Here is a 144,179-nt window from a genome sequence, read left to right on the forward strand (position 1 = left end):
GAAAGATCTAACTAGTCACTCATTTACAAATCTTTCTTAATGAAGCTCAGAACATGGAATATTAGGGGTCTAGGGAGTAAAAGAAAACAAAGGAATCTTAGCAACAGAATGAAAGAAGAAAAACCAGATATGATTTTCATCCAGGAAACAAAATTTTCGGTAGAAAAAATAAGGAAAATACACAGTAAATGGCTAAGTAGGTATGAATATCTAGAAGTCAAAGCAAACAAAACAGTTGGGGGTATTCTCACACTTTGGAACCCTCAGAAACTAGGTATCTTGGATGTTGAAGCATCTAGGAACTAATTGTCAGTGATTATTCTACCTTTGGGGGATAAGGAAGTTTATTTAATAAGAAATGTTTATGGCCCACAGAAGCTTGAAGACAAGCTTAGATTGCTTACTTCACTGGAGGATTTTAGAGACAGACATTGGGTGTCCCATGGATTCTAGGATTGGGTGTCCCTTTGATCAGGTCCCTATTAGAAAAAAAGGTCGAACCAGATCACTTGGCACAGAGTCCATAGCATTTCAAAATTTTATAAACAATATGAGGTTAGTAGATACAGAGACAAGTAATGGCATCTTTACTTGGAATAACAAAAAGGGAGGAGAGTCTCGGGTGGCATCAAAGCTTGACAGATTCATTCTCTCGGAGGACCTTATCCTCATCGGCTTGGAAATGTCAGCAATGATACTCCCTTTTGGTGGTTCGGATCATTGGCTTGTTCAACTTGAAGTGTCTTGTATAGGTACTCTAAGAAGCAGACCTTTCAGGTTTGAAAATATTTGGCTCACCCATCCATAATTTATCAGCAATATAGAAAAATGGTGGAAAGATGATATACAGGTTCAGGGGATGAAAATGTTCCTCCTGCATAAAAGATTGAAACATGTCAAAATCAGGCTCAAAGATTGGAATAAGAATGAGTTTGGAAATATTTTTGAATCCAAAAAAGTATTTGAAAGGAAGCTAGAGGAAATTAATTAGATCCTCATCATAGATGGCTTCAACGAAGGAAATAAGGATCTAGCCAACAACCATCAACAGGAATGGGAGGAGTTATGGAAACAGGAGGAAATATTCTAGAAACAGAAATCAAGGGTACAATGGTTAAAGGAAGGGGAAAGGAAAACAAGTCTTTTTCATAAATCAACGATGGAAAATAGGTCCCATAACAGGTCTTAAAAATCAAGGATTCACAAGGAAATCAACTCAATACCCACAAAGATATAGAAGCTACTCTAGTTCAACATTTCCAGGGCATAGCAGAGAAATCTCTCTTAGAAAGATCACAATTCATCAATGACTTCACTAAGAAAATTCCTAAGCTTATGACAAGAGATGATAACTACAATCTAAATAGTCCTGTGAATGAAGAGGAGGTTAGCGAAGTAATAAAAGAAATGAGAAATGGAAAGGTGCCAAGTCCAGATGGTTTCAATGTGGACTTCTTTAAAGCATGTTGGGGCATAGTCAAGCAGGATATCCTTGATGTGGTGGAGGACTCTAGGAAAAATAAAACTGTTTTGAAGGCACTCAACACATCTTTCTTATCCTTAATACCAAAACAGGATAATGCTATGAAACTAGATAGATTCAGACCAATAGCATTATGCAATATGGTGTATAAAATTATTTCCAAAATAATTGCCAACGGGCTTAAACCCCTTCTACCAACTCTTGTTTTTGAGGAGAAAATTGGGTATGTGGAAGGCAGACAAATTCTTAGCAATATCATTCAAGCTCATTAGGTGGTTCACTCTCTTATAGGCAATAGGAAAGCAGGAATGATTATACAACTTGACCTAGAAAGGGCTTATGATAAGCTAACTTGGGCCTACATAAGGAAACTCCTTTTAGCTTATGGTTTTGACCATAACTGGGTAAGATGGGTAATGGCCCTTGTTAATTCCTCTAGTTTTTCGATCATGTTAAATGGTTTACCATCAAAGACCTTTAATCCTTCGAGAGGTCTTAGGCATGGAGATCCCCTCTTACCCTTCCTCTTCATTCTCATGATGGAAGGACTAGACCTAGCTATCAAAGCTGCCAAAGCAGAAGGAAAAATCCAGGGACTCAAATTAACCAAGAATGGTAATGCTTTAACCCATAAACATTTTGTGGATGACACTATGCTATAGGGCATACCTGCAGTCAAGGAAGCTCTAGCCTAAAAACAAATCCTGAAATACTTTGCAATGGCGATAGGCACAGAGGTAAGCCTCTCCAAATTAAAGATTTTATTTTGCAACACTAATATTGCTATTCAAAGAAATATATCTAGAATTCTAGGCTTTCAAAGAGAAATGTTACCTTCCTAATATTTGGGAGTTCCACTAAAAGACAAACCTCTGAGCAAGACAATCTGGGAGCCTATGATTAATAAGCTGCAGTACAAAACACGGAAATGGACAAGCAGGTCTCTGAACTTAGTAGGGTGGCTAGTGCTCACAAAAGTTGTCCTTCAAACTATCCCCATCTTTATGTTTTCATCCCTTCTAGCTCCTAAAGGAGTCTTGCAAATATGCAGAAATATCCAAAGAGATTTTCTTTGGGGTAAAGGTGAAGAGAAGAAAAAATGGGCCTTGGTAGCCCGAGAAAAGATCTACAAACCTAAAACACATGGAGGTTTGGGACTGGATGATCCTGAAGTACTAAACAAAGTTTTGGGCGCAAAATTATGGTGGAGATGGCTAAAAGACTTAGCTTCCCCTTGGGCATAAATTTGGAAAGAGAAATATGCAAACAATTGGCAAGATAGAGATCACATTAGAATGTCTGGGATTATCAAAGGCTCCCACATCTGGAACAAAGCTTGGGAGAATAGAACTAGTGTTCAGAAACATAGTTTCTAGGAAATTAGAGATGGAAACCTTTCCTGGTTTTGGGAAGATAAGTAACAACAAGAACCTAAGCTGTCAAGAGAAGAATTGGCATATCTCAAGAATGATATGGACAACAAAGGGTTACTCAGAGTGAATGAATTCTAGGATCAAGCAAACAGTGGAGGAAAATGGAGGATATGGAAGAAACTAGTTTATAGGGATAACTCCCCCTTATAGGCACAGGTAGAAGCTCTAATAGCCATCTTGGAACAAAGGAAGATCCTGGTATCAACAGATTCTGAGCAGCTGAGATGGGGTAATAACAATGAAGGCACCTTTAACCTTAAAGAGGCTAAATGTATAGCCCTTGGGCTTGACTTCACAAACCCTAATCGGGTTTGGAAGGACCTATGGTAGAACCAAGGCTAGATGAAGATCAAACTGTTCATGTGGCTAGTGCAACATAAAAAAATTCTCACCTCGGACAACCTATGGAAAAGAGGGGTTTTGGGTCCATCCAAGTGCCAGCTATGTGAATCACAAGAAGAAACTATGGAGCATCTTCTCAACCTATGCCCATTTACCTCCACATTGTGGAATGGGATTGCTTCAATATTCAGACAAACAGATAGGGACATGGGCAGCATAACCAACACCTTAAATAAATGGAGGAAAAATTTCTCTGATTATGAAATAGTCATAGCTCCAAGCTTCCTTATCTGGGATGTCTGGAAAGAACACAACAACATAATGTTCAATAACAGGAAAGGTTCTTCCCAGGGCATCATGGAACTGATTTTAAAACAGATCAAGGGGACCATAGGAAACCTCATTAAAACCCCCCTTGAGAATAACCCTTCAGATACTAATGTTCAAATATTACTAAAGTTGGGTCTGCAGGGGCTCATTCCTTAGGGCAATATTAAAAAGTCATATCAAATAGCTATTGTTAAAGACTTATGGTATCCTCCCCCTCAAGGTTTTAGGAAATGCAACATAGATGGGGCCTCAACAAGAAACCTGAGCATGGCTGGTTATGGTGGAGTGATAAGGGACGAGAAGGGTTGCATAGAAATCATTTTCCATAGCAATTTTGGGAAAGACACTAACAACATGGTGGAGCTCATGGCCGTTCAGCAATGCTTAGAAATCCTAAGAGATTCAAATTGTCATAACATTATTATAGAGGTGGACTGTGAGTTGGATATCAATTCGAACAAGAAAATCAGCTATAGCTCTGCTCTAGCAAAGGTTTCGAGGCATTGGAGGCTTATTCAAGTTTATCACATGATCCAACCCCACGTGTAGAATATGAGAACCATACAATTCACGCATCTAGGTTGGACATCCAATAAATTAGCGGACGTAATAGCTAATGAAGAAGCACACTGTGCTATAAACAACATTAAATATAATTGGATAGAGGTTCCCTAGGGCAGATTGAGGGATGTGTGTCTCAGACAAGCGAATGAGGACCATGAGCTCTATCAGAACAGGGGATCCTAACAAGTTGTAGAATTAGGGAAAGAGTGGCTTTTCAGTCCACATGAAGAAGCAGACCAGGGATTTAAATGAAAAGATTCTTCCTTCCTTTTAACGGAATCGCGGCCCAGAACTCTACAAATCCAGAATGCTCAGGCGAGTGGGGACTGATAGCACGAGGATTTCCATAAACTTCTCTTTCGCTTTGCAGGGGGCTTGGGCAAAGAGCGAGCAGTCAAGACAAACAACAACATTCCTATCAAAGCGACGTGGCAAATTACATAGGTGGGTCTTGCAGCTGGCTGGTTGGAAGTGGGTAAAGCCAAACCACGATAATATGAGTGTGACTATAGGTGAAGTGGTTTTTGGGAGCCCTCAAAACCCAAAGCAATTTTATAGGAATGCACCCGAAGCCATTAACCGTTCAACACGTGGGTCTTGGAGGAGGGAGAATACCGCCTTTATCGGGCAGGTAAACCTCATTCTTCTTTTCCGCCCGATATTCATTATAGCTGTCAGATATAATAGAAGTAGATCAACAGCTAGGGTTCTTTGTGCAAGTTGGGTTATCTTCGTTGCTAGTTTCTCCATAAGGCTGGGTTCAGAGAAGCTTGGGTGGACTACTTGCTCGATGGTTACCTCCTGGTGGACTTGACTTTTGTTTATGTGGTCTCTATTTCCTCATCGGGTCTACCTGTTGACTTTTAGAGGTCACTTATTTTCTTTCTATTTTTATTCCTCTTCCTTTTTTTGTTCAAAAGCCGGTTCGAAAGGTTTAGGTGGTGTGTTGTGTTGTGTGGGCCCTTGGCCCAATTCTTGAGCAACCGACTCAGTTCCCAAAGCTCAGGGTGATAGTTTCTCTATGGAACTCTTCTCCTCTAACTTTGTTGTATTTTATGTAACATATTTTTAGCTTTAAATGAATAGAAGGACCGACTCTTGCTTAAGCAAAAAAAAAAAAAACTTAATACTTGTAGGTTTTAACTCCGTACAGAAATTACCTGCATACGAATTCTAAAACATAGAAAAATAAACAATGTGAGAGCATAACACATAAAACACATATACACAGAGATTTTTCCACTGGATCCCAAAACCGGGACTACTAGCTTGATTTTTCCATTATGTTCCTTTTAATGTTACAATACATATTTATACATGTCGAAGCATCTGATACCATGGACTGAAAATCATCGCGTCCAACACCATGGACCAAAAAACTATCACGTCCAAAAAACATGTGCAAAAATCATGCACAAAACCATAGGTGGGTCTGCCCAACCTAACATAGGGTCCAAAACCAAAATTTTCCATGGTGCTGCCCGGATCCCATAAAGTGGGGTTACGGGTTCCCTTCAAACCCCCTGTTAACTACGTGGAAAGAATATAAAACAACCCAACAATATCCCACTTGTTGTTTTCTTTACACAAGGGGCCACAAGAGAGCCTAGTCATTTTCCCAGCCCTGAAATGCCCATTGTCTCTCTATACGAACAGAACTTCTCAGAGCTCACAGATTTTGTCAATGCATCTGCAGTATTCTTCAAAGTGTCCACCTTTACCAACAACACCTTTTTGTCTTCTATCATATCCCTCACAAAGTGATACTGAACATCAATGTGTTTTGTCTTTGAATGATATGAAGAGTTCTTTGCCAAGAAAATTGCACTTTGGTTGTCATAGTCTATCCTTATAGCTTCCTGTACTAACCCCATACTTGAACACAATCTCTGCAACCAAACTTCTTCCTTGCTTGCATGAGTGGCTGCCATGTATTCTGCCTCTATAGTTGACAGTGCCACTATAGATTGTTTCTTACTCATCCAACTGACTGCACCTCCAAATAGGTTAAACACATACCCACTTGTGGATCTTCTCTGATCCAGATCTCCAGCCCAGCCTGCATCAACAAAGCCATGAATATCCAACACTCTGTCCAATCTTGGTCTTCCTTGGTAGCACAAACCATAATCACTAGTGCCACGCAAATACCTGAAAAGCCACTTCACTGCTATCTAGTGCTGCTTCCCTGGTTTTGACATAAACCTGCTCAATAATCCCACTGCATGTGCAATGCCTGGTCTAGTATAGACCATTGCATACATCAGGCTACTTACTGCACTTGCATATGGAACACGGGACATGTCCTCTTCCTCCTCTTGTGTCTTGGGACACTATTCAGTAGATAACCTCACACCTACAGGAATAGGAACCTTCACTGGTTTACTATCCTGCATATTAAACCTCTACAATATTTCCTCGACATACTTCCTCTGGTTTAATTAGAGCTTCCTCTTTGCCCGATCTCTTTTAATTTCCATGCCCAAAATATAATTTGCAGCACCAAGATCTTTCATGTCAAATTTGGAGGACAATTGGGTCTTCAAATCCTGGATAACTTCTTTGTCATTTCCAACCAGCAACATATCATGCACATACAATACCAGATAAATAACACGGTCACCAATTAATTTAAAATACACACAATGATCTGCTTTGCTTCTGGTGAAGCCAAGTCCCCGTATAAATGTATCAAATTTCTGATACCACATCCTTGGTGACTGTTTTAACCCATACAGAGACTTGTTTAACTTGCATACCAGTTCTTTCTTACCCTTCACCGCAAAGCCTTCAAGTTGCTTCATGTAGATCTCCTCCTCCAGATCCCCATGAAGAAATGTTGTCTTCACATCCATCTATTCTACCTCAAAATCAAAAGCAGCAACAACAAATAAAAGTAATCTACTAGAAGTTACCTTGGAAACAGGAGAAAAAATATCACCAAAATCAATTCCCGACACCTGGGAATAACATTTTGCTACCAACCGAGCTTTGTATTTCTCCACTTTTCCTTCTACATTTGTCTTCTTTTTGAACACCCATTTGCTGCCAATGGGTTTCCTCCTAGCCGACAACTCCACCAGATCCCAAGCCCCATTTTTGTGCAAAGATGCCATTTCATCAACCATGGCCTCTTTCCAGAGTTTTCCATCCTCTGAACCCACTGCTCCCTTCATAGTTCTGGGATCATCATCAATAACAGACAAAGCAAGATTTGAACAGAAAGTAGATAGACTATACCTTTCTAGCTGCCTTCTTTCTCGAACTGATCTTCTCACAGCCGGAGTTTGTGGCTCTTCATCTTCTGATTCCTCCGCTGTTGTAGAGTCTAATTCTTCCTCCTTAAGTTCAAACTCTATCTTCTTAGGTTCCTTTGGTTGGACTTCATGTTTAATAACATCTTTCACCTCTCTGAACACCACATCTCAGATGTACATAACCTTCCTTGTTACTGGGTTCCGAAGCTTATAACCCTTTGAACCATCCTTATACCTAATAAAGATGCACTTTTCAGATTTACTATCCAACTTTGTTCTTTTCTCCTTTGGAACATGTACTTATGCATCACATCCAAATACCCTCAGATGTGAAAGAGAGGGTTTCTTACCAGTCCATACCTCTTGTGGAGTCTTATCCTCCAACGCTAATGAAGGTGACCTATTGACCAGGTAACATGCAGTATCCACTGCCTCTGCCTAGAATTCCTGTCCTAACCCGGCACCACTGAGCATGCTTCTTGCCCTTTCCATCAAAGTCTCATTCATTATTTCTACAACTCCATTTTGCTGAGGTGTATATGGAGTAGTCTTTTGTCGTGCTATACCACACCTCTTGCAGAATTCTTCAAATTACTTACTGCAAAAGTCTCCACTATTATCTGTCCTCTACACCTTTATCTTCTTCTCCGTCTGGTTTTCCACTAGAGCCTTAAATTCTTTAAACCTATCAAAGACTTCAAATTTCTTCTTAAAGAAATATATCCATGTATTCCTTGAGAAGTCATCTATAAATGATACATAGTACATAGACTTACCCAGTGATGGAACCTTCACAGGTCCAAACACATCACTGTGCACAAGCTCTAATATATGTTTCGCCTTCTTACCACCAGAGGACAAACTCACCTAATTTTGCTTCTCGTATACACAATTTTCACAGAAATCAAAATCTAGAGAGCTATTACTCATACCTTCTACCATACTTTTACCATGAAGTATTCGAAGGCCCTTCTCTCCAATATGTCCAAGCCTTTGATGCCACAGCATGGTCTTTTCTCTAGAGACCACTAGATTTTCTGCTCTACTTTCAAGAACCACAAAACTGTTGCACCCATCAACAATAGTGCTACCTTGCAAGCTGTACAGAGTTCCGATCTGAACTCCCCACATCAATACCAGTGCTCCCCAAACTATCTTGCAGGTATCCTTCTCGAACACTATTTTTACACCTGCATCATCCAGCTTACTAACAAAAATCAGATTTCTGGCTAATGCAGGAATATGCAGAACACTCAGAAGTGTTCTAACCCTTCCACCTTTTAGCTTCAACTTTAATTTTCCACAACCAATGATTCTAGCCTTTCTGTCATTCCCCAAGAAGACATCACCACCATCATATTTCTCATACTCACAGAACCACTCTCTATGGGGAGTGAAGTGAAAGGATGCACCTGAGTCAATCAACCATGCCTCATGATCTACATGTGTACTTGAAGAAGCCAAGTACACATCCCCACCTTCATCTAAGGTGGTTTTCGCCTCTGTAGAAGGAGCCTCATCAAATCCCTTTCCTTTGTCAGGAGCTTTAGATTTACAGTCCCTTTTACAATGGCCTTCCTTTCCGCATTTCCCGCACACCACCTTTACAGGTTTTCCTGGAGATTTAGATCTCCATCTAGATTTAGATCTCCCACTCGATGACTTATTTTTGTTTCTGTTCTGGGACTGTCCTCATATAGACAAGGCATCACCATTTTGGCTCTCCATATTTTTCCATCTCATCTCCTTCGTCAACAAGGCTGAGACTATTTCATCAAACTGCAAGGCAGTTGCATTGCTACCTATTGCAATAACCAAACTATCACACGAATCTGATAGAGAACACAACAAACTGATGCACTTATCTTCATCTGAAATTTTAATATCAAAAAATGCTAACTAACTTACCATAGTATTAAATGCATTTAGATGCTCTGTCACCGAGTCTCCATCTTTCATCCTCAGGTTATATAGCTTTTTCCGCAAGAACAGTTTATTCACTAGAGACTTAGATTGGTACAAAGTCCCTAACTTGTCTCACAAAACCTTTGTTGTAGCTTCCCCTGATACATTCAGTGATACTGAATCTGAGACACATAATCGTATTGTGCTCTTTACCTTCTGATCCAACTTCTTCCATTCTTCATCGGCCAATCCCATTGGTTTAGTACCCGGATCTACCATGATCCATTGATCTTTATCCACCAACAGATCCTCCATCTTGAGTTTCCACAACTCAAAACTCTGACCATTAAATTTCTTGATCTCTATCTTTCCACTGCTCGCCATCTTCTTTCACCACCAGAATCAATCTAGTAGATCTCCCATTGAACAGGGCCTACCACAGGCCCGAGCGAAACCCCTCAGCAACAAAGGCATCCCCTTGAAGCCAAAATTGCTCTGATACCAAATGTAGGTTTTAACCCCGAACAGAAATTACCTGCATACGAATTCTAAAACATGGAAAAATAAACAATGCGAGAGCATAACACATAAAACACATATACACAAATATTTTCCCACTAGATCCCAAAACCGGGACTACCAGCTTTATTTTTTCATTATGTTCCTTTCAATGTTACAATACATATTTATACATGCGGAAGCATCCAATACCATGGACCGAAGACGATCGCATCCAATACCATGGATTGAAAACCATCGCGTCTAATACTATGGACCGAAAAACCATCGCGTCCAAAAAACATGTGCGAAAATCATGCACAAAATCATAGGTGGGTCTGCCCAACCTAACATAGGGTCCAAAACCAAAATTTTCCGGGGCGCTGCCCCGGACCCCATAAAGTGGGGTTATGGGTGCCCTTCAAACCCCCTGTTAACTACGTGCAAAGAATATAACACAACCCAATAATACTTACAATATAACAAGAATATTTACTCCAATTTACCATGGATGTTATGAACCTGTAAATAGGCTATATAATGGGGCAATGCCATGGTTTATCAATACACTTGCCAAAAACCCATAACTCGTTTCAAAATCAAAATATTTTATAAGTATTATAATATTATTTTATAACATTTTTAAAAGTTATATTGTTTCTTATTTTGTTCAAAAAACTTTGACATTTAATTAGTTTTGAAAATTTAAAAGAGATTCTATGAAATTTCTTAACCTTTTATTGTGTTAAGTTTGTATATATATTACCAATATAAAATACAAGTACTAAGCAACATTGCATATTACACTTATTTGAATTTATTTTGTATTTATATTTGAATAAAAAAACACACACACACACATTTAAAAATTAAACCTAACCTCCCCTATCGGGGTACAAGACAGTTCATTTCCCTCTTGGGACTTACGTCATGAGTAAATTGACTGTTGAAAGGGCCAGAGGGAAGCCCGACCCACACCCTCACATGCTCGTTCATGAATGTGGGAGCATAATGAATTGACGACTGATGAAGGAGAGTAAGGGTGGTGCATGAAGGCCCCATACTCCTCAAACAAGTGATAGGGTAGTATTGCTGGCAAGTTGCATGCACAGTAGTTATTTTGAAGGTGAAGGTGGCGTGATTATCAGTTGCTTGGAATTCCTTAATGGTGTTGCTCCGTCAAGGTTTCATAATTGTCAGTAAGGCAAAGAGACCCTAATGGCTGGAGAATTGAGTGGAAGATGTCGGCAAGAAGTGGAGGATACATTGGTTCATCACCTACATCGAGAGGAATCAGCTTCTTCGAAGGTATTCTCCTATGGGTATGTCCCTATGGCAAGTTCATATCTTGTTTTTTCCCTATTCGCGTCTTTGTTTGTTTGTTTCCATTGGCAAAGTCTGGTCATGATACATGACATCAATGAGACTCCAACCCATGAAAGGAGGAAGGAAATTAAGGGTTTGTATGGAAAATTGTCTATGGATTCGTTTGTTGTTGCTATATACTTCAATAATTTTCTTTTGCATATCGTAATGCATTTAGAGGCTCTGGTATGGAATTTCATTGGATTTATTAGATGACCTGCTTGTAATCGTGTTTGTGCCGATAGTTTGGGGTTTTTGCTTAATCTATTTTTGAATTTAAGCATAGCCCTTCTTTGTTTGTTTATTATTTCAGTTCTCGTTGTCCAGAGGAGACTCGGATGGTATTTTTCCACTTTATAGGCCATATTCACTGTTATACCCCTATCTCTAGATGGGTTGATCAAATTCTATATCACAGTTAACTATTTGTCTTCTTGAATACTTATACAGGTCCTTTAGTGTGGAAATAGTGGTGGATTGTTAAGTTGGACACCATCTGTGCATTGGCCTCTGTCATGACCAGTTTTTGATTTATCCATCTTAGCAGTCATTTCAGTATTTGTTTGATTTTTAAAGTCATGGTCTGCCCTTCGTCTACTTCCGAATTGTCGACTAAAGGAGGTCATGGTCATGGTGGAGGGAATAGACACACTAGAGGGTTTGTCTGATGGGGTCTTGTCCTTCAAGACACCGTGGTCGTCGCACCACTACTTGCCTTATTCATGATGCAACTCAGGTTTTTAATATTGGCACTCTTCGACAGGAACGTTAATTAATCTCGGTGTGGGAGACAAAACTGAATCTGCAAGTGACATAATCAGATGTGGATTTGGGTGATTGGCAGGATCTGGCTCTATACCTGGGTCACTCCCACTGCAGATCCACTCAATATAAACAAATTGTTTATCTATAATAGATAATGAAGAATCTCGTAGCCAAAGCCTTGGATGCCTCCCCAAGTGATTGTCCTTAGACTGAATATAGACATGTGTAAATTAAAAAAGTTCTGCAACATATCCAATTTCAACTACAACAACAAAATGGAAGACTTAGCTGCATTAAGAGCCACATTCCATGCATCCGTCAGTCAAAACATCCAGGTTCCAGCGTGAAGGATCCGACCCAAGTGGATTTTTCTTAAGATTAGTGGATTAGATGTTCCAATTTTGACTTATATTTTAGTTTATAGTTTCGGACTTTAGATATTTAGCATATAATAGGAATCATGACATTTAGACATATTTATCTTTGATTGTTAGTATCAAACTCTTTTAAATTTGGATGACATATAATAAAGTTAGGTGGCCAACAAGTTGAGGCCACCTAAAGATATAAACTATGTATGTAACCCGATTTTAAGAAAAGTAATGAAAAAAGTCAGGCCAAACTTTAAAAAAAAAATTAACCCGACCCAAATATTTTAAATCTTTAACTTCTTCTCTTCTAACCAGCTAAGCTCTAAACATTGGACAATAAAGATAAATTATAAGTATTCCATTGCATTTACTTCAGAAATTATAAGTATTCCATTGCATTAACTTAATTAGAAAAACGTTTGTTGATTAACATTGAAGTTTCACCCACATTTGAACCTGATTTAGTTTGTTTAGCGTGACTCGTGACATGTAATGTAACGTCCGCAAGTCAACCCCAGAGTGCAAATGACAAGCCATACTTCTATCCATTTTCCTCAGTGATTATAAACGCAGACATATTGAAAGCTTCGATCTGCACAGCCTAGTTACCAAGTTCGACCGTACTGGTCCAAAAAATTCCAAATTTGTTGATACGGTTCGGTCTGCATCATAATACGTTTTAATACGGTACAAAATCTTTCATTTATGGAATCATTTAAAGTAACAGTGCGACGTGGTTCTCCGGTTCTAACCCATCGAGATTATGAATAACGAGGCTAACCAGAGATAGTGCTCGGGTACCATTTATGAATCTCGCCTGATCAATTAGTAACAAGCCATGGTAGAATAAGTACATAGAAACCTCCAACCCACCTGTCATTCACCAGTTTCAGATTTATATTTTTTGGTTTTAATTTAAACCAAACATTCTATATCAGAAATTGCAAAAATCCATAATTTATATATTAAAAAATGTTATAGAGACTGCTAGTCATTCACCAGTTTCAGAAATGTTATAGAGATTACCGGTCATTCACTAGTTTTAGATTTACATTTTATATAATAAATTTAGTATTACATTTTTTACATTTTATATCATAAATTTAGTATTACATTTTTTGGTTATTAATTTAAAGTAAACATTCTATATTAATATAAAGTATCAAAAAAAATTTATATATTAAAAATAGTCACAGAGGTTTTATATTTAAAAATTTGCGGTTATAAAAATAGTAAGTTTAGTATTACATTTTTGGTTATTAATTTAAACTAAACATTCTATATTTGAAAGTACAAAAAGCCGTAATTTATATATTAAAAAATGTTACAAAAATTTTATATTTAAAAATGTGCAGTTATAAAAATAGTACGCTTAGTATAAAAACATAGAGAAGATAAGTTTTATATTTAAAATTTATAAAAATTTTAAATGTTTTTTGGCTTGCTATTATTAGATTGGGACATAGATGTTTACTTAATTGTTGGTATTATAGATGTTTACTTAATTGTTGGTATGGAATTTAATTAAAGGGGTTCATTTTTAGTTATCCATTACCAAGACAATAAATTTGGATCCCAAAGGAGTAATGATTGACATGTAAGTATTTTAGTAGTTGTTCATCACTTAATTTTATTTTTAGTATTTAATATTTTATTTTTTAAATTACTTTTTGGTATTTACATTATAGGATTTGATTTACATGTTTTCCCAATTTACAATACTAATAAATTTGATGGATTTTGTCTGTTATTATTTCTGGATCATTTTAAATTAGAAAAAAAAAAGTTAATGTTGGAAATAAATATACATACATTCTAGTGAGAAAAGATTCAATTTAATTTTCAAAATTAATATTTTAAGATGTGTATTGTCAAATTTTTTTGGTGTTAAATTTTACATAATTAAAATTTTTCCATATGAAATCGAATTTTCCAATTTTGTTTTTTCAACAAGAAAAAAGCAGGATATTATATTATCAGATAAAACTATATATGATAGTTTACATTCGTATGAACATTCCCAGAATGTATGTGATAAAAGATCTTCCAATATCGATATTAAGGGCATGAGCCATATTCTAAATCACATGCGAAATAGAAAAGATGATCATAGCGACTGAAACACATAATATTTTCAAAAGTTATGAGCCACCTGTAAAAAACCATATTATCAAATCATGCAACCAAGGCCATATGCCACATTTCCTCAATGGACAATAGTATAACTAAATAAAAGACATATACAGAAAATTTTACAAAAAAGAGTGAGGACAGATCTAGAGATTTAACCAGGAAATAGGAAATCCCCCATATCAAAAATATTTTGTTCCCAAGTGATCTCCAAGTACCATTTGCCGATCAACCCCAGTAATCCCTTTTTGGATATTCTATCAGCTTCCTTGTTCAAGTTCCTGCCAATATGTTGGATTGTGGAGCTGCCATGATGTTGCCATAGAAGTTCAATTCACTCCAGCCATCCCTGTAGCATGGGATTATTTATGGAAGCCTTCCCCAAGACCTCATCAATGATAATCTTCGAATCTACATAAATATGTAAATAGGGATTATCAAGGAATTTGTTGAACCATAAGAGTCCCCATAGAGCTAAAGCTTTTGCCTTGGTGTTGGTGCCGCAACCTCCATTCCAATAGACCTTGTAAGAAAAATCAACACACATAGCAATCCAAAAACCACATGCACAAGAATTCCTTTGCGCTGCCCCATCAAAAAACCCCATCGGATACAGGAACTGTATATTGATTTTCTTGTGTGGTCTGTTATTAGTGCATGGGGATTGAGTAGAATATATAGAGAGATTAGTGATGATTCTTTCAACAACCGAATAGAAATCATCCAGAGAGTTATGGAAAATGTACCTATTTCGCCAATTCCAAATTGCCCAAAAGAGGAAAAGTGGGATGGCTCTCTAGGAAGATTTCTGAGCACTCCACCATTTTAGAGAGTCCCTGATGCAATTATGGTGAATATACGAGAAACCAATGAGGGAAGATAGCTTTTTCCATACCTGAACAGTATACTGGCAATGAAGAAAAATATGATTGTTGTTTTCGGCATCACTTTTGCAAATAGTGCACATCCCTGGATCGTGCCATTAACTTTTCTGCAGATTCTCCCATACAAGATTCCTGTTGTGGTAGACCAACCATGTGAAGATGATAATTTTAATTGGAATTTTTTTTTTCCAAAATGCATATAAAATTTGGTGCTCACCCTGTCTAGCGACCAAATTAGAAAGGGTAGAGTATGTGTCAGCCACAATGATATTATCAGATGCCATCTTTCTCGAACATAGGATTCTATCCTGAGTTCCTGTGCGGCAGATGTCGAGGTGCTTCATTGCAAAAATTGTCTGATTCCACTCCAATTCCATTTGTCGAAAAACCCCGAGCTCATGTGCCTTTTTCCATATGGGGATTAGTCCTTGTCAACCATTTATTACTTGTCACCATAATCCTCTCATAGATAGAGCATTCATTTCCAGCACCCAAGACTGGGTCAATACCGATAAGGATGCGGTTGCCCGATTGAAACTTCCATGCAAGATGGTGGATAAATATTTTTTCATTTTTTAGAACACTAAGCCAGATAGCTGATGCCTGTTTGATGCCAATGGTGCCATTCATGTACCAAAAACTAAAATATTTATCCTTGAGATATTTATGTTGTATGATCTTACTCCATGTGCCAGATCCAAATAAGCCCCTCCAAAGGGATTTTATCGGCAGTTATCTACCAAAACGATGGAGGTCTATGATTCCCCATCCCTGCATACCCTTAGGGAAAGTGATGTTGGACAATTTGGTCAAGTGCTATTTTTTCCTTTTGTGTCTTGCCCCCAAATGAAGTTAGCCATCAAGCGGTTTAAATAGTTTATGATGGATGCAGGAATGTAAAATAGGTGAGCCCAATAAACCCCCATTTGAGACAAGACTGCTTGGGTGAGAATAACCCGCCCCCCTAGTGACGGGAATCTAAACTCCCACCCAAAGATGTTTTTGAGGAAATGATTAGCAAGCCATTGCCAATCAAAAATTCTGTAGCAAGAGGGTTTGATACAATATCCAAGGTATTTCAAACCATTTTGTATTGGCATTGCCTCAATACCAAATAAACCTTTGATATATGAAATAGTATCCAAGTCAGATTGTCCATGATATAAGACAGATTTGTTAACATTCATATGCAAGCTAGAAGCATTAGAAAATCTACTAAAAATGTGAAAGAGACATAAATAAGAAAATCGAAAAAGCATACACATGATGAGAATATCTTCAACAAAGAGATTTATGAGAAATGTTGATGTTATTTCCCATATTCAGAGGTTGAAATTGGTCCTCCATAACCAATTTTTTAATATGAAAACATAAACTATCCATCGTTAGGATGAATAGAAGTGGGGAGAGGGAGTATCCCCGTTGAAGACCCCGGCCAACATGGAAAAATTTTGTTGGATACATTATCCACACAAGCCATAATCTAATCAACACATCTGGGTTGCAATCTGATCTTGTTGAGGACGAGCTGGAGAAAGCCCCAATCCAGGCAGTCATATGCCTTCTGGATGTCAATATGTAAGATAGCAGCATTTAGATGCCTGGCGTGAATCGAGTGCATGCCTTGCTTTGCATTTTCAACACTATCATGGATAATTCTATCCGGGAGAAATTCATTCTATTAAGGAGAGATATAGCGAGAAAGGGTACTACGCATGCGGCCGACAATGGTCTTAGATATAACTTTGTATATGATGCTGCAAAAGAGAAATAGGCCTGTAGTCAGAGAAGCCCTTTGTACAGCTATTTTTAGGTATGAGGGCGATATATGTAGAGGTGATATGGTGATGAATAAAGCCCGAGGTCCTTGATTCCTCAACCATGCCCAGAAGATCTCCTTTGAAGAGTTCAAAAAAGTGGGTGAAAAGTTCAATCGTCCATCCATCAGGACCAGGGCTTTTGTCACCCTTAAATGATTTGAGAACGTCCAATAATTCATCTTCAGTGACTTCCTTAAAGAAATCATCATTTTTCTCTGCATCATACATAATCGAATAAGGATCAGTCTCCCAAACTAGGTCCTCAATAGTGGTATTTTCATTATTGCCATGTGCCTTTTGAAAATATTGTACAGTAGCATTGTTGATCCCTTCTTGTGACCACTGAATATGACCATCAACATCATTAATCTCTGAGATGGAGTTTATATTGCGACGATGATTTGCATAATGGTGGAAAAATCCAGTGTTACGATCGCCTTCACTCAACCATATTGCCCTGCTCTTCAATCTCCATGAGGATTCCTTAATAGAAAGGAGATTCTTCTTGCTAAGTTCGAGGGAATGAATAGGTGATTGAATATCAACAGAAAGACTGTGGGTGGACATGAAGGACAAAATAGAATCCAACTCACATTGTATGTCCATGAGTTCCTTTCTATTTTCCATCATCTTTTGTTTCTGTCGGTGTTTGACATTCCCATAGAGGGAGTCTAGTTTATCAAGAATGTTAACCATGGGGGAAGTGCCAGTTACACAAATATGACCCCAAGTTTCCATCACTAGTTTGTTAAAATCAAGATCCTCCAACACGGATCTGTTGAATTTGAAAGGGATGCCTGTGTGAATATCCATTTTCCTCCATTGTAGAGTGATAGGTCTATGATCAGATATATGATTGTTGATGATGTCACCATGGATATCCCCCAGACGACCCAACAATTGTTCATGGATCAGAAAACGATCCAGTCTCTTAGCAACATATGTCGTGCTAGTACAACCATTGTCCCATGTGGGGGCAATTTTTGTAGGGAAAATATCCACAAAGTTATGCAAGAGAATAACATCTTGTATCTTCCGAGCTAGGGGGTCTATTTTCCTACAGTAGCCCCAAACTTCATCCACACTGATAGTACAATTTAGGTCCCCAATGATGATGAGAGAATCTAGATCCATCATCCTAGAAGATAAAAAACGATCCCAGAAGATGTATCTATCTCTGTATGGTGCATATATGTTGAGGATGTGCACACAGCCAGGAAGGCTGTGAATGCTGCCTTCTAGCAACATACCTGCAAAACACTTATAGGCCTTTATATTGATCCAGCTAGGGTCCCATAAGGCCACCAATCCACCAGAGAGACCTGTAGCAGCAGTAGCAAATATGTACTAGTTCGGAAACATTTTTCGAAAATATTGAACAATATGTGGAACATTATGCATGGTTTCTTGAATGAGAATGACGTAAGGATGCAAAGAGGATAAAAGATGTTTGGGAGCCAAGTATTTACGGGAAGCCCACAAAACCCATATATTAAGGGAGATAATGCATGTCATGGAAGGTCTTTTTCGGGCAGCCGTGCTCTAAGGGCCTATGAGGGGGAGATGTGAGCAATAAGAACATCAACTAGAAAACGATCCATGGGGGAGGGAAATGGGTTTGTCTTGGGGCATCCCCGAAAATGACGGCTACCTCGGTTTTGTTTCCATTGGACAGTGATGTTACTCGCCTACGTAGCGCTAATGTGGGGAGAGGTAAAATCCAGAAGTTTATGGATAGTGAGAGTTTGAAGATCTAATGTTTCTCTTTGTAATAAGAAGTCGAGGTCACTCCCAACAAAATTTGTAGGCAGTGCAATAGGCGAATTTGAATTTGTGGGAGTAATGGTAAGACAAAAGACTTCCTTTGTCTTTGCACTGACGATGGAGAAGTATAGGCGAACCTGATAGAAGTTCTAGAACTATGCACCTCCAGAGTATCAATACGTAATTTTTTTATTTTTTAAATTATGAGATATTTCGGCCAACCATATGCATATTTCATTGTGAGCAATTGTTTTTCTCTATATGTACATTGCATGCAAGAACGCGTCGTCGATGATGTATTAAGGTTCGTGAGAGTCAAATTACTGTCCGCATATGTGGGGAGTAAATAAACAGAAATTTATTTTCGTTTACGTAAGCTTTTATTTTATTATTTTTCGATCATGTAGTTTTGTTTAGAAAAATCGATGCGAAAAGCAGAAAAAAGGAATCAGCTGATCACCTTCCTCTCTATACGTCAGCATGAAACATCAATTTTTTCGATAAATCAACCACATCTATACCGCGATTTGTGATGTATCTATATGAATTTAGTGGATACATATTTTCCAAGTACGTTATCGTTTTCATATTTTGGATTGATATATGAAGGAAATTTGATGGGAGGCTCAGTGTTATAAGAAGGTCATCAATCTCACTCTAGAAGATCAAAAGTATCTTTCTATTTTAACTAGCTCAAAGAAGAGAATTAATATAGCAAAGATTAGAACGAATTCTCATGAGCTCCATAGTGAAACAAGTCGTTGGGCAGTTCCTAAAACGCCATGGATAGAAAGGATCTGCCATATATGTGAGAATAGGAACATCAAGGATGAAAACCACTTCGTCTTAAAGTGCCTTGTGTACAACCACATTAGATCTCAGTTTCACAATCTTTGTTACAATACTGACCTTCCTAGCCTTTTACAATGTCAAAATTATAGTGAGAGAGCATTTTCAAAATAAATAATTTGTTTCTTTAGGTCTGATAGACCAATGTTTAGTCTTAACCAACGTTAACCATCATCATCATCATCATCATGAAGTTTGAGAAGAGATAAGGGCAAGCATAAAGCCATTTGTAAAATTCCAATGGAATTGTTTCACAATCTTTGTTACAATACTGACTTTCCTAACCTTTTACAATGTCAAAATTATAGTGAGATCGAGAGGCTTCTCAAAATAAATAATTTGTTTCTTTAGGTTTGATAGACCAATGTTTAGTCTTAACCGACGTTAACCATCATCATCATCATCATGAAGTTTGAGAAGAGATAAGGACAAGCATAAGGCCATTTGTAAAATTCCAATGGAATTGACAAATCGTGAGCTGAGAACTACACATGTTAAGCTGCGAAAATATTTGCAATTTTGGTAGGAATCGATATTGCCTAATTAATCCAAAACATGAAAATGCTGGACGCAACGATGCTGGAAAAATTTGTTATTATACATACGCGTAGTAGTGTCAACGGGCGTATTATTTCAAAAAATAATCGAAATAACAACATGATTTTAAGAAAATTTAGTTGAAATTTTTGAAAATCCCTATTTTAATTTTCAAACATTAGGATTTTAGGTGTTTTAATGATTGTTAATGGTATTAAGTCAGCCATCAAAACAATGATTTAAATTTTATTAAAATGCTCTTAAAATCAGATTTCTAGAAAAAAATTTCCTTTAAACATTATTTAAATAATCACAAAATCAGATTCCTACAAAAAAAATTTAACCAAATTCTAGCAAAAAAATTCTCGATGCAAATACGGGCTCATTAAACAACACACCTTCTTAATACCACGCAAACGCAAACCATTATAATTATGCTTAAAAAAAAATTAGAAAAATAGATCACTAAGTAGGTTTAGTAATGACTAGAGAACCACTAGGTAGACAACACACCTTCTTAATACCCCGCAAACCATTATAATTATGCTTAAAAAAAAAGGATTAGAAAAATAGATCACGAAGGAGGTTTAGTAATGACTAGAGAACCACTAGGTATATGTAGTAATGACTAAATGATAGTAATGACTAGAGAACCACTAGCTATATTAGTAATGACTAAATGAATTAACAATTGCATCAATTTCTTACTACCTTATAACTTCTAATTTTAGATATTCATGTACACTCTTTCCACAATATGTAGAAGAAAATCAGAAATTTCGGCAAAATCACATAAAAAATCATTTGTCAATGTATTTCAAACCAACCAATGTGATTCATCGTTCAGACAAGTTGAAGATCCAATCTGAGCAATAAGTTAAATAGGGACCATTCCAACAGCGATATTTTACCAAGAACGGATAAACAAGACCTCTAATGGCTAGATTTAACCAAGGCCCATGGGGGAGGGATCAAGGTTGTTAAAATTTTTTTAATTAAATTATTTATATGGTTAGTAATATTATTCATATAAATTAATAGAATAAATATTAGGGCATAATTCTATTAAGAATAATATATTAATATTAAGGATCTTAATCTTATGGTAAATCCCAAATTTTAAGTAACCATTGTCTAATATAGATATTAATAATATTATTATTAAATACGCATTATTACTATTATTAAAAGCAAGATTTAAATTTAAAACAAAAAATGAATAAATATAATTGAAAAAAAAAATAAAAAATTAATTAATTTTTTTTTTTTTAAGTTTAAATTAATATATAAAAAACAATAGTAATATTATTATTACTAATATTACTATTATGATATAGTAATAATAATATACACTGATATAAACTAATATCATATCACTAATATGATATAGTAATAATAATATTACTATTATTTTAAAAATAATAGTAATATTATTATTATTATTAACTTCAAACTAATAATACTTAACTAATATTACTAACTTATAATCTAAATAATTGTTAATGAAAATAGTGATAATGTTATAAGTTTTATTATGAGGTTAATTCCTTTTTCTAAGAAGTGACTTAATGGTAAAATTATATTAATAAGAAAATTGGCAGAGGGTGAAAAATTCATTTATTACTAATTATAATAGATTTAATTATATTAAAGAGTAATACAATATAATCCAAACCTGATCAAGGGAAGATAAAAGATAACACGGAACAAAGGAAAGCAGGGATGAAGAGGTTAGTAAGAAAGGGCTGAGATGACGGCTGGAAAATGAGTAGTTGCTAGATACCATCCCTTTCTTCCTAACCTCTTCATCCATGCTTTCCTTTGTTCCATGTTATCTTTTATCTTTCCTTGATCAGGTTTGGATTATATTGTATTACTCTTTAATATAATTTTATTATAATCAGTAACAAATCAATTTTTCACCCTGGGCCAATTTTCTCATTAATATAATTTTACCATTAAGTCACTTCTTAGAAAAATAAATTAACCTCATAATAAAAGTTATAACATTATTGCTATTTTCATTAACAATTATAAATAATACGAAAATGTAACACTAATAATAATATTAGTCTTTTAATAAAATTATTTAGATTATAAGTTAGTAATATTAGTTAAATATTATTAGTTTGAAGTTAATAATAATAATATTACTATTACTTTTTATATATTAATTTAAACCTTAAAAAAAAAATTAAATTAATTTTCTTTATTTTCAATTATATTTATTCATTTTTTGTTTTAAATTTAAATCTTACGCTTAATAATAGTAATAATGGGTATTTAATAATAATAATATTATTATCTATATTAGACAACGGTCACTTAAAATTTGGGATTTACCATAAGATTAAGATCGTTAATATTAATATATTACTCTTAATAGAATTTTCCCCTAATATTTATGCTATTAATTTATATGAATAATATTATTAACAATATAAATAATTTAATTAAAAGTTTTTTAACAACCTTGATCCCTCCCCTGGGCCTTGGTCAAATCTAACCGTTAGAGGTCTTGTTGATTTGTTACTCGCTAAAATATAGCTGTTGGAATGGCCTGTTGTCCCTATTTAACTTATCTGTCAAATTGGATTTCAATAGCTGTTGGCATGGCCTGCTGTCCCTATTTAACTTATCGGTCAGATTGGATTTCAACTTGTCCTGACGATGAACCACACTGATGGGCTGATGGGTCGAAACGCGTGGACAAATGATTTTTTATGTGATTTTGCCCAAATTATTCTCACAAACATATTATAGATCACAGAAGTCTCAATTCTATAAAATCAGAAAAGTAAATATCAAATTTCTCATTACATCTTTGTGTTTATTCGACATATTTTGAAATCTAACTATCTGGAAAAAATCAAACAATTGACTTTTCTTCTAATTATGAAATTCTTATATATTCCCAAAATCTAAAATCTAGATTAGAATGACAAAAATATTTTCAATTTTAGTAGGAATCGATATAGCCTAATTAATCCAAAACCTAAAAATATTGTACGCAACGATGCTGAGAAAATTCGTTAGTATACATACGCGTAGTAGTGTCAACGGGTATACCAGCATGATTTTGAGAAAATTTAGTTGAAATTTTTGAAAATCCTTGTTATAATTTTCAACTTTTAGGATTTTAGGTGCTTTAATGATTGTTAATGGTATTGGGTTTATTTCAGCTATCAAAACAATGATTTAAACCCTATTAAAATATTCCCAAAATCAGATTTCTAGGAAAAAAATTCTTCCATCAAAACACCCATTTAAAGTTTAAATATTATTTAAATAATCTCAAAATTAGATTTCCAGGAAGTTTTTTTTGCCAGATTCCAGCAAAAAATTATCGGTACAATTACGGCCTCATTAAACAACACACCTGCTTAATACCAGGGAGATCATTATAATTATTATTAAAATAAAATAAAAAAAAAATGATTAGAAGAATGGATCAGTAAGTAGGTTTAGTAATGACTAGAGAACAACTAGGTATATCTAGTAACGACTAAATGAATTAGCAATTGGATCAGTTTCTTACTACCCTTATAACTTCTAACTTTTAGATATTCATGTACACTCTTACAACAAACAGAAGTAAATATGAAATGTAAATATCACATTTCTCATTACATCTCTGTGTTTATTAGGAATATTTTGAAATCTGATTATCCAGAAAAAAAATCAAACAATTGATTTTTTTCTAATTATCAAATTCTTATATATTCCCAAAAGTTAAAATCTAGATAAATTCAGAATGGACTATCCTACATAACTTCAAGGTTCCCAAAATCTAAAATCTACGTAACTTCAGGGTTAAGGCACTGCCGAGGGAGTTATTAAGAAATTTAGTACTATTATCATGAGAGTCATGGGAATTTATTATTTACTTAGGATCAAACTCGAAGCGGCGATAGTTGAAACTTCAAGCATAGTGCGAAACATGAATTCATTATTTATTCAGCGATGGTTGAAACTTCAATATATAAAGGCGTAGGTGGGTCATTATGCAACATGAGTTTGCTGTGAGAATCTGTGAGAATGGCTTTTATTTGGGTCGTGACTGGATTAGTTATACTTGGAGCCGTAATACTGATTTCTATAGTACGCGCTTTTCGCTATTTTTATGAGAGGAGGTTCCACTCTTTCAACCCCCCTTCAGATCTTGCTGGCAGCGGACGCGGTGCTTGGGCTACAGGTGCGGGTCTTCACCAGGAGGAAGAAAAGCAAGAAACCCTACGTATAGCTGCCACAGGTGTGACCGCCATTACCGTACCTGTTGCAACGGAATCTCAAGATGGAAGGAATCACGTGAGATAGGGAAATTTGAGATAGGGAAATTTGGGAAATTTGGAGCAGGAGATTTGTCGATTTAATGAATTTGGTGGGTTTTGAGGAGGAAATTTATCGATTCAATGATTTTTCACGACTCTTTCAATGAGTTGCAATATTGTTTACAGAATTTAGGATATGAATCGATGGCTCGAATGTTCTGAGCTAAGGAAAGTTTTCAGTTAGATTTTTAGCAGATGATAAAGGTTTCTTGTATGAAATTGGTCTCTTCAATCTTTCTTCAATTCATTGAAGATTTAAATAGAAAAATTGTCTTTCGATGTTATGATAATTTAGCCCCTATATTATTCACATATAGTTGTCATCCTCAATCTAATGTTTTTGTTTCTTTTGGTTTTCCCATTGTATTTAGCAATAATTTTTTTCCTCAAATTAAATGTTTTTTCCCAAAATATTATGGAAAAAATAATATAAATTATAATAAATTCACATCAAATTTCAACTAAATTAGTACTTCAACAAAATCTCTACCAAATTGTAATTAAAATTGGAAAATAAAATATTAAAAATCATACACCTTAAAAGAAAAAAAAACTATGAGTATCTACCAAATTGTAATTAAAATTGAAAAATAAAATATTAAAAATCATACACCTTAAGAGGAAAAAATAACTATGAATAACCGTTACTATATAAGATGAAATAAACGAAAACAGTAACACAGGTTTTTAGGTTTTTTCTTTCACTACTCTTGTGGCTTTTTTTAAAGCCTGTATATGGCAAAAATATAAAATTCAAAGCTTGTATATGGCCAAAAGTACTAAAAAAGGAAACTGTAATTATTTTAGTTTATTATTTAAATTGTCAACCAAATAATACTATCGATGTAACTGTGTGTTTCGATGTTTTAAAAGGATTAATTAGTTAAATTTAAATTTAATTGATGCTTATCTTGAAAGTAAATATAATCACGAGTAGCACCAACATTATTCTCTAAGAAAATACATATTCTGAAATGGTAAAGTGATTAAAATTAAGTACATCTCTCTTATCATTATTATCATCTTCATAATTATTAAAAGGTACTAAAATTATTTGTATTGATTACATCTCTTGCAATTTTTTTTCCATCGTCAATATATCTATTCTGAATTAGCAAAATCATGAGTTTTAATTATCTCCCATAATATTGATATTGAATTGAGATTGGCTGCAGCATCTACATCATTAATATATCTCTCATATTATTAATATTAAAATGCAACATCATCATAAATTTTTAGATTCAATTCCTCATTGAATTTGGCCTACTATCACTGATATTAAAATGCCACGTGATTCTCAATTTTCAGATTCGCGACTTCGTCATCAATGAGTTTGGCCTAGTTGATAATTGATATAAGGAGTCAAAGTTGATGGTTCTAATTGTTCTAATTTATTATCACTGTGATAAAATTTAATATACGTGATGAATAACGATGATAAAATTTAATATACGTGATGAAGAACGATGGGTTGTTCGGATGATTCTCGCTATTAGAATTTAGGCAAAGTCAATGCTATTGGAAAATGAACATTTCTATATATATAATCAAATCCATTTTAATAATAATTTTTCTTCTTTATTATTCTAATTTAATAAATCATTCTCATTCTCATTCATTTGTATTCATTTATATTTGACCAAAATAAGTTGAATCAAATCTTAATAAATCATCATCATTCTCATTCATTTATATTTGACCAAAATAAATTGAATCAAATCCATTTTAATAATAATTTTTCTTCATTATTATTTCAATTTAATAAACCATTATCATTCTTATTCATTTATATTGGGCCAAAATAAATTGAAATCATTCTAATTTACTTACGTTTTGTTTGGGATATAAATATTATTTAATGGTAAATATTTTATAAATAATGGAAATAATAATATAAAATATATTTATAATTTAAATAATTTTTATGATTTTCATTTTGACAATATGAGATGTATTAAGTGTAAATATTTTGGTGTATATTATCTATTTATATTACAATTTTTTTATCAGATATTTAAGAGATATAGATGATTTAATTTTAGTTCATTTATATTTTACTAATGTCAATCTCATTGCTAAATAAAAATAAAAATATACATTTTCATTATTATCATTTTCAAATCTATTTGGAAATATCAAAATGATTAATATAAATAAAGTAAATCTCTCTTAATATTCATATTAATATCTAGATGTCTTCGATGGTTATCATCATTATCATCACTACATTTTTCAGATCATTAATATTAAGATACCACATTATCATGAAAACTTTCATATTCATTGTCATATAGTCCAAACTATTAAAATTATTAGTATTGAGTAAAACACTCTTAATATTAATATTAATATCAACGTTGCTTGAGTCCTCGTCATCATCATCATTAATATAGTTTTCATATATTAATATTAAGATTGTTGGAATATATCACTTTTATTTGCTTTATGTGCGAGATCATATATTTAATGGTTGAGATTATTCGTCATTATTGGATAAGGCACTTCTCTATATAGAAAGTTTATTCCTATTATTTAAATGGTTGTTGAAGCTTAGTTGTTTTGAGAGATTCTCTTGGACTACTTAGCTTTCGAGATTGATGCATGCTTGAGATGTGTAATCATATATTTAATGGTTGAGATTATTTGTCATTATTGGATAAGACACATCTCTATATAGAAAGTTTATTCCTATTATTTAAATGGTTGTTGAGGCTTAGATGTTTTGAGAGATTCTCTTGGACTACTTAGCTTTCTAGATTGATGCATGCTTGAGATGTTTTCACAAAATAACAATTGTTTGTCTAAAATAATTTTCCTCTCTTAAGACAAATATCGTTATATTTATATTTGTAGCATTATTTCATCGACAATTTTGTATATTAATAAGTTTCTACTCTCCTATGTCAATATGATAACAGGGTAGGACTAGGCCTATCTCCCTGAACATAAATGGAAAGTAGAAGTTTTTCTAAGAGAATGAATTACATTTCTATTTCATTTACCATAGTGCATTTCCCCATCATATTTTTGAAGCACTTGAGAAGAAGGTTCAAGAGCAATCAAGTTGTCTGATCTGAGCTGTGGAGTTGATTTCCTATGTGCTACATCAGTTTGTATTGAGCTACATGACAATCGTTGGAGTCGTGCTATGTTGAAATTTGAAAGCTACATGGACTATAGCATGTGGGAATGCTATAAAATATTGTTGTGTGTAGGTTGGGCTATTATGGTGCAAGGAAGGTGGTAGGAGCTCGGATATTCTAAAGAGCCTATGAAGAAGTGAAGATGACCATCCAAGAAAAGGAAAAAAGGCATAAATATGAGCTCAGGTAAGAGTTGGGATGGCAGGAAAACGACAAAATCTTGGAGGGAATCAGTCGCAGGGCATGGTTTTGGATTCCCTATGGTTTGCCTTGAATTCCCCATCACACTGTTCAACTCATCCATTAAAATTGTAAGTGAATATAATGAGTAAATGTAGTGATCTAGTATACTTCTTGATATGTCCTAGAGATTACATTGGAGGTGTGCCAAAAGTTGTTACTGATGGTGGTGGCAAAGGCCTTACCGTAGCAACAATTGATCTAGAAGGAATAGAGTCATACTCAGGAGCATTTGCAGTACCTTATGACTATGGTTCATGACACCCCAAGTGGTCCATATGGAGTTTTGCAAATGATGTCCTCCTATCCACATGAAGTAGTTATTGGTAGAGGTACTAGGTATGGTACTACCCCTATCATGGATGGGTATGGAATCTGAATGCCTATTGGTCAGGGTGCTTTGGGTTTAAGGCCATATATTTCCCCGAGGAAAATGGTTCTCAAAAGCGAATGGAAAATTGTTTATGTGGCAATACTAATTTCTCATTCCATACAATTTGAGGAAGTGTGGTATGTCAAAACCAAATAGATAACCATGATTAATCATCAAATGGTGTTATTTTGGATATAATCACTTATATTTTTACTATAGTTAATGATTTAAAGGTAGCTATGAGGGTGACAAGTGTAATTTTTTAAATTTAATTTGTAGTTAGAGAAGTTAGTATTTAATTAAGAGGGGAAAAGTGAGATGATGTATTTAAGAATGTGAGAGACTAAGTCATAGAGGGTTTAAATTGATTGGTGAATCATGTAGGTGAAAAGGATTCCTAAAGAACTAATAAGCATAACAGATGGTACCCATGTATCTTAGTAGATGGATTTCGTTCTATATAGACATCAATCATTAATTGTTTATAGGAAGAGTGTTGTGGTAGTAGAGAAGATGGATAGGTACTAGATGCAATGGAGAGACTTTGGAGTTTGGTCTAAGAAAAATTGATGACAACTCATATGGAAGTGTTAATGGAACAATAAATATTGGTTGGAACAATAGTAAAAGAGATTGGATGGTGGTAGACAAATTAAGATATAATTTTGTGACTTGAATAAAATAGACTCATGATTATATTGTTATCTGAGTCACACATTGTGCTTGTAAGAAAGTGTATAATGTCATGTCTGACTTTCTGTAGTAGCCTTAAAGAATGTATGTATCTGGTGTCTCCATGAGTGGAGTTTTCCATTGAATTTACATAATTCAATTGTGATGCAAACCACATGAGGGATGTGTACCATTATGTACTTCGTGGTAGTATAAAAACTACTTTATAAGTGCAGGTTTGTGGTATGTCAACACCACTTGGTCTTATGGTTTATCGTCATCCAAAACCACCTAAAGAATTGTTCGCGATAGGGATAATACACATTAGTATGTAATGATGTTTGTGAGATACAAAGAACATATGTATAGGGATCCTTATAGAGTGTTATTGTTCCTTGGGAGTTCGATGCAAGAGAATCTAGATCATGGTTGAGGGTAAGGCGAAAAAACCCAGAGAAATGAGTTGAGAAAACCCATGACGATGACGATGATGATGTAAGGGAAGTTAAAATTATAGGTAACATATGAAGATATGATGGTTGATCCTAGTCCGGGAGGCATCAAACGTCACCACCTCTCAGACACTTCAGATTCAGACAAAGAATTTGGTTCACAGAACACAGAGAAACAGTTAGTCATTGCTTCGATTGAGCCCTCTCAAGGAGAGTGGCGTAAGGTCGAAAAGAAAAAGGGGCGGAAAACTTGAGGCGTGAGTCCTCCTCATTGCCGGATTTCAGTTTTTGCCTCTCTCATTCTCTCTCCTCTCTTTCTCTTTTCTTATTCTTTGTGCACGTTAGTTCTCTAACGTTGCGTGGGGTGCGAAAGCACTCGAGCCCTTGCGGCAACATATGGAATGCTTCATTGCATCTGCTAGTGTAACTTTTCATTATCTTTTTAATAAAAAGTTACCATTTTTTTCCTTGGAAAAAAATGAAGATATGATGGTTGACTGAACCATGTACATGAAGGAGATCATTGTAGTGTTTAGTGACCCATGCACTCTGGTGGATGGTTGTTTCTTTATATGGATGTCAACATTTTTTGTAATGATTGTAAATGCAAAGCTGGACCAAAGATAGAATTTACTCATCAAGATTAAGACAGATAGTTGTTAAGGGGGAGTGTTGAAATATATAACTCCTACATGACTACATTTGTTTAGGGGAGTGTTGGAATATATAACTCCTACTTGACGTATGTGCGTGATCATATATTTAATGGTTGGAATTATTAGTCATTTTTGGATGGAGATAGTTCTCCATTTAGAAAGTCTATTGCTATCATTAAGAAGGGTGTTGAGTTTAGTGACCCATGCACTCTGGTGGATGGTTGTTTCTTTATATGGATGTCAACATTTTTAGTAATGATTGCAAATGCCAAGTTGGAACAAAGATAGAATTTACTCATCAAGATTAAGACAAACATATGTTAAGGGGGAGCGCTGGAATATATAATTCCTACTGGACTTATGTGGGTGATCATATATTTAATTGTTGGAATTATTGATCATTATTGGGTGGAGATAGTTCTCTAGGTAGAGAGTCTATTCTCATCATTAAGAAGGGTTTGAGTCCTAAATTTGAGAGATTTTCTCGAACTAGTTAGCTTCTTAGAATGGTGTATGACTAAAATATTTTCTCAACAATTTTATGTTAATAAGTACCTAATCTCCCATCTTCATAAAAATGCCACACTGTTATAAATTTTCAAATTCAAATTACTTGATAATGTCAACAATCAGATTTAATAGTTGTAATTTACTATTTTCCAAAATCAATATCATAGTAAATAATCCTTTTATCCTTTTTTTCATTTCCATCATTTTTGTACTCATAGTTGTGATTATCATTTTCTTCATTCCTATAAGATTATTATCCAAAATCAATGTAAATATTAATAATAAATAGCAACTCTCCATCGCCACCAATTTTATCAAAATTATATCAATTATAATTCCTCTTCATCCTCAACCATTTACCAAAGTCAGTGTCAACGGTGAATAATCGTGCTTCCTCTTATCTTGGGTACTCTAATTCACTGGCAGTTGCCAATGTCAGTGATGAGTGACTGTATAAGTATGCAGTTTTACAAAGTCAATGCTAGTGTTTAGTAAGCAATTTGCCACAAAAGCGTAATTTTATTTGTTAATTTTAATTGGTATTTAAAGTTGTTTATAAAATTGCTAATAAGAGCCTATAGGACTTTGGATTGACGGTGAATGGGTGTACTGTTAAGACACTCCTTGTGATAGGTCACTGGTTCAAATCCCCATAAGTGCTTAAGTAGTATTATATAGAAAAAAAAAAATGCTAATAAGGAAAAAATTATTTTTATTTAGAAGATATGACAATTGTGTCCTCGGCCGCGGTTGCCATTGGAGAATGGATAACGGTATAAGCGGAAACTCAACGCTAATGTCGAACATCAAATTTGACTCTAAATTGCCAATAAAAAATGGTTTAATCTCGAAAACATAACCGTGAGTCCTTCACATATTTTATTTGCCAAATTTAGAAGGTTTTCAGGTTTGACTATTAGACTGGAAGCATAATTGAAAATATAATATAATTTCTGTAACGTCGTTTTCAATGAAACAAAAGCTAGACACATTCAACATTCAAACTGGGATTAAAAAAAAAAATATACTCAATAAACTATAACGTCGTTTTCAATGAAACAAAAGCTAGACACATTCAACATTCAAACTGGGATAAAAAAAAAAAATATACTCAATAAACTATTAGATTGGAAGCATAATTGAAAATATAATATAATTTCTTTAACGTCGTTGTCAATGAAACAAAAGCTAGACACATTCAACATTCAAACTGGGATAAAAAAGATATACTCAATAAACGACATCCGGATAGATTCCAAAATCCCTCAAAATTTTTTAATTATTAAAAAATACCAAACATGTTGTTTGAATTTTATATCCCACGTGCTCCCAAGCTCTTTTTCGTACGCTTAAAGGATATTTTGTTTTTAATGGCCGTAGAGTCATAGCTTTGTAATTGGTATTTTAAAATGTGGTTGCATAGAAAACAAGTCACCAACAAATCCGTGAATCATTTTTTGGGAACGGATAATTCAGTTTGTAATTGACTTAACCAAAATAGCAAAGAGCGTTCAGATGCAGTGGTAACAATATAACATTACTAACATTATTTAGAGAGTAACATTTTTTATGTAATAATTATTTGATCCGGAGTTTATAGGATTGTCTTGAGAGATGATTAAAGAATTAAAATAATTATTACGTTTTAAGTAGTCTGGAGAATAAATTAGATATCAAATTTATAAAGAGGAAATGAATAAATTAATTGAACTACATCATGAGTGCCACAAAAGAACTTTGAACTTATAATTTTCGGTATAAAAGAGCAAAAAGATGATGACATATTAGAAATAGTAAAAGAACAATTGAAAACAAAATTACAAATTCAAACAACTTATCTCATAGAAGAAAAAAAGGTGGGAACGATATTTGAGCATAAACACAGACTCATTTGTGTTAAGGTAAGTTGTAATGACCATAAATTAGATATACTTAGTAAATCCCAAGTCTAAAAGGAACATGAATCTTTATAAATGAAGATCTTATTCCATAAGACCAAGTTGAACTAAGGTAAGAGGTCCAAAAGGTCAAGGAGACAAGAAAGGAAGGGAAGTGGGCAGTGGTTAGGAATAAGAAAACTATTATTAAAAATAAAGTCCAAAAAAAAGTGATAAGTAGGAATTAGGAACACTCCGGATCCTCTTCTAAAATTCCTGTGGTTTTCCCTAGCATAAATTTCCTATGATAAGCTGGATCTCGAGTGACATTGATCTTATTTTCATAGTTGAAACTTGGGAGCATGATGAATATAGTGTCTCCCACATAGATGTATTCATTCTCTGGTCAGTTTGGAACAAGAAATCCTCTTGTAGAGGTTTTGGTGGTATAGCTTTTTATATAAAAAACAATTTTTCTTCTAACATTTATTTTTATAAGATTGACTCCCTTAATCAATACATTTGAATTGAAAATTTTGATCCTAATACAAATAAGATTTTTCTTGCAATTTGTTATGTCGCTCATATCAACTCTACCTCCAATAATAAAAAAATCCTAGATAAGAACTTCCCCTTCAATACCTTAGAGAAAGACATCCACTTCCTAAGGAAGAAATGTAATATCATTTTGCTTGGGGACATCAATGTTAGAACTGCCACTAACCAAGCTACTTTCCTAAGTAACAACTTGATGCCAAAAAATTGACATCTTGTCAAAGATCCCATGTGGACCTATGAGTTATGGGCCCACATATGCATCAGAAGCCTTTGCATTGGTGGATTTTAACAAAAACAGGACCAATCACCAAATAGCAGAATAACACAGAACCCACCAACGAACGCTGGTCCCACTCTTGATGCCGAAGACCAGACTTCAAAAGAAATCAAACTCCTGATCATAATTCGTCGGGTCCACCCTTCCCACAAATATTATCGGATTAATTCTCTACCATTGATCTTACATTTCAATCCGACGATTGATGGTTCACCCGATCAACCAACCTACTCGACGATCCTCCACAGTTTGATCAAAGCACATTTGAACCAATAGTCAGTGGCGATATCGGACGGGGATCTTCTGCGACATTTACCCACCCTTATGGAGCCGATAAGGAATATAAATCCATGAGGTATAAAAGTTCAGGTCCATTTTTGAAATTAATGTTCTATCACTTTATGACCCAATATCCGTTAGATATAAGAGGCCATCAAATCCACAGTTTAGGGGAGTTCAAATAGCACATAGATTAAAAACAGGCTTAACTCCCGCAGTTGATTGTGACCTAAGAGTTGAATATGAGATCGACGATTAGGAGTGAGTGCAGGGCTTCAGCCACGATCAAGAAATCCATACACTCCTACCCCTTGCAGTTTTTGATCACCATCGGATCAGCCAGCCAACGGACGATCTTGACTTATTTTGGGGTTTCTTCAGAAATTTAATAAGTTCCACTAAGACTTAGTGCTTCTGCCAAGTTAGCTGGTCTCTAAACTCTATACTCCAGTTTCTTAAAACATATCCAGGCTCTTAACTGTTCACTGTAATTACAGAGGATTTGGCCTATGATCTACGAAACCAATCACGTAACAAAATATCATGCAAAACAAGCTTTGTACACAAACTCCTTTGATTCATGACAGTCTTTACATAATGTATAGAACATCTTCTGCTCTGATCTGTTCTCTCTTCTACTTAGCTCTCTTGACACTATATAACCTTTGTCTAACATGCTTTGCCTACTCTAACACACTCAATACTGAATTACACAAAGAAATACGCAATCCACATTGTATTCATATTGATAACTATTTACAGAAGAAACAGTCACACTCGACTATTTCAGTTCTCCCCTCGCTCATCCATTTTATCTTTCCATCTGAATCTAACCCCTAACTCATTCCAAAATATTACAATTTATACAAAATGCGAATTCATGAACAATTTAGTTCAGATCTAGAAATCTCTCATTCTTCCCTAAAGAATCTCTTCACTCCACTCTTTTTGCAAACAATTCTAATTTAAGCTTTCACATCCCTCATATCCTATTCAGACTAGATAATCTAATTGCTTGGCCTGATCTCCTTGCACGAAGGATCAATTATCCACTTATACCCTTTTCCGCTCACATTTTGACAACAATTAAAACACTCTCATACATTTAAATTAATAAAATTAATTAATCTCTTGTCTTCCAACCCTTTTTTAGCCACAACATGTGATCATACCATCACATTGCTAACTAGGTCTAAATGCTCCTGCATCAGATTCCCAAAGTTGAATGTTTTCATGACCTCCTGGTCATGTGTTTCTTATGCTGATCGTCCAGTATCCCAAACTTTACTTTGTAACTGATCATCACTTCCATTATGTTGCTGATTCATTTCTTCTGCCACTGTCACTTCTGTTCTTCTAGGATTCCAAATCTTATGTTGTTGTTGTCCACTTTCCTTGCTGATACAGAATTCTTTTGTTAATTTCTCTTCCTTGCTGTCTCTCTTCTTAACTAACTTCATCTTCCACACTTTCTCAACTTCCTCTTTACAATTTGTTCTTAGTTGAACTCCACTGACATCTATCTGCTGTACATTCTCCCTTACCATAGAAATTATGAAATTTATGTCCAATTCTTGTTCACCTCTGTCATTTACAAATTGTTTCTTGTACTCTACAACTTCCATTTCATTATCATTAAAGACAATCTTCCCCTTTATCTTATCAAGTTCATCTAATAACTTTTCCAGTAACTTGAATCTTCCCTCATCTCCAATAAGTATATCATTTGCATATGACTCCTCTTTCCTGTATAAAACTAAATTTCTGCCATAATTATTAGATTTAAAGTTATTATGGATTTCTGTCTCCACAGATAACTCTACCATCAAGTCGTTATACTGATCCTCTGCACAATTTATAAAACTGTCAATAAACTTCATTTGAGCACTTTCTTGTTCATTATAGAATATTCCTTATTTTGACACAAAAATGGCATTCAACAATTCAAGAATTAAATTCTCCTGAAATATATCATTGTGAAGTATCATTTTCACCTTTTGTACAACTAATTAGTGTTGTTTCATATTCACCTACAAGAGAAATAAAATTCTGGTTTTCTAAAGCTTCTTTGTGGTTTAAAGATTCATAAAAATAATCCACCTTAAAATCATAGAATTTTTGAACTTCTGTATTGGTCAACGTCATCATACATTCCTTCACATTTTCCACACAGTCTCGATTTTCTACTAAAGATACTTCATTCTAGTTATCATCACAAATTTCCATTTGTTTGTCTTCAGTTTCCTTAATCATGACAATTTTCCTGACAATACCATCATTCTCAAAAGTATTAAATACATGCTCAAAATATCCTTCTATTTCAACCATTTCCTCAAACAGTTTCAATTCTTCATCAACATGCATAAGCACATTGTCCAATTGCTATTCATCACCTCTCAAACCTGAAAATATAAACATCATGTCAGTTTCAAAATACAAGTCTCTTCATCTGAACTCTCATTGACCATACCTTCATGCTCCTTTGAACTATTCGGATAATTCACTAAGTTATTGAGAGATTCTTCCTCAACATCTCTTATTTCCTTTTCATCAAAGAAAACTTCTGGGATTGCAGCTTCTTGACTTTGCTTGACAATTTCCTCATAAGTTTGCATAACATCCCCCTGTCCTTCACAATTTTTGTCCAGCACTTAGTTTATCCAAATAAGATAACAATGTCTCCTTCTCTTCTATGATAAGACTTTGATCTTTCAAATATTTCCTTGACTTAACTTCTTCAGCTGAGTTCTCTATGTCAGCCTCACTTCTCTTCACTTCATAACCCTGTAATGCATTAGCTTCTCCCCCTCTATCCATTTTCCATTGGTTTTCTATCCATGTTAATATTCCTTCTAACATGGTCCAATAAGTTTTCACTAAGAGAAGACACAACAATTTACTCATACCTTTTAATTTTCTCCACCAATCAAAGTCGTGAAAGTTTTCCTGCATCTCCTTTTCTATTTTTCTTGTCTCTGCCTCTTTCACAGAGTCAATTTCATTTGGCTGCATACCTACAACTTTACATTCACACAAATAATTATTCTCAGAATTATGAGATTCTCTTGCCTGTGAAGATGCTACTAGCACCTTTCTCTCATGCTGATCTATGTAGATCATCTCTTCGTCACTATCATCACTTTCATCACTGTCTCCTTCCCCAAGGAGAGTTCCTTTCTTTGTTTCACAAATGTATTCTTCAACTTTTCAAACCATTAATTTCTCAGCAAACAATTCTCTGACAGGCCACTTAACTCTTTTCCCCACATAAATTCTTTATTTCAAATCTTCTCTGATTCCTTTCTGTACCATCTTCTTCAAATGACTGAGTTTTGCCTTCATCTCAACCAACTCTACATAGTTCATTTCTTCTTTACTCATTCTCTTGAGTCCAAATGGTTTGGCATTCTTTTTTCTTTGTTTGTGACTTTCCTCTATACCCCTATTATGACTGTTAATAGTAAATTCCATTTCTTCCTTTGGTGAACTTCCCTTGTTCACTGGTGAGCTACAACTAGTCCTTTCTTTCATCTATAACAAGTCTCCTTCATGCCTCACCAAACTTTTCTGAGTTTAGCCTTTTGGCATCTATTGGTTCTTTCCTCAAACCCTTCACTAACTAGCAATTCCACCTAGCACTCCTCTTGCTGGAATTGTTATCTTTATGATAACTCTACCCACAATCACAATTGTGGAGCTGCCTCATCAACTTCTACCCAACTGTAGTTGGAAGTTGTTCTCGGCTTCTCTTGAACACTCCTTGTTCTAGGCTGTTGCATCTTCAATTGCTCACTTCCTTCTTTCCTTCATTCATTCAATAATTTCATTTATTGTTGGGTATTGTCACCTTTACTCATTTGAGAGTTCTTCTTGCTTCATCTTCTTTAACATAGCTCATGTGCTATGATGTTGATACAATTCATTCTACCTTCCAGCAATTTTGCTGCTTCCATTGAATTGTACAATCTTATCTCAAGATACATCAAAGTAACTTTCAAACCTGCCAATTTTCCTTCAAATATGTCTTAAAACTAATTCCCATTCCATCAGTTTAATCTTTTCCAAATGATTCATCTGTTCACGATTTCATTTAACCATCTCCATTTGAAAGACTCCATACAGTCAACAATTATTCTTCATCTTACGATTAAGATTCAATTTGACATTCCTTCTGATAATCTGTTGTAAGCAAATCCTGTCTTGCTTCTGCAAATTCCAAAATTCATTCCTTGTAGTGGTTCTTCTTTTAGACCTATCAAACCCAATCTCTGTTCTTTCAACCATCAATATTATTGTCTTCAACAATATTTTAAGCAATCCTTAATCATTAAAATTCTTCAAATCATTTAAATGATTTCAGTCATAGCAATCCACTCTCCTATTTTGAATTTAAATTCAAAACCTTTTACTTCAATTTACCTTTTAAATCAAACCAATCATTCAATCAACTTACATGGAAATTTCATTTGTCTGAAAGGAAATTTTCACTCCCTTGTTGTTCTTCAGACATCCAAACAAATCTCTCTGCTGACAGAGGATTCACCTTTTCCCTGTTCTGAACTCAGTGTCCTTTGTATTAAATTCTTTTGAGCTCTAATTTTACTTTGATGGTTCTAACATGCAGATACCTCCAATCTTCTATGGAGAATCCTTTTTTGCTCTGATACCAAAAAAGATGCCAGAAAACTTACATCCTGTCAAAGATCCCATCTGGACCTATGACTTATGGGCCCACATATGCATCAGAAGCCTTTCCATTGGTGGATTTTAACAAAAACCTGACCAATCACCAAACATCGGAATAACACAGAACCCGCCAACGAACGTCGGTCCCACTCTAGACGCCGAAGACTGGACTTCAAAAGAAATCAAACTCCTGATCATAATTCATCGGGTCCACCCTTCCCACAAATATTATCAGATTAATTCTCCGTCGTTGATCTTCCTTTTCAATCCAATGGTTGAAGGTTCACCCAATCAACAAAACTACTTGGGGATCCTCCACCATTTGATCAAAGCATATTTGAATCAACGGTCAACAACGATATCCGACGGGGATCTTGTGGGACATTTACCCACCCTTACAGAGCCAATAAGGAATATAAATCCATGATGTATAAAAGTTTGCGTCCATTTTTGAAATTATCGCTCGATCACTTTATCACTCGATATTTGTTGGATATAAGAGGCCATCAAATCTACAGTATGCGGAACTTCAACTAGCACACGGATTAAAAATAGGCTTAACTCCCGCAGTTAACTTTAACCTAAGAGTTGAATATGAGATCGACGGTTAGGAGTGAGTGCGGGGATTCAACCATGATCAAGAAATCCGTACACTCCTAACCCCCATAGTTTCTGATCACCATCGGATCAGCCAGCCAACGGACGATCCTGACTTATTTTGGGGTTTCTTCACAAATTTTACAGGTTCCACTAAGACTTAATGCTTCTTCCAAGTTAGTCGGTCTCTAAAATATATACTCCATCTTCTTAAAACATATCTTGGATCTTAACTGTTCACTCTAATTACAGAGGATTCGTCCTATGATCTATGAAACCAATCACATAACAAAATATCACGCAAAACAAGCTATGTACATAAACTCCTTTGATTCATGATAGTCTTTACATAATGTATAGAACATCTCATGCTCTGATCTATTCTCTCTTCTACTTAGCTCTTTCTACACTATATAACCTCTATGTAACACACACTGCCTACTCTAACACACTCAATACTGAATTACACAAATAAATACACAATCCACACTGTATTCATATTCATAACTATTTACAGAAGAAACAGTCACACTCGACTTTTCTAGTTCTCCCCTCACTCATCCATCCTATCTCTCTATCTGAATCTAACCCGTCACTCATTCCTAAATATTACAATTTATACAAAATGTGGATTCATGAACCATTTAGTTCACATCCAGAAATCTCTCATTCTTCCCTAAATAATCTCTTCGCTCCACTCTTTTCTCAAGCAAATGCTAATTTAAGCTTTCACATCCCTCATATCCTATTCAAACAAAATAATCTAACTGTTTGGCCTGATCTCCATGCAGGGAGGATCAGTCAGCCACTTATACCCTTTTCTGTTAAGATTTTGACAACAAATAAAACACCCTCATACATTTAAATTAATAAATTTAATTAATCTCTTGTCTTCCAACCCTTTGTTAGCCACAACATGTGATCATACCATCACATTGCTGACTAGGTCTAAATGCTCCTGCATCGCAACTCTAACCCTAAACCCCTAATAGGAATGTGACCTAGCTAATAGATACAAAATAAATTCTAAATACATTGGTATTGAGCTTATCAAGATTTGTATTTCCTAAGACTTGATAATTTGTAATGGAATTAATAAGCGGCCAAGTTCCGACCAAATCACTTGTCTTCATGGGTTGGGAAGTAGCATGTAGATAATGCGATATCTAACACCAATGTTCTTAACTGTATTGTAAATTTTGAATTCCAAAATGATCATGGGTATAATTTTGAACACCTACCTTTATCCTTAACTCTAAATATTGACATGCACATCAGCCACATGCAAGAGAACTGTGAGAGTCAAAGACACACTCGTTTTGATAGAAGTAAAATTGATCTGAGATGGAGTAGATTGGTAATATTTTGTTAATTCCCCATTCAGAATAAAAACCAAGATTCTTATCATTTTCTTATCAAGTGCTTAGGGATTTATATTTTTGCTTAAATAATTGATTCCCATGAGAGTTTCTTGCGTAAATATTAGAAACAATTTAACATAAAACATATGTTGAACAAAAAAAAATAAGAACAAAGAACATCAAAATAAAACACACATCAAGCACATGATAAACGATCTCACCCCTCCCGGGCTACGTCTCCTTGGTCCAGCTTCCAATTGCTTGGGCCTCCCTATTATGCTCAAATTATAACAAAAGTGTGTTTACGATGCTCAGATTCCCTTAAAACCTGTCTCAATGAGTTCATAATACTAAAAAATGGCTATCTAACCTTTTTCTGCATCCAATTTGGATAATAACTGAGGAAGTTATGACTTCTCCTAGTTATCCCACTATTTGTTCCAAAAAATGCTCCAAAACCGACATAATCCCACAAATTCAGTCCAAAATCCACTAACTGAGCGAGAATTTGGTCATGTCATGGGCCATAACCTGTTGGCCATATCACAAAGCACAATTAGTGAAGTCCTTCATCCTTATGGACTGTGAACTAGGTAGACGATATGTGATTATGATATGACGGAGCCACGGGGAGTGTTAAACTTAACATATAAATTATTGCATCTTCGAACTCAATCAAGAATTGCAATTGGGGCTTTCCATTAGTGGATACCAAAACCCATACCACTAACGACCTATCGGGATTATCAAACCTAGCCCATAAAATATCGGGTCTAGAGCCCCATCGCAAATCGCAATCGGTGTTTTCCCATGGCGGATATCAAAGTCCATACAGTTGTGATATGAACGGACCCTCTAGGCTATGAAATATAGTGTATAACATATAGTGCCTTTGTCAGGAGCTTTAGATTTACAGTCCCTTTTGAAGTGGCCTTCCTTTCTGCATTTCCAGCAAACCACCTTTACAGGTTTTCCTTGAGATTTATATCTCCCTCTAGATTTAGATCTCCCACTCGATGACTTGTTTTTGTTTCTGTTTTGGGACTGTCCTCGTACAAACAAGGCATCACCATTTTGGCTCTCCATATTTTTCTGTCTCATCTCCTCCGTTAGGAAGGCTGAGACTATTTCATCAAACAACAAGGCAGTTGCATTGCTACCTATTGCAATAACCAGACTATCCCACGAATCTGGTAGAGAACACAACAAACTGATGCACTTATCTTCATCTGAAATTTCAATATCAACAGATGCTAACTGACTTACCATAGTATTAAATGTGTTCAGATGCTCTATCACCGAGTCTCCATCTTTCATCCTCAGGTTATACAGCTTTTTCCGCAAGAACAGTTTATTCACCAGAGACTTAGATTGGTACAAACTCCCTAACTTGTCTCACAAATCCTTTACTGTAGCTTCCCCTGATACATTCAGCAATACTGAATCTGAGACACACAATCGTATTTTGGTCTTTGCCTTCCAATCCAACTTCTTCTATTCTTCATCGGACACTCCCATTGGTTTAGTACTCGGATCTACCACGATCCACTAATCTTTATCCACCAACAGATCCTCCATCTTGATTTTCCACAACTCAAAACTTTGACCATTAAATTTCTCGATCTCTATGTTTCCACTGCTCGCCATCTTCTTTCACCACCAGAATCAATCTCACAGATCTCCCACTGAACAAGGTCTACCACAGGCCCGAGCAAAACCCCTTAGCAACAAAGACGTCCCCTTGAAGCCAAAATTGCTCTAATACCAAATGTAGGTTTTAACCCCGTACAGAAATTACCTGCATACAAATTCTAAAACAGGGAAAAATAAACAATGCGAGAGCATAACACATAAAACACATATACACAGATATTTTCCCACTGGATCCCAAAACCAAGCTACCAGCTTGATTTTTTGATTATGTTCCTTTCAATGTTACAATACATATTTATACATACCGAAGCATCCAATACAATGGACCGAAAACCATCGCGTCCAATACCATGGACCGAAAAACCATCGTGTCCAAAAACCATGTGTGAAAATCATGCACAAAACCATAGGTGGGTCTGCCCAACCTAACATAGGGTCCAAAGCCAAAATTTTCTGGGGCGCTTCCCCGGACCCCATAAAGTGGGGTTACGAGTGCCCTTCAAACCCCCTGTTAACTACATGGAAAGAATATAACACAACCCAACAATACTTACAATATAACAAGAATATTTACTCCAATTTACCATGGATATTATGAACCTGTAAATAGGCTACGTAATGGGCCAGTGCCATGGTTTATCAATACACTTGCCAAAAACCCATAACTCATTTCAAAATCAAAATATTTTATAAGTATTATAATATTATTTTATAACATTTTTACAAGTTATATTGTTTTTTATTTTGGTCAAAAAACTTTGACATTTAATTAGTTTTAAAAAATTAAAAGAGATTCTATGAAATTTCTTAACCTCTTATTGTGTTAAGTTTGTATATATATTACCAATATAAAATACAAGTACTAATCAACATTGCATATTACACTTATTTGAATTTTATTTTGTATTTATATTTGAATAAAACAACAAAAAAAAACACATTTAAAAATTAAACCTAACCTCCCTTATTGGGGTACGAGACAGTTCATTTCCCTTCTTGGGACTTACGTCATGAATAAATTGATTGTTGAAAGGGACAGAGGGAAGCCCAACCCACACCCTCACATGCTCGTTCATGAATGTGGGAGCATAACGAATTGATGACTGATGAAGGAGAGTAAGGGCGGTGCATGAAGGCCCCATACTCCTCAAACAAGTGACAAGGTAGTATTGTTGGCAAGTTGCATGCACAGTAGTTATTCTGAAGGTGAAGGTGGCGTGATTATCAGTTGCTTGGAATTCCTGAATAGTGTTGCTCCGTCAAGGTTTCATAATTGTCAGTAAGGCAAAGAGACCCTAGTGGTTGGATAATTGAGTGGAAGACGTCGGCAGGAAGTGGAGGATACATCGGTTCATCACCTGCATCGAGAGGAATCAGCTCCTTCGAAGGTATTCTCCTACGGGTATGTCCCTATGGCAAGTTCATATCTTTTTTCTTCCCTATTCTCATCTTTGTCTGTTTGTTTCCATTGGCAAAGTCTGGTCATGATACATGACGTCAATGAGACTCCAACCCGTGAAAGGAGCAAGGAAATTAAGGGTTTGTATGGAAAATTGTCTATGGATTCGTTTGTTGTTGCTATATACTTCGATAATTTTCTTTTGCATATGGGAATGCATTCAGAGGCTCTAGTATGGAATTTCATTGGATTTCTTAAATGACCTGCTTGTAATCATGCTTGTGTTGATAGTTTGGGGTTTTTGCTTAATCTTTTTTTGAATTTAAACATAGCCTTTCTTTGTTTGTTTATTATTTCAGTTCTCGTTGTCCAGAGGAGACTCGGATGGTATTTTTCCACTTTATAAGCCATATTTACTGATATACCCCTATCTCTAGATGGGTTGACCAAATTCTATCTCACAGTTAACTATTTTTCTTCTTGAATACTTATATAGGTCATTTAGTGTGGAAATAGTGGTGGATTGTTAAGTCGGACACCATTTGTGTGTTGGGCTCTGTCACGACTAGTTTTTGATTTATCCATCTTAGTAGTCATTTGGGTATTTGTTTGATTTTTAAAGTCATGGTCTGCCCTTTGTCTACTTCCGAATTGTCGACTAGAGGAGGTCATGGTCATGGTCGAGGGAATAGACACACTAGAGGGTTAGTCTTATGGGGTCTTGTCCTTCAAAACACCGTGGTCGTCGCACCGCTACTTGCCTTATTCACGATGCAACTCAGGTTTTTAATATTGGCACTCTTGAATAGGAACGTTAAATAATCTGGGTGTGGGAGACAAAAATGAATCTGCAAGCAACATATCAGATGTGGATTTGGGTGATTGGTAGGATCTGGCTCTAGACCTGGGTCACTCCCACTGCAAATCCACCCAATATAAACAAATTGTTTATCTATACTAGATAATGAAGAATCTCATAGCCAAAGCCTTAGATGCCTCCCCAAGTGATTGTCCTTAGACAGAATATGGACATGTGTAAATTAAAAAAGTTCTGCAACATATCCAATTTCAACTACAACAACAAAATGGAAGACTTAGCTGCATTGAGAGCCACATTCCATGCATCGCTCAGTCAAAACATCCAGGTTCCGGTGTGAAGGATTAGACCCAAGTGGATTTTTCTTAAGATTAGTGGATTAGATGTTCCAATTTCGACTTATATTTTAGTTTATAGTTTCAGACTTTAGATATTTAGCATCTAATAGGAATCATGACATTTAGACATATTTATCTTTGATTGATAGTATTGAACTCTTTTACATTTGGATGGCATATAATACAGTTAAGTGGCCAACAAATCTGGTTTCCTGCCATGCAAGTTGAGACCACCTAAAAATATGAACTATGTATGTAACCCGATTTTAAGAAAAGTAATGAAAAAAGTCGTGCCAAACTTACAAAAAAAATTTAACCTAACCCAAATATTTCAAATCTTTAACTTCTTCTCTTCTAACCAGCTAAGCTCTGAACATTGGACAATAAAGATAAATGATAAGTATTCCATTGCATTAACTTAAGAAATTATAAGTATTACATTGCATTAACTTAAGTGGCTAAACGTTTGTTGATTAACATTGAAGATTCACCCACATTTGAACCTGATTTAGTTCATTTAGCGTGACTCGTGACATGTAATATAATGTCCGCCAGTCAACCCCAAAGTAAAAATGGCAGGCCATACTTCTATCCATTTTCCTCAGGGATTATAAATGCAGACATATGGAAAGCTTCGAGGTGCACAACCTAGTTACCAAGTTCGACCGTATTGGTCCATAAAATTCCAAATTTGATGATACGGTTCGGTTTGCATCATAATACGTTTTAATACGGTACAAAATCTTTCATTTATGGAATCATTTAAGGTAACAGTGCGACGTGGTCTCCGGTTCTAACCCATCGAGATTATGAACGAGGCTAACCAGAGATTATAAGATTTGATTTACATGTTTTCCCAATTTACAATACTAATAAATTTGATGGATTTTGTCTGTTATTATTTCTGGATCATTTTAAATTAGACAAAAAAAAGTTAATGTTGGAAATAAATATACATACATTCTAGTGAGGAAAGATTCAATTTAATTTTCAGAATTAATATTTTAAGATGTGTATTGTCAAATTTTTTTGGTATTAAATTTTACATAATTACAATTTTTCCATATGAAATCGAATTTTCCAATTTGGTTTTTTATTATCAGATAAAACTATATATGATAGTTTACATTCGTATGAACATTCCCAGAATGTATGTGATAAGGGATCTTCCAATACCAATATTAATGGCATGAGACGTAATCTAAATCACATGCGAAATAGAAAAGATGATCATAGCGACTAAAACACATAATATTTTCAAAAGTTATGAGCCACCTGTAAAAAACCATATTATCAAGTCATGCAACCCAAGCCATATGCCCCATTTCCTCAATGGACAACAGTATAACTAGGTAAAAGACATATACATAAATTTTTACAAAAAAGAGTGAGGACAGATCCTGAGATTTAACTAGGAAATAGCAAATCCCCCATATCAAAAATATTTTGTTCCCAAGTGATTTCCATGTACCATTTGCCAATCAACCCCAGTAATCCTTTTTTGGATATTCTATCAGCTTCCTTGTTTAGGTTCCTCCCAATATGTTGGATTGTGGAGCTGCCGTGGAGTTGCCATAGAAGTTCAATCCGCTCCAGCCATCCCTGTAGCATGGGATTATTTATGGAAGCCTTCCCCAAGACCTCATCAATGATAATCTTCGAATCTCCATAAATATGTAAATATGGATTATCAAGGAATTTGTTGAACCATAAGAGTCCCCATAGAGCTAAAGCTTTTGCCTTGGTGTTGGTGCCGCAACCTCCATTCCAATAGGCCATCTAAGACAAATCAACATACATAGCAATCAAAAAACCACATGCACAAAAATTCCTTTGCGCTGCCCCATCAAAAAACCCCATTGGATATAGGAATTGTATATTGATTTACTTGTGTGGTCTGTTATTAGTGCAGGGGGATTGAGTAGAATATATAGAGAGATTAGTGATGATTCTTTCAACAACTGAATAGAAATCATCTAGAGAGTTATTGGAAATGTACCTATTTCGCCAGTTCCAGATTGTCCAAAAGAGGAAAAGTGGGATGGCTCTCCAGGAAGATTTCTGAGCACTCCACCATTTTAGAGAGTCCCTGATGCAATTATGGTGGATATACGGGAAACCAATGAGGGAAGATAACTTTTTCGATACCCGAATAGTATAATGACAATGAAGAAAAATGTGATTGTTGTTTTCGGCATCACTTTTGCAAATAGTGCACATCCCTGGACCATGCCATTACCTTTTCTGCAAATTGTACCATACAAGATTCCTGTTGTGGTAGACCAACCATGTGAAGATGATAATTTTAATTGGAACTTTTGTTTTCCAAAATGCATATAAAATTTGGTGCTCCCCCTATCTAGCAACCAAATTAGAAAGGGTAGAGTATGTGTCAGCCACAATGATATTATCAGATGCCATCTTTCCCGAACATATGATTCTATCCTGAGTTCTTATGCAGCAGATGTCGAGGTGCTTCATTGCAAAAATTGTCTGATTCCACTCCAGTTCCATTTGTCCAAAAACCCCGAGCTCCTATGCCTTTTTCCATATGGGGAGCGGTCCTTGCCAACCATTTATTACTTGTCACCAGAAATATATGCCACGTCCATTAAGGTGGTGAATAATCCTCTTAGAGATAGAGCATTCATTTCTAGCACCCAATATTGGGTCAATACCGATAAGGATGCGGTTGCCCGATTGAAACTTCCATGAAAGATGGCAGATAAATATTTTTTCATTTTTCAGAAAACTAAGCTAGATAGCCGATCCCTGTTTGATGCCAATGGTGTCATTCCTGTACCAAAAACTAAAATATTTATCCTTGAGATACTTATGTTGTATGATATTACTCCATGTGCCAGATCCAAATAAGCCCCTCCAAAGGGATTTTATCAGCAGTGATCTGCCAAAATGATGGAGGTCCATGATTCCCCATCCTCCCATACCCTTAGGGAAAGTGATGTTGGACAATTTGGTCAAGTGGTATTTTTTCCTTTCGTGTCTTCCCCTTAGATGAAGTTAGCCATCAAGCGGTTTATATAGTTTATGATGGATGCAGGAATGCAAAATAGGTGAGCCCAATAAACCCCCATCTGAGACAAGACTGCTTGGGTGAGAATAACCCGCCCCCCTAGTGACAGGCATCTAAACTCCCACCCAGAGATATTTTTGAAGAAATGATCAGCAAGCCATTGCCAATCAACAATTCTGTATCAAGAGGGTTTGATACAATATCCAAGGTATTTCAAACCATTTTGTATTGGCATTGCCTCAAAACCAAATAAACCTTTGATATATGAAACAGTCTCCAAGTCAGATTGTCCATGATATAAGACAAATTTGTTAACATTCATATGCAAGCTAGAAGCATTAGAAAATCTATTAAAAATGTGAAATAGACATAAATAAGAAAATCGACAGAGCATACCCATGATGAGAATATTGTCGGCAAAGAGATTTATGAGAAATGATGATGTTATTTCCCATCTTTAGAGGTTGAAATTGGTCCTCCATAACAGCTTTTTTAATGTGAAAACATAAAATATCCATCATTAGGATGAATAGAAGTGGGGAGAGGGAGCATCCCCGTCGAAGACCCTGACCAACATGGAAAAATTTTGTTGGATACCCATTTATGATAATAGCGTAGTTAACATTATCCACACAATGCATAATCTAATCAACACATTTGGGTTGCAATCTAATCTTGTTGAGGACAAGCTGGAGAAAGCCCCAATCCAGGCAGTCATATGCCTTCTGGAGGTCAATATGTAAGATAGCAGCATTTAGATGCCTAGTGTGAATCGAGTGCATGCCTTGCTCTGCATTTTCAACAGTATCATGGATAATGCTATCCGGGAGAAATTCATGTTGTTCAGGAGAGATATAGCGAGAAAGGGTACTGCGCATGTGGCCGACAATGGTCTTAGATATTACTTTGTATATGATGCTGCAAAAGAAAAATAGGCCTATAGTCAGAGAAGCCCTTTGTATAGATATTTTTAGGTATGAGGGCGATATATGTAGAGGTGATATGGTGATGAGTAAGGCCCGAGGTCCTTGATTCCTCAACCATGCCCAGAGGGTCTCCTTTGAAGAGTTAGAAAGGTGGGTGAAAAGCTCAATCGTCCATCCATCAGGACCAGGGTTTTTGTCACCCTTAAATTATTTGAGAACATCCAATAATTCATCTTCAGTGACTTCCTTAAAGTAATCATCAATTTTCTCTGCATCATACATAATCGCATAAGGATCGGTCTCCCAAACTAGGTCCTCAATAGTGATATTTTCATTATTGCCATATGCCTTTTGAAAATATTGTACAACAACATTGCTAATCCCTTCTTGTGACCAATGAATATGACCATCAACATCATTAATATCTGGGATACAGTTTATATTGTGACGATGATTTGCATAATGGTGGAAAAATCTAGTGTTGCGATCGCCTTCACTCAACCATATTGCCCTGCTCTTTAATCTCCATGAGGATTCCTCAATAGAAAGGAGATTCTTCTTCCTGAGTTCCACAAAATGAATAGGGGATCGAATATCAACAGAAAGACTGTGGGTGGACATGAAGGACAAAATGGAATCCAGCTCACATTGTATGTCCATGAGTTCCTTTCTATGTTCCATCATCTTTTGTTTCTACCAGTGTCTCACATTCCCACGAAGGGAGTCTAGTTTATCAAGAATGTTAACCATGGAAGAAGTGCACGTTACACAAAGTCAACCCCAAGTTTCCATCACTACTTTGTTAAAATCAAGATCCTCCAACACGGATCTGTTGAATTTGAAAGGGATGCTCTCATTTTGGATTGATATATGAAGGAAATTTGATGGGAGGCTCAGTCTTATTTTTGAATTAATATATAACTTTGAGAAGAGATAAGGGCAAGCATAAAGCTATTTCTAAAATTCCAATGGAAATTAACAGATCGTGACCTGAGAATTACACATGTTAGGATGCCAAAAATATTTGCAATTTTGGTAGGAATCGATATTGCCTAATTACTCCAAAACTTGAAAATGCTGGACGCAACGATGCTGGAAAAATTCGTTATTATACATACGCTTAGTAGTGTCAACGGGTCTATTATTTAAAAAAATAATAGAAATAGTTGCATGATTTTGAGAAAATTTAGTTGAAATTTTTGAAAATCCTTGTTATAATTTTCAAGCTTCAGGATTTTAGGTGTTTTAGTGATTGTTAATGGTATTAAGTCTATTTCAACATCAAAACAATGATTTAAACCTTATTTAAATGCTCCTAAAATCAGATTTCTAAAAAAAAACTTCCTTTAAACATTATTTAAATAATCACAAAATCAGATTTCTAGAAAAAAAAATTTATCCAGATTCCAGCAAAAAAATTCTCGATGCAAATACGGGCTCATTAAACAACACATCTGCTTAATACCAGGGAAATCATTATAATTATGATTTTAAAAAAAACATTGATTAGAAAAATAAATCAGTAAGTAGGTTTAGTAATGACTAGAGAACCACTAGGTATATCTTGTAATGACTAAATGGTAGTAATGACTAGAGAAACACTAGGTATATTAGTAACAACTAAATGAATTAACAATTGGATCATTTTCTTACTACCTCATAACTTCTAACTTTTAGATATTCATGTACACTCCTTCCACAACAGGCAGAAAAAAATCAGAAATGTAAATATCAAATTTCTCATTACATCTTTGTGTTTATTCTGAATATTTTGAAATTTGACTATTTAGAAAAAGTCAAACAATTCACTTTTCTTCTAATTATGAAATTCTTATATATTCCCAAAATCTGAAATCTAGGTTAGAATGACAAAAATATTTGAATTTTGGTAGGAATCGATATTGCCTAATTAATCCAAAACTTGAAAATGCCATACGCAACGATGCTGGGAAAATTCGTTATTATACATACGCGTAGGAGTGTCAACGGGTCTATTATTTCAGAAAATAATAGAAATAACAGCATGGTTTTGAGAAAATTTAGTTGAAATTTTTGAAAGTCCTTGTTATAATTTTCAACCTTTAAGATTTTAGGTGCTTTAATGATTGCCTATTTCAGCTATCAAAACAATGATTTAAATTCTATTTAAATATTCCTAAAATCAAATTTCAAAAAAATTCTTCCATCACAACACCGATTTAAAGTTTAAATATTATTTAAATAATCCCAAAATCAGATGTCTAGAAGATTTCTTTTTAAAGTTTAAATATTATTTAAATAATCCCAAAATCAGATGTCTAGAAGATTTCTTTTTTGCCAGATTCCAGCCAAAAATTCTCGGTACAAATACGGTCTCATTAAACAACATACCTGCTTTATACCAGAGAAATCATTATAATTATTATTAAAAGAAAAATTATTAGAAGAATGGATCAGTAAGTAGGTTTAGTAATGACTAGAGAACCACTAGGTATATCTAGTGACGACTAAATGAATTAACAATTGGATCAGTTTCTTACTACCCTTATAACTTCTAGCTCTTAGATAGTCATGTACACTCTTACACCAAACACAAGTAAATCTGAAATGTAAATATCAAATTTCTCATTACATCTCTGTGTTTATTAGGAATATTTTGAAATCTGATTATCCAGAAAAAATCAAACAATTGAGTTTTTTTTCTGATTATCAAATTCTTATATATTCCCAAAATTTAAAATCTAGATAAATTCAGAATGGACTATCCTACATAACTTTAAGGTTCCCAAAATCTAAAATCTACGTAACTTCAGGGTTAAGGCACTGCCGAGGGAGTTATTAAGAAATTAGTACTATTATCATAATAGTCATGGGAATTTATTATTTACTTAGGATCAAGCTCGAAGCGGCGATAGTTGAAACTTCAAGCATAGTGCAAAACATGGATTCATTATTTATTCAGTGATGGTTGAACCTTCAATATATAAAGGCGTAGGTGGGTGATTATGCAACATGAGTTTGCTGTGAGAATCTGTGAGAAGGGCTTTTATTTGGGTCGTGACTGGATTAGTTATACTTGGAGCCGTAATACTGATTTCTATAGTGCGCGCTTTTCGCTATTTTTATGAGAGGAGGTTCCACTCTTTCAACCCACCTTCAGATCTTGCTGGCAGCGGACGCGGTGCTTGGGCTACAGGTGCGGGTCTTCAGCAGGAGGAAGAAAAGCAAGAAACCCTACGTATAGCTGCCACAGGTGTGACCGCCATTACCGTACCTGTTGCAACGGAATCTCAAGATGGACGGAATCACGTGAGATAGGGAAATTTGGGAAAGGCTCCAGAGGTTTGGAGCAGGAGATTTGTCGATTTAATGAATTTGGGAGATCCACCAAAGTTTTGAGGAGGAAATTTATCGATTCAATGATTTTTCACGACTCTTTCAATGAGTTGCAATATTGTTTACAGAATTTATGATATGAATCGATGGCTCGAATGTTCTGAGTTAAGGAAAGTTTTCAGTTAGATTTTTAGCATATGATAAAGGTTTCTTGTATGAAATTGGTCTCTTCAATCTTTCTTCAATTCATGGAAGATTTAAATTGAAAAACTGTCTTTCGATGTTATGATAATTTTTCACCCTCGGCCAATTTTCTTATTAATATAATTTTACGATTAAGTCACTTCTGAAAAAGAAATTAACCTCATAATAAAAGTTATAACATTATCGCTATTTTTGTTAACAATTATAAATAATACAAAAATTAGCACTAATAATAATATTAGTTTTTTAAGAAAATTATTTAGATTATAAACTAGTAATATTAACTAGGTATTATTAGTTTGAAATTAATAATAATAATATTACTATTATTTTTTAAAATAATAGTAACATTATTATTACTATATCATATTGGTAATATGATATTAGTTTACATCAGTTTATATTATTATTACTATATCATAATAGTAATATTAGTAATAATATTACTATTATTTTTTATATATTAATTTAAACTTAAAAAAAAAAAAAATTATTTTTTTTCAATTATATTTCTTCATTTTATTTTTAAATTTAAATCTTACATTTAATAATAGTAATAATGCATATTTCATGATAATATTATTAATATTTATATTAGGCAATGGTCACTTAAAATTTGGGATTTACCATAAGATTAAGATCGTTTGATATTAATACATTATTCTTAATAGAATTATCCCCTAATATTTATTCTATTAATTTATATGAATACTATTATTAACAATATAAATAATTTAATTAAAAGTTTTTTATCAACCTTGATCCCTCCCCTGGGCCTTGGTCAAATCTAGCCGTTAGAGGTCTTGTTTATGCATTACTTGGTAAAATATAGCTGTTGGAATGGCCTGCTGTCCCTATTTAACTTATCGCTGAGATTGGATCTTCAACTTGTCCTGACGATGAACCACATTGGTTGATTCGAAACGAATAAAAAAATGATTTTTTATGTGATTTTGCCGAAATTATTCTCGCAAACATATTATGGATCACAGAAGTCTCAATTCTATAAAATCAGAAATGTAAATATCAAATTTCTCATTACATCTTTGTGTTTATTCGGAATATTTTGAAATCTGACTATCTAGAAAAAGTCAAACAACTAGCTTTTCTTCTAATTATGAAATTCTTATATATTCCCAAAATCTAAAATCTAGGTTAGAATGACAAAAATGTTTGCAATTTTGGTAGGAATCGATATGGCCTAATTAATCCAAAACTTGAAAATGCTGTAAGCGATGATGGTGGGAAAATTTCTTTAGTATACATACGCGTGTCGACGGCTCTATTATTTCATAAAATAATAGAAATAACAGCATGATTTTGAGTAAAATTTAGTTGAACTTTTTGAAAATTCTGGTTATAACTTTGGAATTTTAGGTGCTTTAATGATTGTTAATGGTATTTTAGGTGCTTTAATGATCGTTAATGGTATTGAGATTATTTCAGCCATCAAAACAATGATTTAAACCCTATTTAAATATCCCAAAATCAGATTTTTAGAAAAAAATATTCTTCCATCAAAACACCGATTTAAAGTTTAAATATTATTTAAATAATCTCAAAATCAGATTTGTAGGATGTTTTTTTCGGCCAGATTCCAGCAAAAATTCTCGGTACAAATATGGCGACATTAAACAACACACTTGCTTAATACCAAGGAAATCATTATAATTATTTAAACAAAAAAAATGATTAGAAGAATGGATCAGTAAGTAGGTTTAGTAATGACTAGAGAACCACTAGGTATATCTAGTAACGACTAAACGAATTAGCAATTGGATCAGTTTCTTACTACCCTTATAACTTCTAACTCTGAGATATTCATGTACACTCTTACAACAAACAGAAGTAAATCTGAAATGTAAATATCAAATTTCTCATTACATCTCTGTGTTTATTAGGAATATCTTGAAATCTGATTATCCAGAAAAAATCAAACAATTGACTTTTTTTCTAATTATCAAATTCTTATATATTCCCAAAATTTAAAATCTGGATGAATTCAGAATGGACTATCCTACATAACTTCAACGTTCCCAAAATCTAAAATCTACGTAACTTCAGGGTTAAGGCACTGCCGAGGGAGTTATTAAGAAATTTAGTACTATTATCATGAGAGTCATGGGAATTTATTATTTACTTAGGATCAAGCTCGAAGCGGCGATAGTTGAAACTTCAACCATAGTGCGAAACATGAATTCATTATTTATTCAGCGATGGTTGAAACTTCAATATATAAAGGCGTAGGTGGGTCATTATGCAACATGAGTTTGCTGTGAGAATCTGTGAGAATGGGTTTTATTTGGGTCGTGACTGGATTAGTTATACTTGGAGCCGTAATACTTATTTCTATAGTACGCGCTTTTCGCTATTTTTATGAGAGGAGGTTCCACTCTTTCAACCCCCCTTCAGATCTTGCTGGCAGCGGACGCGGTGCTTGGGCTACAGGTGCGGGTCTTCACCAGGAGGAAGAAAAGCAAGAAACCCTACGTATAGCTGCCACAGGTGTGACCGCCATTACCGTACCTGTTGCAACGGAATCTCAAGATGGAAGGAATCACGTGAGATAGGGAAATTTGGGAAAGCCTCCAGAGGTTTGGAGCAGGAGATTTGTCGATTTAATGAATTTGGTGGGTTTTGAGGAGGAAATTTATCGATTCAATGATTTTTCACGACTCTTTCAATGAGTTGCAATATTGTTTACAGAATTTAGGATATGAATCGATGGCTCGAATGTTCTGAGTTAAGGAAAGTTTTCAGTTAGATTTTTAGCAGATGATAAAGGTTTCTTGTATGAAATTGGTCTCTTCAATCTTTCTTCAATTCATTGATGATTTAAATAGAAAAATTGTCTTTCGATGTTATGATAATTTAGCCCCTATATTATTCACATATAGTTGTCATCCTCAATCTAATGTTTTTGTTTCTTTTGGTTTTCCCATTGTATTTAGCAATAATTTTTTTCCTCAAATTAAATGTTTTTTCCCAAAATATTATGGAAAAAATAATATAAATTATAATAAATTCACATCAAATTTCAACTAAATTAGTACTTCAACAAAATCTCTACCAAATTGTAATTAAAATTGAAAAATAAAATATTAAAAATCATACACCTTAAAAGGAAAAAAACTATGAATAACTACCAAATTGTAATTAAAATTGAAAAATAAAATATTAAAAATCATACACCTTAAAAGGAAAAAATAACTATGAATAACCGTTACTATATAAGATGAAATAAACGAAAACAGTAACACAGGTTTTTAGGTTTTTTCTTTCACTACTCTTGTAGCTTTTTTTAAAGCCTGTATATGGCAAAAATATAAAATTCAAAGCTTGTATATGGCCAAAAGTCCTAAAAAACGAAACTGTAATTATTTTAGTTTATTATTTAAATTGTCAACCAAATAATACTATCGATGTAACTGTGTGTTTCGATGTTTTAAAAAGATTAATTAGTTAAATTTAAATTTAATTGATGCTTATCTTGAAAGTAAATATAATCACGAGTAGCACCAACATTATTCTCTAAGAAAATACATATTCTGAAATGGTAAAGTGATTAAAATTAAGTACATCTCTCCTATCATTATTATCATCTTCATAATTATTAAAAGGTACTAAAATTATTTGTATTGATTACATCTCTTGCAATTTTTTTTCCATCGTCAATATATCTATTCTGAATTAGCAAAATCATGAGTTTTAATTATCTCCCATAATATTGATATTGAATTGAGATTGGCTGCAGCATCTACATCATTAATATATCTCTCATATTATTAATATTAAAATGCAACATCATCATAAATTTTTAGATTCAATTCCTCATTGAATTTGGCCTACTATCACTGATATTAAAATGCCACGTGATTCTCAATTTTCAGATTCGCGACTTCGTCATCAATGAGTTTGGCCTAGTTGATAATTGATATAAGGAGTCAAAGTTGATGGTTCTAATTGTTCTAATTTATTATCACTGTGATAAAATTTAATATACGTGATGAATAACGATGATAAAATTTAATATACGTGATGAAGAACGATGGGTTGTTGGGATGATTCTCGCTATTAGAATTTAGGCAAAGTCAATGCTATTGGAAAATGAGCATTTCTATATATATAATCAAATCCATTTTAATAATAATTTTTCTTCTTTATTATTCTAATTTAATAAATCATTCTCATTCTCATTCCTTTGTATTCATTTATATTTGACCAAAATAAGTTGAATCAAATCTTAATAAATCATATCATTCTCATTCATTTATATTTGACCAAAATAAATTGAATCAAATCCATTTTAATAATAATTTTTCTTCATTATTATTTCAATTTAATAAACCATTATCATTCTCATTCATTTATATTTGACCAAAATAAATTGAAATCATTCTAATTTACTTACGTTTTGTTTGGGATATAAATATTTTTTAATGGTAAATATTTTATAAATAATGGAAATAATAATATAAAATATACTTATAATTTAAATGATTTTTATGATTTTTATTTTGACAATATGAGATGTGTTATGTGTAAATATTTTGGTGTATATTATTTATTTATATTACAGTTTTTTATCAGCTATTTAAGAGATATAGATGATTTCATTTTAATTCATTTATATTTTACTAAAGTCAATCTCATTGCTAAATAAAAATAAAAATATACATTTTCATTATTATCATTTTCAAATCTATTCGGAAATATCAAAATTATTAATATAAGTAAAGTAAATCTCTCTTAATATTCATATTAATATCTATATTAATACCTACCTCTCTTAATATTCATATTAATATCTATATTAATATCTAGATGTCTTCGATGGTTATCATCATTATCATCACTACATTTTTCAGATCATTAATATTAAGATACCACATTATCATGAAAACTTTCATATTCATTGTCATATAGTCCAAACTATTAAAATTATTAGTATTGAGTAAAACACTCTTAATATTAATATTAATATCAACATTGCTTGAGTCCTAGTCATCATCATCATTAATATAGTTTTCATATATTAATATTAAGATTGTTGGAATATATCACTTTTATTTGCTTTATGTGTGAGATCATATATTTAATGGTTGAGATTATTTGTCATTATTGGATAAGGCACTTCTCTATATAGAAAGTTTATTCCTATTATTTAAATGGTTGTTCAAGCTTAGTTGCTTTGAGAGATTCTCTTGGACTACTTAGCTTTCGAGATTGATGCATGCTTGAGATGTGTAATCATATATTTAATGGTTGAGATTATTAGTCATTATTGGATAAGACACATCTCTAGATAGAAAGTTTATTCCTATTATTTAAATGGTTGTTGAGGCTTAGATGTTTTGAGAGATTCTCTTGGACTACTTAGCTTTCTAGATTGATGCATGCTTGAGATGTTTTCACAAAATAACAATTGTTTGTCTAAAATAATTTTCCTCTCTTAAGACAAATATCGTTATATTTATATTTGTAGCATTATTTCATCGACAATTTTGTATATTAATAAGTTTCTACTCTCCTATGTCAATATGATAACAGGGTAGAACTAGGCCTATCTCCTTGAACATAAATGGAAAGTAGAAGTTTTTCTAAGAGAATGAATTAGATTTCTATTTCATTTACCATAGTGCATTTCCCCATCATATTTTTGAATCACTTGAGAAGAAGGTTCAAGAGGAATCAAGTTGTCTGATTCGAGCTGTGGAGTTGATTTCCTATGTGCTACATCGATTTGTATTGAGCTACATGAGGGTCGTTGGAGTCGTGCTATGTTGAAATTTGAAAGATACGTGGACTATAGCATGTGGGAATGCTATAAAATATTGTTGTGCATAGGTTGGGCTATTATGGTGCAAGGAAGGTGGTAGGAGCTCAGATATTCTAAAGAGCCTACGAAGAAGTGAAGATGACCATCCAAGAAAAGGAAAAAAAGGCATAATATGAGCTCAGGTAAGAGTTGGGATGGAAGGAAAACTACAAAATCCTGGAGGGAATCAGTCGCAGGGCATGGTTTTGGATGCCCCTATGGTTTGCCTTGAATTCCCCATCACACTGTTCAACTCATCCATTAAAATTGCAAGTGAATATAATGAGTAAATGTAGTGATCCATTATACTTCTTGATATGTCCTAGAGATAACATTGGAGGTGTGCCAAAAGTTGTTACTGATGGTGGTGGAAAAGACCTTACCGTAGCAACAATTGATCTAGAAGGAATAGAGTCGTACTCAGGAGCATTTGCAGTACCTTATGACCATGGTTCATGACACCCCAAGTGGTCCATATGGGGTTTTGCAAATGATGTCCTCCTATCCACATGAAGTAGTTATTGGTAGAGGTACTAGGTATGGTACTACCCCTATCATGGATGGGTATGGAATCTGAATGCCTATTGGTCAGGGTGCTTTGGGCTTAAGGCCCAATATTTCCCCAAGGAAAATGGTTCTCAAAAGAGAATGGGAAATTGTTTATGTGGCAATACTAATTTCTCATTCCATACAATAGGAGGAAGTGTGGTATGTCAAAGCCAAATAGATAACCATGATAAATCATCAAATGGTGTTATTTTGGAGATAATCACTTATATTTTTACTATAGTTAATGATTTAAAGGTAGTTATGAGGGTGAGAAGTGTAATTTTTTTAGTTTAATTTGAAGTTAGAGAAGTTAGTATTTAATTAAGAGGGGAAAAGTGAGTTGATGTATTTAAGAATGTGAGAGACTAAGTCATAGAGGGTTTAAATTGATTGGTGAATCATGTAGGTGAAAAGGATTCCTAAAGAACTAGTAAGTATAACAAATGGTACCCATGTATCTTAGTAGATGGACTTCGTTTTATATAGACATCAGTCATTAATTATTTATAGGAAGAAGCAATGCTTTCATGCGTGCAAGTACAAAAGTAAGAAAAATAAAACCATCCCATGGTGAAGGAAGCCAAAATGAAGACTAAAACAACTCTTCACAACACATGTGGAAGTGATGTGGTAGTAGAGAAGATGGATAGGTATTAGATGCAATGGAGAGACTTTGGAGTTTGGTCTAAGAAAAATTGATGACAACTCATATGGAAGTGTTAATGGAACAATAAATATTGGTCGGAACAATAGTAAAAGAGATTGGGTGGCGGTAGACAAATTAAGATATAATTTTGTGACTTGAATAAAATAGACTCATGATTATATTGTTATCTGAGTCACACATTGTGCTTGTAAGAAAGTGTATAATGTCATGTCTGACTTTCTGTAGTAGCATTAAAGAATGTATGTATCTGGTGTCTCCATGAGTGGAGTTTTCCATTGAATGTACATAATTCAATTGTGATGCAAACTACATGAGGGATGTGTACCATTATGTACTTCATGGTAGTATAAAAACTACTTTATAAGTGCAGGTTTGTGGTATGTCAACACCACTTGGTCTTATGGTTTATCGTCATCCAAAACCACCTAAAGAATTGTTCGCGATAGGGATAATACACATTAGTATGTAATGAGGTTTGTGAGATACAAAGAACATATGGATATGGATCCTTATAGAGTGTTATTGTTCCTTGGGAGTTCGATGCAAGAGAATCTAGATCATGGTTGAGGGTAAGGCAAAAAAACCCAGAGAAATGAGTCAAGAAAACCCATGATGATGATGATGATGATGTAAGGGAAGTTAAAATTATAGGTAACGTATGAATATATGATGGTTGACTGAACCATGTACATGAAGGATATCATTGTAGTGTTTAGTGACCCATGCACTCTGTTGGATGGTTTTTTCTTTATATGGATGTCAACATTTTTTGTAATGATTGTAAATGCCAAGTTGGACCAAAGATAGAATTTATTCATCAAGATTAAGACAGACAGTTTTTAAGGGGGAGTGTTGGAATATATAACTCCTACATGACTAATTTGTTAGGGGGAGTGTTGGAATATATAACTCCTACTAAAGCCTATGAAAAGTGCATCATCCGCTGCGGGAGGAAAGCTGAAAGTTGAAGGTGAGGAGGAACGGCTCGAGGGAGAGGAGGAACGTGAAATACGAAGTGTCAAGTCATAAGGCAAGCATAATGACATATATAATATATCTAACTTTCGTAGCCTTCTAATATTGATATTAGGGACAAGGACGAGCACTTCAGAAGACCGCCACGCTCTTTCGTTAAAGCAGTAGCCATCATCCCACTCATTAGGCATTCTTCATTCACTCTGAACCACACGTTGCTAAATAGTTCAATTCCATCTGAAGCTCGACAAGCTGGCTTATGAGCTTGCTATCGATTGACTCGCTACCGCTCGACGAAAGGAGATTGACTCGCTACCGCTCGACGAGCCGACTAAAGTTAAGGAGGTAAGTCAAATTATGTAGTGATCAACCCGAAAAATCAATAGTAGCTGATTGAAGCAGCATTGGTTTCTTTACGGGACTGAGACTAGCTCTTTCCTCTGGCCGTCAGTACAATGGCCAACGTACGACACCAACGTATGCGCGTGATCATATATTTAATTGTTGGAATTATTAGTCATTTTTGGATGGAGATAGTTCTCTATTTAGAATGTCTACTGCTATCATTAAGAAGGGTGTTGAGTTTAGTGACCCATGCACTCTAGTGGATGGTTGTTTCTTGATATGGATGTCAACATTTTTAGTAATGATTGCAAATGCCAAGTTGGACCAAAGATAGAATTTACTCATCAAGATTAAGACAAACATATGTTAAGGGGGAGCGCTGGAATATATAACTCCTACTTGACTTATGTGGGCGATCATATATTTAATTGTTGGAATTATTGATAATTATTGGGTGGAGATAGTTCTCTAGGTAGAGAGTCTATTCTTATCATTAAGTAGGGTTTGAGTCCTAAATTTGAGAGATTTTCTCCAACTAGTTAGCTTCTTAGAATGGTGTATGACTAAAATATTTTCTCAACAATTTTATGTTAATAAGTATCTAATCTCCCATCTTCATAAAAATGCCACACTGTTATAAATTTTAAAATTCAAATTACTTGATGATGTCAACAATCAGACTTAATAGTTGTAATTTACTATTTTCCAAAGTCAATATCATAGTAAATAATCCTTTTATCCATTTTTTCATTTCTATCATTTTTGTACTCATAGTTGTGATTATCATTTTCTTCATTCCTATAAGATTATTATCCAAAATCAATGTAAATATTAATAATAAATAGCAACTCTCCATCGCCACCAATTTTATCAAAATTATATCAATTATAATTCCTCTTCATCCTCAACCATTTACCAAAGTCAGTGTCAACGGTGAATAATCGTGCTTCCTCTTCATCTTGAGTACTCTAATTTACTGGCAGTTGCCAATGTCAGTGATGAGTGACTGTATAAGTATGCAGTTTTACAAAGTCAATGCTAGTGTTTAGTAAGCAATTTGCCACAAAAGCGTAATTTTATTTGTTAATTTTAATTGGTATTCAAAGTTGTTTATAAAATTGCTAATAAGAAAAAATTTATTTTATTTAGAAGATATGACAATTGTGTCCTCGGCCGCGGTCGCCATTGGAGAATGGATAACGGTATAAGCGGAACTCAACGCTAATGTGGAACATCAAATTTGATTCTAAATTGCCAATAAAAAATGGTTTAATCTCGAAAACATAACCGTGAGTCCTTCACATATTTTATTAGACAAATTTAGAAGGTTTTCAGGTTTGACTATTAGATTGGAAGCATAATTGAAAATATAATATAATTGCTGTAACGTCGTTTTCAATGAAACAAAAGCTAGACACATTCAACATTCAAACTGGGATAAAAAAAATATACTCAATAAACGACATCCGGATAGATTCCAAAATCCCTCAAAAAATTTTAATTATTTAAAAATACCAAACATGTTGTTTGAATTTTATATCCCACGTGCTCCCAAGCTCTTTTTCATACGCTTAAAGGATATTTTGTTTTTAATGGCCGTAGAAGTCATAGCTTTGTAATTGGTATTTTAAAATGTGGTTGCATAGAAAACAAGTCACCAACAAATCCGTGAATCATTTTTTGGGAACGGATAATTCAGTTTGTAATTGACTTAACCAAAATAGCAAAGAGCGTTCAGATGCAGTGGTAACAGTATAACATTACTAACAATATTTAGAGAGTAACATTTTTTATGTACATATATTTGTTAAAATTTCATGTATTTGATTTGTAATTATTTGATCCGGATTTTATTGGATTGTCTTGAGAGATGATTAAAGAATTAAAATAATAAATTAGATATCAAATTTATAAAGAGGAAATGAATAAACTAATTGAACTACATCATGAGTGCCACAAAAGAACCTTGAACTTATAATTGTTGGTATAAAACAGAAAAAAGATGATGACATATTAGAAATAGTAAAAGAGCAATTGAAAACAAAATTACAAATTCAAACAACTTATCTCATAGAAGAAAAAAAGGTGAGAACAATATTTGAGCATAAACATAGACTCATCTGTGTTAAGGTAAGTTGTAATGACCATAAATTAGATATACTTAGTAAATCCCAAGTCTAAAAGGAACATGAATATTTATAAATGAAGATCTTATTCCATAAGACCAAGTTGAACTAAGGTAAGAGGTCTAAAAGGTCAAGGAGACAAGAAAGGAAGGGAAGTGGGCAGTGGTTAGGAATAAGAAAACTATTATTGAAAATAAAGTCCAAAAAAAAAGTGATAAGTAGGAATTAGGAACACTCTGGATCATCTTCTAAAACTCCTGTGGTTTTCCCTAGCGTAAATTTCGTATTATAAGCTGGATCTCGAGTGACATTGATCTTATTTTCATAGTTGAAACTTGGGAGCATGATGAATATAGCGTCTCCCACATAGATGTATTCATTCTCTGGTCAACTCGGAACAAGCAATCCTCTTGTAGAGGTTTTGGTGGTATAGCTTTTTATATAAAAAACAATGTTTCTTCTAACATTTATTTTTATAAGATCGACTCCCTTAATCAATACATTTGAATTGAAAATTTTGATCCTAATACAAATAAGATTTTTCTTGCAATTTGTTATTTCGCTCATATCAACTCTACCCCAATAATAATAAAAACCTAGATAAGAACTTCCCCTTCAATACCTTAGAGAAAGACATCCACTTCCTAAGAAAGAAATGCAATATCATTTTGCTTGGGGACTTCAATGTTAGAACTGCCACTAACCAAGCTACTTTCCTAAGTAACAACTTGATGCCAGAAAATTGACATCTTGCCAAAGATCCCATGCGGACCTATGCGTTATGGGCCCACATATGCATCAGAAGCGTTTGCATTGGTGGATTTTAACAAAAACAGGACCAATCACCAAACAGCAGAATAACACAGAACCTGCCAACGAACGCTAGTCCCACTCTTGACGCCGAATACCAGACTTCAAAAGAAATCAAACTCCCGATCATAATTTGTCAGGTCTGCCCTTCCCACAAATATCATCGAATTAATTCTCTGCCATTGATCTTACTTTTCAATCCGACGATTGATGGTTCACCCGATCAACCAACCTACTTTACGATCCTCCACAGTTTGATCAAAGCACATTTGAACCAACAGTCAGCGGCAATATCAGAGGGGGATCTTCCACAACATTTACCCGCCCTTACAGAGCCGATAAGGAATATAAATCCATGATGTATAAAAGTTCAGGTCCATTTTTGAAATTAATGTTCGATGACTTGATGACCCGATATCCGTTAGATATAAGAGGCCATAAAATCCATGATCTAGGGGACTTCAAATAGCACATAGATTAAAAACGAGCTTAACTCCAACAGTTGATTGTGACCTAGGAGTTGAATATGAGATCGACGATTAGGAGTGAGTGCAGGGCTTCAGCCACGATCAAGAAATCCATACACTCCTACCCCCTGCAGTGTCTGATCACCATCGGATCAGCGAGCCAACAGGCCGTCTTGACTTATTTTGGGGTTTCTTCATAAATTTAACAAGTTCCACTAAGACTTAGCGCTTCTGCCAAGTTAGTTGGTCTCTAAACTCTATACTCTGTTTTCTTACAACATATCCAGGCTCCTAACTATTCATTGTAATTACAGAGGATACGGCCTATGATCTACGAAACCAATCACATAACAAAATATCATGCAAAATAAGCTTTGTACACAAACTCATTTGATTCATGACAGTCTTTACATAATGTATAGAACATCTTGTGCTATGATCTGTTCTCTCTTCTACTTAGCTCTCTTAATACTATATAACCTTTGTCTAACACGCTTTGCCTACTCTAACACACTCAATACTGAATTACACAAAGAAATACACAATCCACATTGTATTCATATTGATAACTATTTACAGAAGAAACATTCACACTCGATTGTTTCAGTTCTCCCCTCGCTCATCCATTTTATCTTTCCATCTGAGTCTAACCCCTAACTCATTCCAAAAGATTACAATTTATACAAAATGCAGATTCATGAACAATTTAGTTCAGATCTAGAAATCTCTCATTCTTCCCTAAAGAATCTCTTCACTCCACTCTTTTTACAAACAATGCTAATTTAAGCTTTCACATCCCTCATATCCTATTCAAACTAGATAATCTAATTGCTTGGCCTGATCTCCATGCACGGAGGATCAATTAGCCACTTATACCCTTTTCCGCTCAGATTTTGACAACAATTAAAACACTCTCATACATTTAAATTAATAAAATTAATTAATCTCTTGTCTTCCAACCCTTTTTTATCCACAACATGTGATCATACAATCACATTGCTGACTAGGTCTAAATGCTCTTACATCTCCCAAAGTTGAATGTTTTCACGACCTCCTGGTCATGTGTTTCTTATGTTGATTGTCCAGTATCCCAAACTTTACTCTGAAACTGGTCATCACTTCACATATTTTATTTGACAAATTTAGAAGGTTTTCAGGTTTGACTATTAGATTGGAAACATAATTAAAAATATAATATAATTGCTGTAACGTCGTTTTCAATGAAACAAAAGCTAGACACATTCAACATTCAAACTGGGATAAAAAAAATATACTCAATAAACGAAATCCTGATAGATTCCAAAATCCCTCAAAAAATTTTAATTATTTAAAAATACCAAACATGTTGTTTGAATTTTATATCCCACGTGCTCCCAAGCTCTTTTCATACGCTTAAAGGATATTTTGTTTTTAATGGCCGTAGAAGTCATAGCTTTGTAATTGGTATTTTAAAATGTGGTTCCATAGAAAACAAGTCACCAACAAATCCGTGAATCATTTTTTGGGAACGGATAATTCAGTTTGTAATTGACTTAACCAAAATAGCAAAGAGCGTTCAGACGCAGTGGTAACAGTATAACATTACTAACAATATTTAGAGAGTAACATTTTTTATGTACATATATTTGTTAAAATTTCATGTATTTGATTTGTAATTATTTGATCGGATTTTATTGGATTGTCTTGAGAGATGATTAAAGAATTAAAATAATAATTACTTTTTAAGTAGCTGGACAATAAATTAGATATCAAATTTATAAAGAGGAAATGAATAAACTAATTGAACTACATCATGAGTGCCACAAAAGAACCTTGAGCTTATAATTGTTGGTATAAAACAGCAAAAAGATGATGACATATTAGAAATAGTAAAAGAGCAATTGAAAACAAAATTACAAATTCAAACAACTTATCTCATAGAAGAAAAAAAGGTGGGAACAATATTTGAGCATAAACATAGACTCATCTGTGTTAAGGTAAGTTGTAATGACCATAAACTAGATATACTTAGTAAATCCCAAGTCTAAAAGGAACATGAATATTTATAAATGAAGATCTTATTCCATAAGACCAAGTTGAACTAAGGTAAGAGGTCCAAAAGGTCAAGGAGACAAGAAAGGAAGGGAAGTGGACAATGGTTAGGAATAAGAAAACTATTATTGAAAATAAAGTCCAAAAAAAAAGTGATAAGTAGGAATTAGGAACACTCTAGATCCTCTTCTAAAACTCCTGTGGTTTTCCCTAGCGTAAATTTCGTATTATAAGCTGGATCTCGAGTGACATTGATCTTATTTTCATAGTTGAAACTTGGGAGCATGATGAATATAGCGTCTCCAACATAGATGTATTCATTCTCTGGTCAACTTGGAACAAGAAATCCTCTTGTAGAGGTTTTGGTGGTATAGCTTTTTATATAAAAAACAATGTTTCTTCTAACATTTATTTTTATAAGATCGACTCCCTTAATCAATACATTTGAATTGAAAATTTTGATCCTAATACAAATAAGATTTTTCTTGCAATTTGTTATTTCGCTCATATCAACTCTACCCCCAATAATAATAAAAACCTAGATAAGAACTTCCCCTTCAATAACTTAGAGAAAGACATCCACTTCCTAAGAAAGAAATGCAATATCATTTTGCTTGGGGACTTCAATGTTAGAACTGCCACTAACCAAGCTACTTTCCTAAGTAACAACTTGATGCCAGAAAATTGACATCTTGCCAAAGATCCCATGCGGACCTATGAGTTATGGGCCCACATATGCATAAGAAGCGTTTGCATTGGTGGATTTTAACAAAAACAGGACCAATCACCAAACAGCAGAATAACACAGAACCTACCAATGAACGCTAGTCCCACTCTTGACGCCGAATACCAGACTTCAAAAGAAATCAAACTCCCGATCATAATTCGTCAGGTCTGCCCTTCCCACAAATATTATCGGATTAATTCTCTGCCATTGATCTTACTTTTCAATCCGACGATTGATGGTTCACCCGATCAACCAACCTACTTTATGATCCTCCACAGTTTGATCAAAGCACATTTGAACCAACAGTCAGCGGCAATTTTGGACGGGGATCTTCCGCAACATTTACCCGCCTTTACAGAGCCGATAAGGAATATAAATCCATGATGTATAATAGTTCAGGTCCATTTTTGAAATTAATGTTCGATGACTTGATGACCCGATATCCGTTAGATATAAGAGGCCATCAAATCCATGATCTGGGGGACTTCAAATAGCACATAGATTAAAAATGTGCTTAACTCCCACAGTTGATTGTGACCTAGGAGTTGAATATGAGATCGACGATTAAGAGTGAGTGCAGGGCTTCAGCCACGATGAAGAAATCCATACACTCCTACCCCCTGCAGTTTCTGATCACCATCGGATCAGCGAGCCAACAGGCGGTCTTGACTTATTTTGGGGTTTCTTCATAAATTTAACAAGTTCCACTAAGACTTAGCGCTTCTGCCAAGTTAGTTGGTCTCTAAACTCTATACTCTGGTTTCTTACAACATATCCAGGCTCTTAACTATTCACTGTAATTACAGAGGATTCGGCCTATGATCTACGAAACCAATCACATAACAAAATATCATGCAAAATAAGCTTTGTACACAAACTCCTTTGATTCATGACAGTCTTTACATAATGTATAGAACATCTTGTGCTATGATCTGTTCTCTCTTCTACTTAGCTCTCTTAACACTATATAACCTTTGTCTAACACGCTTTGCCTACTCTAACACACTCAATACTGAATTACACAAAGAAATACACAATCCACATTGTATTCATATTGATAACTATTTACAGAAGAAACAGTCACACTCCACTGTTTCAGTTCTCCCCTCGCTCATCCATTTTATCTTTCCATCTGAGTCTAACCCCTAACTCATTCGAAAAGATTACAATTTATACAAAATGCAGATTCATGAACAATTTAATTCAGATCCAGAAATCTCTCATTCTTCCCTAAAGAATCTCTTCACTCCACTCTTTTTACAAACAATGCTAATTTAAGCTTTCACATCCCTCATATCCTATTCAAACTAGATAATCTAATTGCTTGGCCTGATCTCCATGCACGGAGGATCAATTAGCCACTTATACCCTTTTCCGCTCAGATTTTGACAACAATTAAAACACTCTCATACATTTAAATTAATAAAATTAATTAATCTCTTGTCTTCCAACCCTTTTTTATCCACAACATGTGATCATACAATCACGTTGCTGACTAGGTCTAAATGCTCCTACATCTCCCAAAGTTGAATGGTTTCACGACCTCCTGGTCATGTGTTTCTTATGCTGATTGTCCAGTATCCCAAACTTTACTCTGTAACTGGTCATCACTTCACATATTTTATTTGACAAATTTAGAAGGTTTTCAGGTTTGACTATTAAATTGGAAGCATAATTGAAAATATAATATAATTGCCGTAACGTCGTTTTCAATGAAACAAAAGCTAGACATATTCAACATTCAAACTGGGATAAAAAAAATATACTCAATAAACGAAATCCGGAAAGATTCCAAAATCCCTCAAAAAATATTAATTATTTAAAAATACCAAACATGTTGTTTGAATTTTATATCCCACGTGCTCCCAAGCTCTTTTTCGTACGCTTAAAGGATATTTTGTTTTTAATGGCCGTAAAAGTCATAGCTTTGTAATTGGTATTTTAAAATGTGGTTGCGTAGAAAACAAGTCACCAACAAATCCGTGAATCATTTTTTGGGAACGGATAATTCAGTTTGTAATTGACTTAACCAAAATAGCAAAGAGCGTTCAGATGCAGTGGTAACAGTATAACATTACTAACAATATATAGAGAGTAACATTTTTTATGTACATATATTTGTTAAAATTTCATGTATTTGATTTGTAATTATTTGATCCGGATTTTATTGGATTGTCTTGAGAGATGATTAAAGAATTAAAATAATAATTACTTTTTAAGTAGCTGGAGAATAAATTAGATATCAAATTTATAAAGAGGAAATGAATAAACTAATTGAACTACATCATGAGTGCCACAAAAGAACCTTGAACTTATAATTGTTGGTATAAAACAGCAAAAAGATGATGACATATTAGAAATAGTAAAAGAGCAATTGAAAACAAAATTACAAATTCAAACCACTTATCTCATAGAAGAAAAAAAGGTGGGAACAATATTTGAGCATAAACATAGACTCATCTGTGTTAAGGTAAGTTGTAATGACCATAAATTAGATATACTTATTAAATCCCAAGTCTAAAAGCAACATGAATATTTATAAATGAAGATCTTATTCCATAAGACCAAGTTGAACTAAGGTAAGAGGTCCAAAAGGTCAAGGAGACAAGAAAGGAAGGGAAGTGGGCAGTGGTTAGGAATAAGAAAACTATTATTGAAAATAAAGTCCAAAAAAAAAGTGATAAGTAGGAATTAGGAACACTCTCGATCCTCTTCTAAAACTCCTGTGGTTTTCCCTAGCGTAAATTTCGTATTTTAAGCTGGATCTCGAGTGACATTGATCTTATTTTCATGGTTGAAACTTGGGAGCATGATGAATATAGCGTCTCCCACATAGATGTATTCATTCTCTGGTCAACTTGGAACAAGAAATCCTCTGTAGAGGTTTTGGTGGTATAGCTTTTTATATAAAAAACAATATTTCTTCTAACATTTATTTTTATAAGATCGACTCCCTTAATCAATACATTTGAATTGAAAATTTTGATCCTAATACAAATAAGATTTTTCTTGCAATTTGTTGTTTCGCTCATATCAACTCTACCCCCAATAATAATAAAAACCTAAATAAGAACTTCCCCTTCAATACCTTAGAGAAAGACATCCACTTCCTAAGAAAGAAATGCAATATCATTTTGCTTGGGGACTTCAATGTTAGAACTGCCACTAACCAAGCTACTTTCCTAAGTAACAACTTGATGCCAGAAAATTGACATCTTGCCAAAGATCCCATGCGGACCTATGAGTTATGGGCCCACATATGCATCAGAAGCGTTTGCATTGGTGGATTTTAACAAAAACAGGACCAATCACCAAACAGCAGAATAACACAGAACCTGCCAACGAACGCTAGTCCCACTCTTGACACCGAATACCAGACATCAAAAGAAATCAAACTCCCGATCATAATTCGTCAGGTCTGCCCTTCCCACAAATATTATCGGATTAATTCTCTGCCATTGATCTTACTTTTCAATCCGACGATTGATGGTTTACCCGATCAACCAACCTACTTTATGATCCTCCACAGTTTGATCAAAGCACATTTGAACCAACAGTCAGCGGCAATATCGGACGGGGATCTTCCGCAACATTTACCTGCCCTTACAGAGCCGATAAGGAATATAAATCCATGATGTATAAAAGTTCAGGTCCATTTTTGAAATTAATGTTCGATGACTTGATGACCCGATATCCGTTAGATATAAGAGGCCATTAAATCCACGATCTGGGGGACTTCAAATAGCACATAGATTAAAAATGAGCTTAACTCCCACAGTTGATTGTGACCTAGGAGTTGAATATGAGATCGACGATTAGGAGTGAGTGCAGGGCTTCAGCCACGATCAAGAAATCCATACACTCCTACCCCCTGCAGTTTCTGATCACCATTGGATCAGCGAGCCAACAGGCGGTCTTGACTTATTTTGGGGTTTCTTCATAAATTTAACAAGTTCCACTAAGACTTAGCGCTTCTGCCAAGTTAGTTGGTCTCTAAACTCTATACTCTGGTTTCTTACAACATATCCAGGCTCTTAACTATTCACTGTAATTACAGAGGATTCGGCCTATGATCTACGAAACCAATCACATAACAAAATATCATGCAAAATAAGCTTTGTACACAAACTCCTTTGATTCATGACAATCTTTACATAATGTATAGAACATCTTGTGCTATGATCTGTTCTCTCTTCTACTTATCTCTCTTAACACTATATAACCTTTGTCTAACACGCTTTGCCTACTCTAACACACTCAATACTGAATTACACAAAGAAATACACAATCCACATTGTATTCATATTGATAACTATTTACAGAAGAAACAGTCACACTCGACTGTTTCAGTTCTCCCCTCGCTCATCCATTTTATCTTTCCATCTGAATCTAACCCCTAACTCATTCCAAAAGATTACAATTTATACAAAACGCAGATTCATGAACAATTTAGTTCAGATCCAGAAATCTCTCATTCTTCCCTAAAGAATCTCTTCACTCCACTCTTTTTACAAACAATGCTAATTTAAGCTTTCACATCCCTCATATCCTATTCAAACTAGATAATCTAATTGCTTGGCCTGATCTCCATGCACGGAGGATCAATTAGCCACTTATACCCTTTTCCGCTCAGATTTTGACAACAATTAAAACACTCTCATACATTTAAATTAATAAAATTAATTAATCTCTTGTCTTCCAACCCTTTTTTAGCCACAACATGTGATCATACAATCACATTGCTGACTAGGTCTAAATGCTCCTACATCTGCCAAAGTTGAATGTTTTCACGACCTCCTGGTCATGTGTTTCTTATGCTGATTGTCCAGTATCCCAAACTTTACTCTGTAACTGGTCATCACTTCACATATTTTATTTGACAAATTTAGAAGGTTTTCAGGTTTGACTATTAGATTGGAAGCATAATTGAAAATATAATATAATTGTTGTAACGTCGTTTTCAATGAAACAAAAGCTAGACACATTCAACATTCAAACTGGGATAAAACAAATATACTCAATAAACGAAATCCGGATAGATTCCAAAATCCCTCAAAATATTTTAATTATTTAAAAATACCAAACATGTTGTTTGAATTTTATATCCCACGTGCTCCCAAGCTCTTTTTCATACGCTTAAAGGATATTTTGTTTTTAATGGCCGTAGAAGTCATAGCTTTGTAATTGGTATTTTAAAATGTGGTTGCATAGAAAACAAATCACCAACAAATCCGTGAATCATTTTTTGGGAACGGATAATTCAGTTTGTAATTGACTTAACCAAAATAGCAAAGAGCGTTCAGATGCAGTGGTAACAGTATAACATTACTAACAATATTTAGAGAGTAACATTTTTTTATGTACATATATTTGTTAAAATTTCATGTATTTGATTTGTAATTATTTGATCCGGATTTTATTGGATTGTCTTGAGAGATGATTAAAGAATTAAAATAATAATTACTTTTTAAGTAGCTGGAGAATAAATTAGATATCAAATTTATAAAGAGGAAATGAATAAACTAATTGAACTACATCATGAGTGCCACAAAAGAACCTTGAGCTTATAATTGTTGGTATAAAACAGCAAAAAGATGATGACATATTAGAAATAGTAAAAGAGCAATTGAAAACAAAATTACAAATTCAAACAACTTATCTCATAGAAGAAAAAAAGGTGGGAACAATATTTGAGCATAAACATAGACTCATATGTGTTAAGGTAAGTTGTAATGACCATAAATTAGATATACTTAGTAAATCCCAAGTCTAAAAGGAACATGAATATTTATAAATGAAGATCTTATTCCATAAGACCAAGTTGAACTAAGGTAAGAGGTCCAAAAGGTCAAGGAGACAAGAAAGGAAGGGAAGTGGGCAGTGGTTAGGAATAAGAAAACTATTATTGAAAATAAAGTCCAAAAAAAAAGTGATAAGTAGGAATTAGGAACACTCTGGATCCTCTTCTAAAACTCCTGTGGTTTTCCCTAGCGTAAATTTCGTATTATAAGTTGGATCTCAAGTGACATTGATCTTATTTTCATAGTTGAAACTTGGGAGCATGATGAATATAGCGTCTCCCACATAGATGTATTCATTCTCTGGTCAACTTGGAACAAGAAATCCTCTTGTAGAGGTTTTGGTGGTATAGCTTTTTATATAAAAAACAATGTTTCTTCTAACATTTATTTTTATAAGATCGACTCCCTTAATCAATACATTTGAATTGAAAATTTTGATCCTAATACAAATAAGATTTTTCTTGCAATTTGTTATTTCGCTCATATCAACTCTACCCCCAATAATAATAGAAACCTAGATAAGAACTTCCCTTCAATACCTTAGAGAAAGACATCCACTTCCTAAGAAAGAAATGCAATATCATTTTGCTTGGGGACTTCAATGTTAGAACTGCCACTAACCAAGCTACTTTCCTAAGTAACAACTTGATGCCAGAAAATTGACATCTTGCCAAAGATCCCATGCGGACCTATGAGTTATGGGCCCACATATGCATCAGAAGCGTTTGCATTGGTGGATTTTAACAAAAACAGGACCAATCACCAAACAGCAGAATAACACAGAACCTGCCAACGAACGCTAGTCCCACACTTGACGCCGAATACTAGACTTCAAAAGAAATCAAACTCCCGATCATAATTCGTCAGGTCTGCCCTTCCCACAAATATTATCGGATTAATTCTCTGCCATTGATCTTACTTTTCAATCCGACGATTGATGGTTCACCCGATCAACCAACCTACTTTACGATCCTCCACAGTTTGATCAAAGCACATTTGAACCAACAGTCAGTGGCAATATCGGACGGGAATCTTCCGCAACATTTACCCGCCCTTACAGAGCCGATAAGGAATATAAATCCATGATGTATAAAAGTTGAGGTCCATTTTTGAAATTAATGTTCGATGACTTGATGATCTGATATCCGTTAGATATAAGAGGCCATCAAATCCACGATCTGGGGACTTCAAATAGCACATAGATTAAAAACGAGCTTAACTCCCACAGTTGTTTGTGACCTAGGAGTTGAATATGAGATCGACGATTAGGAGTGAGTGCAGGGCTTCAGCCACGATCAAGAAATCCATACACTCCTAGCCCCTGCAGTTTCTGATCACCATCGGATCAGCGAGCCAACAGGCGGTCTTGACTTATTTTGGGGTTTCTTCATAAATTTAACAATTTCCACTAAGACTTAGCGCTTCTACCAAGTTAGTTGGTCTCTAAACTCTATACTCTGGTTTCTTACAACATATCCAGGCTCTTAACTATTCACTGTAATTACAGAGGATTCGGCCTATGATCTACGAAACCAATCACATAACAAAATATCATGCAAAATAAGCTTTGTACACAAACTCCTTTGATTCATGACAGTCTTTACATAATGTATAGAACATCTTGTGCTATGATTTTCTCTCTCTTCTACTTAGCTCTCTTAACACTATATAACCTTTGTCTAACACGCTTTGCCTACTCTAACACATTCAATACTGAATTACACAAAGAAATACAAAATCCACATTGTATTCATATTGATAACTATTTACAGAAGAAACAGTCACACTCGACTGTTTCAGTTCTCCCCTCGCTCATCCATTTTATCTTTCCATCTGAATCTAACCCCTAACTCATTCGAAAAGATTACAATTTATACAAAATGCAGATTCATGAACAATTTAGTTCAGATCCAGAAATCTCTCATTCTTCCCTAAAGAATCTCTTCACTCCACTCTTTTTACAAACAATGCTAATTTAAGCTTTCACATCCCTCATATCCTATTCAAACTAGATAATCTAATTGCTTGGCCTGATCTCCATGCACGGAGGATCAATTAGCCACTTATACCCTTTTCCGCTCAGATTTTGACAACAATTAAAACACTCTCATACATTTAAATTAATAAAATTAATTAATCTCTTGTCTTCCAACCCTTTTTTAGCCACAACATGTGATCATACAATCACATTGCTGACTAGGTCTAAATGCTCCTACATCTCCCAAAGTTGAATGTTTTCATGACCTCCTGGTCATGTGTTTCTTATGTTGATTATCCAGTATCCCAAACTTTACTCTGTAACTGGTCATCACTTCCATTATGTTGTTGATTCATTTCTTCTGCCACTGTCACTTCTGTTCTTCTAAGATTCCAAATCTTATGTTGTTGTTGTTCACTTTCCTTGCTGATACAGACTTCTTTTGTTAATTTCTCTTCCTCGTTGTCTCTCTTCTTAACTAACTTCATCTTCCCCACTTTCTCAACTTCCTCTTTACAATTTGTTCTTAGCTGAACTCCACTGACATCCGTCTACTGTACATTCTCCCTCACCATAGAAATTATGAAATTTATGTCCAATTCTTCTTCACCTCTATCATTTACAAATTGTTTCTTGTACTTTACAACTTCCCTTTCATTATCATTAAAGACAATCTTCCCCTTTATCTTATCAGGTTCATCTAATAACTTTTCCAGTAACTTGAATCTTCTCTCATCTCCAATAAGCATATCATTTGCATATGACTCTTGTTTCCTGTATAAAACTGAATTTCTGCCATAATTATTAGATTTAAAGTTACTATGGATTTCTGTCTCCACAGATAACTCTACCATCAAGTCCTTATACTGATCCTTTGCACAATTTATAAAACTGTCAATAAACTTCATTTGAGCACTTTCTTGTTCATTATAGAATATTCCTTATTTTGACACAAAAATGTCATTCAACAATTCAAGAATTAAATTCTCCTGAAATATATCATTGTGAAGTATCGTTTCACCTTTTGTACAACTAATTAGTGTTGCTTCATCTTCACCTACAAGAAAAATAAAATTCTGGTTTTCTAAAGCTTCTTTATGGTTTATAGATTCATTAAAATAATCCACTTTAAAATCATAGAATTCCTGAACTTCTGTATTGGTCAACATCATCATACATTCCTTCACATTTTCCACACAGTCTCGATTTTCTACTGAAGATACTTCATTCTGTTTATCATCACAAATTTCCATTTGTTTGTCTTCAATTTCCTTAATCATGACAATTTCCCTGTCAATACCATCATTCTCAAACGTATTAAATACATTCTCAAAAAATCCTTCTATTTCAACCATTTCCTCAAACAGTTTCAATTCTTCATCAACATGCATAAGCACATTGTCCAATTGCTGTTCATCACCTGTCAAACCTGAAAATATACACATCATGTCAGTTTCAAAAATACAAGTCTCTTCATCTGAACTCTCATTGACCAGACCTTCATGCTCCTTTGAACTATTCGGATAATTCACTAAGTTATTGAGAGATTCTTCCTCAACATCTCTTATTTCCTTTTCATCAAAGAAAACTTCTGGGATTGTAGCTTCTTGACTTTGCTTGACAATTTCCTCATAAGTCTGCATAACATCCTCCTGTCCTTCAAAATTTTCTCCAGCACTCAGTTTATCCAAATAAGATAACAATGTCTCCTTCTCTTCTATGATAAGACTTTGATCTTTCAAATATTTCCTTGGCTTAACTTCTTCAGTTGAGTTCTCTGTGTCAGCTTCACTTCTCTTCACTTCATAACCCTGCAATGCATTAGCTTCTCCCCCTCTGTCCATTTTCCATCAGTTTTCTATCCATGTTAATATTTCTTGTGACATGGTCCAATAAGTTTTCAGTAAGAGAAGACACAACAATTTACTCATACCTTTTAATTTTCTCCACCAATCAAAGTCGTGAAAGTTTTCCTGCATCTCCTTTTCTATTTTTCTTGTCTCTTCCTCTTTCGCAGAGTCAATTTCATTTGGCTGCATACCTACAACTTTACATTCACACAAATAATTATTCTCAGAACTATGAGATTCTCCTGCCTGTGAAGATGCTACTAGCACCTTTCTCTCATGCTGATATATGTAGATCATCTTTTCATCACTGTCTCCTTCCCCAAGGAGAGTTCCTCTCTTTGTTTCACAAATGTATTCTTCAACTTTTCGAACCATTAATTTCTCAGCAAACAATTCTTTGACAGGCCACTTAACTCTTTTCCCCACATAAATTATTTATTTCAAATCTTCTCTGATTCCTTTCTATACCATCTTCTTCAAATGATTGAGTTCTGCCTTCATCTCAGTCAACTCTACATAGTTCATTTCTGCTTTACTCATTCTTTTGAGTCCAAATGGTTTGGCACTCTTTTTTCTTTGTCTGTGACTTTCCTCTATACCCCTATTATGACTGTCAATAGTCAATTCCATTTCTTCCTTTGGTGAACTTCCCTTGTTCATTGGTGAGCTACAACTAGTCCTTTCTTTCATCTATAACAAGTCTCCTTCATGCCTCACCAAACTTTTCTGAGTTTAGCCTTTTGGCATCTATTGGTTCTTTCCTCAAACCTTTCACTGACTAGCAATTCCACCTAGCACTCCTCTTGTTGGAATTTTTATCTTTAAGATAACTCTACCCACAATCACAATTGTGGAGCTGCCTCAACAACTTCTACCTAACTGTAGTTGGAAGTTGTTCTCAACTTCTCTTGAACACTCCTTGTTCTAGGCTGTTGCATCTTCAATTGTTCACTTCCTTCTTTCCTTCATTCATTCAGTAATTTCATTTACTGTTGGGTACTGTCACCTTTACTCATCTGAGAGTTATTCTTGCTTCATCTTCTTTAACATAGCTCATGTGCTATGATGCTGATACAATTCATTCTACCTTTCAGCAATTTCGCTGCTTCCATTGAACTGTACAATCTTATCTCAAGATACATCAAAGTAACTTTCAAACCTGCCAATTTTCCTTCAAAGATGTCTTAAAACTAATTCCCATTCCATCAGTTTAATCTTTGCCAAATGATTCATCTGTTCACGATTTCATTTAACCTTCTCCATTCAAAAGACTCCATACAGTCAGCAACTATTCTTCATCTTATGATTAAGATTCAATTTGAAATTCACCTACAAATTCATGACACACTACAAATTCCTTCTGATAATATGTTGTAAGCAAATCCTGTCTTGCTTCTGCGAATTCCAAAATTCATTCCTTGTAGTGGTTCTTCTTTTAGACCTATCAAACCCAATCTTTGTTCTTTCAACCATCAATATTATTGTCTTCAACAATACTTTAAGCAATCCTTAATCATTAAAATTCTTCAAATCATTTAAATGATTTCAGTCATAGAAATCCACTCTTCTATTTTGAATTAAATTCAAAACCTTTTACTTCAATTTACCTTTTAAATCAAACCAATCATTCAATCAACTTACATGGAAATTTCATTTGTCTGAAAGGAAATTTTCACTCCCTTGTTGTTCTTCAAACATCCAAAAAAATCTCTCTGCTAACAAAGGATTCACCTTTTCCGTGTTTTGATCTCAGTGTCCTTTGCATTAAATTCTTTTGAGCTCTAACTTTACTTTGATGGTTCTAACATGCAAATACCTCTAATCTTCTATGGAGAATCCTTTTCCGCTCTGATACCAAAAATGATGCCAGAAAACTTACATCCTGTCAAAGATCCCATCTGGACCTATGACTTATGGGCCCACATATGCATCAGAAGCCTTTCCATTGGTGGATTTTAACAAAAACCTGACCAATCACCAAACATCGAAATAACACAGAACCCGCCAACGAACGTCGGTCCCACTCTAGACGCCGAAGACTGGACTTCAAAAGAAATCAAACTCCTAATCGTAATTCATCGGGTCCACCCTTCCCACAAATCTTATCAGATTAATTCTCCATCGTTGATCTTACTTTTCAATCCGATGGTTGATGGTTCACCCAATCAACCAAACTACTTGGGGATCCTCCACCATTTGATCAAAGCATATTTGAATCAACGGTCAATGGCGATATCAGACAGGGATCTTGCGGGACATTTACCCACCCTTACGGAGCCAATAAGGAATATAAATCCATGATGTATAAAAGTTTGGGTCCATTTTTGAAATTATCGTTCAATCACTTTATGACTCGATATTTGTTGGATATAAGAGGCCATGAAATCTATGGTCTGCGGGACTTCAACTAGCACACGGATTAAAAACGAGCTTAACTCCTGCAGTTGACTTTGACCTAAGAGTTGAATATGAGATTGACGGTTAGGAGTGAGTGCGGGGCTTCAACCATGATCAAGAAATCCGTACACTCCTAACCCCCACAGTTTCTGATCACCATCGGATCAGCCAGCCAACGGACGATCTTGACTTATTTTGGGGTTTCTTCACAAATTTCACAGGTTCCGCTAAGACTTAATGCTTCTTCCAAGTTAGTCGGTCTCTAAAGTATATACTCTCGCTTCTTAAAACATATCCAGGATCTTAACTGTTCACTCTAATTACAGAGGATTCATCCTATGATCTATGAAACCAATCACATAACAAAATATCACACAAAACAAGCTTTGTACATAAACTCCTTTGATTCATGACAATCTTTACATAATGTATAGAACATCTCATGCTCTGATCTGTTCTCTCTTCTTAGCTCTTTCTACACTATATAACCTCTATGTAACACACTTTGCCTACTCTAACACACTCAATACTGAATTACAAAAAGAAATACACAATCCACACTATATTCATATTGATAACTATTTACAGAAGAAACAGTCACACTCGACTTTTCTAGTTCTCCCCTCACAAATCCATCCTATCTCTCTATCTGAATCTAACCCCTCACTCATTCCTAAATATTACAATTTATACAAAATGCGGATTCATGAACCATTTAGTTCACATCCAGAAATCTCTCATTCTTCCCTAAAGAATCTCTTCACTCCACTCTTTTCTCAAGCAAATGCTAATTTAAGCTTTCACATCCCTCATATCCTATTCAAACTAGATAATCTAACTGCTTGGCTTGATCTCCATGCAGGGAGGATCAATCAACCACTTATACCCTTTTCTGTTAATATTTTGACAACAAATAAAACACCCTCATACATTTAAATTAATAAATTTAATTAATCTCTTGTCTTCCAACCCTTTGTTAGCCACAACATGTGATCATACCATCACATTGCTGACTAGGTCTAAATGCTCCTGCATCACAACTCTAACCCTAAACCCCTATGGGTATATGAGGAATGTGACCTAGCTAATAGATACAAAATAAATTCTAAATACATTAGTATCGAGCTTATCAAGATTTGTATTTCCCAAGACTTGATCATTTGTAATGGAATTAATAAGCAGCCAAGTTCTGACCAAATCACTTGTCTTCATGGGTTGGGAAGTAGCGTGTGGATAATGCGATATCTAACACCAATGTTCTTAACTGTATTGTAAATTTTGAATTCCAAAATGATCATGAGTATAATTTAGAACACCTACCTTTATCCTTAACTCTAAATATTGACATGCACATCAGCCACATGCAAGAGAACTGTGAGAGTCAAAGACAAACTCATTTTGATAGAAGTAAAATTGATCTGAAATGGAGCAAATTGGTAATACTGTGCTAATTCCCCATTCAGAATAAAAACCAAGATTCTTATCATTTTCTTATCAAGTGCTTAAGGATTTATATTTTTTCTTAAATAACTGATTCCCATGAGAGTTTCTTATGTAAATGTTAGAAAAAATTTAATATATAACATATGTTGAACAAAAACAAAATAAGAACAAAGAACATCAAAATAAAACACACATCAAGCACATGATAAACGATTTCACCCCTCTCGGGCTACGTCTCCTTGGTCCAGATTCCAATTGCTTGGGCCTCCCTATTATGCTCAAATTATAACAAAAGTGTGTTTACGATGCTCAAATTCCCTTGAAACCTGTCTCAATGAGTTCATAATACTCAAAAATGGCTATCTAACCTTTTTCTGCATCCAATTTGGATAATAACTGAGGAAGTTATGACTTCTCCTGGTTATCCCACTATTTGTTCCAAAAAATGCTCCAAAACTGACATAATCCCACAAATTCGGTCCAAAATCCACTAACTGAGTGAGAATTTGGTCGCATCATGGGCCATAACCTGTTGGCCATATCGTAAATCACAATTAGTGAAGTCCTTCATCCTTATGGATTGTGAACTAGGTAGACGATATGTGATTATGATACAACGGAGCCATGGGGAGTATTAAACTTAACATATAAATTATTGCATCTTGGAACTCAATCGCAAATTGCAATCGAGGCTTTCCATTAGTCGATACCAAAACCCATACCACTACGGACCTATCGGAATTACCAAACCTAGCCCATAAAATATTGGGTCCGGAGCCCCATCGCAAATCACAATCGGTGTTTTCCCACGGCGGATATCAAAGTCCATACAGCTATGATATGAATAGACCCTCTAGGCTATGAAATATAGTGTATAACATATCATTTCTGGGGATCTTTTGCAATCAACGGAGTATTGGGGGTAACATAAATATCAACAGGGTTTTCATGCGATATGCGATTGTGATTATTGCATCCCATCTTGCAGGGGGCAGATATTTGTAATACCTTCCACATGTGATATGTGATTGTGATTAGATTGCATCGCAACCTGTCTGTGCCAAGGTTAATTCTTAACCTGCGTCCTCTGTTTTTCCCTAATATGCAACATGTGATACCTAGTGGCAACCTGCCACTTGGCGCCTCCCCATTCACTGGGACCTTTTCCATGTCATCCAATCCTACCATGTGTCTAAGTCGAACTTGAACTTTGACTTACTCTAACTTCTACATATGATCTCGGATTTGAGTGCCATTCACACCATTGGATATCGAATGAGAGCTCTTTGATCTGAAGTTGAGCTTAACAACATTCTGACGCTTTGATTTTTGAGCGTAAACTTGAGCACTTGATCACTCCTCTCAACCGGAAGTGTTTTGGACCCCAAAAGACTATATTCTACTATTGAACAGACGATGGTAGTATTCCCTCACCTTCGCCTCTTCAATACACTCGGCTTTTCATGTATTTGTACCTTTGAGACCCACTCGAAGATAATCAAAATTTCCCCTCTTTGATGAGCGTGTTCTTTTGTCAAGTATGGTGTCTTGCTAAAGCTCATGAAGAAATTCTGGAGAAAAATCTTGAATTGATGGAATCTATACACTTTCTCCTTGATCTTCAATCAAATGAGGGTCATACAATCTCAAATTTTCAACATTAACAATGGAATAATTTTGTATATATGAAGGCAAATCTAGCTTAAAATCATTATTACCAATCTTTTCCAGAATTTTAAATGGACCATAACGCATTGGTTTCACATTTTTACCTTCACCTTGAAGCCTTTCCTTGCTAATGTAAAGCCAAACTTCATCACCTACTTGAAACAAATGATCCACACGATGCTTATCATGTCTTGCCTTATACTTGTCTTGACTCTTTTCTAGTTGTTCTTGAACTGTTTGGTGAATCAAGTGAATTTTCTCAATGAATTTATTTGATATTTCTATGTCACTATGTCCGTCGACAACTACATCTTTCTCAAAGAAGAAATCCAAAGGAAATTTAGGAAAATAACCAAGACATGCCTCAAAGGGTGAAGTTAGAGTAGAAGAGCATTTTTCTCGGTTGTAAGCATGTTGAATATAATGCATCTGTTCATCCCACAACTTAGGATGTTTGCTGCAATATCCTCTTAGGAAATGGATAACTATCATGTTAACCACTTCGGTTTGACCATCTGTTTCCAGATGGAGGTTGTAGTTTTCTACAACTAGGTGTGGATTAAGTTGCATAAACTTGACTAAAAATTTCCAACAAATTGGGAATCATGATCACTTACAATAGAAGTAGGTAATCCAAAATGAACCCATACATTTTGAAAGAAAAGTTGAGTTGTTTGTTCAACTGTAATTTGTTTTATACAAGGCATTAATATGCACATCTTGTTGAACCTATTCACAACTACATACAAATAATCATGACCTTTTCTTGATAAAGGAATACCTCCTACAAAATCCATTGAAACACTTTCCCATGGATGTGAAGGTACTGGAAGTGATGTGTACAATCCTAGTTTCCTATTAGTAGGTTTACTGACTGCACACAATGAATAACCTCTGATAAAACATGACACACTTTCAAGCATACGAGGCCAGTAAAAATACCTCTGAAGATTTGCCACTATTTTACTTACACCAAAATGTCGAGCAATAAGAGAAGTGTGCACTTCCCTTGTGACATTTGCTCTCTCTCCCTATGGGACACAAAGTTTTCCCAAATGATAAAATGAATTATCATGTACATGGTAGTCTAATTCCTCAACTTGGTGGCCTTGACTCAATTTTGAATATACCTCTTGAAAGTCAGCATCATTTGCGTATTGTTCAACATATCCTCTGGAAAAACAAAATTATTCTAGTGTAAAATGGCTACATTAACAACTGGTCTAGAAAGCATATCAGCAACTCTGTTATAAATACCTTTCTTGTAGCTGATTACCAAGTGGACTTACTATAAAACTACCATCCAACGAAAGTGCCTTGATTGCTAACAATTTTGTTTGAGATAGTAGATATTGCAAAGGTTGATGATCAATGTGAATAGTCATTTCTTTACCGATCAAGCAATGCTTCCACTTCTTCACACTTTTCACCAATGCGTAAAGCTCTTTATCATATGTAGGATAATTAATAAAACACCATTAAAAATATTAGAAGGAAATGAAATGGGCTTACCATGCTGTAAAAGAACTACACCCATGGCATAGTCACTTGCATCTGTTTGTATTTCAAATGGTTGTTTCAAATCCGGCAATGCTTAAACTGGGGTTGAACTAATCTTTTATTTTAAAGCATCAAATGCTTTCTGCTATTTGCCTCCCCACTAGAAGACAACCTTCATGCTGGTCAAAGACAAACTACTTCCTCTAGTACTGCCTGCTCCTAGAAAAGTCCTTACTTCTGTGACTGATTTGGGTATTGGCCAATTCACAATGACCGAAACATTAGAGGGGCCCATCTTCAGCTCACCTCCTCCAACTATATGGCCCAAATACACTAAGGAAGTTTTCTCGAATTCACATTTAGACATATTCAGAAATAACGGTTTGTTTCTCAAGACATCCAACACTTTCCTCACATGCTTGACATGCTCCTCTCGTGATTTGTTGAATATCAAAATATGATATAAATAGTAAATTACAAAATAATCAAGAAAGGATCTTAAAACTTCATTCATAACTCTCATGAATGTAGCTGGACCATTGCAAATACCGAAAGGCATAGCCAGTCACTCAAACAATCCATGTTTGGTTTTAAAAGCAGTCTTCCAAATATCCTCCTCAGTTATTCTAACTTGATGATATCCAATTCTCAAGTCTAATTTAGTGAAATATTTTGCATTCTTCAACTCATATAGAAAATCATCTATTCTGGGAAGTGGGTATCGATTCTTTATGGTAATTTTATTCAAAGCTTGATAATCTACACACATGCACCAAGTTCCAACTTTCTTGGGTACCAAAACAATTGGTGAACCACGTGGTGAAGTAGAGGGACAAATTACATCTTTATCTAACAATTCTTGGACTTGTTTCTTAATTTCTAAACTTTTCATAATTGACATTAGATACATACCAATGTTTGGGAGTGGAAAATCTTGTTGTAGTTGAATTTCAATATGAATTCCCCTTTTTGTTGGAAATCCCTTCCATTCTTGAAACATCTCTCCATATTTATTGACCACATCAACCAATTCAGCTTTTAGCTTCACATCACAGCGTACAAAGGATTTACATTCTGCATCATTCTTCTGCTTGATCATAAGGAGCACGCGACTCTTGATGGAATTGACCAGTCGTTTCATTTTCTCTATGCTTGCCAAAGATAGATTAAGCTTCCTATGATGGGCTCTCACAATATAATCTACTATATCTTTGAAAAAATGATATTTGTTCCCAAATCTATGGAAAATAGTTTTCCTGTCATACATATACAGGCTTCCCAACAAAATTCCAAAAATATCCAGTGACACTACATCTAATTCGACTTCATCAATGAAATTCACAATAATTACAAACCTGAAAACACATTTCCTTATGACCTGAAGATTTGCATCCTTGGTTATCCAACCCAATTGATACGGTTTATGATGAGGCAAGGTTTCCAGATTTAAGTCTGTAGAAATTAAATTTTCTTGAGTTCCACTCTCAAACAACGTATCAATCTTGTTATGTTTGGAAATAATTTGGATATGGAACAACTCAATTTGGTTTTCCTCATTTGAAACTAGTTTAGAGTTATTTTCTACACTGGTACTTTCCATGACTTCCACTTTGCTTTCTTTTCCTTCAGTGATTGTGGCTACAATATTTACCTCATCATCTGAGTCAGAACCTAAGTCTTGTTGTACAACAATGTTTTTCTTATGTTTCCCTTTATTTTTTGATTTCTTTGGTCATAATTCTGGATGAAGCTTCCAGAAATGTGCTTCATCATGGCCCTCTTTGGAACAATTCTTGCACACAGGTTCTCCCCTTCTTTCTTAACAGAAGCATTTTTCTTCTACTTTCCTCTAAATTTCTTCCCTTTTTCACCACTATGGAATGACTTCTTCTTACCTTCTTCTTGTACATTTTTCCATCTTTCTTCAAGGTGTGTAGCTTGAACACAAACCTCATCAAGATTCATGGGATTAATAATAAGAATGGTATGTCGAAGATAGCTATGCAAACCTCCTATATATTTTAGCAAAGTATCTTGTCACTGTAACCCTACTCCTAGCATAAGATCTCTTCTCCTAAACCCTTGAGTATACTTTTGCACGTTTTGACCTTTTAACGATTTGAAATTTTGCCAATTCATGATATATTTTTGCATATGTTCTAAAGGGTAGAATTGTCTTTTTATAGCAGCAATGAAATCAGGCAAAATAATAGAGAGACTACCATGTTTTTTGATCTCGTCTTGAGTCCTTGATTCCCACCATACATGTGCTACACCCTCCATTCTCAAGGAAGCCAACTAAATCTTGATATCATCCTCTTGAAGGTTTTGAATTCTACAATACACCTTCAACTAACAAATCGAGTTATCCAGCATCTTTGCATTCACTTCACCATTTTACATAGGCAACTCAAATTTAACATCAAGCTTTAGAAAAGTTGATTTACCAGTTCCTTTTGAAGAATGATGATGAGTATGAGTAAGGGTTGTATTCGTGGAATAGTATGAAGATTCTTGTGAAGTAGAAGATGAAGAAGATGGTGGAGATGGTGGAGGCTTGTCTACATTCCCATTAGCTCCTTTTCCATAACCTCCTCCTGAAGAGCCTTCTCCTTTGGGAGGTTTGGAACTTTCTCCTTGTAATCTACTATCCTCTCTTCATAGAGGACCTTCACCATCTCTGTCATATCAAAGAAAGTCTTTCTGAAGTTCTTCTCATCTTCTATAATGGTAGGTTCTCCTTCATGAGACATGATCTCTGAAGATTCAATTGCAACTTATGCAACTTGAGGATGTACTGGTGTAGAAGACTTTGGCTACCTTTCTCTTCTTCCACTTGACCTAAATTCAGGGCTTCCAACCATCTTTCCATCACCTCTTTTGAGCTTTAACCTTGTAAGCATGACATAAACTTGGAAACAATTAAATCTGTCTCTCACAAAGAAAATCTAGTAATCAAGAACCAGAGCTCTGATACCAACTTGATATGAAATGAAGCAGATTAGTAATGTTGTGCTAATTCCCCATTCAGGATCAAACCCAAGATTCTTATCATTTTCTTATTAAGTGCTTAAGGATTATTTTTTTCTTAATTAACTCATTCCCATGAGAGTTTCTTATGTAAATGTTAGAAACAATTAAACATAAAAAATATGATCAACAAAAGCAAAATAACGACAAAGAACATCAAAATACAACACACAACAAACACATGATAAAGGAGTTCACCCCTCCTGGGCTACAGCTTCTTGGTCTAGCTTCCAATGGCTTGGGCCTCTCTATTATTCTCAAAATACAACAAAAGTGTGTTTACAATGCTCAGATGCCTCTGAAAACTGTCTCAATGAGTTCAAAATAATAAAAAATGGCTATCTAGCCTCTTTTTGCATCCAATTTGGATAAGAACTGAAGAATCTATGACTTATCCTAGTTCTCCCACTATTTGTTCAACAAAATGCTCCGAAACTAACATAATCCCACAAATTCACTCCAAAATCCTCTAACTAAGTGAGAATTTGGGCAAGTCGTGGGCCATAACCTGTCGGCCATATCACAATTTGCAATAGGTGGAGTCCCACAATTTTTTGGACTCTGAACTAGGTGGGAAATATGCGATTGTGATACGGCGGACCCGTCGGGAGTATTAAACTTAAAATATAAACTATCGCATCCGAAAAATCAATCGGAAATCGTAATCGACGATTTCCATCGGCAGATACCAAAACCCATACCACTGCGGACTCACATGGATTATCAAATCTATTCCATAAAATATCAGGTCTGGAGCCCCATCGCAAATCACAATTGACATTTCCCTCGGTGGATATCAAAGTCCATAAAACTGCGATATGAGTGGACCCACTGGGCTATCAAATATAGTGTATAATGTATCACGTCCGGGGAGCTTTCGCAATAATTATTGGAGTACTGGGGGTAACATAAATATTAGCAGGGTTTTGGTGCGATATGCAATTGTGATTATTGCAAATCGCAACCCAACCTGCTACGGGCCGATTTCCGTGATAACTTGCACCTCTAATATGTGACTGATTCGAATCGGATCCATAATCGACTGTCATAGAACCATGATTAAATCAGGAGGAACAAATCTCGAATGAAATCCAAAACAGCAATCAAAAACACCCTGAACCGGCGGTCATGGTAGCCGACATGAAACGACGAGGACCTCGGTCAAAGCGCACTGACCGAGGCTCATGGAGACTATGCAAGAGGTCGATGTAGCCCCTGGGAGCCCTAGAATGGGAAAAGGAGCTGATTTTCGATGCGCGCACTAATGCGCATCGCTGGGCGAACAGGGCTAAAATGGTAGGGCTTAAGCACTCGGTCACGTTGGGAGCCAGAGGACTGTGGGCGGACAACCGAAAAGCGCCATCGTACGAAGGTGGGACCCATGTCCTAGAAACCGGCGGTTTTACTCGGGGTGCCCTTGAATTGTAAGAGGTTTTGGAAAAAGCGGAGCGATCACACTCATCGATCGACATGTGGCAGTGGAGGTGAGAGAAAAATCGTCGTGATCGTGTGTTATCGGTCGATCAAGTCAACCATGCTCGATGTGTGAAGACGTTGGATTTGGAGGAGCCCAGATCGGACGGCCGAGAATGCGCCCGATAGACAAAGCGGAATTGACAGGGGATTAAGCCGTGATTTAAGAGGATTTGGAATCCGTTGACTACCACGGTGGAGAAAGCAACGAATCGACGAGCGGGCTGGTGCAGTTCCGATGGAGACACATGGCTACTTCCTGAGCGTTTACGCTGACGCCAAACAGGGAATTCCAAGCACACAGGTGGCAGGCGAATCGACGCAAGAAGGAGAGGAAACAAACAGGCATGGAGGTCGAATGGCTAAAGCCATGAATAGAGACGGTGAACGAGATCAGAAGAGATTCAAAGCGAAGAGTCGAAGTGATCAAGAGAGACAGTGACAATAAACCCTGAGAGGAGGACGGAGCATAGAGAGCAGTAAAGCCAAGCAGAGGAGACAAAGGGCCGAGCTGACCACAGGTAGCATGGAGCACCAGAGAGCTTGAAGATTCAAGCCTTCCCATAGAAGAATTTGTCCAGATTGAGCATCACAGTTGGCTCTTTCCACTGTAGACCGAGGGTCACAGAGCTGGTAGGAAGAACAAGAGTCTGTGTACTCCAAGTGGCTTGGGGAATCCAAGAACCACCCTGCCAAGCAAAATATGCTTCAGGAGAACTCATATTGAGTCCTTTTATTGTAATTTCTCTACTCAAAGACATAATAAAACAAGGGCACCACTGAAGCTGGACTGGAGACGTAGCCCTGGAGAATAGGGTGAACTCCTTATTAAAAAGTGTTTGTGTCTTTGTGTTGCTTACTATATTTCTCTACTGTCTTTCCATTTATTTTCTGTGTATTGGAAATCTGATCGATCTGTTGTTTCAATAAAACAGAACACACACCAACACATGGGTCTATAATACCTTCTTGTTTAATAAATCTTCAACTGAGTTCACTCATAGGGTGATTATCAAATCAAGTGGTATTAGGGCTCTAGGCTGTAAGGTTAGACAAGCTTGTGTTGGTTTAGCTGTGAATGATCACTAGATCAAAGCTCAAATTAGCAGAAGGAGAGCTGGTGGAAACTAATCCTGAAATTGGGAGAGTCTGTTCTCAAAAGACAATGTCAGAAGAAGGTTCTATAGGGCCAGACCCTCAATTCATAGAAAGTTTCCTAGCTATAAAGTCCATGGTAGAATAAATGTATAGGGACTTTAGAAAGCATAAGGGGGAAGATTCATCAAGCTCTAAGAAAGATAAAGAATAAGATGAATCTCATTCCCATGACCACTCCAAAGGAAAGGGGAAAGAAGAAAACTTCCTTACACCTCCTAGTAGCCCTATGCATAATAAGAAAGCATCTTTGATTAAGTTAGATGTTAAGTTTGATTTGCCTATATATGATGGAGAGATAAATTCTGAGAAGTTGGACAATTGGATTAGACAAAATGATGTATATTGCAGAGTACAAAATATAGACTCAGACAAGAGTAAGATTCAGTTGGCAAGCCTATGCCTAGGAGGCACTCCCTTGGTTTGGTGGGAAGGCAGAACCCAAGTTGATATGAGGAAGCATGGTAAGACCATCTCTGTCTGGAATGACTTTGTTACTTCAATCAAAAAGCAGTTCTATCCATTGGCCTACATGAAACAAGCCATGATGAGTTGGCAAACTCTTCGGCAGTTGAAAGGGAAAAGTGTACAAGGGTATACTCAAGAGTTCAGAAATAGAGCATTGATGTTGGGCATTTCATTAGACTCACCAAAAACTCTTTTGAAATACATTGGCGGGCTACACAACTACATGAGGCATACCATCCTCATGTTTAATCCCACTAGTATAGATGAGGTATCTGTACAAGCTACTCATCTAGAAGCTAGAGGAAAGAATGGAAATCCAGAAGTTGGGGGACCATCCCAACCCACTGTAAGCAAGAGCAAGGAGAAAAGAAAGCAGAAGTGGAAAGCAAGGAAGGCTAACACTGCACAAAAAGGCAAAGCTTCATGCACTCATTGTAAAAAGGAGGGGCATGATGATGAGCACTGTTGGATTTTGCATCCAGAGCTGAGACCTAAGAAGTCCGAGGGCAAGAAGAAGAAGACTGCTGCAGCTATTCAGAAAGATTTGGGGTCAGACTCAAGAGATGAAACAGTCATTACAGCCACATGTATAAAAGGTAAGAATTCTGAAGCATCTACTAGTAATTCTGCTCAATCTGTTCTTGATGAGGAACATGAGAGAAAAAGGCGTGAGCTTTTCCATATTCGAGCTGTTTCCAAATATCAAAAGATTGATACTTTGTTTGATAGTTGCTCACAAGTAAATCTAATTTCTGAAGCAATTGTAAAGAAATTGGGATTAGCAACTACACCTCATAAGAAACCATACCCATTAGGATGGTTGAATGATAAAGCACAACTACAAGTGACTAGATAGTTCAAACTCAAGATTTCTTTTGGGTCAGCATTTGTAGATGAGGTTGAGTTAGATGTAATTCCTTTGGATATATGTGGAATTGTTTTAGGAAGTCCTTACTTGTATGATAGAAAGGCTATTTTCTATAGAGCTGAGAACAAGTATCTACTTGTTAAAGATGGAATCGAATACTTTGTAAGAGCTCATAAGCTCAAGAATAATTATACTCTCATAAACTCAGGACAGATGAAAAGAATGATAAATTCATGCAAGCAGTTCTTACTAATGGTTGTAAAGGAAAAGAAAACTGATAAAACCAATGTATTTGAGGGCTATAATTCTGATCAGCAAGCTGATATAGAAAAGATTGTTTCAGAGTATGATGTCTTGTTTAAAGAACCTCAAGGTTTGCCACCCAGAAAGGGAATAGAACATGATATTATTTTGCAGCAAGATGTTCCTTTGCCTAACATTGGGATGTACAGGTTATCTGCTTTAGAGAATGCTGAAACCAAGAAGCAGGTGCAGGAGTTGCTCAAGAAAGGGTTCATCAAGCCTAGCACATCACCATGTGGGTCACCAATCGTTTTGGTGAGAAAGAAAGATGGCTCATGGAGAATGTGTATTGATTATCGAGCACTAAATAAGATAACAATAAAAAATTGTTATCCCCTTCCTCGCATAGATGATCTTTTAGATCAATTGAAGGAAGCTGTTTATTTCACCAAGCTGGATTTGCACAGTGGATACCATCAAGTCAAAGTTGTAGAGCAAGATGCATGGAAGACTTCTTTCAAAACAAAGCAGGGATTGTATGAATGGCTGGTTATGCCTTTTGGCTTGACCAATGCCCCTGCTACTTTCATGAGATTAATGAATGATGTACTTAGACCTTTTCTTGATGATTTTGTTATTGTGTATTTGGATGACATTTTGATTTTTAGTAAAATGTGGGAAGAACATTTAAAGCATGTTAAGCAGATATTAGATGTTTTGAAAAGAAAAAAACTTTATGTTAAACTCTCCAAATGTGAATTTGGCAAAACCTCTCTAAATTATTTGGGTCATATAGTAGGGGGAGGTGAATTGAAAATAGATCCCTCTAAAGTGGCAGTCATTGTAAACTAGCCTAAACCCAAGTTTGCTACAGAAGTGAGAAGCTTCTTAGGAGCAGCACAGTATTGGAGGAAGTTCATTTCAAATTTTTCCTCAATTGCAGCTCCCTTACATGCTTTGATAGGATTGAAGAAGGTGTTTCAGTGGGGAGGCAAACAGCAGAAAGCCTTCGACACCTTGAAAGAAAAAATTAGTACAACACCTGTACTAGCACTGCCAGATCTACAAAGACCATTTGATATCCAAACTGAGGCCAGTGACTATGCCATGGGAGCAGTGTTGACACAGCACGGTAAACCCATATGTTATCATTCTGAGACTTTTAATCCTGCAGTAGTTAACTATCCTGCCTATGATAAGGAATTGTATGCATTAGTTCAAAGTGTAAAAAAGTGGAAACATTACTTAATGGGCAAAGAAACAGTAATACATACTGATCATCAGCCACTTCAATATCTACACTCCCAAACTAAGTTGCAACAATCAAGACATTACAGATGGATGGGTTTTCTACAACAATTTCATTTAGTCATCAGATATAAAAATGGCATACATAACAAGGTTGCAGACATGTTATCTAGACCCATTGTAAATGCATCTACCATACTTAAGCATAATTCTGTGCTGCATGAAAGCTACATAGAATAGTATGCTCAGGACATGGACTTTAAAGATGTATGTGCAACTTTGAGTCAAGGCAAAAGAGTATAAGAATTGGACTATCATATAAAGGACCGACTCTTGTATCATTGTGGGAAACTCTGCATTCCACAAACTGAGAGAGCAAAGATAATTAGGGAAGCACACACTTCTCTGATATCACTTCACTTTGGGGTAAGTAAAATAGTTGCACAGCTGCAAAGGTTCTGCTATTGGCTAAGAATGAATGAGACAATTTCTAGATATGTAAAGGGATGTGCTATGTGTGCTAAAAGCAAGTCCAGTAACAGAAAACTAGGCTTGTACACTCCCTTTCTAGTTCCTTCTCAGCATTGGGAAAGAATTTCCATGGATTTTATTAGAGGACTCACCAAATCTAGGAAAGGTCATGATTATCTATATGTTGTTGTGGATAGGTTCAGCAAAATGTGTATTTTGATACCCTGTAGTAAACAGATTACAGCTGAACAAACTACAAAATTATTCTTTGAACATGTATGGGTTCATTTTGGATTACCCACTTCTATTATATCTGATCGAGACACCTGATTTGTGGGGAAGTTTTGGTCCATTCTATGGGAACTAATGGACACCAAATTAAAGAAAAGCACAACTTTTCATCCACAAACAGATGGCCAAACAGAAGTAGTTAATAGGACAGTGATCTAGTTACTGAGAAGATATTGCAGCAAACACCCTAAGCTTTGGGATGAACACTTGTGTTATGTGTAGCATGCTTACAATAGAGCCAAACACTCTTCTACACAAAGATCTCCTTTTGAGACCTGTTTTGGTTTCATACCAAGGTCTCCCTTGGATTTTGTCTTTGGTAAAGATACCATGGTTGATGGACACAGTGATGTGGACAAAGCAACTAGGTTCATTGAACAGATCTAGGAGATCCACCAGGCAGTACAAGAACAACTGGAAAAGAGCTAGGCCAAGTACAAGGCTAGGCATGATAAGCATCAGATGGAGCATATTTTTCAAGTTGGATACCAAGTCTGGCTGTATATTAGCAAAGACAGGATGCAAGGTGAAGGTAAGAAGCTAAAACCTATCAGGTATGGACCCTTCAGGATACTTGAGAAGATTGGTGAAACTGATTTTCGCCTTGATTTGCCAGCTTACATGCACATCTACTGAGTCGTGAACACAGATTGCTTGAGGTTGTTTGAACCTTCAATGATTGAGGACCCTAAAGAGCAGAGTTAATTACGTTCTGTTGATGACCTGCTACATGAATATCTTAATGAATTGTAGGAAGATATAGTGCTGGACAGGAAGGTAAGGACGACGCGCAGTGGACAGGTGGAATACCTCAGGATTGGGCATAAAGGTTCGAAGCTGAGCAATGCGAAGTGGATTGAGATTGGACAAGTGAGACAACAGTTTCCTCACTTAGTTGATGCTTGAATAAAACCAACTTTTGGTGGTCCAAAAGCTTTTCAGTTAGGAGGCCGTGATCTGAATCGGATCGATAATCCACTGTCATAGAACCATGATTAAATCAGGATGAACAAATCTCAAATGAAATCCAAAACAGCAATCGAAAACACCCTGAACTAGTGGCCATGGCAGCCGGCGCGAAATGACGAGGACCTCGGTCAAAGTGCACTGACTGAGGCCCATGGAGACTGCACAAGAGGTCGATGTAGCCCCTGGGAGCCCCGAAATGGGAAAAGGAGTTGACTTTTGATGTGCGCACTAACGCGCATCGCTGGGCGAACATGGCTGAAATGGTAGGGCTTAAGCACTCGGTCACGTTGGGAGCCAGAGGACCGTGGGCAGAGAATCGAAAAGTGCCACCGTATGAAGGTGGGACCCACAACCTAGAAACCGGCGGTTTTACCCAGGGTGCCCTTGAACGGTAAGAGGTTCTGGAAAAATCGGAGCGATCACACTCAGTGATCGACATGTTGGAAATAATACTGAGAGGGGGGGTGAATCAGTATTATCAAGTTCTTTTAATAAATCTTCCTTATTTATACTTTGAATTATTTTTTCATGTCAGTACCATAAAATAATGAGCATGAACAAAGAAAACAGATAGTCACACCAAATAACACCAGATGTAAGGTGGAAATCCAATGTGGGTGAAAACCACCTGCTGCAATATGTCTCTATCTTCTTTCAAATTAGAAACTCCTTTTACAATGGTTTTGTACTGGTGTAGTCCTTTACCAGTACGCAGGCTGTAACCTGCAGAGAGCTACAACTCTCTCTCGTTTTCCAGTCTCTCCTGGAAGGGAGCTACAACCCCCTACTTCTTTTCTTTCAAGGATCACTTTTCATAAATTTTCAAACTGGATCCATAAACATCAAGAGATCATCAAATACAAGTAAATCACCCAGTCAACTGCAGTAACCAGATCAACAATAACAGTAAACTAAACCTAGAACACCTTATCAACAGAGAAAAGTCAGCCAATAAAAGATCTTAAGACAGATACGCAATTTTTCTTTCTCTGGCCTGCGAGCGTACGCACTTCACCTTCTGCTCCCCTGCGTATACCCGCAGAGACCCTTCTGCTGCACCGCGTACCCACGCACTATTTCTTCAATCGCGCTACGTACTGTTACTGTAGGCACGCACCCACAGATACTATTGCGCCGCGTACTGCTACTGTAGCCACGCACCCACAGATGCTATCGCGCCGCGTACCTACGCACCTGCGGCTTCTGAAGCACCACGTACTTCCCTTGTGCCCACGCACCTGATCCTCTGTCGCGCTGCGTACCCACGCACTGAGCCTTCTTCTGCTCTGCGTACCCACGCAGTGCGCCTTCTTCTTCTCTGCGTACCCACGCACTTGCACTGTTAATCACCTGCGTACCTCTGGTTAGGGCCGAATTTGGCAGTCCACCAGTGTGCTACAGATCGTCAGATGCCCAGATCTGATCATGCGCTCGAGAGATCACCCTTCATAGATTCGCTTTCAACTTCACTTTTATGTAGATCAAGCTTTTAAAACAATAACCCAATATTTCAGATCTTAAGATATTCAACTTGCAAAAGATACTTAGCCAAGTGATCTCCTTTGCTTTATATAGGCAAGCTCTTCCTAAAATCATGGATCAATACCATAGATAACCAATACAAGGGGCCCAAAACATGAGGCTCAATAATAATAATAATATAAAGCAATACCACGGGCCAAAACCATAGAATCAAGAACGACGGGCTAAATACCACGGGCCAAACATAGGAAACCCCACGTGAACGCGCTTCTTTGCCTTGAAGTAAGTGAACTGGGGGTACGCACCTTCTGAACGGGTGACCTGCGTGTGCGGCCGCAGTCCCTTCACGGCGTACCTGCGTGTACGCACCATTTGAACTATTCTCCTGCGTACTTCTTGATTTTCAACATTTTGAGAGCCTGATCAGAGCATTGCCACTTGAGGGTGTTGCCATCAAGTACAACATCTGTATCATAGAGCCATACCAGAATCATAATGCCAACAATCTCCCCCTTTGGACTTGATGGCAACCTCAAAATCTTCAACGTCATTCTCCCCCTTTGACATCAAGGGCAAAGGGTTATGCTCCCCCTAAGAACATGCTCCTCCTGAAAATAAACCAGATCTGCAAAGAAGAACCATAATCCACCAAACACCATAAATGACCATGAAAGAGATAGAGACATATTGCAGCAATATTCAGTCCAACATCCATGATCTCCTTCTGTACATCCTCCATAATGCCAACAATGCATTATATGCTCCCCCTGAACCTGTGCCAACCATCAGAAGAGATTCAACAAGATGATGCATCAACAACCCCCAGCTTTTGCCTGAGGTATTCAAAGGTCTCCCTGGGCAATGGTTTGGTGAGTATATCAGCAACTTGTTCCTTAGAAGGAACATACTCCAACTTGACCTTTTGTTCAAGTACTTGTTCCCGGAGAAAATGATACTTGATCGGTATGTGCTTGGTCTTTGAATGCATGACTGGGTTCTTTGAAATGTTGATTGCACTTGTGTTATCACATAAGATGGAGATAGGTGGTGTACAAGTGATTTTAAAGTCCTGCAAGGTCTGCATCATCCATAGGAGTTGAGTGCAGCAAGATGCAGCAGCAACATATTCTGCTTCAGCTGTAGACAAGGCAATCGAACTCTGTTTCTTGTTGAACCAAGATACTAATCTGGAACCCATAAAGAACGCACCACCACTTGTGCTCTTCCTGTCATCCATGCTTCCTGCCCAATCTGCATCTGTATAAGCATGAAGTGTGAGATCTGTATCTCTAGGATACCATAAGCCATAATTTTGAGTCCCTTGAAGATATTTAAAGATTCTCTTCACTGCCTGAAGATGAGTTTCCTTCGGATTTGCTTGAAATCTTCCAACTATTCCCACTGCATGCATGATTTCTGGTCGGGTACCTGTCAAATAAAGTAGACTTCCAATCATAGATCTGTAGGTTGGTTGATGCACTGCTGCTGATTCATCATTTGCACTGAGGCTACATCCTGTGACCATGGGTGTACATACTGGTTTTGCATCTTCCATGCCATATTTCTTCAAAATCTGCTTGAGATACTTGGTTTGAGACAAAAAGATCCCTCCTTCTTTTTGTTGGATTTGCAAACCAAGGAAATATGTCAGTTCTCCCAGCAAGGACATTTCGAATTCTTTCTGTATCACCAAGGCAAAGCTTTGACTCATAGCTTCTTCATTGCTGCCAAAGATAATGTCATCTACATACACAACAAGTATTAGCAATTTGTCATTTTCAACTTTTATATAAAGATTGCTGTCTGCTGATCCTTTTGAAAAACCTTGTTGATGAAGATATTTGTCCAAGCGATAGTACCAAGCCCTTGGAGCTTGTTTGAGACCATAGAGAGCCTTTTTCAATCTACATACAAGATTTGGATCATTTCCAAGAATGAAACCATCTGGCTGCTCAATGTAAACTTCTTCTTCCAAGTCTCCATTCAGAAACGCTGATTTCACATCCATTTGAAATACTTTGAAGTTTTGAAAGCTTGAGAGAGCAAGGAACATTCGGATGGCTTCAAGTCTTGCAACAGGAGCAAAAGTTTCTTCAAAATCTATTCCTTCTTGCTGTGCATACCCTTTACAAACAAGTCTGGCCTTATTTCTAATTACTTCTCCATTTTCATTCAATTTATTTTTGAAGACCCATTTTGTCCCTATAACATTCTTATCCTTTGGTCTAGGAACCAGCTCCCAAGTGTTGTTCTTTTCGATCTACTCAAGTTCTTCATCCATTGCTTTCACCCAACATTCATCTTTGCATGCCTCTTTCACATTTTATGGTTCAGTGGAAGATAGTAATGCCAAATAGCTTGAAGCTTCTGCAACTGTTCTTCTTGTTTGTACACCTGCTTCTTTCTGCCCCAAAATTTGAGATTCTGGATGATTCTTTTGAACATATCTGAATGGAGTCTTCTCTTCTATCCTTATCTGCTCTTCTGGTTCTTCTTGAGGTTCTTCTTCTTCATCATTCTGTCTTTGAGGGTAGTCTTCATTTTCTTCGATATCTTCATGATTTACTTGCCTAGGAATGTATCCCTTCTCATCAACCACTACATCAATGCTGTCAACAATTCTTCCAAGTCTTTTATTGTAGCACTTGTATGCTTTGCTGTGTGGAGAATAACCAAGAAGAATGCCTTCATCTGCTTTAGGTTCAAGTTTGCCAAGTTGCTCATCAGTATTCTTAATATAGCATTTGCTCCCAAATATTTTGAAGTGCTTTACCGAAGGAGTCTCACCATACCGGGGCTCATGAGGAGTTTGAGTGCTATTCACCTGGACATTTGTTTTGTTGAGAATAACAACCGCAGCATATGCAGCTTCACCCCAGAAAATTGCGGGAGTTCCAGACTCATCAAGCATAGCACTAGCCATTTGTTGGATTGTTCTGTTCATTCTTTCCACTACTCCATTTTGCTGAGGAGTTCTAGCTGTAGAGAATTCTCTTCTTATCCCATGTTCATCACAGAAATCGAAAAATTCATTTGAGGTAAACTCCCCACCTCTGTCGGATCTGAGGCACTTAATTTTGTATCCTGATTCATTTTCAACCAAGGCTTTAAAGGATTTGAATTTTTCGAATGCTTCATCTTTGTGCTTCATAAGTCCTAACCAGAAAAACCTAGAGAAATCGTCAATGAATAATATCAAGTATTCTTCTCCTCGAGGTGTCCTTTTCCTGAATGGTCCACATACATCTGTATGTACAAGCTCAAGAGGCATGCTAGCTGATCCTTCCTTCTCTGGAAAGTTAGTTCTGGTTTGCTTTCCAAACTGACATGATTTGCATATGGTGTTGTCTGGAATTTTGATATCTGGAAGACCGTGAACTGCCTGATATTTGCATGCTTTCCTTATTTGTGAAAAGCTTAGATGCCCTAACCTTCGGTGCCATAACCAGTGTTCATCATCCTTGCTTAGATAGCATTGTTGTTGCAGTCCTTCAAATATGAATAGATTATTTGGAGTTCTTTTACCTTTGATCACCGTTTTACCTGTATCAAGATCATGAACAAGACATCCATTTGATCTAAATATCACCTCGGTTCCTTGATCACACATCTGGCTTACAAAACATTTCCAGCTTTGACCTTTTCTTTTAACTGAGCAGTGCCTTTTCCTTTTATAGTTGCAGGAGTATCATTTCCAAAAGAAACTTTCTTTCCCTTTTCTAGAGCATAATATGATTCAAGTTTTTCTTTATCACTTGTCATATGCTTCGAACATCCACTGTCAATGTACCATAGATTTTCCTGTCCCTCTGCATAAAATGCTATTCCACATCTTTCTATTTGTGGTTCCTTTATTCTCCATGTTTTGGTGCTTGAGGCTTGTTCCTTTGTCTGCTGAAACCTGCTCCTGCATTCAGAATCTTCATGACCAAAGTTATTGCAAATAGAACATTCAACTTCATTTTCAAGAACCGAAAAGTTGTTATAGGTCCTTTTTGTAATCCCGGTCATACTTCTTTGTTTTTGAGCTTCTCTAGTCATGATAATTTTATATGCAACACATTGAGCTGCTTTGTGACCAAAGTTATGGCAAGAAAAGCATTGTCCATTGAAGAAACTTCTGCGGTTATCCAATCTTCCGGCCAAACAATTGTAATTTCTATTGTCATTCATTCTTGAGGCAAATTGAGAGGATTTTACCTGTGGCTGGTTGTAGCTTTTGTTCATCCTTAAGACGGATTTCCCCTGATTTGCCTGATAATCTTTGTTTGTAATTTGTCCCTGCTTTACCTCGTGATCTCCATTGTGCCTTTGCTCATTCCTTCTTGCTGCATCAAGATAACTTTTTGAGGTGGATGCTTGAGAAGTTTCTCCATTATAGCCCAGACCTGTCTTGTTTAGAGGAGAGCGCTGTACATTGATGATCTCATCCAGAGTTTTAGATCCTTTGACAAACTTAAGATTAATAGCCTTTGTTTTCTCAATCTCTTTTCTAAGACCAACAATTTCACCTTCTAACTTTTCAAGATATTTTTCCTTTTCATCAATTTGAAGTTGTAGAGTATCAATGATCCTATTCTTTTCTTCTATACATGTCTTGAGTCTAGAAATTTCTTCACAAAAGCTATCCATATCTATAGCATCCATGTAATCATCATCTTCAAATGCCATTAAAAGTTTATAGTCATTACCTCGTTCATCTTCATCACTATTTGATAGACCATCACTATCTTCATGCGTGTAGTAGCTTTTCTTATTTGCAATCTGTTTCTTGTTCCATCTAGCAGGTTCCTTTCCTTTATCCTTATAAGGAAATTTCGCAGCATAATGACCTACTCTTCCACAAGCAAAGCATTTAAAGGGTAACTTACCTCTGAACCTTCCAGAACCCCTTTGAAGATTTCTGACAAAATTTGATTCTTCTTCTTCTTCTTCTGGCACGTGACTTGCTTCATAATAGTCTCCTTTGCCTGAAGCCTTGAAAGCAGCTTCTCTTCTGTCAGAAGGACCTCCCTTTCTCATTTCATAAGCCATTAGAATTCCGTGTAGCTGAGACATAGTAAGAATTCGTAGATTTTCCTTTTCTTCTATTGCAGACACTTTAGATTCAAACTTGGGGGACAATGATCTTAGAAGTTTTTCAACCACAATAGCCTCTTTTATTTCTTCACCCAAGTTTTTCATGCAATTAACAATCTCATCTACCCGAAGAAAATAGTTAGCCACACTTTCATCATTATACATTCTGATATTCTCATACTGAATCCTGAGGGTTTGAAGTTTAGCACGCTTTACCTGTTCATCTCCTTCATAGCTCAAGACAATCTTGTCCCATATTTCCTTTGCGGGTTTATATTGCATAACCTTTACGAATTCTGTTTGAGATAAGCATCCTAGCAGAGTATTGACTGCTTTAGCATTTGTTTCATATTTCTTCTTCTCAGCCGAATCTGTAGGAGTAGCTGAAGGAAAAGTGTAGCCTGTATCTATGATATCCCAAACTTCTGTACCAAGAGATTGAAGATAGGCAGTATCTCTTACCTTCCAATAATTGAAGTTTGTCCCATCAAAGATTGGTGGCCTGATTGATGCTTCCCTCTCGTAGTTGCTCATGATGAATGATCTTCCTCCAAGCGATCAAGCTTCTCTGAAGGACCTGCTCTGATACCAATTGTTGGAAATAATACTGAGAGGGGGGGTGAATTAGTATTATCAAGTTCTTTTAATAAATCTTCCTTATTTATACTTTGAATTATTTTTGCATGTCAGTACCATAAAATAATGAGCATGAACAAAGAAAACAGATAGTCACACCAAAGAACACCAGATGTAAGGTGGAAACCCAATGTGGGTGAAAACCACCTGTTGCAATATGTCTCTATCTTCTTTCAAATTAGAAACTCCTTTTACAATGGTTTTGTACTGGTGCAGTCCTTTACCAGTACGCAGGCTGCAACTTGCAGAGAGCTACAACTCTCTCTCATTTTCCAGTCTCTCCTGGAAGGGAGCTACAACCCCCTACTTCTTTTCTTTCAAGGATCACTTTTCATAAATTTTCAAACTGGATCCATAAACATCAAGAGATCATCAAATACAAGTAAATCACCCAGTCAACTGCAGTAACCAGATCAACAATAACAGTAAACTAAACCCAGAACACCTTATCAACAGAGAAAAGTCAGCCAATAAAAGATCTTAAGACAGATACGCAGTTTTTCTTTCTCTGGCCTGCGAGCGTACGCACTTCACCTTCTGCTCCCCTGCGTATACCCGCAGAGACCCTTCTGCTGCACCGCGTACCCACGCACTGTTTCTTCAATCGCGTTGCGTACTGTTACTGTAGGCACGCACCCACAGATACTATTGCGCCGCGTACTGCTACTGTAGCCATGCACCCACAGATGCTATGGCGCCGCGTACCTACGCACCTGCGGCTTCTAAAGCGCCGCGTACTTCCCTTGTGCCCACGCACCTGATCCTCTGTCGCGCTGCGTACCCACGCACTGAGCCTTCTTCTGCTCTGCGTAACCACGCAGTGCGCCTTATTCTTCTCTGCGTACCCACGCACTTGCATTGTTAATCACCTGCGTACCTCTGGTTAGGGCCGAATTTGGCAGTCCACCAGTGTGCTACAGATCATCAGACGTCCAGATCTGATCATGCGCTTGAGAGATCACCCTTCATAGATTCGCTTTCAACTTCACTTTTATGTAGATCAAGCTTTTAAAACAATAACCTAATATTTCAGATCTTAAGATATTCAACTTGCAAAAGATACTTAGCCAAGTGATCTCCTTTGCTTTATATAGGCAAGCTCTTCCTAAAATCATGGATCAATACCATAGATAACCAATACAAGGGGCCCAAAACATGAGGCTCAATAATAATAATAATATAAAGCAATACCACGGGCCAAAACCATAGAATCAAGAACGACGGGCTAAATACCACGGGCCAAACATAGGAAACCCCACGTGAACGCGCTTCTCTGCCTTGAAGTAAGTGAACTGGGGGTACGCACCTTCTGAACGGGTGACCTGCATGTGCGGCCGCAGTCCCTTCACGGCGTACCTGCGTGTATGCACCATTTGAACTATTCTCCTGCGTACTTCTTGATTTTCAACATTTTGAGAGCCTGATCAGAGCATTGCCACTTGAGGGTGTTGCCATCAAGTACAACATCTGTATCATAGAGCCATACTAGAATCATAATGCCAACACGACACGTGGCAGCGGAGGTGAGAGAAAAACCGCCGTGATCGCATGTTATCAGTCAAGCAAGTGAACTGCGCTCGACGTGCGAATGACGTTGGATCTGGAGGAGCCCAGATCAGACGGCTGAGAATGCGCCTGATAGACAGAGCGGAATTGATAGGGGATTAAGCAGCGATTTAAGAGGATTTGGAATCTGTTGACTGCGACGATGGAGAAAGCAATGAATCGATGAGCGGGCTGGTGCAGTTCCGATGGAGACATGTGGATACTTCCTGAGATTTTACGCTGACACCGAACAGGGAATTCCAAGCACACAGGTGGCAGGCGAATCGATGCAGGAAGGAGAGGAAACAAACAGGCACGGAGGTCGAATGGCTAAAGCCATGAATAGAGATGTTGGACAAGATCAGAAGAGATTCAGAGCAAAGAGTTGAAGCGACCAAGAGAGATAGTGACAGTAAACCCTGAGAGGAGGACTGAGCACAGAGAGCAGTAAAGCCAAGCAGAGGAGACAGAGGGCCGAGCTGACCACAGGCAGCATCAAGCACCAGAGAGCTTGAAGATTCAAGCCTTCCCATAGAGGAATCTATCTGGATTGAGCATCAGAGTTGGCTCTTTCCACTATAGACCGAGGGTCACAGCGCTGGTAGGAAGAACAAGAGTCTTTGTATTCCAAGTGGCTTGGGGAATCCAAAAACCACCCTGCCAAGCAAAATCTGCTTCAGGAGAACTCATATTGAGTCCCTGTATTGTAATTTCTCTGCTCAAAGACATAATAAAACAAGGCCACCACTGAAGCTGGACCGGAGACGTAGCCCTGGAGAATAGGGTGAACTCCTTATTAAAAAGTGTTTGTGTCTTTGTGTTGCTTACTGTATTTCTCTGCTATCTTTCCATTTATTTTCTGTGTATTGGAAATCTGATCGATCCGTTGTTTTAATAACACAGAACACACACCAACACATGGGTCTGTAATACCTTCTTGTTTAATAAATCTTCAACTGAGGTCACTCATAGGTTGATTATCATATCAATGATTATGATTAGATCGCATCGCAACCTGTTTGCCTTGGGGCTGATTCTCAACCTGCATCTTCTGTTTTTCCAAAATATGCAACATGCGGGACCTAGTGGCAACTTGCCACTTGGTGCTTCCCCTTTCACTGGGACCTTTACCATGTCATCCAATCTTGCAATGTGTCCAAGTCAAACATGAACTTTGAATTTATCTTACTTCTGTATATGAGGTCATATTTGAGTGTTGTTCACACCATTGGATTGAGAATGGCGAGCTCTTTGAATTGAAGCTGAGTTTGACAAAATACTGACACTTCGAATTTTAAGCATAAACTTGAGCACTTGATCAAAAATGGATATCTTCCTAAAGGATTTAAAGAGGTATTTAGGTTTCCTAAAGTATAATGATAACATTGATCACATCCACTACAATTTTACTACAAACCTTTCCACTACCATTAACAAATTCTCTACCGTGGTGTAGTATAAAAATAATAATAGAACTTCCAACCCTTGGTATGATAATGAATCCAAAATTATGAGGAAAGCATTTAGAGATGCTCCTAATGAAAATCTTAAGATTGAGAATATAAGCGTATATAAAGTTCTTATGAAAAATAAGAAAATTTCATATATTAATAAGAGACAAGAGAATAATCTTCACCTTTCTAAAGTTGAGCCTAAAACATTTTGAAGGAATATACCTATTCATAAGACAAAAGAAAATCATTTGATCTCATTAAAGAACTAAGATATCTATCTTAAAAATGTTTATGAATCCCCGAACACCTTGGGAAACATCTCAAACACTCCTATAATTGAGGGCATATTGTCTTTGGAGTTCGGGATTAAGAAACTCGCTAATGGAAAATCTAGGGATATTGAAGGCTACCAAGCTGAAATTTTCAAAGTGGGAAGGTCTATCCTCATCCCTCATGTTCACAAACTTCTTAATTTGGTAGTAAAACTTGACCTCCCTAAGCCTTGGATTGAAAGACTTATTTTGCATATCTTTAAAAGTGGGGATAAAAGTGTTTCCTCTAAGTATAGGACCATTATGATAAGCCACATTTTAGCCAAACTGTATGGGCTCATCATGTAAAGGAAGATTAGCCTTTTTCTTGAAATCCATGGAAAAAGAGATAAAAAGCAAGTTGGTTTTAGGAGACATCACTAAACTATTGACCTCCTTGTCACTCATAGGATCATTGATAAGGAGTGTCACAACAATAAAATTCGTCTCTTCTATTGTTTTATTGACTTTAAAAAGTTTTGGACACTCTTCCTCGGGATAAGCTATGGAAAATATTTGAAGAGATAATGGTTCCTCCTAAGTTGAGTATTTTTGTAATTCAAATTTATGAGAATGTTGTTTCCAGGCTTTAGGCCACCAAGGGTTGGTATAAAGAAATTAATTGAGGTATTAGGGTTAAGCAAGGGTTTCCCTTATTCCCTACCCTTTTTGGCATTTAGATTGATAAGCTAGAAGAGTATTTGGATGATATGGGATGTGATGACCACAAGCTCATTGGTATGGTCATTACTCTTCTCCCTTATACTAATGATATTGTTCTTCTAGCCATAAACCACGATGATCTCAAAAAGAAACTTAAGATGACTCATGATTACTACTCTAAGATGGGTATGACTATTAATACCAAAAAGACTAAATTCATGATAATTAAAACTAAAAATATAAACTATGATAATTTCATCTATGATAACAATTACTTGGAGTAGGTTTATTTATACAAGTATTTAGATATTGACACCATGATCAGCTTAATTAGAATTATAACATTAAGAAAAGGATTATTGGTTGTTGGAAATATTATTATGGGCTTGAAACAAATTGTAACTTGATTGATCTTTGGATTTGGAGTTTAAAAAAGTTCCACTTTGAGACTCTTTTCACCCTAGTTATTTTATATGGCTATGAGTTTTGGGGCTATAGTATATCTAGAGAATCGTGGAGGAAGATCGAGTTGTTCCAAAAGATATTTATAACCTATAATCTCAATTTTAAAATGAAATACACCCTATCATGTCCTCTTGATTGAAGATAGCCTTCCCCCATTGAAATCATGGATATTATTAAATATCTAATGTATAAGAATATGCTTTCCAACATGGAAGCCAAGAGGTTCCCCAAAATTTCTTCCAACTCTAGCCAAAACCCCCACCTTTGATTCAAGAAAGGATGGCATAAGAATGTCGAGTCTTGGCTTGATCATTGGGGATAAAGAAGGAAATAATCTTGGAGAATAAAGGTAATATTAAAAATACTATTACGTCCAAATTTAAGGATAAGTTGTGGGATGATAAGGATCTAGGGGGAACAAAGAAGCTAAGGTATTATAAGGAGATGATCAACCCCACTCTTTCTAACCAGAATTATCATTATGTATTGACGAGTGCTAAGAAGAAAATGAACATTCCAAAGATAAGAACTAATTCTCACGTGCTTTCGAGTGAAACCATGTGTTGGTTTATTCCCAAAACACCATGGGATGTGAGAATTTGTCACCTTTGCAATACTAAGTGGGTTGAAAATGAAAAACAATTTATCTTGGACTCCCCAACTCTCACTCACATCTGTTCTCATTTCCAAAACTTTTTCCACGCTAATAACCTTCTTGACTTGTTAAGTGAGGAAAATTACAATGATCTACGAGCACTTCTTTCCCATCTTTTTTATTATACAATAAAATATTAAAGAGTCACAATTAATCTCTTGCTTCTTGAGTTCCAATAGACCACATTGGTTTTACTGGATGTCAATCATCATCATCATTCATACATATGATTTTATTACCACATAAATTTTTGAATTGATTTTTTTTTTCTTAATAAGTTAAAATACATATTTAACGAATACACGTCATTGTAAATTAATAAAATCATAAATATCATATTTTAATCAGGTTAAAATATGAATATTGAAAAATATTATATTTAATATAATAAAATTAATATAATGATAGAAATTATGATAGAAAATTTCCTGTGATAGATTTTTTTATTATTAAGAAGAGTCTTTTTGGTAGAAATTACATAGGAGAAAATTTTGCCATGTGTTTCAAACTAGCTAGTGTGCTTCATCATCAGGACCAATGAAGATGCAGATCATGGAACATGCTTAAATAAAGGGTGATGTAGAGACCAAAAGATCATATAACGACTAGTTTATGAAAATTAATATTTTAATAATGATAATATTCCTATAAAAGCTAATATAACAGGTAGTTTATGAATAATAATATTATAATTTATAACAATATTTTAATAATGATTATTAAGATAAAATAATATTCCTATAACAACTAATATAATAATAATAAAGAAAGATCGAAAAACGTAAACATTAATATGAAACAAACAATCCAAGTCAACCAAATACAGGGAATAAAGTCAAAAAATATAAAATAAAATAATTAAAATAAAATAAATAAATAGGAGTGAAGTCCTAATTAATGAGTCAAGATATATATATATTAACCGCTAGTTTATAAGAAATAATATTTTAGTATTGATTATTAAGATCAAATAATATTCCTATAAAGGCTAGTTTAAGAATAATGATATTATAATTTATAATAATTATTATTATTTTTATAATAATAATCATATATATATTAAGAAAGAACGAACGAAAAACGTAAACAATAATAAGAAACAAACAATCCAAGTCAACAAAAATAGGGAACAATATATATATATATATATATATAGAGAGAGAGAGAGAGAGAGAGAGAGAGAGAGAGAGAGCCCTGATTAATGGGTGAAGATCCTCTAACAAAAATAATAATTAAATGAGACTAAAATTAAAACAACGTAATAAAAAGTAACATTAAATACAAATACCTATGTAGAAACAAAAAAAAAAACATAAATATAAATGCCAAACATTAAAAAACAAAATAATATGCAAACAAAAACAAACTAGAAGGATAGGACAAGGACCCAACTTCTACTAATATTCCAACCATCATCTCTATTTAAATTATTGGGCCTTTTTTAATTTCCAAGGCCTCCCTGAATTTACGATGATGGAAATGACTAACCTTGGAAATGACATGGGCTTCCTCAATGCAGATGTGATACCTAGATTTTTCTGCATGTTCTACCAAAAAGGAGTGGGTCCTGCCATGCTTGATGTCAGTTGCATGCTGACGAATCCTTTGTTTAATCGAGTGATCATTATATATGGTTATTGATATGGATATGATCGTTATATTGTTGTCATACATGTCGATTATTTTAGATTGGAAAAAGTGGAGAACTCAACTTAGGAGACCATTTTTATCGATGGGACCCAGTTTGACAAGTTGGGGCTTGAATCCTTCCGGGAGCATTTTGAGGCTATAAAAGTTTGTCTCTATAGTGATGCACCCATTTTTTCTATTCTACATATAGACACATTTCCAACGACACAAGAATTACCTCAATCAAAATTTGTATGCAAAATTTATCACAATTAGAAGTTGACCTTCCTCTTTTAACCACCGTAATTAGAGAGGATGCCACGTCATCCCTGTTACTCATGCAAAATGGGCTATCCTTGTGATAATGATTAAAATGAATATATAAGCATTAATATTTTGACTATAGTTAAGAGTTGAAGGAGTCAAACATAACCGCTAGTAGGCTATAGGGTTGTGATATAACTGGCCACTATGAGTAAAACGGGTTCCATTCTTTTCAAGTGCATTTTGTTCCATAAATTAACATAGTAGCTAAGAAGAATATGAAGAGAGCACATAGAGAGGATTTGTTCACTGTACTAGCACACGGGACACATGCCTTACTTATTTGTACTCACATTTATTCTCTATTTAGAGAAAGGGAGTATAGTGACCCCACCTTCCACCTACATTTTCTCCTGAAAGCTTTTCATAGGTGATACCTTGTGTGAAATCATGTTTTCGGAGTTTTTATTTGGATATTATATGTTTTTTGCAAAATTATAATTTGAATGCACACAAAACAAATAATGAATTACAAATATACAAAGTTAAAGAGAAATAAACATCATAGTGTATATTTATGATTTTTAAGTGTACTTAATCAAATATGTTATGAGAAACTCTCTAGTGGAATATCCATGGAAGTTTATAAATCAATCATTAACTAAAATTAGGGAATAAATATTGAGAAACCATTTCTCTCATACAAAGAAACACATAATTTTGATTGAATACTACGATAAAGAGGAAAATGTAGACACAATCAAACCTTAAAAACTAGGGAAAGATAAGTTATTTATGCTAAATCTACACATTCTAGAGGTGATTCTAGAACCAATTAATTTTAACTTAACTATTCCTAACACTCCTCTCTAATAATGAAATCAATTTTATGCAACACAATTTATTTCTACAAAACCAAACATAGCCTTCTCAATAGGCTTGGTAAACATGTGTGCCACAATTAAACCTTTATTATAATATGCCAAGTCAATTTCTTTTGAATACATCTTTTCTCTTACGAGATAATGTTGTAAGATAATTAGCTCAAAGTTTTATGCATGTTCACTTATATTTTTGGAGAATCTCCATAAATAATCTTAGATTTTCTTATTCATATACAGATATTTTTTTGTTAGCTTGGCAAGACTACATCTTCATCATGTCCAATATATCACCTCAATTTGGGCGATGAATTGAACCTGTGAATTTACATAAAGGAGTGTTTCACTTATATTTTTGGGGGATCTCCATAAATAATCTTAGATTTTCTTATTCATATACATATATTTTTTTGTTAGCTTGGCACGACTACATCATCATGTCCAATATATCACCTCAATTGGGGTGAGGAATTGAACCTGTGAATTTACATAAAGGAGTGCCTTACTAGAGCACTCAATCACTGTCTATAAAAGACCGCGTGGACTTATTTTTTAATCTTGGCAAGACTACATCTTCATCATATCCAATATATCACCCGAATCGGGGTGGGGAATTGAACGAGTGACTTTACATCAAGGAGTTCCTTAACAGAGCACCCGATCACTGTCTATCCAAGACCCCATGCTCTTATTCATATTTATTGAGTTTTAAGGTTGGGCATAGAAAACGTGAGAGTTTTAACTCAATGTTATAATATTACAATTTTTGTAGAATCTTTATAATGTTGTTGAACACTTTTTTTTAAGAGTACAAAAGCTTTGTAATGTAACGTAACTAATTAGATGCTCAATAATACATCAATTATTCTTTACAATGTGATATTTTTTGCCCTTTCATATTTTATTAGTTAAATTAGAAAACATGTTCCATAGCTCTACTTTTCTTCAATATTCATCTTCCTCTATACACAATTTATGTTCACATAAACTCATATTCCATGTAGCATGGCTTTATCACCTCTATCAAGATCTAATGCTCAATATCCCACTTTGGTTACATTTTTAGATTCATATATTGTGTAATGGTGCAGGAATTTTTGTGTTGACACTTTAGTAATGTTTTTATGGTTAATATTTCTAAGATTTTAAATTAGTTATTCTATAGGAAGGTTGTCAAACACCTAGTTTCTCTCAAGGTAGGTCCTTAGGGTAGGTTGAGATCACTTGTCAATCAAACTTATTCACATGTGTGGAAAAATTATGTATTGTTTATTTTAAATAAATAAATTACAGATATGATTTGGTTAACCAATAAATTTAAAAAAGAAAAATTTATTTTGATTAATAAATTTATTAAAATTGCTTAAGCTTATTACATATTTACAATTTCAGATTTTTATATAAAAAAGTATTTAAAAGAAGTTTTTTTCTTTTTTAAATTAGTTAATTTATAAAAAATTATATGAAAATTGTGTCTATTTTATTATACAGAACTTTATATTGTTTTCTATTTTGCTCGAAAAGCTTTAACTTTCAGTTACTTTTGAAATTTTAAAATAAACTTTATGAAGTTTATTAAAGTTTTGAAAAAAAAACAAAAATATTAAACTCAATATTTCTAAAAATTTAAATCTAATTTTATGACATTTTTTAAATTAAAATTTAATACTTACAATGTAACAAGAGTTGTTTTTTATTTTGGTCAAAAAGTTTTAACTTTCAGTTAGTTTTGAAATTTTTAAATAAACTTTATGAAGTTTATTAAAGTTTTGAAAAAAAAACAAAAATATTAAACTGAATATTTCTAAAAATTTAAATTTAATTTTATAACATTTTTTAAATTAAAACTTAATAATTACAATGTAAGACGAATATTTACTCCATTTTACCATGGATGTTATTAACTTGTAAATATGCTATATATTGGGCCAATGCCATGGTTTATCAATACACTTGCCAAAAAAACCATCACTCATTTAATTAGTTTAGAAAATTTTAAAAAGATTCTATGAAATTTCTTAACCTCTTATTGTGTTAAGATTTTATATTAATCATATATATATATATTAATTACCAGTATAAAATACAAGTGCTAAGAAACAATGCATATTACAGTTATTTTAATTTTCTTTTGTATTTATATTTGAATAAAATAACAAAAAGCAAACACATTTAGAAATTAAACCTAACCTCCCTGATTGGCAGTGCGAGACAATTCATTGCCCTTCTTGGGACTTACGCCATGAGTAAATTGATTTTTGAAAGGGCTGGAGGGTAGCCCAACCCACACCCTCACATGCTTGTTCATGAATGTGGAAGCATAATGAATTGTTGACTGATGAAGGAGAGTAAGGGCAGTGCATGGAGGCCGCATATTCCTCAAACAAGTGACATGGTAGTATTGATGGCAATTTGCATGCACAGTAGTTAGTCTGAAGGTGAAGGTGGTGCAATTATCAGTTGCTTTGAATTTATGAAGGGTGTTGCTCTGTCAAGGTTTCGTAACTCTCAGTAAGAAAAGGAGACCCTGGTGGCTAGAGAATTGAGTGGAAGACATCGGCAGGAAGTGGAGGATACATCGGTTCGTCACCCGCATCGAGAGGAATCGGCTCCTTCAGAGGTCTTGTCCTACGGGTATGTCCCTATGGCAACTTCCTATCTTGTTTTATCCCTTTTCCAATCTCTATCTGTGTGTTTCCATTGGCGAAGTTTGATCATGATATATGGCATCAATGAGACTCCAACCCGTGAAAGGAGGAAGCATATTATGGGTTTGTATGGAAAATTGGATGTGGATTCATTTGTTGTTTCTATATACTTTGATATTTTTCTTTTGTGTATGGTAATGCATTTAGAGGCTCCGGTATGGAATTTCGTTTTTCTTTTGTGTATGGTAATGCATTTAGAGGCTCCGGTATGGAATTTCATTGGATTTATTAGATGACATGCTTGTAGTCATGCTTATGCTGATAGTTTGGGCTTTTTGCTAAATCTGTTTGGGAATTTGAAAATAGCCCTCCTTTCTTTGTTTAATTATTTTGGTTCTTGTTTTCCAGAGGACACTGGGATGGTCTTTGTCCCATTTACAATCCATATTCACTGTTATACCCCTATCTTTGGGTGGGTTGATAAAATTCTATCTCGTAGTTAATTGTTTTTTTTTCCTGAATACTTATACATGTCATTTAGTGTGGAAATAGTCGTGGATTATTAAGTCAGACATGATCTGTGTGTTAGCCTCTACCACACCCAGTTTTTGGTTTATCCATATCAACAGTCATTTGGGTATTTGTTTTATTATTAAAGTCATGGTCTGTCGTTTGTCTACCTCTGGATTGTCGACCAGAGGAGGTTGTGGCGATGGTAGAGGGAATGGATGACACTAGAGGGTTAGTCTGCCCCAGTCTTGTCCTTCAAGAAACCACGGTCGTTGCACCACTGGTATCCTTATTCATGATGCAACTCTCATTTTTTATATTGGCACTCTAGAATAGGCCCGTTAATTAATCTTTGTGTGGGAGATAGAACTGAATCAGCGAGCGACATAATTAGATGTGGATTTGGGTGATTGGCATGATGTGGCTCCAGACCTGTGTTACTCCCACTGTTGATCCACCCAATATAAACAAATTGCTTATCTATATTAGATAATGAAAAATCTCATAGCCAAAGCATTGGTTGCCTCCCCAGGTGATTGTCCTTAGACTGAGTATGAACATGCGGAAATTAAAAAAGATCTGCAGCAGATCCAGTTTCAACTACAACAACAAAATGGAAGACTTAGCCACATTGAGACCCACATTCCATGCATCCCTCAGTAAAAACTTCCAGGTTCTATTGTGGACGATCTGACCCAAGTGGATTCTTCTTAAGATTAGTGGATTAGATATTCCAATTTTGACTTATATTTTTCCATATGCAGTGTTCTTAGTTTATAGTTTCAGACTCTAGATATTTAGCATATAGTAGGAATCATGACACGTAGACATATTTAGCTTTGATTGACAGTATCAAACTCTTTTATATTTGGATGGCATACAATAGAGTTAGGTGGCAAACAAATCTGGTTTCCCGCCAGACAGGTTGAGGCTAATTAAAGATATGAACTATGTATGTAACCTGATTTTAAGAAAAGTAATGAAAATGGTCCTACCAAACTTACAAAAAAAAAATTAACCTAACCCAAATATTTTAAAGATTTAACTTATTCTCTTCTAACAAGCTAAGCTCTAAACATTAGACAATAAAGATAAATTATAAATATTCCATTTCATTAAGTTGAGTGGCCGATCTGCCATACAAAACGTTTGTTGATTAACATTGAAATTTCACCGACATTTGAGCCTCATTTAGTTTATTTAGTATGACTTGTAATTTATATATTAAAAAATGTTATAGAGATTTTATATTTAAAAATTTGCAGTTATAAAAATAGTAAATTTAGTAGTAAATTTAGTATTACATTTTTTTGGTTATTAATTTAACCTAAACCTTCTATATTAGAAAGTACACAAAAGGGTAATTTATATATTAAAAATGGTTACACAGATTTTATATTTAAAAATATGCAGTTATGAAAATAGTAAGTCTAGTATTACATTTTTTTGGTTATTAATTTAAACTAAGCATTCCATATTAGAAAGTACAAAAAAACTATAATTTATATATTAAAAAATGTTATAAAAAAATTGTATTTAAAAAAATATGCAGTTATGAAAATAGTAAGTTTAGTATTACATTTTTTTTGTTATAAATTTAAACTAAACATTCCATATTAGAAAGTACCAAAAAAAACTATAATTTATATATTAAAAAATGTTATAAAAAATTTATATTTAAAAATTTGCAATTATAAAAAGAGTAAGTTTAGTATGAAAAAACATAGAGAAAATAAGTTTTATATTTAAAAATTATAAAAACATTAAATGCTTTTTGACATGCTATTATTAAATTGGGACATAGATGTTTACTTAATTGTTGGTATGAAATTTAATTAAAGGGATTATTTTTCAATATCTATCACAAACATTGAATAAATTTGGATTCTAAGGGAACAATGATTGACATATAAGTATTTTAATAATTATTCATCACTATTTTTTTTTAATATTTAATATTTTAATTTTTAAATTAGTTTTTTGTATTTATATTATAGAATTTGATTTACACGTTTTCCCAATTTACAATACTAATAAATTTGATGGATTTTGTATATTATTATTTCTGGGTGATTTTAAATTACACAAAAAAAATAATGTTGAAAATAAATAAACATGCATTCTAATGAGCAAAGATTCAATTTAATTTAAAAATTAAAATAATAATAATAATATATTAATGTTTTTAATATGTGTATTGTCATATTAATCAATTTTTTCATTATGGAAGTATTCAAATTCGGTAACTATAGTTCAGAGTGCCAATTTTTTTTTTTTCAGAAGAAAAAAACATCATATATTTATATTAAGGATATATAAAGGTCTTAGATACAATGACTGTAAGAGACTGTTGCCAGCCCTTAATCATATTGCTGTATGAACAATCTATACCAAACAAAACTAGTTCAAATCATCCTTATCAGAAAGACCGAGTACTGGAGAGCGACTTAAATGGCTATGAGAAGAGGCTGTATTTCTCCCAGATTTGAGACCCCAGATTAGAGACCCAAAAATTTTTACAAGACTGTACCAAAAATCAGAGCATCAATAATATGAATGACTGTTGCGCCCAGCCTGCTGAAAAGAGGAGCCATGATCAACAAAACTGTACCAAAAAGCAGACCATCTAAAATATGGATGACAGTTGCGCCCAGCCTGCTGAAATGAGGAGCCATGATCAACAGGAGCATGTTACATACGGAGATCATCAGAGACCAATTGCTGATCTAGGAGTGCCAATTTTGAACCCGATAAAGGTTATAGAATTATGCAACTTCAGAGTATCAATACGTGATTTTTTTTTTTGAAATTATAAGATATTTCCGCCAACCATATGCATATTTCATTATGAGCAATGGTTTTTCATTATGAGCAAGAACGCGTGGTCCATGATGTATTAAAATTCGTCAGAGTCAACAGACAAAAATTATTTTCGTTTACGTGAGCTTTTATTTTATTATTTTTTAATCATCTAATTTTGTTTAGAAAAAATGACCAGAATTTCCATAATTGTCCAAGCAATTCCTTTTTCATTAAATTACACATATTAATATTAACTAAGTCTCTCCTATCATTATTATTATCTTCATATTTATTAAAAAGTACTGAAATAATTTGTATTGATTACATCTCTTGCAATTTTTTTCCCGTCGTCAATATATCTATTCTAAATTAGCAAAATCATGAGTTTTAATTATCTCCCATAATATTGATATTGAATTGAGATTGGCTGCAGCATCTTCATCATTAGTATATCTCTCATATTATTAATATTAAATTGCAAACATCATCATAAAAATTTAGATTCAAATCGCCATTGAATTTGGCCTACTATCATTAATATTAAAATGCCACGTGATTCTCAATTTTCAGATTCGCGACTTCGTCATCAATGAGGTTGGCCTAGTTGATAATTGATATAACGAATCAACATTGTTAGTTCTATGTACTAGCCCGTTTATAGTATCAATTTTAATTATTCTAATTTATTATCACTTTGATAAATTTATGAATAACGATTTGTTTGGGATGATTTTCCTGGTTATAATTTAGTCAAAGTCAATCTTATTCGCAAATAACCATTCCTATATAATCAAATACATTTTCATAATTTTTATTTATTTATTTATTTATTATCATTTAATTTAATAAATCATCGTCATCATAATTCATTTATATTTGATCAAAATAATACGAAATTATTATAATTCACTTACATTTTATTTATGCAATAAACATTTTTCATGGTAAATATTTTTTATAAATAATTAGTAATAATAATGTAAAATAAAATTTTAATTTAATTAATTTTTATGATTTTTATTTGATTTTGGTAATATGAAACGTATTATGAGTAAATATTTTGATTCATATTATTGATTTTATATATTCTTTTTCACCAATTATTTAAGATATATAGATGATTTCATTTTAATTCGTTTATATTTTACTAAAATCAACCTCATTGCTAAATAAAAATATCTATTTTCATCATTATCATTTTCAAATTTATTGGGAAATATCAAAATGATTAATTTAAGTAAAGTAAATCTCTCTTAATCTTCATATTAATATATTAATATCTAGATGTTTTTAATGATTATCATCATTATCACTACATTTTTCATATCATTAATATTAAGATACCACATTATCATGAAAAAAATCATATTCATTGTGTCATATTCCAAATTATTAAAATCATTAATATTGGGTAAAACTCTCTTAATATTAATATTAATACTAATATTAATATCATCATTCCTTGAGTGATCATCATCATTAATATAGTTTCCATATATTAATATTAAGACGGTTGGAATATATAACTTTTTCTTTCCTTATGTGTGTGATCATATCTTTAATCGTTGAGATTATTTGTTATTATTGGATAGGACACTTCTCTACATAGAAAATTTATTGCTATTATTTAAACTGTTATTGAGATTTAATTGTTTTGAGAAATTTTATTGGACTATTTAACTTTCAAAGATTGATGCATGCTTGAGATATTTTCACAACATAATAATTGTTTTTCCAAAATAGCTTTTCTATCTTGAAACAAATATCATTATATTTATATTCTTAACATTATTTGGTAAATACAAAACTATCAACAATCTTGTATATTAATAAGTGTCTTCTCTCCTATCTTAATATGATATCAGGGTAGAACTGGGCCCAGCTCCCTCAACATAGGACCTAGGGATATGGAGAGTAAAAGTTTTTGTAAGAGAGTGAATTGTTATTATGTTTACCATAGTACATTTATCCATTAGATATTTGAAGCACTTGAGGAGAAGTTTCAAGAGGAATCAAGTTGTCTGATATGAGCCATGGAGTGTTGGAATAACGTAGAAATGATATGTCAAGATAGGGGTGAAGAGTTGTATTCTTGTAGTTAGTGTTTGAATCTATCCGCCATGAGTTGTGTCTTCGTAGTTTGTGTTGTGAGTTGGTGATCTGACTTATTTGGATCTAGATTGTCCTATAAGTTGTTTATGTGTGCCTATATAATGTACTGGTTGTCCAAGAAGTTTGATAAGTGAAATTTTATTTCATTCTTGTGCATGTCTCTAATTTTCTATTTTGGTATCAGAGTTGAGGGTGGTGTGAACTAAAAGATCTATTGTCGAGATATCTTGGAGGTTTGCTGCATTGTGGTTAAGTAGTGAATAACAATGATATTTGAGGTGGTGACATAATTCTATTGATGTGTACTATTTGTTTGCAATCTGGATGTGATCATTGATTGTAGAGAAGGGCCTATGGTTGTTGGCATCATGGCAGTGTGGAGAATGGTGGTTGTGTTTTTGTACCCTCTGTTTGTATGCCGAGTTGAGTGTGAGCTGCTGAGGAGTTGTCTCAGTGTTTGGAAGGCAGTCAAAGGGATCCTGTATAAATCCTCAACTGAAGGTGCTTTGACTTGGAGACTGCATACTGATTGAAGGAGCTCAAGGCAGAGTGTTGAACGTCCTGTGTAAATCCTCAACCGAAGGTGCTTTGACTTGGAGACTGCATATTGATTGAAGGAGCTTAAGGCAGAGTGTTGAACATTGTGCTTCAGATGAAACTATGGAATAATAAAGTGAAGCATGTCATAAGTAATTGTTGTTTTTTGAAACGAGCTAGTGTTTCCTGCCACTGAAGAGTTCACTTTTCACCTTGAACAAATTCACTATTTTTTAAGTCACATTATGTATAAATTTTTCATAAGGAAGTTTTGTTTGTACACTTTAATGTTTTTTTAATGGAGAAATAAGGGATTAAATTTTTTATGGTAAAAAATAATTTACCAGATATAAGGAGTTTAATATTTTCTTTTGGGTGAAAGTTAAAACATGGGTGTATTTAATTAAAAAAGGGAAATTAATGTTTTGGAAATAGGGTTTGGTAAAAAAAAGAAAAATAAGAAGTAATTTTGGCTTTGTTTTTTATTGGAAGCAAGATTAAGTCCTGTTTATTTTTAGATCCTGTGCATTTGGTTTTGGATCTCGTGAATATGGATGTAGATTTGGTGAATTTGGGTGTAGATCTGGTGGATTTGGGTGCATTTTGTTGATTGGGGACAACTTTTTTGTTATTATGGCAATTTTTTTTGTTGAAACTTATTTGGATGAGTCCACAAGGCTTGAAGGAGGAAATTATGCAAATTGGAAATTCAAGGTATTAACAATTTTAGAGGGAAATAATTTGTGGCCCACAATGAGTGGGGCGGAGCCCAAACCCACCGTTGTTGCAGCTATTCCAGATTGGGAAAAAAGGGAAACAAAAGAAAAGGTGTTGATATGAATGTCAGTTAAGGACAACATAATTCCTCGTATTAGGAATTATAAAAAATCCAAAGAAGCATGGGATGTTCTCAAAAATTTGTATGAAACATCTAATACTAACCGGATTTTGTTCTTCAAGACCAAACTTTTGTCAATTAAAATGGAGGCCAATGAAAGTATAAGAAATTTCATTTCCCATGTCAAAGAGCTAAGTGATAAGTTAGGAGACATTGGTGAAAAGGTGTCCAATACTGATTTGGTCACCATCACATTAAATGGCTTAGCGAAAGAATATCAAATTTTTGTTTCAAGTCTTTCAACTACAGAGAAACCTCCTACTTTTGGTGAATTGATAGGATGAAGAACTTCAATTTGGGCTCAAACAATTCATATTTAGCATTGGTAGCCAAGGGTAAGCAGCCATACAAAGGCAAGCCATGGGAAAAAAGCAAAGGAGGAAAGTTTCAAGCAAAGAAAAAGGGTATGGAAAAACCTAAATTTCCAATTCATCATAAAAGAAATGATGATTGTTATTATTGTGGCAAACCTGGACATCATGATAAAGATTGCTGTAAAATGAAATATAATGAGTCTAAACAAAGAAACATGAGGCATAATGGGAATTTTGTGGACAAAGACACCTCGATCAATCATGGATTTAAAAATAGCAAATTGTTTGTTTCTGATGTTGCATTGTCTGCTGAGACTAATGATGTGAATGCTTGGTTCATTGATTCTAGTGCATCACTCCATATGTCTTGTAATAAGGATTGGTTTGATGAATACCATGAGAACATTGGTGGAACATGTGTTTATCTATCAGATAATAGATACATTCAAGTTCAAGGATATGAAGTAATAGGTGTGATGTTACCTAATGGAAAAGAGAGACATATCCATGATGTGATGTATGTTCATCATATAACAAAGAATTTAATTTATGTTTCTACAATTGTTGATCAAGATCTAAAGGTGGAATTTTGTCAAATCACAGTGTGTTTTTAAAGATATCCAGGATTACTACAACATTGTTGCCAGAGCTACCAGATTTGGAGGCTTGTATATGCTAGATGTGAGTAGGATAGGGCACCAAGCATTAACATCTACAAAAATTTCAACGGAAAAGTTATGGCATCAAAGGTATGGGAATTTAAATCACAATGATCTAATGTTATTACAAAGAAAAACAATGGCTAAAGGTCTTCTTGTTATGAAGAATAATCATGTTGAATGTGGAGCACGTGCACTTGGCAAGCAACATAGAGAGGAATTCCCTTTCCATGAAGAAAAAATGGAAAGAGAAATACTTGAATTAATTCATACTGATGTATGTCGACCTATGCAAATTAGATCTCTTGGAGGAGCACTGTACTTTCTTATTTTTTTAATGGTAGATCTAGATACACTTGGGTCTATTTCATAAGAAATAAAAGTGATGTTTTTGAGTACTTTAAGGAATTTCAAAACATGGTGGAAAAAAAAACTGGGAAATACATCAAAATTCTCCTATCTAATCAAGGGGGAGAATACAATTCAACATATTTTAATCAATATTGTAAAAGTCATGGGATTCTACAACAATTTACAATGCCTCATACACCTTAGCAAAATGGAGTTGCTGAGAGGAAAAATAGAACACTAGTGGAATGTGAACAGAGCATGCTTCAAGGTAAAAATATCTTGAATGGTTTTTGAGCTGAAGCTATTAATATTGTTGTTATTAGAAAAATAGGAGTCCAACCAAAAGTTTAAATCTAAAAACAACTTTTGAAGCATTTTATGGATATAAACCAAAAGTGAATCATTTGAGAGTTTGTGGATGCAAGGCATTTACACATATTCCAAAAGATGAAAGAAGAAAACTTGATGCAGAATCAATTAAGTGCACATACATTGGTTATTGTGATGATCAAAAGACATACAAGTTGTTTGATCCTAGTTCACATAGATTTCTTGCAAGTAGGGATGCAGTGTTTCATGAAAATGTAGATGGAGGTGATAAAATGAATAACACAGCTGTATGGCATGATATTGATGATTATGTCAAAATAGAAGCATGTTTTGAACAAGAACAAGAACATGTACAACAACATGTATAGGAACATGTACAGGTTCAAGAGCAGGAAGCATCCAACAGTGATGACACTCCAGGAAGAGAATAAATACTCCACAAAGTAGAAAGAAAGATGAAAGCGGTAAAAATATAAGGAGGTCATCACGTCAAATTCAGCCACCTGCAAGGTATAAATATTATGCATTGATGTCTCATGTAATGAATTTTGTAGAACCTTCAAATGATGAAGAAGCTAAAGAATATAAAGAATGGAGAGATGCAATGAATGAAGAATATAACTCCATAATGAGGAATAACACATGGGAATTAACAGAAATACCCAAAGATAAAGTTCCCATAGGATGCAAATGGTTATTCAAACCAAAGTTTAATGTTGATGGTAGTATTGATAAGTATAAAGCTAGATTGGTTGCAAAAGGCTATTCACAAGAAGAAGGCATTGATTATGAAGATACTTTTGCACCTATAGCTAAACTGAATACAATTAGAATCATGATTACATTAGCTACAAAACAAAATTGGAAAATTCATCAGTTAGATGTCAAATATTCTTTCTTGAATGGTGAATTAAAAGAAGAAGTTTATTTGGTTCAGCCTGAAGGGTTTGTAAAGCAGGGATAGGAGCATCTTGTTTGCAGGTTAAAGAAAGCTTTGTATGGTTTGAACCAAGCACCAAGATCTGGTATGTGAAAATTGATTCATTCTTTTATTACAAAGGTTTTGTGAGAAGAAAAGTGATCCTAACTTATACATCAAGAGAGATGAAGATGGGAATATTGCCTTGATATCTTTGTACATTGATGATCTTATCATAATAGGCAGTGCACTCAGGTTGATTAAAGAAATTAAAATTCAGTTGTCACAGGTATTTGAAATGAAGGACCTTGGTGAATTACATTATTGTTTGGGTCTTGAAATTTGGAGGGAATCTGGTAAGACAGTCATCACACAAAGAAAATATGCAAAGAAAATCCTTGAAGGATTTCATATGTTTGAATGAAAATGAGTGTCTACTCCTTTGAAACAGAATGCCAAAGTGTATAATGATGATGGATCTAAAGTAGTGAATATAACTTTGTATCACCAATTGGTGGGAAGTTTGAACTACCTCACCACTACAAGGCTAGATATTGCATATTTTGTCAGCGTCCTTAGTCAATTTATGGTTAAGCATTGTGAAAGCCATTGAAAAGAAGCTAAGAAAGTTCTTCGATATTTGAAGGGAACACTTTATTTTGGTATTTTGTATACTAATGAATCTGATGTTGAGTTGGCAAGTTTTTCTGATTCAGATTGGGCTGGAAATCGTGATGATAGAAGATCAACCTCTCTATATGCATTCAATTTTTGTTTTCTTTTGAATTTTTGTGTTTTTTTTTTCAATATTTGAATTTTTTCATTTCTATATGTTTTGTATATTTGATTCTTTTGTCATGTTTTTTTTTATGTTTATTACTTGTTATTATTTCTTGTTTTTTAATATTTGAATTTTTGTTTTCTTATGTATCATATATTATATATATATAATATATATATATATATATATGATTTTTTTGTAGGGTCCGTGTCGATGCTTGTCTAGCAACCAGATCCCATTAATTGCAATTTTATAGTTGATTTTCAATTTTTCGTTATAAAGAATTGAGTCTACCCCACAATGTGTTAATTTCATGGTTGGTATTTAAGTTTTCATTATAATGGATTGAGCTCACCTACACTGCGTGTCAATTTGATAGTTGATTTTTAATTTTTTTTCTGCAATGTATCAAGTTACCTTAGGCTAATATTTCAAAATTGCTATACATTTAGCATTCAAAAAAATTTACTCTTGGTATAATAACTCTTTCATTCAGGTCTTCATTTTTAAAGTTTTTTTAAGTCATAAAATTTTTCCATAATTTCATGCTTGAAATATTTTGAAAATTTAAGATTGTTTTGTAGTAATATTCTTTGGTTTTAATTCCATGGTTGAAAAATTGTCAAGATTTTAATGTTTTTCTAGGTTGTGATATTTTACCTTTAATGTTATGGTTGAAAACAATTATAAATATTTTTTCTTGGCACCATGCCTGAAAATTGTTGGAATTTTAAGGTTTTTCAAAGAAGTGATATTTTAAATTTAATGTCATGCTTAAAAATTGTTGGAATTTTAAGGATTTTCAAAGACATGATATTTTATCGTTAATGTCATGCTTGAAAATCATTGGAAATTTAAATTTTTTGAGAGTCACGATATTTTGTTTTTAACGTCATTATTAAAAAATGTTCAAAATGTACCCTGAAAATAAAATAAAATTAAATTAAAAAAAATGTTATTCTGACATCAACACTTTTGGATTTCAAGGTGTTTTTTGCACCAAACAAAATGGCTTTCATTTTTTTTTACTGCTATTTTTAAAAAATATTGAAAATCTACTCTGGAAAAAATTTGTGATGCAAAATCAACACTTTTTATTTTTGGGTTGTTTTTTCATGTTTTTGGGGATTTTTGGGCACGAGTACCCATTTTGAGGTAAGAGTTCTTGTTTGATCGATAACTATGTGTTGGGCATGAGATTCCCCAAGGCAAGTTTTGGGGCTTAAAGTCTAGATTTTGACCAAATCCGATGTAAAGAATCCGTGTTTTATGGGTGCGAAGCGCGAAGATTGTAAATGAGTCATAGGGTTGTCCGTCCTCATTTTTGTAATGTAATGTTGGCTTTAAAGATCTACCCATGGTCCGCAGACAATGGAATCATATAAGTAGAGTGAGGCTCTAAGCTGTGAATGAAGAAAGTAAGAGAAGCGAAAGTACTAGATAGGGATTTGAGTCTTATCTAAGTATAGAGTCAAGTCTTTGGGTTGTAGAGTAGGAGAGGGCTCTGCAGCTAAGTGCGTAGAGGCCTAGTATTTTGGAACTGAGTGCACAGAACCCTATAGCTGAGTGCGTAGGGTGAGTCGAGTCTGTAACCTTTGGAGAAGTAATAAAGAGAAGTTTTACATCATTTATGTGTATCTTTTTATTGTTTTGTGCATTGAATGTATCAGATATAAATTGCATTTCTATTGTTTATTTGATGCGCGAACTTATATGAATGTGTCCATAAGGTGAATATAAGATAAAGTATCTGTTTACACGAAGATAACTAACTATTATAAGAAGATAAGTAAGATCTGTGATATAACATTGGGAAGTAGCGCAGATCGTTGCTAGGGCAGTGCGAAGTCACCTCAGCCCTTGGTGTGGGTTGTGCAAAGTTGATTATAACAGATCGCAAAGGCCTCGCAGGTCAGGATAGTGTGTGAAGTGACCTGTGCGAAGGTATTCACAGTTGGACTAAACCGACCCCTCAGACATCTCAAGGGTGTAGAAACTTGGTTCCAGGATCCCCCCATAATGCTTCAGGTGAGACCTCAGTCCCCGCTCTGTAGGCTATTACCAAAAGGACCAGTAGTGTAGGGATTTGTTTGGCTAGTTAACTCCGAACCTAGGTCAGGCCCCCTCAAGCCAACAAATGGTTCTGTTGCCGGGACTGGAATCTGCATAGATATGTCTGATGTCGTATTATTGGAATCCAACTAAGGAAATTGAAGGTTTATTGGATAGAAGAATTCATGAGTTCGTGGCACAGGAGAACAGGAATCCACGATTGACAAAAGAAGAGTGGTTAGACTGCTACCTGTACACAGAAATCCATGAAATCTTTTTCGCATCTTTCCCCACTAAGATGTACAAGTGGATCGCAAAGCTAGCAGATAGCCAAGGAAGGTGGAAACTCGACAATCCTATTGTGTGGACCATAGATTTGGTGTACGGATTAGAATCATCAGAGGACAAGATTATGCGTGTTGTTGAATACTGGCTCAATCGAATTATAGGAGGATTCATTACTGAGTTCACGGTAGATACTTCAGTCAGTTATAGTGAGGCAAAGCGATGCTTTCTCTAAGGACTGCGAGGCAAGTACGTAAAGTCTTTTAATACTTGGATTAATTTTGTGTGAAAGGAGGATTATGCAATTACCTTGATGTCCGGAGCTACAGAAAGTGGAAAAACCTACAAAAACAAAGGAAGTAAGGGACCAGAGAATAACCCTTTGATTTCACCTCTGCGAGGGGACGAGGAAGAGCTTGTGAAGGTCTCGTCGCGAAGTTTGATCCATTTGATAAGGAAAAGTATTCTGCACATACCACCCCCATCCACACTACCACCAATTTCACCACCTTCACCTCCATCTTCACCCGTACCACCTCCGCCACCACCGCAAGTCAATATAGCAAGCACGATAAAGTTGCTTATGTTCAAGGGAGTAGGAAATGAATATCCAGACCAATTTTGGTTCATGATAAGAGCCGTAAGGGAAGTGCAGGGAGTTATGGATGATAATATAAATAAGTGACGCTGGTTAGCGCTCTGCAAGATTGTGCACTAACCTAGTATATTAAGCATTCTAATGGCAATCTGAATGTGGGAATCACAGATATCCAAATTGCGCTAAATAGAGAATTTAGCAAGCCGAAATCAGAAGCGCAGTCGATCATTGGATTCAAAGAGATCACAATGCTACTAGGTGAGACTCCTTGGGAGCTAGATTAGAGACTGAAGTGTACGATTTGCGAAGCTGATATGACTTTGACAGATGGACAACACCGCGAACGATTTTTAGCATTGCTAATGCCGCATTTGAGGAACTTGTTGTCACAACAAAGGTTAAAGACTCAAACAGAGGCCTTGGAGATCACGATGAAGCTGCATTAAACCCCGATGCAGGATCCTAACTTGGGAATTCAATAGATCCACGCGCAGTTGAAAAACTTGTGCCTTGATATGCAGAGTCTGAAACAGGACAGGACAGCTCGACCAAAAGTGCGTGAAGAGGTGTGGTGCATAAAATGCAAGGGTCAGGGTCATGATAAGGACCACTGCCCTGTGTTCACGAATTACCTTGCGGGAGGAGGACTGATGCCATTAAGGCCGGAAGCGTAAGAAGGATCTAGCGCAACACCTGCCTTGTGGTGCGCGATTTGTCAAATAGGAGGAAAGCATGCTACAGACAACCTCCATTTATTACATAAGTACACGTAGAATTTGCAACAGTTGTTCTATAATTTTTGTAGATTGGTTGGACATGATGAGCGCACTTGTAGAAGCTATGAGCTGATGATGGATAAAACTCCCACCTATAGAGTTTAGGCTGAAACATGGCCCCTAGACCAGAACGCAGGAGTGGCGTGAACCAGATTTCAGGGGCGCGGACGAGGCCGAGGTGGAGGAGGACCTGGAAGAGGTCGTGGATAGCTGATATGCTACAATTATGGAGGGCCAGGACATTATGTTAGTGATTGTACAAACCCAACGCGTCCATCATGTCTATATTGTACCTTGTTTGATCATGAGACGGAGGATTGTCCTACACTGATAGCTAGGATACGTGACAAGGGTGCGCTAACACCTCTCCCAACTCAGAACCTGCAGATGATGAGGTCTAAGCCATGTGAGGAAGAACCAAATGTGAACATTGTGCTCCAAAGTGGAATTGCGACAGAAGATGATAAAGGCAAATGGTCTGAAGATAGTACTTGGGTTTGCAAAGCTCTAATGAAAGAAGCAGAGTTTGATTTGGAGTGCGCTAAGGAAACCTTCATGGAAGCTAAGAAGAGCTTCACTGATGCCTCCACGTCATAAAGAAAATATAGAATGGAGTTGGAAATGGACCCATCTATGCTTACGATGTTCCTGGAAACATCCATGAAGCTACTGCACGATAGTAAGGCTGTAAAAGGATTGCAGGAACTCATTAACAAATGCATTTGGACTGCTCCAAAAGAACTGCGTGTACTCCGGAAGATTGGAAAACACAAGACTAGGACAGGGAGAGAAATGATGCTAACCACGCATATTGGAGAATATGAGATGGACTAAGTAATTATGCATTTAAGATCAGACGCGAACGTTCTACCAAAGCAGACATGTGAACGCTTGGGGAGGCCTATGTTGCAATGGTCTCCTATTCAGCTATGAATGGTGAACCAACGGAAGATAATACCCATAGGACGATTGCAGGGAATCACCGTGGATATTAAGGGAGCGAGCGGGTTAGCAGACTTTGAATTAATAGAGATTAATGATGATAACAATCCCTACCCGACGCTCTTAGGAATTGATTGGGACACTGAAATGAATGGGGTGATTAATCTGAAGAAGTGCAAGATGATTTTTGAGAAGAAGTCTCTGAGCGTAGTTATACCCTTGGACCCTGCGGAAGGATTGCGCTATACAGAGCCAATGTGTGACTATGAAAGTGATGATGACTTGGACTGCATCTACAAATTAACCGTGTGAGAGCAAGATTAGGTAAATTCCACTGCAGATGGACGGATCTCATGGGAGCGTGAAAGCTCCTGTACTTCAGATTTGGGTGAGGAGATAGAATGATGGCAGAACTAATTACACGAGGTAACCACGCTTAATTGTAACATGATGACAAAGCCACTATGTTGTGTATTAATAGAAGTAAGAGATCTGCCTACATATGATGGTTTAGGAGAGGTAGATGCTTTCTTGGACAGATTCGAAAGGGAGGTGTCAGAAAAGAAAAGTTTCGAGGCCTTGAATTGGGTACTGCACACTACGCCTGCGAGGTGGTGGGGTGCGTATAGAGGAAGTTTTCAAGACTAGCATGCATGTAGGAAAATGTTGTGCTCACGGTTTGGGAAACCTATAGTGCAATGGGTAGATAAAGACAATGGACGGGATGGTCTGCACGCGCATCTGTCTAGGTGGGTACATGCATATGTTAAACAACCTGCACAAATGCATATGAGCTTCACGTTGGGAAATATGTTCAATAAGCATGTGTTGGGGGGGGCGAATGTGTGGATGGTTCCTCAAGTTGGAACGATGGGGTGTGGATAGAACGAGCACGCAGAGCATTATCCATGCGAAAGCATTTAAAAAGGTGTGTGTAGCACTGAAAAAGGTATATAATGTGCAGCGAAGTGATTGGGACCTGCACGTACGTGCAGTTTTATGGGCTTATAGGACAACATGCAAGAAATTGACGGGATAGACACCTTTTAGGCTGACCTATGGAGCAAATGTTGTAATGCTGATGGAGTATATCAAACCTAGTCTGTGCATAGTAGCGTCGGTGGATATGACGGATCATGGAGCCTTGGAAGAAGGGATCACAAAGTTGGAAGAACTTGAAGAAGAACGCTTAGGACCTGATGAGGAGATTCAACAGGGTGATCTTAGGCTCCAAGCACTCATGAATGAAAAATCTTAGTTGAGGGAGAAAAGCGCCATGGCGAAAGAAGAAGTCAAGAAGCTTGAGGAAGGAATAAAGAAGGACTTTCTTGATAAGAAAACTGTGGTGATAAAATAGGATGCACACGATTACATTGACAACTTTGGGGACTACCACCAAGAGTTGATTAGTGTGATGCCTTGGATTGGGCCGTATATTACTAAAGGGGTCACCGATGGGGGAGATGTAGATGGTAAATTGCGCGATGCAAATAGTAAAGCTAAAATGTAGACATTTCCTAGGAAAAGTGATTGATGGTCGGTTGAAGCCGTATACAGGTGGACCAGCCACCTAACTAACCATGGGAAGCACAGTCTTAGCGCTCCACGTAGATGAAAGGAGGCACGAGACCATAAGACGATGCAAGGAATGCAGTAGTAGATACATGGAAGTAGTTTAGCTACAATGGTCTCTAAACCGCATGTACAGGAGATACAACAGGCAGCCGCTCAATGCACTTCTGACCTTGCAGTGGTTCAAGCAGATTTGGGAGGTCTCCGTGTGAAGATCTCTGCACCTATGGAGTGACTCGAGGGTGAGTCACGATGTTCATGTTGGGGGCCTGTTTGGTGCGGGATCCCCCAAGGCAATTTTTGGGGCCTAAAGCACAGATTTTGACCAAATCCTATGTAAAGACTCCGCATTTTGTGGGCGCGAAGCGCGAAGATTGTAAATGAGTCATAGGGTTGTCTGCCCTCATTTTTGTAATGTAATGTCGGCTTTAAAGATCTACCCATGGTCTGCGGACCATGGGATCGTATAAATAGAGCGAGGCTCTAAGTTGTAAATGACGGAAGTAAGAGAAATGGAAGTAATAGATGGGGAATTAAGTCTTATCTAAGTGTAGATTCGAGTCTTTCGGTCGTAGAGTAGGAGAAGGTTGTGCAACTGAGTGCGCAAAGGCCTAGTAGTCTGCAGCTGAGTGCACGGACCGCTACAGCTAAGTGTGTAAGGCGAGTCAAGTCTGTAACCTTTGGAGAAGTAATAAAGAGAAGTTTTACATAATTTTTGTGTATCTTTTTCTATTTTTTGCATTGATTATATCAGATATAAATTCCATTTCTATTGTTTATATGATGCGTGAACTTATATGAATGTGTTGATAAGGTGAATATAAGATAAAATATCTATTTACGTGAATATAACTAACTGTTATAAGAAGATAAGTAAGATCTATGGTATAACTTGGGGAAGTAGCACAGATCGCTGCTAGGGCAACGCATAGTCACCTCAGCCCCTGGTGAGGGTAGTGTGAAGGTGATTATAATAGATCGTGAAGGCCTTGCAGGTCAAGATAGTTCATGAAGCAACCTGCACAAAGGTATTCACAGTTGGACTAAACCAACCCCTTAGACATCTCAAGGGTGCAAAAACTTGGTTCCAGCATCCCCCCATACTGCTTCGGGTGAGACCTTAGTCCACGCTCTACGGGTTGTTGCTGAAAGGGCTAGTAGTGTAGGGATTTGTTTGACTAATTAACTCTCAACCTGGGTCAAGCCCCCTTAAGTGAACACTATGTTATCCACAGAAGCTAAATACAAAGCCTTGACCAATGAAACTTGTGAAACTATTTGGTTAAGGAGGATCCCTGAAGATGTTGGAGAAAAACAAAGAGGACCATGAAGCTGGAAAATAATCCAATTTATCATGCCAGAACAAAACATATTGAAGTCCAACATAATTTTGTAAGAGAAAAGTTACAGTAAAATGAGATTCATTTAGTGTATTATAATACAAGTGAGAATGTAGTTGAGATCTTTACCAAGCCTCTTGGAAGGATGAACTTTGAAATATGTAGAGAACAATTAGGCATTCTTGAAAATTCATTTCTCCATTAAGGGGAATGTTGGAATAATGTAGAAATTATATGTCAAGATAGAGTCAATGAGTTGTATTGTCATAATTATTATTTGAATCCATCTGTCATGAGTTGTGTCTTCATAGTTTGTGTTGTGAGTTGGTGATCCGATTTATTTGGATGTAGATTGTCCTAGAAGATGTCTATGTGTGCATATATAATGTACTGGTTGTCCAAGAAGTTTTATCAATTGAATTTGATTTCATTCTTGTGCATGTCTCTGATTTTCTATTTTGGAGTTTATTTCCTATGTGTAACGTCAGTTTGAGTTGAGCTATGTGATGATTGTTGGAGCTTAGCTATGTTGAAATTTGAAAGTTACGTGGATTATAGCATGTGGGAATGCTATAAAGTTTTGTGGTGTGTAGCATGGGCAACGGGTTCCAACCTAGAATAATCAAAGAAGATATTACATGTGAGAAAGTAAACGAGCTCATCTAATCATTCACAAATAACTTGATGGTGTTGTGATGAGATGCCAGTGCTAAACTCTAGCCACCACTTTTCCAAGGAAGGTGGTAGGAACCCAGATTTTCTAGAGAGCCTACAAGGAAATGAAGATGGCTACAGAAGAAAAGGGATAAGTATGAGCTCGGGTGAGAGTTGGGATGTCAGGAATACGACAAAATCCCAAAGGGACTCACTCGCAGGCCATGGTTTTGGATGCCCCTATGGTTTGCCTTGAATTCTCCATCACATCGTTCAACTCCTCCATTAAAATTGCAAGAGAAGATAATGAGTAAATGTAGTGATTCATTATACTACTTGATATGTCCTAGAGACAAGATTAGAGGTGTGGAAACAATTGTCATTGGTGGTGGTGGCGAAGCCCTTACCATAGCAATAATTGATCCAGAAGGAATAGAGTCGTGTTCGAGAGCATCTACAATACCATATGACTATGGTTCATGTCACCCCAAGTGATCCATATGGGGAACTACACATGTCGTCGTACTATCCACATGTAGTAGTTATTGGTAGAGGTACTAGGAATGGTACTAACCCTATCATGGATGGGTATGGAATATGAATGCCTATTGGTCAGGGTTCTTTGGGTTGAAGGCCCAATATTTTCCCAAGGAAAATGGATCTCAAAATCAAATCGGAGATAGTTATTGTGGAAATACTAATTTCTCATTCCATACAAATTAGAATAGGAGGAAGTGTGGTACTAGTTACGAGGGTGGAAAGGGTAATCTATCTAAGTTTAATTTAATTTGTAGTTAGAGAAGTTAGTATTTAATTAAGAGGGGAAAAAGTGAGATGATGTATTTAGGAATGTGAGGGACTAAGTCATAGAGAGTTTAAATTGATTGATGAATCATGTAGGTGAAAACGATTCCTAGAGAAATAGTAAGTACAACAGATGGTACCTATGTATCTTAGTAGATGGATTTCTTTTTATATGGACATCAATGATCAAACTATAGTAGGAAGCAAAGATTTAATAGATGTAGGCACAAAATGAAGAAAAATAAAACTCATAGTGAAAGAAGCCAAAACGAGGACAAGAACAACTCTTCACAGAGCATGTGGAAGTGTTGTGGAAGATGGATAGGTACTAGATGCAATAGAGAGACTTTGGAGTCTGGTCCAAGATAAATTGATGACAACTCCTATGGAAGAATTAATGGAGCAATAGATATTGGTTGGAGAAACACTAAAAGAGATTGGTGGTGGTAGACAAATGACGGTATAATTGTGTGACTTGAATAAAATAGGCTCATGATCATATTGTTATGTGATTCACACATTGTGATTCTAAGAATGTCTATAATGTTATCATTGACTTTTTGTAGTAGTCCTAGACAATGTATGTATTAGGTTTCTTCGTGAGTGGTGTTTTCCATTGAATGTACCTAAGTCAATTCTGATGTAAGCCGCACGATGCATGTGTACCATTGTGTACTTCATGGTAATCTAAAAACTGCTTCATAAGTGCAGGTTTGTGGTACGTCAAGACCACATGGTGTGATGGTTTGTGGTCATCCAGAACCAACTAAAGCATTGTTCATGGTAGGGAGAAACCACATCAATATGTAATGAGGTTTGTGAGATACAAAAAACATATAGATATAGATCCCTGTAGAGCGTTATCGTTCCTTGGGAGTTTGATGCAAGAGAATCTAGATCATGATTGAGGGTAAGGTGAAAAAACCGAGAGCATAGTTTCGGGTGAGTCCAGAAAACCCACAAATCTGTGAATCATTTTTTGGAAAGGTATAATTCAATCTGTAATTGACTTAAAACCGAAATAGAAAAGAGTGTTCAGATGCGATGATAAGAGTACAACATTACTAACATTACTTAGAGAGTAACATTCTTTATGTACATATATTTTTAAAATTTCATGTATTTGATATGTAATTATTTGATCTAGAGTTTATAGGATTGTCATGAGAGATGATTAAAGAATTAAAATAATAATTCAACTTTCAGTAGTATAGAGAATAAATTAGATATCAAATTCGTAAAGAGGAAATGAATAAAATAATTGAACTACATCATGAGTGCCACAAAGGAGCCATGAAATTATAATTGTTGGTATAAAAGAGAAAAACAATGATGATATATTAGAAATATTAAAAGAACAATTGAAAACTAAGTCACAAATTTAAACAACTTATCTCATAGAAGCAAAAAAGGTGGGAACGATATTTGAGCATAAACACAAACTCATCCATGTTAAGGTAAGATGTAATGATCATAAATAAGATATACTTAGTAAATCCCCAAGTCTAAAAGGAACATGAATCTTTATAAATGAAGATCTTATTACATAAGGCCAAGTTGAACTAAGGTAAGAGGTCCAAAGGGTCAAGGAGACATGAAAAGAAGGGAAGGGGCAGTGGTTAGGAATAAGAAAACTATTATTAGAGATAAAGTCCAAAACAAAAGTGATAAGTAGGAATAAGGACCACTTTGGATCCTCTTCTAAAACTCCTATGGTTTTCCCTAGTGTAAATTTCCTATGATAAGCTGGACCTCAAATGACATTTATGTTATTTTCCTAGTTGAAACTTGGGAGCATGATGAATATAGAATCTCCCACATAAATGTATTCATTCTCTGGTCAACTTGGAATAAGAAATCCTCTCGTAGAGGTTTTGGTGGTATATATTGTTATATCAAAAATAATGTTTCTTCTAAAATTTTAATTTATAAGATTAACTCCCTCAATCAATACATTTGAATTGAAAATTTTGATCCTAATACAAATACGATTTTTCTCACAATTTGTTATTTCGCTCGTATCAACTCTACCTCCAATAAGAAAATCACCTACATAAGAACTTCCACTTCAATACCTTAGAGCAATACATCCACTTCCTAAGGAAGAAAATTAATATCCTTTTGCTTGGGGACTTCAATGATAGAATCGCCACTAACCCTAACCCCCCTATGGATAGATGAGGAATGTGACCTAGCTAATAGATACAAAATAAATACTAAAGACATTGGTGTTGATCTTATCAAGCTTTGTATTTCCCAAGGCTTGATAATTTGTGATTGAATTAATAAGTGGCCCAGTTTCCACCAAATCACTTGTCTTCATGGGTTGGGCAGTAGTGTTGTGGATTATGCGATATCTGACACCCATGTTCTCAACTATATTATAAATTTTGAATTCCAAAATGATCATGAGTATAATTTTGACCACATACCTTTATCCTTAACTCTAAATATTGACATGCACATCAGCCACATGGAAGAGAACTTTGAGAGTTGAAGACACATTCATTTTGATAGAAGTAAAATTGATCTGAAATGGAGAAGATTAGTAATGTTGTGCTAATTCCCCATTCAAAATAAAACCCAAGATGCTTATCATTTGCTTATCAAGTGCTTAAGGATTAATATTTTTGCTTAATTAACTCATTCCGATGAGAGTTTCTTATGTAAATGTTAGAAACAATTTAACATAAAACATATGCTAAACAATAGCAAAATAACAACAAAGAACATCAAAATACAACACATAGAAAACAAATGATAAAGGAGTTCACCCCTCTTGGGATACGTCTCCTTTGTCCAACTTCCAATGGCTTGTGCATCTCTATTATGCTCAAATTACAACAAAAGTTTGTTTACAATTCTCATATGCCTCTCAAACATGTCTCAATGAGTTCATAATACTAAAAAATGGCTATCTAGCCTCTTTTTGCATCCAATTGGGATAAGAATTGAAGACGTTATGACTTCTGCTACTTCTCCCACTATTTACTCCACAAAATTCTCCAAAACTGACATAGTCCTAGAAATTCACTCCAAAATCCCATAAATGAGTGAGAATTTGGTCATGCTGCGAGCAATAACCTATCGGCCATATCACAAATCACAATCAGTGGAGTCCTGCGGTCTTATGCACTGTGAACTAGGCAGGTGATATGCGATTGCGATACGAGGGACCCATTGGGAATATTAAACTTAACATATAAATTATCGCATATGGGAATCCAATGTCAAATCATAATCAGCGCTTTCCATCAGTGGATACCAAAACCCATACCATTGTGGACCCACCAATATTATCAAACCTAGTCCATAAAATATTGGGTCCAGAGCCCCATCGCAAATCGTAATCGGTGTTTTCCCTCGGCGGATATCAAAGTCCATACAACTATGATATCAACAGATCCGCCGAGGTATGAGATATAGTGTATAACATATCGTGTCGGGGGCCTTTCGTGATTAGCAGAGTACCGGGGGTAACATAAATATTAGCAGGGTTTTGGTGCAATATGTGATTGAGATTATCACAAATCGCAACCCAACCTGTCGGGGGGCGATTTCTGTAATACCTTCCACCTCCGATATGTGATTGCGTTTAGATCACATCGCAACCTGTCTATGTCAGGGCCGATTCTTAACCTGCGTCCTTTGTTTTTGCACGATATGTGGCATGCAGGACCCAGTGGAAACCTACCACTTGGCACTTCCCCATTCGTTGGGACCTTTTCCATGTCATCCAATTTTTCCATGTGTCTAAGTCAGACCGGAACTTTGACTTGCTCTAACTTCTACATATGAGCTCAGATTTGAGTGACATTGACACCATTGGATTCAGAATGAAGAGCTCTTAGATCTGAGGCTAAGTTTAACAAAGTTCTGACACTTTGATTTTTGAGCATAACTTTGAGCACCTGATCACTCCTCCCCACTGGAAGCCTTTTGGACCCCAACAGATTATATTTAGTTATTGAATAGATGAGCACAGTGTTCCCTTACCTTCGCATATTCAATCGATTTGGCTTTTGATGGATGTATACCTTTGAGATCCAGTCCAATATAATTAAAATTTCCCCTCTTTAATGACCTCATTCTTCTATCAAGTATGGTGTCTCTTTGAAGCTCATCAAGAAATTATGGAGAAAAATATTCAATTGATGGAATATGTACACTTTATCTTTGACCTTCAATCAAAGGAGGCTCATACAATCTCAAATTTTCGGCATTAACAATGAAATAAATTTTCATATATGAATGCAAATCTAGCTTAAAAGCATTATTACCAATCTTTTCCATAATTTTAAACCGACCATAACGAATTGGTTTCGTCTTTTTATCTTCACCTTGAAGCCTTTCCTTTCTAATGTAAAGCCAAACTTCATCACCTACTTGAAACTCATGATCCACACGATGCTTATCATGTCTTGCCTTATACTTGGCTTGACTCTTTTCTAGTTGTTCTTGAACTGTTTGGAAAATCAACTGAATTTTCTCAATGAATTTATTTTCTCTGTCTATGTCACTGTGTCCATCTACAACTACATATTTATCAAAGATGAAATCCAAAGGCGATTTAGGAAAATAACCAAGACATGCCTCAAAGGATGAAGTTAGAGTAGAAGAGTGTTTTGCTCGGTTGTAAGCATGTTGAATATAATGCAACTGTTCATCCCACAACTTAGGATGTTTGCTGCAATATCCTCTTAGAAAATGGATAACTACCCTATTAACCACTTTAGTTTGACCATCTGTTTGTGGATGGAAGGTTGTACTTTTCTTCAACTAGGTGTCCATTAAGTTCCATAAACTTGACCAAAAATTTCCAACAAATTGGGAATCACGATCACTTACAATAAAAGTAGCTAATCCAAAATGAACCCATACATTTTGAAAGAAAAGTTGAGCTATTTGTTCAGTTGTAATTTGTTTTTTACAAGGCATTAATATGCACATCTTGCTGAACCTATCCACAACTACATACAAATAATCATGACCTTTTCTTGATAAAGGAATACCTCCTACAAAATCCATAGAAACACTTTCACATGGACATGAAGGTACTAGAAGTGGTATGTAAAATCCTACTTTCCTATTACTAGGCTTACCGACTGCACACAATGAACAACCTCTAATAAAATGTGACACACTTTCAAGCATATGAGGCCACTAAAAATACCTTTAAATATTTGCCATTGTTTTACTTACACCGAAATGTCCATCAATAAGAGAGGTGTGAGCTTCCCTTGTGACATTTACTCTCTCTCCCTATGGAACACAAAGTTTTCCCAAATGATACAACAGATTATCATGTACATGGTAGTCTAATTCCTCAACTTGGTGGCCTTGACACAAGTTTGAATATACCTCTTGAAAGTCAACATCATTTGCATATTGTTCAACATAACTTTTTGTCAAATATAGAATTATTATAGAGTAAAATGGTTGCATTAACAACCGGTCTAGAAAGCATATCAACAACTATGTTATAAATACCTTTCTTGTACTTTATTACCAAGTGGAATTGTTGTAAAAATCCCATCGAATGAAAGTGCCTTGATTACTGCAATTTTGTTTGAGATTGTAGATAGTGCAAAGGTTGATGATGGGTGTGAATAATGGTTTCTTTACCCATCAAGTAATGCTTCCATTTCTTCACACTTTTCACCAATGCGTAAATCTCTTTATCATATGTAGGATAGTTAATAACAACACCATTAAAAATCTCAGAATGAAATGAAATGGGCTTACCATGCTATAAAATAACTGCACCCATGGCATAATCACTTGCATTTGTCTGTATTTCAAATGGTTATTTCAAATCTAGAAATGCTAAAATTGGGGTTGAACTGATCTTTTGTTTCAAACCATTCAATGTTTTTTGTTGTTTTCCCCCCCAGTAGAAGAAAACCTTCACGCTGGTCAAAGCACGTAGTGGAGCTTCTATGGAAGAGAAATTGGAAATAAACTTCCTCTAGTACTGCATTGCTCCCAGAAAAATCCTTACTTCTGTGACTGATTTGGGTATTGGCTAATTCACAATGACCGAAGCTTTAGAGGGGTCAATCTTCAGTTCACGTCCTCTAACCATATGGCCCAAATACAATAAAGAAATTTTCCCAAATTCACATTTAGACATCTTCAGAAATAATTGTTCTTTTCTCAATACATCCAACACTTTCCTCACATGCTTGACATGCTCTTCTTGTGATTTGCTGAATATCAAAATATCATCTAAATAGGCAATTACAAACTCATCAAGAAAGGATCTTGAAACATCATTCATAACTCTCATGAATGTAGCTAGAGTTTTGCAAAGACCGAAAGACATAACCAGGCACTCAAACAATCCTTGTTTGGTTTCAAAAGAAGTCTTCCAAATATCCTCCTCAGTTATTCTAACTTGATGATATCCACTTCTCAAGTCTAATTTAGTGAAATATTTTGCATTCTTTAACTGATCTAGTAAATCATCTATTATGGGCACTGGGTATCGATTATTTTTGGTAATTTTCTTCAAAGCTTAATAATCTACACAGATGCAATAGGTTCCATCTTTCTTATGTACCAAAACAATTGGTGAACCACATGGTGAAGTAGAGGGACAAATTGCACCTTTATCTAACAATTCATGGACTTGTTTCTTAATTTCTAAACTTTCAAGAATTGACATTTCATACATAGTGATGTTTGGCAGTGGACAGTCTTACTGTAGTTGAATTTCATGTTGAATTCCCGTTTTTGGTGGAAATCCCTTTGGTTCTTGAAACATGTCTCCATATTTATTGACCACATCAACCAGTTCATCTTTCAGCTTCATGTCACAACCTGCAAAGGATTTATGCTCCATTTCATTCTTCTGCTTGATCATAGGGAGCACAAGACTCTTGCTGGAATTGACCAGCCGTTTCATTTTCCCTACACGTACCAAAGATAGATTAATATTCCTATGATGGGCTCTCACAATATACTCCACTCCATCTTTGAACACATGATATTTGTTCTCAAATATATGGAAAACATATTTCCTGTCATACATGTATGCGCTTCCAAACACAATTCCAGAGATATCTAGCAACATTACATCTAATTTGACTTCATCAATGAAATTGGCAGTAATTGCAAACCTGAAAACGCATTTCCTTGTGACCTGAATATTTGTATCCTTGGTTATCAAACCCAAGAAATATGGTTTATGATGAGGCACGGTTTCCAGACTCAATTTCTTTACCAAGTCCGTAGAAATTAAATTTGCCTAAGATCCACTGTGAAACAATGTATCAATCTTGGTGTGTCTGGAAATAAATCGGATATGGAACAACTCAATTCTGTTTTCCTCATTTGAAGCGTTGTTGGAGATATTTGCTACAATGGAACTTGCCACAACTTCCTCTTTGCTTTCTTTTCCTTTAGTGATTGTGCTTGCAATCTTTGCTTCATCACCTGAGTCAGAACCCAAGTCTTATTGTACAACAATGTTTGTCTTATGTTTCCCTTTATTGTTAGATTTCTTTGGTCGTAATTCTGGATGAAGCTTCTAGGAATGTGCTTCATCATGGACCTATTTGGAAAAAATATTTCACACAAGTTTCTCCCTTATTTCATAGCACAAGAATTTTTCTTCTTCTGTCATTTAATTTTTTTCCCTTTTTCAGCACTCTAGAATGGATTCCTCTTACATTCTTCTTGTACATTTTCCCCTCTTGCTTCAAGGTGTGTAGCTTGAACACAAACCTCATCAAGATTCATGGGATTAAACATAACAATGGTATGTCAAAGATAGCTATGCAAACCTTCTATATATTTTAGCAAAGTATCTTTTGATTGCAAGCCTACTCCTATCATAAGAGCTCTTCTCCTAAATTCTTGAGTATACTCATGCACATTTTGACGTTTTAACTGCCTGAAATTTTGCCAATTAATGATAGATTTTTTTGTATGAGCTCAAGGGTAGAATTGTCTTTTTATACAAGCAATGAAATCAGACCAAGTAATAGATATCTTACCATGTTTTTTGATCTCATCTTGCCTTCTTGATTCCCACCATACAAGTGTTGCACCCTCCATTCTCAAGGAAGCCAACTGAATCTTGAGATCATCCTCTTCAAGGTTCTAAATTCTACAATACACCTCCAACTGACGAATCTAGTTATCTGGCTTCTCTGCATTCACTTCACCATTATAGATAGGCAACTTGAATTTAACATCAAGATTTAGAAAAGGTGATGCTCGTGAAGTAGAAGATGAAGAATATGGTGGAGATGGTGGAGGCTTGTCTCCATTCCCATTACCTCCTTTTCCATCACCTCCTCCTAAAGATCCTTCTCCTTTAGGAGGTTTGGAACTTTATCCTTGCAAGCTGCTATTCCTCTCTTCAAAGAGGACTTTCACCATCTTTGTCATATCAAAGAAAGCATTTCTAAGGTCTTCCCATCTTCTGTCATGGTAAGTTCTCCTTCATGAGACATGATCTCTGAACACTCAACTGTAACTTCTCCAACTTGAGAATGTACTAGTGTAGAAGACTTTGGCAACATTTCTCTTCTTCCACTTGATGCAACTTTAGGGCTTCCAACCAAATTTCCTTCACCTCTTTTGAGCTTTAACCATGTAAGCGTGACATAAACTTGTAAACAATTAAATCCTTCTTTCACAAGGAAAATCTAGTAAGCAAAAACTAGAGCTTCGATACCAACTTGATCTAAAATAGAGAAGATTAGTAATGTTGTGCTAATTCCCCATTTAGAATAAAACCCAAGATGCTTATAATTTTATTATCAAGAGCTCAAGGATCAATATTTTTGCTTAATTAACCGATTCCCATGAGAGTTTCATATGTAAATGTTAGAAACAATTTAGCATAAAACATACGCTGAGCAACAAAAAAATAACATCAAAGAACATTGAAATACAATACACAAGGAGCACATGATAAAGGATTTCACCGCTCCTGGGCTACGTCTCCTTGGTCCAACTTCCAATGGCTTGGGCCTCTCTATTATGCTCGAATTACAACAAAAATTTGTTTACAATACTCAAATGCCTCTAAAACTTGTCTAAATGAGTTCATAATAATCAAAATTGGCTATCTAGCCTCTTTTTGCATCCAATTGCAATAAGAATTGAATAAGTTATGACTTCTCCTAGTTCTCCCACTATTTGTTCCACAAAATGATCCAAAACCGACGTAAGCCCACAAATTCTCTCCAAAATCTGCTAACTGAGCAAGAATCTAGCCACGTTGCAGGACATAACATGTCAGCGATATCGTAAATTAGAATTGGTGGACTCTTGCGGTCTTATGGACTGTGAATTAGGTGGGTTATATGCGATTATGATACGAAGGACCCATTGGGAGTATTAAACTTAACATATAAATTATTGTGTCCAGGAATCCAATTGCAAATTGCATTCGGTGCTTTCCATCAGCGGATACCAAAACCCATACCACTACAGATCCATTGGGATTATCAAACCTAGTCCATAAAAGATTAGGTCTAGAGCCCCATCGCAAATCACTTTCGGCGTTTTCCCTCGGCAGATATCAAAGTCCATAGAACTGTGATATCGGCGGACCCGTTGGGCTATGCAATAAAGTGTATAACATATTGCATCTGGGGACCTTCCACAATCAGATGAGTACCAAGGGTAACATAAATATTAGCAGGGTTTTGGTGCAATATGCGATTGTGATTATCGTAAATCGAAACCCAACCTACTAGGGGCCTATTTCCGTAATACCTTCCACCTGCGATATGCGATTGCGATTAGATTGCATTGCAACCTGTCTGTGGCGGGGTCAATTCTTAACTCGCATCCTCTATTTTTCCCTGATATGTGACATGCGGGACCTAGTGGAAACCTGCCACTTGGCACATCCCCATTCACTAGGACCTTTGCCTATCATCCAATCCTGTGGCATGTCTTGCCACGTGTCCAAGTCAAACTTGAACTTCAAATTTCTTTAACTTCTGCATATGAGCTCAGATTTGAGTTTCGTTCACACCGTTGGATTCAGAATGATGATCTCTTCAATCTGAAGTTGAGTTTGACAAAATTCTAACACTTTGATTTTTTAGCATAAACTTGAGCACCTCATAAAAAATGGATAGCTTCATAAAGGATTTATAGTGGTATTTAAGGTTCCTAAATTATAATGATAACATTGATCACATCCACTACAATTTTACTACAACCCTTTCCACTACCATTAACAAATTCTCTACCGAGGTGTAGTATAAAAATAATAATAGAACTTCCAACCCTTGGTATGAAAATGAATGCAAAATTATGAGGAAAGCAATTGGAGATGCTCCTAATGAAAATATTAAGATTGAGAATATAAGTGTATATAAAGTTCTTTTCAAAAGGAAGAAAATTTCCTATATTAATAAGCGACAAGAGCATCTTCTTCACCATTCTAAGGAATATACTTGTTCGTAAGACAAAAGAAAATAATTTGAGTAATTAAAGAACTAAGATATCTATCTTAATAATATTTATGACTCCCTGAACACCATTGAAAACATCTCAAACACTCCTATAAAGGAGGACATATTTTCTTTGGAGTTCGGGATTAAGAAACTTGCTAAGGGGAAAGCTAAGGATATTGAAGGCTACCAAGCTGAAATTTTCAAAATGGGAAGGTCTATCCTCATCCCTCATATTCAGAAACTTCTTAATTTGGTGGTAAAACATGACCTCCGTAAGCCCTGGATTGAAAGACTTATTGTGCATATCTTTGGAAGTGGGAATAAAAGCGTTCCCTCTAACTATATGACCATTATGATGAGCCACATTTTAGCCAAACTATATGGGCTCATTTTGTAAAGGAAGATTAGCCTTTTTCTTGAAATCGATGGCAAAAGAGCTAAAAAGAAAGTTGGTTTTAGGAGACATCACTAAACAATCGACCTTTTTGTCACTCATAGGATCATTGCTAAGGAGTGTCACAATAGTGAAATTCATCTCTTCTATTTTTTGTTGACTTTTGAAAAGTTTTCGACATTGTTCCTCAGGATAAGCTATGGAAAATATTTGAAGAGATAATGGTTCCTCCGGAGTTGAGTATTTCTGTGATTCAGATTGACGAGAATATTGTTTCCAATATTAATACCACCAAGGGTTGGTTTAAAGAAATTAAATGAGATATTAGGGTTAAGATAGTGTTTCCCTTATCCCCTACCATTTTTGGTATTTATATTGATAATCTAGAAGAGTGTTTCGATGATGTAGGATGTGATAACCACAAGCTCGTTGGTATGGTCATTACTCTTCTCCCTTATACTATTTATATTTTTCTTCTAACCAAAAACCACAATGATCTCGACAAGCAACTTAAGATGATTCATGATTACTACTCTAAGATGGGTATGACTATTAATACCGAAAAGACTAAAGTCATGATAATTAAAACCGAAAAGATAAACTATGATAATTTCATCAATGATAACAAGTTCTTAGAGCAAGTTTCCTTATACAAGTATTTAGGTATTGACACCATTATGAGCTTAATTGGAACTATAGCATTAAGAAAAGGATTATTGGTTGTTGTAAATCTTATAATGGGCTTGAAACAAATTGTAAGTTGACGGATCTTTGGATTTGGAGTTTAAAAAAGTTTCTCTTTGAGAATCTTGTCACCCCAGTTATTTTGTATGGCTGTGAGGTTTGGGGTTGTAGTATATCTAGAGAATCGTGGAGGAAGATCGAGTCATTTAAAAAGAAATTTATAACCTACAACCTCAATATTAAAGGAAATACACCTTATCATGTCCTTTTGATTAAAGATAGTCGTCAACCATTGAAAGCATGGATATGTTTAAGTATCTAATGCATAAGAATATGATTTCCAACATGGAGGCCAAGAGGTTCCCCAAAATTGCTTCTAACTCTAGCTAAAAACCCCACCTCTGACTCAAGAAAGAATGTCATAAGAATGCCTAGTCTTTGCTTGATCATTGCGGATAAATAAGGAAATCATATTGGAGAATAAGGGTAATATTAAAAATACTATTAGCCCAATTTTAAGGATAAGTTGTTGGATGATACGAATCTAGAGGGAAAAGGGAAGCTAAGGTATTATAAGGAGGTGATGAAACCCACTCTTGCTAACCAGAATTATCATTATGTATTGACCAGTGGTAAGAAGAAAAATGAACTTTGCAAAGATGAGAACTAATTCTCATGAGCTTTCGAGTGAAAGCATGTGTTGGTTTATTTCCAAAACACCATGGGATGAAAGAATTTGTCACCTTTGCAATACTAAGAGGGTTGAAAATGAAAAAAAATTTCTCTTGGACTCCCCAACTCTCACTCACATCCATTCTCATTTCCAAAACTTTTTCCACGCTAATAACCTTCTTGACTTGTTAAGTCAGGAAAACTATAATGATTTAGGAGCACTTCTTTCCCATCTTTTATATTATACAATAAAATATTAAAGAGTCACAATTAATCTCTTACTTCTTGAGGTCCAATACACCACATTGGTTTTAATGGATGCTAAGCATCATCATCATTCATACATATGACTTTTATTACAATATAAATTTTTAATTTGATTTTTTTTTTTGAATAAGTTAAAATACATATTTTTATTTTATTTTAAAATACTATACAATTATTTTTTTAATATTTTTAATGAGTTGGAAAATTAATATTTTCAAACAAATACACATCATTGTAAATTAATAAAATCATAAATGTCATATTTTAATCATGTTAGAATATGAATATTGAAAAATATTATATCTAATATAATAAAATTAATATAATGATAGAAATTATGATATAATTTTTTATATTATGTTAGATTTTTTATATTATAATAATAAAATTAATATTATGTTAGAATTTTTTTCATGTGATAGCTTTTTCTATTATTAATAAGAGTCTTTTCGATAGAAATCATGTAGGAGAAAAAATTTCCAACGTGTTTCAAACCAGTTAGTGTGGTTCATCATCAAAACCAAATGAAGATGCAGATCATGGCACGGGCTTAAATAGAGGGCGATGTAGAGACCAAAAGATCATATAACAACTAGTTTATGAAAATTAATATTTTAATAATGATAATATTCCTATAACATCTAATATAATGGCTAGCTTAAGAATAATAATATTATAATTTACAACAATATTTTAATAATGATTATTAAGATCAAATAATATTCCTATAATGACTAATATAACGACTTGTTTAAATAATAATAATAAGAAAGAAAGATCAAAAAACGTAAACATAATAAAAAACAAATAATGAAAGTCAAGTAAATATAGGGAACAAAGTCAAAAAAATATATAAATAAATAAAATAAACAAATAGGAGTCAAGACCTGATTAATGATTCAATATCCTATAACAAAAATAATAATTAAAGGAGACTAAAATTAAAACAAAACAATCAAAATGGAGGGTATATATATATACCAACCAAAGATAGGGAACAAACTCTCTCTCTCTCTCTCTCTCTCTCTCTCTCTATATATATATATATATATAGAGAGAGAGAGAGAGAGAGAGAGAGAGCCAAGACCTGATTAATGAGTGAAGATCCTATAACAAAAATAATAATTAAATGAGACTAAAATTAAAACAAAGCAATCAAAAGGTAGGAAATATATATATATATATATATATATATATATATATATATATATATATATATAATATATATATATATTAAAGTGAGAAAATGAATCAAAAGAATATTAACATTAAATAAAAATACCTATGTAGAAACAAAAAAAACTCATAAGTAGAAACATCAAACCTTAAAAAGAAAAATAATCTGCAAACAGAAACAAACTAGGAGGACAGGATAGGGACCCAACTTCTGCTAACATTCCAACCATCGTCTCTATTTAAAT

Source organism: Pinus tabuliformis, chromosome J (assembly GCF_031772625.1).
Source record: "Pinus tabuliformis cultivar Carrire ecotype Pingquan chromosome J, CPIR1, whole genome shotgun sequence".
Classification (NCBI taxonomy): domain Eukaryota; kingdom Viridiplantae; phylum Streptophyta; class Pinopsida; order Pinales; family Pinaceae; genus Pinus; species Pinus tabuliformis.